The sequence below is a fragment of the Coptis chinensis genome, chromosome 7, assembly GCF_015680905.1.
Source record: "Coptis chinensis isolate HL-2020 chromosome 7, ASM1568090v1, whole genome shotgun sequence".
Lineage (NCBI taxonomy): Eukaryota > Viridiplantae > Streptophyta > Magnoliopsida > Ranunculales > Ranunculaceae > Coptis > Coptis chinensis.
In genome coordinates, this window is record NC_141462.1 from 72,785,569 (window position 1) to 72,929,669 (window position 144,101).

General features: G+C 37.6%; 2 protein-coding genes, 2 non-coding genes and 1 pseudogene across 5 annotated transcripts in view; 3 read left to right on the forward strand and 2 right to left on the reverse strand.

Annotated features, from left to right (window-relative positions):
* Positions 1 to 12,044, reverse strand: part of LOC147488748 (zinc finger C3H1 domain protein) — a 15,778-nt gene extending 3,734 nt beyond the window's left edge. Inside the window, exons 1-9 of one of the 2 annotated variants that reach the window (XM_086569706.1) lie at positions 11,793 to 12,044; positions 11,594 to 11,684; positions 9,422 to 10,644; positions 6,840 to 7,031; positions 5,800 to 6,745; positions 2,969 to 3,478; positions 2,225 to 2,559; positions 1,166 to 1,258; positions 882 to 1,007 (exon numbers count right to left, since the gene is read on the reverse strand). In XM_086569706.1, coding sequence (XP_086425832.1) covers positions 882 to 1,007; positions 1,166 to 1,258; positions 2,225 to 2,559; positions 2,969 to 3,478; positions 5,800 to 6,745; positions 6,840 to 7,031; positions 9,422 to 10,644; positions 11,594 to 11,684; positions 11,793 to 11,981 — 3,705 coding nt within the window. In that variant the 5' untranslated portion in view covers positions 11,982 to 12,044. Of the gene's footprint in view, positions 1 to 881; positions 1,008 to 1,165; positions 1,265 to 2,224; positions 2,560 to 2,968; positions 3,479 to 5,799; positions 6,746 to 6,839; positions 7,032 to 9,421; positions 10,645 to 11,593; positions 11,685 to 11,792 lie in introns of both variants that reach the window. The other variant, XM_086569705.1, reaches the window with a different exon arrangement.
* An 11,382-nt stretch (positions 12,045 to 23,426) lies between these two features.
* On the forward strand, positions 23,427 to 23,518 carry LOC147488749 (small nucleolar RNA SNORD70). The gene has a single exon (XR_015203427.1). It is a non-coding gene; the product is annotated as a small nucleolar RNA SNORD70 (small nucleolar RNA).
* A 595-nt stretch (positions 23,519 to 24,113) lies between these two features.
* LOC147488750 (small nucleolar RNA snoR145) lies at positions 24,114 to 24,268 on the forward strand. Its single transcript, XR_015203437.1, has one exon. It is a non-coding gene; the product is annotated as a small nucleolar RNA snoR145 (small nucleolar RNA).
* Positions 24,269 to 38,261: 13,993 nt separating this feature from the next.
* On the forward strand, positions 38,262 to 95,126 carry LOC147488751 (uncharacterized; annotated as a pseudogene).
* A 41,400-nt stretch (positions 95,127 to 136,526) lies between these two features.
* LOC147488752 (uncharacterized) lies at positions 136,527 to 137,324 on the reverse strand. Its single transcript, XM_086574478.1, has one exon. It carries the CDS (start codon positions 137,322 to 137,324, stop codon positions 136,527 to 136,529), a length of 798 nt encoding a protein of 265 aa, XP_086430604.1.
* Between the last annotated feature and the right edge of the window lie 6,777 nt (positions 137,325 to 144,101).

A 144,101-nucleotide genomic window follows, 5' to 3' on the forward strand; every position in this document is an offset into this window, starting at 1 on the left:
TGTTCCCATCCATTTGATCCTCTCTTTCTTTTATCAATAGTAATAAGTTATAATTCATTCCAATTTTTTGGGTAGTGGTATTGCAAAATTTTAATTCATTCCACTAATAATAAGAAGATTATAAGAACTGCAAAAGATGCTACAAGGCCATCAGCAATGATCCCTCATCTTACAATTGTGACCCAATTACACATAAAATCTACAAAGTCACACCCCGAAAAAAGTAAGAAGCACATTCAATCAAAGAAGGCTCATTGACATCCCCAACTATTCGGTGAATGTTCCTTTTTGTTACGCTAAAAATTCTTGAGTTTCTTCTTTCCATAGTGTCCAAGAAAGACACTAATAAATGATGTTCCATAATGTCCAACCCACTTACTAGATGGTTAATACCCTCAAGAATGCGGTCATGCCCTTTTTTCTAGACATATTTTAGTGCTTTCTATGAAATTTTCCTTTTTTGTAAGTTTTTATATCACAATTGTAAGTTACAAACGAGAAAAATTATTATACATAAGAGTGGATGCTGTTTCCAATGGTCATATATTGTTCGGTTAATATTCAATCTTCTAAGGACATATACTCATATGTAGCGGAAGTAATAATAACAATGCTATTGTGTCAATATTAATATCAATCACCATCATCAGTATCATCTTTATCTTTATCAATATTATACAATAACAATTTAATAACATACGTGCATATCATACTAATTTAACAAAAATTTCAATTTTTTCCAACTAAAAAATTGGTCTACTTAGGAAACGTGAGCAATCATGCATACTACTAGTTTTGATAACAGGTACTATTCCGAAAACACCAATTTCTTTTACAGCTAACCCTGATTTATTATCAATAAAGAGAAAATGTAACCATACCGCAGCAGAAAACATGTCATCTTTTCCAGTGGTGTTTTCGTTTCTATAGAGGATATGCAGATAAACGACCCAGAGGGTTACAGAAGTTGGATCAGCCTCAAGAGCACGAGACAGCACCGATAGAGCCTGCGATAAATTTAATACAGATCATTATCAGATTAAAAAAGCAAATTGCGAAGTTACAATAAATATCACTACAGGTTGAAATAAAATAACTGGCCAACAATACACAAAAATATGAAAGATATATTTAGTCTCTGGAGTATCAGAGTTGCAAACTTCACCTTATTCTTCCCCTCTAAACTATTGATGTCTCCATCAAAAAGAACAAGAGCCATGTCCAAGCATTGTTCAGGATCATCCAAACCATGCCTAATCTGCCTCTATGTATAAAAGAAGTTAGAACAAGTTAAATATAGACTAAACATCATGTAGATGTCAAAAATATATATATAAATAAATAAAGGGCAGCACACAGATGAATAAATCATATATAATAAAAACCAAATGTGAGCGTGAAGGAAAATAATGGAGTTAAAATTTGATGTTCAGTCAGACAAACAACCAAACAAGGCATTTGACCAACTCCAACTGAATTTATTTGCAGACGTTCTTCTAAACTTGTGCTAATAAGAAATGTGTGAATCCCGGATCAAAAGAAAACCCAATGCACATGTGTAGACAAAAGCAAAACATCAAAAATAAATAAATAAACAAACAAATAAAGAACAAAGAGCAACAATAACAAGAAGCCCAAGAAAGTTTTCCATGCTAAATTTTAAAGAGATGAAGACATGGCTAAACTATAATGTGTAAAACGAAGAAAAGAAGTTGGCAGAAAACTACTGAAAAGATATGGAACCCTTTGAGTTCTTCAAACAGTAGGTGTTAGTCAGCCTAACAGAAAAAAGTATCTAAAAGACATCTTAAGTTGAAAATACATACTACACTGCAAGGCTTTAAACATCTGATATTGGACTATATACTAAACATCTCAACCGCCCCTACTCCTCTAACATGTAAACTTTCAGTGACGTGGAGTAAACGTGTCCTTTGGGCCAAATACAACAACCTCCTTTAATACCATCTTAAACTTTAGGGGCATCCGACTCAAAACCAATTGGTGACGAGTGGAGAGGCCCGGGAACTTTTATACTGTCTGTAAACCTTTAAACATCCCATGTGGGACTATACCAAACAACTGAACAGGACCCAACATCTATACCACTGGTTTGCAAATTGCATGCCAGCAACCGTTCAGATAATACCAAATTTGCTAAGAATTTAACATTTAGAAAAACGATGACCAAAAACAGTAAGAGGTTTTTATGTATTTGACAAACCGATGAGTCATCTTGGCTCTGGTAATACACAGACTCCCTGCTCCGACTCATTTGCCACCCAAGACGACCACCAGTACCACGCAATAAGGGCACATTTGAAAGGAGAGTGCTCTGAATCGTATATGGAATGGCTGAGGATGTGCTAAACCCCTTCCGCCGGTATGGACCAATACTCCGCACCAGCCCAGTTCCAGAAGTATGCATCTCAGGTTTGAGAACATCTAAACCAACTAAGTATGTTGGTGGAGCTGATGTAGTACAATGATGGCGACAGCGAGATAAACTGCAGGCACCGGGTATATTTTCAACGTTTGATGATAGTCCATCCTCACAACCTGTAAAAAAGATCATTGTAAACGTTACCATCACGCCTTATTGCGATAATTACGGAATTTGTAAACTATTAAAAGGACGTGTTTGGCTCATTTCATTGAGATTTCACTGTATCTTTCCTCTCTCCAATCTTTCTATTTTACCTATCCTCTCTCCAACGAATATAGTCATTTCCATTTTACTTTTTCCTAAGCAGTAAGCCAGTATACCAACAAAGTAGGAGTCATTTCATTGTAAAATCCTTTCTCTTTAAGGAGGAGTTGTTTTCGCTCATTTTGTGTCAAAGATGGAAACTGAGTTCTATCCTTCTACTTGCCTAATTCATTTCCTATTAAGTTGTTCAAGACTTTCCATGGAATCAGAGTTTTGTGACCCAAAAACACCCAAAATCTCAAAATAACAGGATCATACCAGCAGTTTGAGAGCAATCATGCTGCTTCATACTCCTACCAGAGTAATCCTTCACATGTTGCCACAAGCATTTTCGATCGTTGCATTTCCCTCGGAGCTCAAACAAGCAAACCGGCCAAAAAGGATCAATCGGATGATCACAAGCATAAGAGCCCAATTCTCCCATATTACCTTTTAAAGGTGCTCTTATAACACAAAGTGAAAATTCAGAATGAGTAAGACCACTTTCTTCCTTATGGGATATACTATTTATGCATTTTACCGGAACTTTGTTCTGGATTTCTTTATTGCTAATCGGAGATGAAACCTTCACATGACTAAATGAAAGATTAAGAACTGGAGAAGGCAGTGGAAAAAGGTCCCTAGGTCTACAAGCTTCTGCAGGAGAGGAACTGCTTTCCTCAGGATCACCAATCCTGTGGGCCTGATAATCAGCACACTTGTCACCAGGGACCTGGGTATGGAGCTGGATAGAAGATGAGCAGATACCTCTCCCCAATCCATCAGTACCTAAAAAAAGAGATAGATATATGAGATATATACAAATAATGAAGGAGAAAAGAGAGTTTCTTTTCAAGACGCAACAAATAAAGTCATAAAACCAAACAAAATTCTTAGAACCTGTTAAAATCTCTATCAGTGTGTTACAATATTGTACTACTATTACATACTAGTATACTGCATGGCAGTGGGGAGTGAGCAGAACTGCGGGGAGAGAGAGAGTTGGGTGAAGGAGAAAGGGTATTGGGGGCAAAGAAAAAATGAGAGAGAAGTTGAGGACAGACAGACAGAAACCAACCAACTTGGTTTTTGCCCGCATACCCCCCCCCTTCTGCCAAGATCGTTCGCTCCGCTCACTCGATTATTTCATAGAACAGTTGATATACCAGCTATATTGTACAGAGCAAAGTGTTGGGTGCTAAAAGAAACATGAACAATGTACATAATGCGGCAGAAATAAGAATGCTAGGATGGATACCAGAAGGAATAATTACTAACCAAACTGTGAGAGGAAAATTAAAAGTGGAATTATTAGGTTAAAAAAAAATGGACATGTACAAGTGTATAACGACAACTTACTGATGCACCGGGAAGAAGAGTGAAATTAGTACCAACGCAAGAGAAAAGGAGAGAGACCAATATCGAAAATGATTTTAAAGTTGTATATACTAAGTAGGATGGCTAATAATAGAGAAGATTAGAAAAGGGAGAATTAATATGGACGATCCCATTTATACAGGATTAAGGCAAGGAGGATGATAAGGAGTTATTTCTACTGTCAGCATTTTTTATGACAATATCGTAAGATACAGAGTCAAAACAATCTCATGCACACAAATGCACAATATGATTATGATATGCAAAGAAAATACAACGAGGTGGGATGTAAAGAACAAAATCCTTTTTGTTTCCAGCCATTAGAAATATTTTCCACTTTCAAGGTCTGAATGAACCTAATCTGAACTTTTAAGTTGATCAAGTCCCCTTCCAAACAATCTAACACAAATAGAATAATTTGGCTTTGGAACCGTTCAATTTCATTTGAATATCTAGATCTACATTCTTACCCTTATCTTACTTTAGTGTGCAGAGTAAATATTACATCTTCAATATGCTAATACAAGCAGTAACCAGATATAATGAATACAAACTACAGACTACTCTCGAAAGGGTTATGATTGACCATAAGGAGTTTTGGGCAAAGCACATTTTCACTTTTCAGTGATTCTGGGCATAGAGTACACTGGTACAGCTATTCCTTTCCAACACATCAGAAAGGCTGCATCTTCCTTCCGAGAAATATCCAATGGAGTTCTTCCTGCTCGCTCTATACAGCTATACAATAGAATGTAGGGTGAGGTCCAAATGAAACTCTAGATTGACCTTAACACATCCGTTTAACCACAATTCATACAACGCTTTTGACTAACTACTGAATTAACACCAACCATGAATAAAAACAACCTGATTGACACCACAAAATAACTAAATCAATGCCCATATAGTGTTCAGAGCTATAAAAATTTGACCCTAAGAACCATCCTGTCTTATAATATACTAATAGTAATAAGCTTCTAGAAGTTCTTTTCTGTTCAGTGGGTCTGGAGGGATCTTGATGGAGCAGCTTATAGGTTTTTGATGGACTAGCCAGTTATGTGCCTACTGCAACCAGAGGTGCGAAATAAGTCATACTGAATCCTCCTAACAGATAGCGGTCTTATCACCCAAAAACATTTCCCTGACCCAATCAAGAAACAGTTGCACTGGAATTGTTTCAGTAGCAATAACATGAAATATAAATGAAAGAGAGTGTAGGTCCTTCACAGATTGAAACATTGTGGCACCCAAAAATAAATTTGATATGGTTCCGATTCCTATGCCAGGTAGCCCTAGGCCCAACATCTTACTGGATCACATCCTTATGATTTCAAAACTAGAGGGACGCCCAGAAGTTATGACATCAGGATCTGACTCTTGTTAATCAATTGATATTCCTAGTAATTACCGTGTTCAAACTAGAGGTAAGAGGTCCATAAAATGCAATAACATGTGCTCATCAAATATATTCTGAAGCCAAGTACTATAATAAGATCCCAATCAAAATTGCTACTTACCATACGTATGCAAGAAGGCAACCAGCAACCAAATCTTTAGGTCATAAAATGACTTATTTAGTTAACAGATTTAGCATGTCGAGTACTAAGAATCAAAAGAGAATAAAACTCAGCGAACTTAACATAATAAGATAGGATAATGTATCGTCAATCTAAGATGATTCATTAAAAACACTAAACCTCATTACAGCTAAAATCATGGAGAATAAAAAATACCTTGAAGTTCAGATTTTTGCGCTGCCTCTGACTCCACATCTAGCTGTCTTGACATAGTTGTATGAGAATCCATTTTTTCAACAAGACAATTGGCGTCATCATTAGCAGTGTGCTTCTCTTGATCAAATAGGTTCCTGTTCTTAGAGACATTTTTCACTCCTAGCCGTGCAAATAGTTCAGACCTCAAGGAAGCTTCAAGAAGTGCATAATCTTTCGCACTATCAACCAAAGATGCCCTTTTTGAACTTTCATTGATATCCCAAACTTTTTGTTCAAGATTTTCCACATCCTCGCCTACTACCATGGACTGAGTGGTGTTATGGGAAAACCGAGGCACATCTTCATCTTCATCTGCAGACACATTGGTACGGTGGGAGGGAGTGCAGATACCATTAACAAGATCATTGTCCCTGTAATGCAACAATTTCAGAACACTAGCATCAGGTTCACTGCAAGGTTCGGGATGTACACTGCTTCCCCTCACTTTCTGAGAAGATGTGTGGACAATAGCACCATCTGTGCACTGAATCCTTGAGTCACGATTCAAAACCTCAATTTCAGCATGTGCTTGATGACTTAACGGTGGTAAACTATCAGTATCAGCTTCAGCAACATTATTTAAGGAATGGATTCCATCTTTTGGATCTTTGCTCCAACTTGAATCCTCCATCATAAAAGCACGAAATTGCGCTGAAAATGTTTCTCTTTTCCGATAGTGATAAGTGCATCTTGCATTAGCCTCAATCAATGCTCTTTGGGCTTCACGATAAGCTTTAAATGCACTTCTTTCTTCCAGTTCACACCTGTGTCTGTGCTCTTGCGCTTCTTCTAACTCTTTGTCATGTGACACCTCCATTTGCAATAGAGTTTGTATGTTCACACGGTTTTCTCCAAGAAGGTTCATCTCACCCAAATAATCCCGGAGGGTAGAATTGCTTGGACATGCCTTGTATTCACCACAAAAAATATGCAATTAGTATGACCAAAAAGAGTTATAAGAAAAATGCAACAAGAAACCAAAACAATGCACTTACACTTACATTAAAATCCCCCAACTCTCTCTCTAAAGCAGAATACTTGTTGAAAGTACTGTCCTTTAATTGCGTCTGTAAATTATCACTAGGCATGACTTCATCGCAATCACTGCTCTGAACAACATTATATTCTGTTGCTTTGTCAATGAAGGAAAGAGCCTCCGCAGATGTTCCAGGAAGCTGCGTAACATCAGTATTCTGTAAAATGCACGATGATAAAGTTCACATGACAGATCAAACATGGTAAAATTTATAAACAACATCAGGATCTTGTTGACACGAGTTTGACTAAAAGTCACAATTGTTTGGCATTAGAAATACAGTCACCTCAGGAATGAATCCCGAATATTGTCATGGTAGACCTAAGTAATATTGCCACGAGTCAACATGAAGTTCAAGAAAAATAGTGAAAGTACAGAAAACATGTGCATGTGTCTTCCATAGCCAAGATTCATTCAAAAGCAGCACTATTTGACATACACAACCCACATAAGAAATAAAGAAGCCAGCATGGCAAGCAAACAACATATTCTAGGAGATGATAACAACTGCTAAGCAAACTATGTATGACAGATCATGATAAGCAATGAACAAGTGTATTCCAAATGTATTTAATTGGATATATCCCCATCGCTGATTGGACTCTTTTCATTGAACTTTGGAGCCTAATGCTTGCCTAAGCATCTTCATAAGGAGGCTTCTTTCACTTAAGATATGTTATTTATCGACTGACCAAAAAACAGTAGACAGCAAAGACATCTATTTTCAACTATCCATGGAATTTACAATGCATAACAAAATTGTATTGCATACCTCAACCACTAAAGAAAAGGAAATAATAAGTTTTGAAAGAAACATAAAAGTATGACCATATGGGCCCTGCTGCCCATGGACGGAATCTCATACTACAATATTACAAACAGGAGTTACAACGTAAAAAGGTGAAAGGACAAGCTGAAGACATCAACCTCTCATGTACCCCACCAAAAACACAAAATAAACACCAATTCACAGACTCATAAGAAACTATTGAAAATTTCTTTAGTAGATCAGGAAAAAAATCACGACTTCCATCAAGGGAGTTGAATGATTACATCAGCAAAAAATGAATTGGTAGCTTGCAAGCAATAGGCTTTGGACATGATTGTTTGGGTCTTTCAGGAGTTTTTAATGGATAAAGGTCTCAGAATGCTGTCATTACATTTTTCTTTGCCAGCTATAAGGCTTTGGACATGATTGTTTGGGTCTTTGAGGAGTTTTTAATGGCTAAAGGTCTCAGAATGCTGTCATTACATTTTTCTTTGCCAGCTATAAGGTTTTGTTTGGGGATTGAGGAGAGGGGGAAGAATCCATTTCAAGGACACCAGTCGATTGAGTGAGAGTCCCTTCGCTTTCATTACCATGGCAACCTGCTCTCATTCCTTATCCTATCATAAGAAATGCCTTCTCAGCTAAGTTACATTAACACGGGTACATGTATCCTTATCCAAAACGGATTATTTTTAAATAAGTGTCAATGCTACATGGCTTGTAAGAGGATGTAGATTTGATTACTCACTTTATTTCTCTTTTCTCTCTAGGCATCTAAAGTCCTAATCGAGTCCCTCCTATACCAAATTAAATTAAGTACATAAGGAGTTGGAGGGAAGTGTTTCCTTTTTCAATTGGCAAAATGCCTGAGGAGATTATACCCACAACCTCAGTTGCTTGCAGAATTTCTGCATGTCAAGGTCAAACAACCACAAGAGAAGTTCCATTAGTCTATTGATAATCCTGACCCAATATTTATTAATCCTAAGCCCTGTACCATGTTTTAACCCTACCCAAACAAGGAATTAACGCCTGGGACACGTTTGAAACTATCATCCTTACCAATAAACTATCAATCTTACCAAACCAATCATAATTAAATACTCTACGTCTACGATAACTATGAATATTAAATCCAAAGAAAGGATACCTCCATATTTGATAATCACAAGCTAGGTTACATGGACACGCCATATTTTGAAAAAAATCTGTGTCGGATACGTATCCATGTGTCCGTGTCCGTGTCGGACACATATTGTATTTAATTTACCTCGAATTTCTGATTTACCATCTAATTTAATAAATTTATAATTATTAAAAAATTAATTAATTATTCCTATCCGTGTCCCCGTGTCGATCTTCAACTGCTTGCCGTATCCGACACCCCGTATCCATGTCGGACACCGACACGCGTGCCCGTGTCAATGTAACCTAGATCACAAGACATGTTTAAAAATGTAAAGGTTAGACGCACTAATTACACAGATCAAGCACAGACACACAATGAGCAGTCGAATTTCCAGAAATCCTGTGTCCAATAGATTAACATTACACTAGACTTCCAATGTGATGGTAGCAGATCTTACAAGAATATTCTAAGGAAATAAGGTATAAAGAACTATAACAATCAAAAATAAAATGCAAATGAAGACTACACCAATCTAGATTATAGTACACAGGTACAACAACAACGACAGAAAAAAGATAATCGACTAATTTACCAAAATCAGATGCAAATGGCTAGATGAAGTAAGTCTGTAAAACCAAAATTAACTTACTGGTTTGTTTGGGGAAGACATTTTGACCTGGCATGTACCTACATCTGCTCTAGTTGTTATCTGCAGCAACTGCATGATCGGATTATCAACCCTAGAATGATCAATCGACCTATTATTGTTGCTAGACTGAAGAAAACCGCTAGAGATGTCAGAACCTGATGGGTCATAAGCACCCAGCTTATCTACTAACTTATGACTTTGCACTTTAGAGGATGTGCTTTCTCGAAAAGGTTTAGAAGATTCACCATCTTTCACTATGGGAACAAGATTCCTAGAAGACACTGGAATGTGATTACCAATTTTTGCTGAATGTTTGGTAACAGAATCTAATATGCCTGTCGTAACATCTTTTGGCAATTGGCTGCAAGTCAACTTTTCTCCATCCTGACTGATATCACCAGACAATGACTTTCGCATTATAGATTCACCATTTGTAGCTGGTTCGAGTATTTTCTGCTGCCCATCTAGATTTACTTTCCTCTGATAAGGTTCAAGTTTCAAACGCTTCTTCTCTGGTTCGTTGGAAACTAACCCTCTAGTGTCACCAGCAACCAGTCTGCTCTTCTTGGCTGCAATGCTATTTAGATTAATACTGCCATTACCATGAAATGAATCTGAATCTGTGTTCTTGCTTTGCTGAACTGATTTAGCCTGAAGCCTTATTTGATTCTCTCTTTTTGCAATCTGTTGTCGCAAATCCTCCAACTTGGTATCGTTCCCATTCATACCTGGACTCAGCTCATGCTCCTGGCTAGCAGACACCTTACTGAGGGGATCAGAATTTCGAATACGAGAAACTTGCCCGGCTAAAGATGGTCCTGAACCCCTGGAATTGGCTCCATGGATTTTTGTAATCGAAGAGACAAACGTACGACTTAAAGAAACTTTCTTTGGCATTCTTTTCACTTGATTTTTAACATTTTTCTGTGCATAAATTGGTTCAGATTTTGCTGAAGATCTTTCTTCTCCACATTGGTTTTCTACTTTTTCTGAAGTTGAATCCCGTCTGTGCTCTTGAGAGTCACTCCCACTATCATCGTCTGAGAAGCTTATGACAAGATTGTGATTTGACGCTGACGGGGAATACCAGGCAGAAGAGTAGTGAGTAACAGGTTTAGACGGCAATAGACTTCTAGTAAAGGGCATATTAGAATTCTGTTTGACCGATGTATTAAGCCGAATATCAACAGAGCTGGCAGGGTCATTTACAGGAACAAGTTTTCCTGCAGAAAGAATAACTATCAGAAGGTAACTTAAATAGGTGAGACCTGTGCATAAAGCAAGACCTGCAATATCCATAGTTAAGAATTATGAACCAAAATAACAACAAGCCAACCCCTGAAAGTTTTACCGAAGTGTTGTGGCTTTTCGGCAAATTTTGGTCTCGGAATATGGTCAATATTGAGTGCCCAATTCTCAAAAACCTGTAATTTGAGGAATCTGACAAAACTGATTTCTATGGTTACATTGCAGTAACTTTTTCATTGGAATATCTTCAACAATCCGCAGGTCAGAAAAGATGTTGTTTCAGATAGATAAGCTTGGAGTCCTAACTAACGAATAGCAACTATAGCTCCCATGAACATCAGCTGATCAGCAAGACATATATTCTAAAGAAAAATAAGGAAACTGTGAAGCTACTTTTAGAACTGACACGTGAACAAGTTTGGACGCATTTATTCGTTCTGAAAAAATCACAAAAGACCTATTAAACTGTGCTTTAACAAAAGAAAATAATAACAAAAAGAAAATAAAATAAAAAAAGAAAAGAAAAGAAACAAAGAAACACATGATACTAATAAAAAAAAAATGAAAAAAAGGCCAAAACAAGAAAAACCCCTCAGTTTGCTTTCTTCATAACCCAGAAATTTAAGAAAATTAGCCAAAGCGAGCAAAATGTATTTCCTCTTAGAACCCAATTCACCAAGTTTCAGTAATTACATTGATTTCAAACTTTCAATCTTAGTGAAAAAAAAAAATAGAACTTGTCATCTTTAACCCTATGAGATTAACTAATAATAACCAGTAGAAGCTTTTAGTTAGGCATTATTTCATAATTATCTTCTGATACTTGATTGCAGTCAACTACACTATATAAACTACTGTATAATAAATAACTAAAAAGCAATTATCTTGTAGCTGTAACTATATACAAACGAAAAAAAATACTACCTTTGTTACAACTTATTAGCTTCTCTTTATCCACAACACCACCATTCATCTCAACCGGCGTACCAACGTCAGCAGAAGTATTTGGTATTTCCTGCACACACACACACATATATATATAACCAAAAAACAATATAAGATCTAAAAATGACACGTGGAAAGATAATAATAATAATAAAATAGATCTAAAGATGATGATTACGTCATTATCAGATGAAGAAAGTTCGCCTTCTTCTTTACTATTATTATTAATATTCATTTTCTTATTCTTTTCTTCTTCTTCTTCTTCTTCTTCTTGTTGAGATTGATTCTTTTTTAGATTTGTTATTAAAGTAGTATTATTTATATTCATTGATGCTATCGCTTTTGCTCTCAGTTCTTCTATCTCCATTTTTATTTTTCTTTTCTTTTTTAACTTTTTTCTTTTCTGACTTTTGTATCAAGGCGGTTACTAATGGAAAGTGATTAGGAGCTCTAAGAATTTAATGGACTAAAATGTCCTGTTTTGAGTGAGGCCTTGTGTGCCAAGTTTTGCCCTAATTGGGTAGTGCTAGGGGGTAGGGATTGTCATTTTCTGTAATGTCACATTGTGAGTTCGTGACCGTGAGTCCGTGACACCGTGACCACCACCAAGTCACTAACGCAAGTCTTCTTATTCGAGTGTGACTCTCAGAGCCGTGCTGTACTTCTCTGCAAGGCCCAAAATATCGCCCAGATATCCTAGATATCGCCGATATATCTCATTTTTTTGGGTGCACCGAGATGGAAATATCTAATATATCTCAGCCGAATATTGAATCTATCATTTTTCGATATATTTTGCAATTTTTGATATAACGATATATATTATCTGATATATATTAGATATATCTAATATAAATTGTTGATTTTGACCGATATTTGTTGACTTTGACCGAATATTATTGACTTTGACTGATATATTGACGATATTTCCGATATATCGACATACAAAACAAAATTTTAACTTGTCAACAAAAAAATAGATATCTCTAATATTTCTGATATATTTTGGTTTTTTGGTACATCGAGATATTCACCGAATTCGATATTTTGGTCCTTGCTTCTCTATACCTAGTGTTCATTATTCCGAACGGAATATCATAATTCTGCCCAATATTTTGGTTTTTCAAACAACCGAAAAATATAATATAGTGTCGAAATTTTGATAATTTCAAAATTTATCGAAATTTCAAATATGATAAGGTCGAAATATTATGAATTTCGGTTTTTGGATTTGTCGAAATTCTGAAATCCCAAACTATGTCTATACCTTGATTGATAAATCCACTATCACCTCAATCTTCTCCCTAAAGCTGAGTCCAATGGTTTGGAGCACTAAAACACCAAACCACAATACAATAGTAGATAGGGTTAGCGGGATGGTTTGTTTTTTTACCCGCTAGTGGCATAGGCGTGTAGAGGAAAGCCCAAAACAGTCAACCTATCTAGCCGCCGTTGGTAATTAATAGCAATGGTGGGTGGGAAAAAAAATTGTTTTGTATCCGCCATTGGTAATGGCGTGTAGATTTTTCTGTTTCGATCAAACCCCCTCCACATTTTACCCTTTCTCCCAACTCTATCTCCCTTTTTTGCCACCGAACCAAAATTCCAGCCGCCACATAGTATGACATGTAGATTAGATTTCTTCGATTTCTTCTGGCCGCGACTCGTACTGGCGTGTAGACCATACACTATATCGTTAAAACTGGCGGTATAAATAGGTAATGTTATACCGATAGTATTGGCGGGTTAGCGTTTTGACGCACCATTGGATCACAATTCCTATCATATTTGGTGTTTTGCGACACCATTGGACTCAGCCTAACTAAACATTTCCATAGACATCAATTTGATTCCATCAGCCACAATCCCCGTAGCCACTCCAAAACTATTGTTAAAAATGTGTTATAATTATTATTTTATTTTTTATTTTTATTTTTTTTAAAGTTATGGGGGTTGAGGCAGATCCCTACCTGTTGATTAGACTTCAAAGAGTTATGTACCTCCCTACATTACACCATAATAGGATATTTGCAACACGCACCTTTTTTGCTTTGCAACAGTTATTTACCGTTAGTAAGTTACCAACGCTATATAAGCGTTAGCAATGTTGTAAAGCGTTACTTTATTTTTTTGAATTTCTGGAATTAATTGCTAACGCTTGAAAATCGTTTGGGAAGTGTTACAAATTCAAAAAACCAAAACAACATCGAAATTTCGAAAAAAGAAATCGCGCTCGGTATGTTAAAATAGAAAACCTCTCTTTCTCTCTCACAGCCGCTAGGTTAGGGTTTTCTTATCTTTCTCTTCTTCAACCCCTCCTCCTCTTCCCTAGAACAATCACTTCCTACCTTCTTCTTCCTTTTCTAATTCCCAACAAATGGATTGTGTTGAAACCAATCCATCCCATCTTCTTAAAAAAAAAAAAAAAAAATCTTGACAGAGCTCGAAACTAATAATAATAAATCAATAAATGGCTAGAAAATCATCAATCTCTTCCTCATCATCCAATAATCGTTGGAGATATATTCTCTCATCTTATTATCTGAAACATCCTAAACGATTAGCTTTCCTTTTCATTTCATTCGTTTTCCTCACTTTCTTCATTTGGGATCGACAGTCTCTCATCAGAGAACACGAGGTAACACTTTATTCTTCTTCTTCCTTATTATTATTATACTTTTAACTAATTAACATGATTACTAATTGGCAGGCAGAGATTACCAAATTATCTCAAGACTTGCTTCGATTGCAGAATCAACTGCAAGAATTTAAATCTGCTTCAGGTGAAACTATGATTACGAATGTTCTTAAGGATGATCCGGACATCCGGTTGACGTTCAACGGAGAGGGAAAGTCAAAGAAGTTATGCTTCATGCATGGACTTGTTATGAAAACTATGCTTGGGGACAGGATGAACTTCAGGTTTGTTTTTCTTTATTTCCAGTTACTTAGACTACTACTTCTTCATCACGTTCAATCTTCTTGTTTGTAGCCACAGACGAAGAATGGTGTTAACAACTTTGGTGGCCTTGGAGCAACTTTGATAGACTCTCTTGATACACTATACATTATGCGGTTAGATGAGCAGTTCCAAAGGGCTAGAGAGTGAGTTACACCTTTCTATTTTAGAGCTCAAAATTAGCAAGGGAATCATCTCATCTTGTTTATCTCATATTGATAGTGATTGCTCAGCAGGAACCCATATTGTTGTTAGAGGAAGGCACATGAAAGTGAGTGTACTTAGTTTGCTGACTCCAAATCAATTAAATAAATGTTATGGAGGCATCCCCAGACATCCTTGTCTCACCAAATCTCTCGCGATCCGGTTCAGATTCCCAATCATCCAGCGGTAACCAAACAACGTGTATGAAACTCAACTTAACGTGGATGGATAGTGTCGATTTTTGTTCACAGTTGTACTTGTAATCGCTTTCGGTTTAAATCATTCAGCTAGAATGCCCACGCCTCTCGTTATACATTGTTTTTGTAATTATATTTGCAAAGTATTACCGTCTAATGATACAAGTAATAACTGAGTTCGAAGTTACGTAATATGTGACTTGGGTTCTCTAATCTTTGTCCTCCTTGAGTCTATTGCAACGAAGTCCGATCGATGATTCTATGAAAATTGTATTTTATTATTTTTCATTTCCATTTGACACGGTGTTTGCATAGTTAGAACTAATGAACGATTTTTTCTTCTCTTGTTTATCCCTGTAGAAGCAAAGAAAAGACATCTATACAGCTTGATAATCCCTTTGATGCTCGATGGACAATATTCCCGAGAAGCCAGTGACATTTACAGAAGGAGCCTCGTACAGTCTTATCATACTTGCTGGGCTTGGTGTTGCTGCTATCGCAGGATATGCTGTTTTTAAATAGCTTATCTTCCAACCGAAAGAGTGAGTGTATTGCATTCCTTTCTCTTGAAATATATTTTGTCTAAATTTTTGGGTGTCAAGGAGTTGATTATAGATTAAAATTTAACTGCAACCTCATCACTCCTTTTAGGTACAAGGTTTATGGGAAGGCTCTGGAAAGGGTACAAGACGACGGTCAAGTTGGTTGAAAAGCCTTTCGTTTCTAGTAGGAGTTGCTTTATAGTGAGGATTCCTTGAACTTAACATGGATAGTTCTAAACGGTTGGGGGTGGGGGGATTGACTTTTTTTTTCAGCCTTATTTTATCACATTAAATTTTATTTGTTTTCTCACAATGGTGCTTTGAACTGATTTTTCATCTGCTGAGTACTTGTGGCAGAGTGAAATTTTTTATCTCTCCAAGGGTTTCTTGAGTTTGATTTAATTCAACGTGTCATAAAGGATGTAAAGGTGTAGTGTAGACTCTATTTCATGGCTTATTGATAAATTCTTAACCCTGACTCATTCCTACCTTACACACTTTGGTTCATGATATGCTTCATGAAGGAGATCAATCATGCGAGAGCTGGTGGGATATGGGCAGAACTTGTAAGCGACAGAGGTCAATTCTAAATTCCTAAAAACAGTTTGCAAGTAAAACAGATATTTATTTATTAACATGAGTCACATGCCCACTAGATTCCAGAACATATGATATAACTTAAAAAGGAGTTACATGCCACTTCAAATGGACCTTATATGATGTTCTCTTGTTAAATTTCCCCTTCAAACTTTGTTGTGTCCCTGAAATGTGGCGACACATGTGGTTTTTCTGCCTAGCAGTAAGCATGCAACAAAAGATATAGTGCTTTTTCTTTGGCTCATTTTTTTTGTAATTTATAGATGATATATTATCTTGATAGTCGAATCCCTGTCTGATCCAGCATGCTTAATTCCTTATTTGAATATAAGAACTTGTACTCTTTAATACTTTATTAGTCTTCATAGTTTTGATTCTTATGTATGTATAAATTTTACATGGCAGAACATCGAACAAGAAAAGAAAGGAGGTCTAGGATCTATTAACCAAGTAAGTTTGCCTTTTATGTTTTTACTCTCAATCGTGATAGTGTTGTTTGTCATTAATTAGTAAGTTAAGGATCAATTAGGTTGATTAGATCTTTTTGTGTTTTGTAGCTCTCTGTCACGCTTGGCATCATGTTGGCTTATCTATTGGGTCTTTTTGACATTATTGTCTTTTTGGTCATGGACCATATACTGGAATAGCTGATGGTCGTGTCATTTTTTGGAATGGTGAGTAAGGATGTATCAATTTTAATGAGTAAGAATGGTGACTTCACTATTTGAGTTGATTATACATAATGATATCAATTATTTCATTTGATCGTTAAATTCTGTCGACTAGGTTGTCTGGATCTCTTCACAAAGACAATGCCGCATATGGGTGCTGAGGCTAACAAGCTTTCAGTCACTTGTTCTCTTTGAGTTTAGGGTTGTCTTTCCTTAAACTATGAACTCATTCCAATTGATGATAGCATTTGCACCTCTATTTGTTTGGTTTTACGTAGGAGATGGATTGTCTCTGCCTTTAGTCAATTTTTTTACAAACATTGCGTGATTGTTTGCCAATATATATGGTTTAATCATAAGGTGAAAAACTTACACAGACAATGGCTTGCAGAAAATGTAGAGATGTTTAACTTTTAGTTAATTTGAACTCTTGAAGCAACGCCTAGATTGCCAATGTATCAGCTCTTTTACACCAAGAAAAACACAGCTTTTTTAGCACACAGGGCGATGTAATGCGTATGGATGGATGTGCAATGGCGATGCATCAGCTCTTTGACTGAGCTTGTGTTTGAAGAAAGAGATGCTTGGTTTGTGGATGTCATTCATTTTTTGTAGATTTAGCTGGTCTCGCTACAAAATATGAGAATTTTTTTTTTTTATCAGCAATCCATCAATAACGGTTTATAACCATTACAAACGATTTTTAAATTGACTTTTTTAAAGTTAATTAACAAATTTGCAACGGTTAAGAACCGTTGGTAATATTTTTTACAAATTATTAACACTTAAAAAGCGTTTGTGAAATCAAAAAACCTTTGCAAATGTTTTAAATTTGTGTATGAGAATTATAAAAAAGCGTTAGAAATTTCTGTTTGCAACGGTTAATAAGTGTTGGAAATTTTTATTTGCAACGCTTATTAACCGTTGCAAAAAATTTCAATATTTTACCCACGCCATATTTGCAACACTAAAAAAACATTGCAAAAATTATTAGCAATGGTTTTTTGCCGTTGCAAATAGCCTGTTATGGTGTAGTGCTAAGAGTATGATTATTAGAGGGAGAATCATCACATTGCAGGCTTCACACTTCTTCGGAACCCAATCATAATCCAAACTAATGTCAGCATCATTCCCTTCTCCTAGTTTAACAGTAGTGGATGTTGGAAATCCAAAATCCGTATCGACAACCAAACACACTCTTGCATATGTGATTCGTGTTCGATTTGCAGTTGCTTCATCCATGCATATAGGATATCCTATTATACTCGAGCCAAAATCAATTCCATTTTTGGTCCAGAGCTGCTTGGATAAATCAATCTTTACCCAAATTGGTATAGCTTTGATTTTGTTTCTTTGTTGTTCAACTATAGGTGACCATTGTCTAACAACAAACAATCTTCCATCAAGGTACATAGGTTCATGTTTTATTACCAATTGCATGTCTTCTTTGTTAAGAAACTTAAAGTAAAAGAGGTCTTTCTCCGCTATCATATCGAAGCTTCCTTTTAATTTCCATTGCTTATGCACAACTTCTTTGACAAAGGGGTAAGATAAACTTTTTTCAATAAAGTAACCAACAACATAATCCTTCCACAAATCAACTCCTTTGATCTTCTATTGTATCTCTAGGTACTTCAACAATACCATCTGAAAAGGTTGGAAATACTTTCTTAAGATTTGGAGAGCTCCAGGATCTGTCGCCATTGGAGTTAGGGCTTTGAGGCTACAATTCCTCTTGATTTGCTGCCACCAGCTGGTTAGTTGGGGGTTGCGATGGATCTATACGTATTCCTCCCACTCTCCATGATGATCTCCTGTATGAGTCAACGATGGTCTCTCGTCGGAAGGCGTTGGTCAAAGTCTCTCATCGTTAAAGTTGGGTCAAGGAGTTAACTTTGCTTCATCAGCGCTGGTATTCTCAATCATAAATAAACTGAAAAATTAGTTCGCATGCATAATGTAGAGAGAAGTGAAAACTAATTAAAATCACGTAGAGACAACAAGTTCTTTGTCCTAAATTGATACATAAAGAGAAATATCTTTTCTTTTGATCAGTAAAAATGCCATCCTCATAGTACTTTTGCGGGGAAATTTAAAATAAATTTTGTCATTCAATACCATTTCCCAAATCTATGGGAAAAGTCTTTACATTAAGAGTGACCATGCACCTTTCAAAATGGGCATGTATATTAGATTCTCCTACAAGATCCACCATGATAAAGCCTCTTAGGGCATTCCTAACGATGGTGATATCTTCGAGGGTTTGGCATTCTAGAGGCAAACCAAAAACTTGGACCCAAATGTCAAAAAGGTTGAAATCATACTTTTCCATAGTTGTGTTCGGCTTCCATTGTTGGACAGTTAGCAGAAAGTCATGTATCTCCTAGGGGCCAAATTTTAGGACCTTCGAGTCATCATTCGAAATCTTTTGTCTTGAATAATCCCATAGCCAAAAAGGAAATTGACTTCAAAGTCATTTCCCAGTTTCCAATTTCTCTTCATCTCATAAGCTAATTGTCTTGAGTGAACCACCGTTTGATGAAATTTTCTACTAAGGACGTATGCTTCCATAGATCTGCTTTGTCTCCCGTATACATAGGGAGACTAATTTTTGTTGGTTTAGAATATAAGTAGGTTTGTTATGTAAGGATAATTTGATCGAGCTTGTTTAGGTTAAAGAAACATTTTTGTTTCTAGGTAAAGATGAAGATGTGGTTGGTGTGTTTGGTTATTTAGGTCTGTTTTGTCTGATGTTTGCTTTAGATGTTGGTTAGGGCGTTGTAGTCCTAGGTATAGGGTAGAGTTTTTTTTTTCTCAAGACTTTCCTCCATGAGAGCAGTGGGGAAGAACATACGAGGTTCAAATCAGCAAAGGTCACCAAGCAGTAAGTTTGATGGAAGAAGGTAGCAAATATTGTATGAGGTAAGAGATGTAATATGTGAAGGGAGACAACATGAAGAGAAGCATAAAGAGTTTGGGTAGCTTGCATGTTGGCTCAGCTCTTGCTCCAACCAAAATGAGTTAACACCTAACCCCTGAAATCCTCTTTACATAGGAACTACATGGTTATTACAACTATGCCTACTACTATAATTGGGAAAACAAAATCAAGTCTTCTTTTTTAATCAATCAATAATCCATTGTAGTGTAGTGATTAATTAATCATTACAATATCATCAGTAAGTTCTTGTTATCCAAATTAGATGGCTACTCTAAGGTCTTGTGGCAAAGGCAAGGAAACTCTTTGTTTCACATGAAATGGTTGTGATTAGACCATAATTATATGACAAAAATATTATTCAAAACTTTAAAGTCATAAATCACTACACCATAATAGGATATTTGCAACACACACCTGTTATGCTTTGCAATGGTTATTTACCGTTAACAAGTTGCCAACACTATATAAGCATTAGCAATGTTGTAAAGCGTTACTTTATTTCGGTGAATTTCAGGAATTAATTGCTAACGTTTAAAAATCGTTCGAGAAGTGTTACAAATTGAAATATAAAATGTAACTTTTCTTTCTCTCCTCTCTGTCTCTCTCTCACTGCCGCTACACTCTCCAGTCTCCTCCCTCTCGCTCTCCCTCTCTTTAGACTCCATTTATTCTTTTATCGCAGGAGCATCAGCTGAAAAAGCCGATCGATCGAGAAAAAAACCCTCAATCAATCAATCAAAATAAAAAACCATGGATGAAGAGTATGATGTGATTGTTTTGGGGACATGTCTCAAAGAATGCATCCTCAGCGGTCTTCTCTCTATTGACGACCTCAAGGTGAATATTATTTATTTATTTATTACATCGATCTATAACTTTCAATCATTTATCTTTCGTCGAATCCCGGATTGGAAGTTTTATTTCTTCCGACTCACTAGCTAGTTGCTCTTCACAAATCCTATTAGTCTGATCCATCAAAAAATTCCTTTCTTTCTTTCTTTAATCATTAACACTAAGTAAGCAAGCCAAACTCCCATTTCTTTGTACATTTCTCTTTGCTTCTTCCTCTTGCATAATTTCACCAACAAACACATCTCCACTTTTCTATAAATAAATTCACCATTTGTTAAGTGTTAAAAAATTCAATATTGTTTGTGAAATGTTCCTCGTTTCCTCCAAAATTTTCCACAATTAAAGTTCTTTTTGGAATTTTCTTCTTGGGTGTCTCTAAAAAAGCATTAATTATGGGGAAATTTTGTTCTTTTTTCCTACTTATGTATAAAATTAGTAAATTTCAGTGTCTAATATCTCTTATTTGATTCACAGATCTGCAGGACCTGATCATAACAAAATGTTTCAATCAATTTTGTCGAATTTCTTCATTTTTGTGGCATTGTTACAGTTTCTTGTTACACAACAGTGGTTGGTTTATGGAGAAATGGTTACTTGTTCTGGCATTGTACCAATGAAGTATAGAAATGATGCTATTTTGATAACTGATTTTGGTGGTGTTGGTGATGGGCGTACATTGAATACTAAAGCATTTCAAGAAGCGATATATCAGATTGAGCATTTATAAAGGCGATGTGGAACGGTTCTTTACATTCCTCAAGGAGTTTTTCTTACTGGGAGTTTTAATTTTACTAGTCGTATGACATTGTATTTATCTAAAGGAATTGTTATTAAGGCTACTCAGGTAATCATTTTAACGACATTCTAATCTATGTGTTTTATGGTAATTGTATCTTTATTAATATGTAGATGTAGGTGACATTCTTAGATGATCATGGTAGGTGGGCCTCACCTACTTTGTAAGGACAGGAAAACAATGGTGTATATAATACGGATAACTTATTTATGGTCACATGGATGCTAAATATTATTTATTGGTATTGATTTATTGGGTGTAGATATGTTTAATTGTTTTGTGCTTTCATGGTGGGGTTTCTGCTTGAATTTTAGCAGCGCTTTGCATGTGCTTCACATTTAGGTGTACTATAAAGTGTCTCTGCTAATGGAGTTTGCATACATATATGAATAGATAATGTATGTGTCTTTATGTGTGTATGCTGCCTAGGGGTGCCAATGGGTACCCGATTACCCGAAGCCGAACCGAAACCGAAACCAAATGTTTCGGTTCTAGGTCTTAAAAAGTTAGACCCATTTAAAATGGGTCATTAAAAACCGAACCGATAAAGAACCGAAACCGTTGAACCGAATAGTAAAAAACCCGTGGGTACCCGAACCGAAACCAAAACCGATTATTATGATTTCGATATATAAAATTTAATATTATATTACATTTAAGATAATCAAACTCATACATTATAATATAAAATATATTTTTTATGTGTAAAAGTCTATTAAACATATATAGCATAACAGTGAATCTGTGTTGTTAAATGTATATTTTATAACTATACGTTAAACAAGTGTATCATAGATTGTTAATAATAATGTCAACGTGTATATTATGAATTAACTAATACATTTTATATTTATTAACTTATGCACGTGTATATTTAAATAGGATACACATGCTTGATATATTGTGGTACACGCACTTATTATAAACCAATATATAGTGTTCATGTTAAAAATTAGTGATGAGATGTAATTGTAAGATGCATGTACTTGCACGTTCGATTTAAAATGTGAGTTAATATACGTGTACAAATATATGTGTATGCACGTAAAATATATCAATGTAACAAATATATGTGATTGCACGCGTACACGATCGAGTTAATACAAGGAAACAAATATATGTGTATGTACGTAAAAAAAAATCAAAATTATAAGATTAGATATTTGATTATTTTAATTTCTATATCAAATGTTTAAATTATCACATGAATAGTAAATGTTTTAACGTGTATGATTGATACATATTCATAAATTGATGTAAATATGATTGTTGATACATCACTAATTATATATAAAATATTATTGTGTAGAAAAAAAAAAAAAAAAAACAATTGAAGTTTTAGTATTTAAATGATTGAAATTGTTTAATAATTATAATAAATAATAAAGACCCGAATTAGAACCGAAACCGATAAAAACCCATGGGTTTTTATGATTTTGGGTTGGGTTCTATAATTCTCATACTAAAACTGTTGATAACCGAAACCGATAAAACCGCAAATAGTAAAACTCAAACCGAAACCGCTAAGACCCGACCCAAAACCGACCCGTTGGCACCCCTAATGTTGCCTTTGTCCAATAACCAAGACAGTTAAAAGTTGTTCAAAACTTCATTTGAGTAAAAAAATATGAAAAGTAAAAAGTCTGAAATTGTTTTCATGTTTCAGATGGAATTTTCTTTTGTAGTGATTAGCATACCTAGATGACACCGTTAAATGGAATAAACAATGCGTGTTGCATGAAAAGATACCAATATCTAGAATGATTCGTCTGGTGGATGGATTCAACTTCCCTATACTGCTTCTTCTTATGTTGTAAAATATATTTCCATCTTTGTAATGCCTACTCTTTGGGAATCTCTCTGATGCATAGTTTGTTTTTACATATTACCTGTTATGATTTGTTTTTGAAGCTTAACATTCCTCCTTGAGTGCCAGTGATGGGTTTAAATAATATAATTTTAATTTTTTTTATAATGAAACAAATTTAATCTGAGGCACATTTGTAGTTTCTAATCCTTTATGTTTTATGGACTAATGACTTTGTTACTCATGTGCATGTATGCCAATGATGCATCAATTGCACGTATTATCAGAATAAATGATGATGATTATATAATTGTCACTACCACTGAGGCATACATATACTGAAGTATTTTTTCAACTTTGCTTCTTATTGATTTCAGTAACCATATTTAAAACATATTGGGTTCTATACGTTTAAAAATATCATGTTTTTTTTGTGTTTCTAATGGAAATTTTGTTGTCACTTTTGGGCGTTGGCAAGGTTTTGGTGATATTCTTTGCATAGTTGCAATCATTTGTTGCTTTATAATGATACATTTAAAAAATACTTGGCCCTTTGAGAAATTTTTTTGGTTCAATTAACGGGGGAAGGTGGATTGGTTTGGTAGTTAACTCACTGGAAAAATGTCTTCCAATGTCTGACTCGGAATGCATATATTGTCAATATAGATATTCTTTATTGTCTCCCAAATTTATTGTTAGAGTTTTCTCAATTGATCATAACATTTAAGTCATTATGCATTGGTCACGATCATTCTATTCCTTAGGAAACCAGGATGACGAGAGGAATAACAAACCCTAGGGATTGGCCTTTTGCTATTGGATATATGTATGTGATGGAATGTGAGCTTTTGAGTGTGTTTATTTGTCTTGGCTATGTCAGTTTGGTATTTTTCTTTCTAAAATGTGATGACAACTCTTAATTTAGGGGTTGCTTAGTGAAGGTCCCAGCAGAGAGGTAGGACCTCTATAATTGAGTCCTCTCTAACCACAAATCATACCTTCATAGACTAAGATAGTATCGGTTGTTTCGTACGGTGTCCAAAATTGTTATTATTTTTGGGGCATTTTTAATAATCGGCTATATATCATTTGAAAAGTTACTACATATGTTATGTTGTCTGTGTTATTGCTTTTACTGTTTACTGTTTACCGTTTGACCTTTCCTTTCAGGTTATAGTTTTTCATGCCTGGGTTTGTATCCCAGCAATCACATGCGGTGGCTTAGGTTACCGTTTTTATTATTAAGAAAAGGAATTAATAGTGTCAAGTAGTTTTCTATTCCTATGGAGGTCCTGTACATGGATAGAAATGACTATTACGGCGGAGAGTCAACTTCGCTCAATCTCATTTAGGTTCCCATTTCTTTTTACTCACAATTCTGCCCTCATTACTTTCTTTCTCACTATGTTTTAATTTATAGCTGTGGAAAAGATTTAGGGGAGATGACAAGCCTCCAACACATTTAGGCTATAGCAAGGACTATAATGTGGACATGATCCCAAAGGTTGCCCTTTCTTTTATCATTCCTTCTTATTTGTTTCCACTTTTATTGCTCTCTTCCATCCTGCATAGAGACCAGAATTCACTTTGAATTCTACTAATACCTACTCGATTAATTTTGTTCCTACTAGTTCATTATGGCAAATGGTACCGAAAAGCACACTCATCCATCTGAGATGTTACAAAATATTTGTCTTTTAAAATTTTGTCGGTGGAAGTTCTGTCTTTAACAAAGGAAAGGTATTACCTATCTTTTCCCTCACTAGGTTAGCTTTCAAGATCTTAATTCGCTTTGTTTCTACCTATATGTGTTTTCTGGACATAGCTAATATCTCCTCTTGTCATTGCAACAGGTTCACAAGGTCCATCAACAAATATGGAGGCCTTGAAATCTCCACTTTGAGAAGCGCCATCTCGCAAGTTTTTCATTTATGTTCAAGATTACAAAGAAAGTGAACCACAAACACATGAGGGAATGGACCTTACAAGAGTAACTACAAGACAACTTATTACATGATGCTCTATATCATAGCCTTTGTTTTCTATATTTATACGGTTTTGTTGTGTCTACAAATATGGTGCAATTTTTAATTTTCTTTAAAGAATTTGTGTGATGATCTCTTTCAACAAGCAAAATTAGAGTATTTTTGAGAACAAGGGGAAGGAAATGCATAAAATCTTGGTGCTAATAGGGAAGCCTTGTATAATTGGTGGGTGTTAGTGTGTTACCTACATGCCCTTTTGATGGACTTGAGATTTGATGATTTAGTTGTATCACCTTGTGATTTTCCTAAAGGAAATAGGGTTCCGGTTCCGTAAGGAGCAATTTTTGTTTGTGCTTTGTTGTTCCCTTGAGAAACAAGCATTTTGTCGCTGAAATGATATCTTACAAATACATTTTGTCTTTTTTTTTTTGAAGTGGAAATTCTATTAATAATGATAACGAGTTTTATAAATAATTAGGACAAGCGTGCAACAAGGTGCGCCGCAAGTCTTTTCTGAATGGCAAATCCTATCCTCCTAAAAACAAACTCGTTAGAACCAATTGTCATTACATTACAATCCATAACTTTCTGCAATCTCTTAAGGAGCTTAACAGACTGTTATGCCACGAAACCAAAAGTGTCAAAACTAAAAGGAATGAAACAATGCTGGTTAGCTCTACAAGCCGCCTCGTGTTTCTTAATTTTCCCTGCCGCTACTCTATTAGTTGCTTCTCTCACCTCAAAAACTTCATTCCCAAACCCTACCAACGGAGAGGCTCTAGTTACATCAACACACGTATGCCTCCCCTCAGACCAACTGTAGATCAATACATCCGCAGGCCTCGATCCCCCTCATTCGGATCAGTGAGAAAATTTACAGGAGCCTCCTTCTTCACTTGTACCCCAGCCCTCCAAAATGCATCACATAAAATATCTCTAACATGATCATGTCGGTATTTGAAACCTGGAAAATGTCTACAATGTACTGCATGGTCCCCGAAAGCATCTAGTCTACTCTTTTTGCAAACAGGGCATAGACCACCATCAGAGTACAAAAGAATCATGAGACGGTATAGGAGAATATAACGATACTCTACTGGCGACATACACTGTCCAAGTCCCTCCATTGAAATATCAAGTAGGAAATCCTTTGCATGTTCTAATTGCAAGCATCTAATGATTACTTTCTGACAAGCAGATAACACAAACTCCCTCTCAAGACCAGCAACAATCTTACCATAGAACGCTTCCGCCAAAACTTTTTGTGGTTTTGAGGGGACGGTAGCATTCACAGCCATAGAACTGAGATCAAAAATCGGTAGACAGAGACTCAATGTAATCGCTAGCAACATCAAGAATCTCATCCGAGTCTTGGGCCACAACTCCTAAAGCTGTGGTTTTGAAGCTCAGAAGTTTGACAACGGGAGGCCACAAAAGCAAAAGTATAGACATCAGTGGCACAATAAACACCTAACCCACCAAGATGTAACGGGAGTGTCGATAAACGCCACTGCAAATCACCGAAGTCAGGACCATCAGAAACCACAATACCCTAGAGAACATTGCGGAGATGCTTATCAAAAGTCTTAGCTACCTCTCTAAAAAGGGATGGTGGACAAGTACGAATCGTAAATACCAACTTAGAGAGCCTAGCACAGGCATGTAAGAGTGCTAACTCACACTGTGGATCATCCAATGCAGCTAAACGGTCCATCAAAGTCATAACCTTTTCAACACGCTTGCGAGAAAGGTCCATGACAAAAGATGAATTAGTGCTGATCGCACCTCCAAGCAACCTGACCCCCTGCTGAGGATGTGACAAATCTGAAGGAAAGAGATCGGGAGTAGAGTGACGTGGATCTAGTGATGGCCAAAATATCTCAGTTTTAGCCACAATAAGAACTAGCCTGTAAGAAGGTCCTTCTTCTTGAATCATACCCAAAACTGTTGCCACCTGTTATGTGTCTCCGATCAGAGCCCCATCATATAGGTACCAAGCCTGTATCAATAACTGACAACTGGACTGGATCTGTAGAATTAGGGGATGCAACACCAGTGCAAAGAGAAGGGGACCTAAGGGGTCGCCTTGCTGTACCCCAGTAACAGACCATATGTAGCCATCACCCAAACATAACCTCACAGGTTGACAATACAAGTACTCGACCCAAGGGACAATAGCTGGGCAACGGATACGAACCTCTCTTAACATGGTAGTCCGATCAACCATGTTAAAAGCATTCTGAAAATTTACATGCAGCATTGAAAGAGAGGTACTGTCACTATTAGCATATACTATACGATTGACAGCATGCAGAATCGTTTATGCTCTAACAGAAACACCAACCCCATACTGAAAATCCTGTAAGTACCCTACCACATCTTTGGAAACTCCTTTCATTACAATCTTAGAGACCAGACGATGCCAAACCATGCCCACAACTATAGGATGAATACTATTATCCGACTTAAGAAGTGGAGTAAGCGGAGCGCTTGCAATGAATTCCACTAACGGCTGTGGACATTGTCCCTGTAACCAAAGATTCACCACAGGGGTCAATGCATCTAGCAAATCAGCCGTTATAGCTGCTACAACACCACTTATGGTATCCAACAAATGCTGAGCTCAAAGACCATCACGACCACAAGAAGTTTCTTTCGGAAACGACCTAATACATGACAATAGGGCATCTCTCTCTACCATTAAAAGGGGCTCAGCAAAAGGAACAGTTGGTCTTACAGGTGGTTGTTGCATCGGGTGCTTCTCCTCTAATACACATATGGTCTCCACTGTATTGGAGGCAACTCCTGATGATGACAAAATTTTTACCGCTGTAGCAAAATGTCCATTAGCAACTTTCTGTAAGCATCGATGCACATTTTGAGTAGGGACGGATTTCCTGGTAGATTGGATTGAAGGATGCTCTATTACAGACTCTAAAAGACGAAACATCCCCCCAGGCCCATTCCATGTCGTCAAAGCATGGAGAATCTGCTTCTGCTGAAGGTTTTTTTCTAGTACCAGAGCGACGTTCAAGCCGAATCTGTAGTTGAAAAACCAGTAAAGTACAACGCGGTAAAAGGAGTAGACAAACCCAAGACATAACTGAACCAAGATCAGCCGTGATATCCTAAAGGGCTGATTTCAGTGCACTAGAAAAGGCCAAACGACAAGCACGTGATATACTTTTCACAATACGAAAAGGTATACGGAATGCACTGTCAAGTAGCATCTCATCAATAGAAGACGCAACAACAAGCGGATTAGGGGTATTATCGTCACCCCTCTGTGTTGTGGGTGTAAGATCTGTAGTGTTGGGCTTGGGGGGTGGTTGTGGTATGCCCACAATGACACATTCGGGTTCCCATTCTCCATCAAAGTAGGTGGTTGTATGGTATCATCTGGATGACGACATAGTATACCCAATGTGTGAATGCAAAGACAAATGCCACAAATTCGTTTGTCTAATGACTTTAAGGAATCCTCTAGTGACAAAAAAAGTTCACGATCCTCCTTAAGTTCATCCCGTACCCTGTTGATACTCAACTGACAATCTATGCGTTTATCGAAATGCGTGAAAATGTAGGGAACAGTAAACCCATTACTGTTTACTCCATTGGTGCATCCATGACGACCCCGGAAAGGACAGTGAACACGCTTCTTAGGTGTTGGGGCAATGAAACCAGAAGAAGCAACCGAGAGAGCAAGATTTTTCTTCCCTCTCATAGCCAAATCCTGTTGAAAAGTTAAAAAATCTTGTCGAACAAAACCCAAATCCCGAAACCGACAAATCCCAACTCCCTAAGAACAAATCCCAAATCGGCAAAACCAAATCCCATCAAACAAATCCCAAAATGACAAAACCAAATCCTGTCAACAGTTCAACAAATCCCAAAACTCATCCCACAAAATCTAAAGGTCCTAAACATATATATATATATATATATATATATATATATATATATATATATATATATATATATATATATTTTGAAGGGTGTTGAAAAGGTAGAAGGGTTCGGGCTCGAGTGAATTGGGCAGTGGAGATTGGGTTGTAGTAAAGGTGCTGGTAGTGACTACTGTTTTGATGCTATTGTGGAGGTTGGGTTGTGATGGTGGTACAGGCGATAGGAATGAGGAGAAGGTGGCTGGAGGAAGTTATTAAGGAGGTGGTGGATTGAAACCAGGCATGGCGAATAAGGGAATGATCTGGAGAAGGTGGTGGTGGACGTAGTGATTCGTGGTGGAGGGTGGTGGTTGTAAGTGGAGGCAGTGAGAGTGGCAAGTAGGTGTTGGTCGAGGATTGTATTTGAAGATGGTGGTGGTGGTAGGTGGTAGTAGCGCAAGTGGTGCTGCAGATCGAGTTAGAGGGTCAGGTGGATTGTAGATCTATTTTTGGGTTTTCTGGTGGTGGTGGCGGTGGCGCAAGTGCAAGGGAGAATGAGGGTCGGGGAGAATAAAAGGTCGGGGTTTCTTTTTTTTTTTTTGCAAAAGATAGAAACTACACGTCATGTTTGAATGATCACAATTACGTTATCTATGAAGGAGCTGGAATGCTGGATGCATCTTCCACAGGGTAAATGACTAAAACTTTTAGAACTCTATTTTATGTGGGACTTTTGGAAATCTATTTTATGTTGATTGGCAAGGAATTTTTGAGTCATGGGTACAAGACCCTTTACATGTAAGAACTGGGAACTGGTTTTGCATCTTGTCTAAGTATCTTGTCTGATTTTGCATATGAAAGAATTGGGAACTGGGTGCCGGGACGGAAGATGGGATTAAGATTTGGGATTTGGAAAGTAAGAGTATTGTTCAGGATCTGAGGCCTGAAGTCCCTCCACAAGGAAAGAAGGCGGTAATATACTTTCACTTCCCTTGACTTAAAGTTGCATTTATTGTTATTTTTGTTTATATGTTGTTTGCATCAAGTCTTTTAGTATGTTGTACATTATAAAGGTCCTGTATGTGAATCGCTATTGAATCAGGTTCATTTGTATATTTGATGAGATTTGCATAAGTGAGCTAATTCATAATATATTTATGTGGACTTTCAGAAATCTATTTTTGAGTCATGGGTATATGTCCCTTTACATGTAAGACCTATCTCTTGTGCAAGTTCTTTCTTAGCTTGATAGATCATTTTGTTGTCGTTCGGTGTATTGTGTAGGGTATCAGTTTTATGAAGGGAAAAACAAGAAGGCCAAAAGAATTGCTTCCCAATCTGATGAGTCATGCTCACCTCAAGCTCCTCGTCAAGGTAAAAACTTAAATCCCACTCTTTATTTTCTCAATTTTCAACTCGTCAAGTTACTACAAGGTTTTCTTTTTATGCACCGTTTTTATGTAATCATTGTTTATGTCATCGAGATATGGGAGCAGACAACAAATGCTCTATCTTTAGGGGGTGGGGTGGGGGTGGTCAAGTATTTAATTAATTGCATGAATTTAATTAGTATGATTGTTTTTCTGAGTTCATTATTTGTTTTGTGATTTTTTTGGAATTAGATGGGCTTTGTGGAGTGGCACTAGGATTTATATTGAGTGAAGCCATTGTCACTAGTGCTTGTTATTGCATTTTTGAAGATTCGGGATTGCTTGGAAAATCGTATAGAATTTTGTAACCTTTAATAAATTTGAATTTGTAACCCTCAAAACTCTTTTGAAGCTATATATATGGTTCAATGAATATAATATTTTTTTTCAGGCGTTTGTTTGTGTTTATTTTACTTGTCAAATGATATAAAAAAACATTGGTAATTTTATTTTCTTCTATAAGAAACCAGGAGGTGCAGGTTCAGGGCAGGAAACTGTTGACAAAGCAAAAAATAAATATTAAAGCATCATCAATAATCGTTACACATCAAACTCAACGCTTTTAACCGTTAGTAATTGTCACTCTGCATGGAAAATTTTGTTTTGCAACGCTTTTTAACCGTTGCAAAAATTTCCAATACTTTACCCACGCCCTATTTGCATTGCAACACTTTTTAAGCGTTGCAAAAATTATTCACACGGTTTTTTACCATTAATAATAGCCTGTTATGGTGTAGTGAATTGATAAGCACCCAAAACTGTAATATTAAACCCCGAGAGACATAGTATTTTGGTCGATTATGTGTTTAATAATCATGTAATAATTATATTTTCGTATTTTTGCAGGTTTCCACATTTAAAATAAATATAATGATAAAACGTGCATCGAAGTACGGGAATACTGGAATATTTGAAGTTTCCCACTCAACCCTAGTGAAGCCCAATAGAGCCTGACTAGAGCCGAAGTTTCCAAAAAAGAACCAGTGCAGAACGGGTCCACATATAAAAAAGCAGCAAACTTCCGAAGCTCAAATCGGATAAATCGAGTGCCGGGCGTTGGCTAGAATCGCCAGAAGCGACCGAGGCGACAAACTCTACGCAAAGACAAAAAGTTGTAAAAACGCCAAAATCGGCGCCACCACTGGACATACTAAGTGGACCCACTCTATGGGCCCAGAAAGCATGACGAGTCAGCATAGGCAGGTGGCAAGTGATGGTTTAATTTGGTGCCACCTCGCAATATAGAAGACACGTACCAATTCAAACCAGGTGGTTTGAATTGAAAATAGCTAAAGGACGAAACCTTAATAAGGTAAAAGACAAAATTAAAACGGATAAAAACAAAACTTTGATTCTCAAAGTTTTGAATGTTTCAATTAGCATAAGGCCAAAACTCAATTAAATCATTCACGGGTAGCCTTCATATATCAGCCTATATATATGAGGGGGTGGCCTTCATATATTTTCCTTCAGCATTTTATGCTCTAGCTTCCGCTTAGAAGTAGTTAGTTTTAATTCAGCACTTACATTCCGTCATTTACTTTCCAGCAGCTTAAATACTATAAGTCATTTTACCCTTAGTAACAGTCATTTCTTTTCTAGTGTAATTCCTGTCATGCATTTATTTACTTAATGTATACAACAAGTTTTATTATTCCTTCAATGACCATGAGCTAATCCCCCCCCTCAGGGAGAGGGTTATGCTGCTCGTGTGAGAATCCGGATTGACTCGGTAATATTCTAGAATCACTACTTAGGAATTAGGCATAGATTAGACATCCGGTCCCAAAATGGCAGACTGCATAAATTTTGAGGCCGATGCTCGAGCGAGTCGGGAGTGACCCAAAATGTCTTGCGTGCGACTTTATGGTGTTAGACAGCTCTCCAATTTGTCCAGCTGATGTGGAATCGAGCCAGGAGCTAAAATGATATTCCAGAGATGAAATATTAGTTCAACTCCTTATGCTAGTGTGATGCGGCTCAGAGATGTGGGCATGCGCTAGGGATCAATACTCGACGTCGTCTCCGAACACGAGACCAATTAGAGATGTAGTGATGTGGTAATATAAACTGTTAAAAATGATTCTTGCATGAGTATGATTAACTCTCTCCCTATTTCTCTATTTTGGTTTATCTACATATAATCACCGTAGTAATTTACATTATTTGCATTACTGTTAATTTAATTAAAACCAACTAAAAAACCTAAAATTTTACTCACCAAAAGTTGTAATTCCAGTTGTGAACCTTTTTCGAGCCCTAGGTTTGGACGATCCCTTACTCGACCTATCCTACCAAACCCACGTGAGTAAGGTAACTTGACTAAAACGTACGACTATACGGACGTTGGACTTTGGACTTTGGACTTTGGACTTGGGTCTTTGAACTTCGGACTTTGGACTGTGGACCTCGGACTTAAGAAAATAAATGGCGAAAACAATAAACGTGTATTATGATCGTTTTATCAAATGGCGCCACCGAAGGACTCTACGGACTTAACGTAATAAGCTGGAATACATCAAACATAAACCCCTCCCTACCTCTTCTTTTTTTAAATTTCCATTTCTTTTACGATACTAACGTGTTAATAAGAATTTTGCCTTAACTTTTTTCTACTAACAAATATCGTGAACCAAGTTTTGTTTATTTTTATTAGCACAGTTTAAGTATTCGTAGGAACTTGAAATCTTGGCCCGACAAAAGTCTCGGACAAGACTAAATTAGTAGCGAGAGACTAACACGGAGTATCAACACTCCGATTTTTCAGTCTGAGGCCACTTTCCTTTTCGATTACTCTTTTGGACTCTTTTGTCGTTTTTCCGATAAGTTCACGAGCTTCGGGAGTTAGTTCGATCGGGTAATGAGGAATCGCGGGACACCAGGTTTCAAATCGTTAAACTCCTCAAACTTTGTCGAGGATATTATTTGGTTGTTACTATAATCTGTTTTACCTTGCATGTTTTGTGTGTGGCATAAGAACTCTTGGCATATAAATGTGGTTCGTCATTACATATTCACGTTAACACGATCAATATGATTGAATATATTTGGATGTATGTGTAGTTTCAAACCACCGCTTAGAATATTTTTGTATGTGTATGTTACATCAATTCAATGCGGTATTTATTTGTATGAGTTCGTTCGACATTCCCTAGCTCACATATAACTTACATATAGTTGCACGTATAAGTAATATAGATTTGCATGTGTAGACTTTCTGCGTAAACTAGTATATGTTAATTAGTTTCTATTTTGGCATTTATCGTTTTTAATTGCATATTTTGTAATCACGTCTCCATAATACATTAATTACGTAAACAAAAAAAAAATCATAGTAATTAAAAATTTCATCTAAATCATCTTAATAACACCCCACATAATACACCATCATAAATCATCATCCTATTCCATCAGTGCCTAGGAAACTTGAAAAAATTGAGGTTGCGATTAAGGAGCGTGGTAGCACGAACAACCTCCCTCAATTCTCTCGGTGACGGCTCTTTGGAATATTCACACGTTATCCTAGCTTATCGCTCAAGTTAGCATTTCGAGGAAGGCGTGCTTCACCTCCCTTTTTCCTTAATTCTAAAACCTTCAGTCATAATTCGTTCCTTATGAGCCTTAAATTAAAATTTATATTTGTATGAGACTACGGTCTGGTAAACATAAGGAATTAGAACTTACATATCGTCGCCGAAAATACAATAAACAACTGCTTATGCTATCTCCTAGACATAGTTCCTCCTTCATAAACCAACCTCGTCAAACATCTCCATTGCCGTCATCTCCGTAATTATGGCCGGGGAAAATCCACGGTCGAGAAACCCCTTTCGATTTCTATCTTACGCCTTTACAAGAAGGACACGCTTCTTGCATTAAACTTCGATGCTATTGTAGGTGATTTTCGAATTCGCTAAACATTTTCGGTTTGTTACTTGTTTACCATGGTCTAGACCATGAAAAACCGTACAATCACCTTCGTCGGATGCAACAAGTAGTCACCACTTTCCGCCATCCGACTGTTACCAACGAACAAATCTTGCTTAGGTTGTTTCCCTTCACCTTAGCTGATAAAGCTTCAGTTTGGCTCCAGCCCGAAGCGCCGCAATCCATTGACACATGGGCCAAACTCGTACAAGCATTCATGATAAAGTTCTATACTCAAAAGAAAACTACAGAGATGCTTTAAAAGATTCAATTCTTTCGCCAGCACCCACAGGAATCCTTTTCGGAAGCATGGAGCAGATTTACTGATCTGCTTCTCGAATGTCCCCATTATCAACTCGACACCTCTATATTAGTCCGTTCATTCTTTAATGGTCTCTCTGACCATCAAAAGGAAACCTTAGATATCATGAGCGGCGGTTGTTTCATGGACAAGGGCATCTCTTGAAGCATACACATTTCTTGAGAAGCGAGGGCTTCCGAAGCACCCATTGGGGAACACTAATTCTTCTAGATCTTCTAAAGACACTCCTACCAAAGTTACGTCTATGTTCGAGGTCAAACCCGATCCGGAATTAAAAACTCTGATCGAGTCCCTAAACAAAAAGGTCGATGCTCTTTCGGTACAAGTAAATGATCAAAAACCCAAACAGGTCATGGCTGCCAACGCTTCCCCATTTCCTCTTTGCTTAAGTCCAGAGCACGCCGATTCTTATTGTCCTTTGGTATACGAGTGCCCTTCCCAACCTTCTAAAGAGGCTTGTGCTTTCAACATCCCTAATGCACCTTGGCGACAACATCCGAATTTAGGTTGGGCACCCCCTGCCCAACAACAAGCTCCTCCGGGTGTCAACAACGTTCCTGTACGACCACCCGCGAACTACAATTCCTATCGTCAAGGAAATCCTCTGCAATTCCAGCAAGGGCAAAGTAATTTTCTAAACAATGCAAATATAAGGTACCAAAACAACCGTAACCTTGTTCCCGCTAATCAAGGATATGACTACCAAAATCAACCGTAAATAATAACCGCGGAACTAGTTCCTGTTCTGGCATTGGTACAATCCACGGTAGATAAAACGGTGAAACTTTTCGACATACATGAATAAACATAATCAAATCCTAGCTTCCATCCAGCGGTCTCTTCAGCTGTTGGCTTCGGGATAAAAGTCAAAGGCGTGTTCCCGGCCAAGCGGTTCAAACCCTAAGCCTACAAACCGCGCCTTTGAACTCAACAATGCACCGGGACCTAGTAATCCAAGCGGGGTGAGGTAAATGCCATTACCACTTTTCGATTTCGGCGAACCATCGACAATAAAATCATTATGCGGGCGAGGAATCGGCGGAAACCACGGTGACATCCTTCCAACTCCTACTTCGCGAACCTATAAGCGGACGAAGTTGTACCTTCAATTCTACACCCGTCCCCTAGGGAAAGGCGCCAGCGATCCTTATGCGATTCCGCCAAAAGCTCATTTCCTACCCGTTTGGAAAAGAACAAAGCGTGGCGAACATTTCGATGAGATCCGTGAAACCTCAAAAATTTGACCATAAACTTACCTTTCCTAGATGCGTTTAAGCATTTACCCAAACATGCCAAGTTTTTTGAAGGACATGTGTACCACCAAACGACGATACAAATATTCCTCAACAAAGCGTTCCTCATCGAAAGCGGTTTTCCTCGATTACCACTACCAATGGTGTGGGTAAAATTACAAGGACCGTGTCGAATTAACCGTACCATGCGTTGGGTGACAAGTATACCGATACCGCGACTTTTTAGACCTAGGTGCGGTGTTAACCTACTTCCCTACTACTTATTTAAGCGGTTAGGTCTTCATGAATTAAAACCTACCAATATGACTCTGCGAACTTTGCGGATCGCTTCCATCAAGTACCCAAAGGGCATAGTAAGCGTCATAGTCAAGGTCCAAGATTTTTACTACCCAGTTGATTTTGTCATTTTAGATACTGAAGTGGCTTGTGACTCCATTCCTATCATCTTGGGACATCCTTTTCTTGCAACTGCTAACGCTCTCACAAACTCTTTCCCGATCCTATAATGAAACAATATTCAAACTCAACGTATTCAAATTAATGAAACAATTTCCCGATCCTATAATGGAGGGCGAGATTAGTTTAGTTGATAGACTGTAACATGCTTATTTCACAAACTCTTTTCCCCTGGACGAGATACACCAATTTCTTTCTTTTTGATAATCACGAAGTTTGGCGATGACTTCGCATTACCTAAGGGATGTCCAAGCATTATTAGAGTCGGTACCACTATTTGATCCTACTCTTGCGTTGCAAATTGATTCGAAAAGAACCGGATTAAGCTCTTTCCATTGAATAGATGATCCCTCACGAATCCTTGATCCACAATCCTCCAACTCTGGATTTAAAACCTCTACCCTCGATTTGAAGTACGTGCATCTCGATCTCGATGGTAGTCACCCTATAATAATTTTCTGCTCACTGACTATCGGCCGAAGAGGCACGTTTGATTCATGTCATTCGTGAACACCGCTCCGCTTATCGGATGGTCCTTAGATGATATCAAGGGAATAGACCCTAGCATATGCACGCATCGCGTACATCTCGATGATGGCACAAAGACATCGCGAGAACCACAATCTTTGCATTAATCCCGCCATGAAGGAAGTGGTGAGAGAAAGTTTTACGTTTACTTGACGCGGGTATCATATACCCTATTTACGATAGTGATTGGGTTAGTCCCGTTCACGTTGTTCCCAAAAAAGTCCCGGCATTCAAGTTGTACAAAATGAAAATGGTGAGTGCATCTTCACTTTCGCGATTCCATTAAAATGGAGAATTTGCATTGACTATCGCCAAACTTAATGCCGAACACGTAAGATCACTTCCCTCTCCCATTCATTGACCGGATGCTAGAACGTTTAGCGGTCATGCTTACTTTGTTTTTCTTGATGGCTATTCCGGATACTTCCAAATTGTCATCGATCCGCCGATCAAGGAAAGACAACTTTCACATGTCCCTTTGGAACCTTTGCATCTGAGGCGAATGCCTTTTGGTCTTTGTAATGCCCGAGGCACCTTCAATTTTGCATGCTTCACATTTTTCGATTGATATGGTGGAGCGTTATATGGAAGTCTTTATGGGCAATTTTCCCATCTACGGAAATTCCTTTGATGATTTGCCTATCAACCTTTCTAAAGTATTAGCAGCGTTGCGAAGAGAAAAATCTGGTACTCAATTGGGAGAAGTGTCATTTCATGGTTACCAAAGGACTTGTTCTAGGTCATATTATTTCGAAAGACGGGATAGAGGTTGATAAAGCTAAAATTGTTAAAATTTCTTCGCTATCTTTCCCATATGCGGTTCGCGATGATACCGTTGCTTTTTAGGCCGGCGGGTTTTCTGGGAGATTCATTCAGGATTTTTCTAAAGTTTCTCGACCTTTAACCAATCTCCTGCTTAAGGATGCAGTATTCAACTTCAATTTCAATTGCAAACAAGCTTTTGATACTCTAAAAACCGCTCTGACTACCGCTCCTATCATTCAACCCTCTGATTGGTCTCAACCATTCGAACTAATGTGTGACGCTAGCGACTTTGCTATTGGAGCCGTACTAGGCCAACGACGTGATGACAAACCCGTTGTCATTTACTAACGCTTAGTAAAACTCTTAATGACGCTCAGCGTAATTACACAACAACCGAGAAAGTTCCTAGCTGTTGTCTATGCTTTGGATAAGTTTAAGCCTTACCTGGTTGGAACATCCACCATCGTATATCTTGACCATGCCGCGCCACGCATTACTTACTTGCGAAAAGGGCCTTAAAAACAACGATTGTTCCGCTGGATCCTTCTCTTCCAAGAATTCACCCTGGAAATCAAGGACAAGAAAGAAACCGAAAATGTCGTGGCCGACCATTTATCAAGGCTGGTTGGTGACATTGATAGTGATTCTGAAGCCATCTGTGATTCTTTCCCAGACGAATATTTGTACTCTATTTTCTCATCTCCATGGTATGCGGATATCGTTAACTACCTTGTTACTGAGGAAATTCCTTCCTCTTGGTCACGTCCTGATCATAAAAAGTTCTTATCCACTGTAAAATATTATTTTTGGGATGACCCCTACCTCTTTAAGTATTGTTCCGACCAACTCATTCGTCTCTCCATTCCCGACTGGGAGCACACCGACGTATTATCCTTTTGCCATGAACAATCTTGCGGAGGTCATTTCAGTGGAAAGAAAACTGCGGCCAAGGTATTACAATGTGGTTTTGACTGGCCTACCCTTTTTCGCGATGCACACGAACATTGCATAGCTTGCATTCGTTGTCAGCACCTAGGTCGAATTACCAAACGAAATATGATGCCCCTAAATCCTATCTTGATTGTGGAAATTTTTGATGTTTAGGGCATTGATTTTATGGGACCTTTTCCTATTTCTCAAGGTTTTCTATATATTTTAGTCGTTGTAGACTATGTGTCAAAATGGATTGAGGCACTCGCATGTCGCTCAAATGACCATAAGACTGTTGTGAAATTTGTTAAAGAAAACATTTTCTCTTGTTTTGGTGTCCCCAAAGCTATCATCAGTGATGCGGGTACACATTTTTGTAATAAAATTTTTGGGGTTTTAATGAAAAAATATGGAGTTACTCACAAGGTTGCTACTCCATATCACCCACAAACGAGTAGCCAAGTGGAAGTCTCCAACAGAGAGATAAAGTCTATTCTGGAGAAAACTGTCAACCCATCAAGAAAGGACTGGTCTCTCCTCTTATCGGATGCCTTGTGGGCATACCCGAACAACATTTAAAGACACCTATAGGGATGTCTCTTTACCGCATTATTTTTGGAAAACCTTGTCATCTCGCCGGTTGAACTTGAGCATCGTGTGCCCTTTGGGCCATCAAAAGCCTCAATTACAATATCATCGAGGAAGTTTAAAAAACTGCAATTAAATGAGCTTGAGGAGATTCGGATTGATGCATATGATCTCTCGAAATCCTACAAAGCTAATATGAAAAGAGTGTACGATAAGCACATTTTATGCGTAAGGATTTTAAAATTGGCCAAAAAGTTCTCTTTGTACAACTCCGATTACACATTTTCCCTGGTAAATTGAAAACACGATGGTCCGGGTCCTTTCATTGTGTCATTTGTGTGAAACATTATGGGGCAATCTCTTTTGCTTAATCCACAAGATAACAAGCAATTTCAAGTCAATGGACAACGCCTAAAACATTACCACGAATTACACTCATCGATGTTGAGCGGACTCTTCTTGAGGATCCGGTCTACACGGACTAGATGTTTTAGTTTGGCGTGCTCAATCTTGTTTCTATAGAGGTACGCCATTTTGGTAGCGGGCCATCTTCTATCTTATGATCTCCATAGTTTTTGAAGTTAGTGGTTGCAAGCAGGAACCTTAGTCCACAAAAACTCTATTTGAACTGAAAGTATAAATGTCTTCAACACGAGCAAAGCGTGCTTTTGGTAAATGATGGGTACCTAAAATTTCACCTCCTTCCTTCTCTTCCCTTTTCTACTCTCTACCTCGCGAAACTTCAGCTAATCATTTGGTGTAAGTCTCACTCATCACTTAATAGGAATGGTCGTAATACTTTTGCTCGTAAACGATGTCTTGAAAAGATGGGCTTGTGTATGCATTGTCAAACACCCTTACGTCCTAGGCCCGACTTCCTATCCGATACTAGCCGGTTTAAGGTATACTTTTGTCTGACACCAGCTGCGCAGGATAATCTTCGTCGCTGAGCTGTTTCTCCCACAGGTTGGGATTCGTCTTGAGAATCTGACATTAAAAGACCCGACTCGTCTTGAGGATCTAACGTTAAAAGACTCACCTTGTAGATATGTTTATATAGTTGCCTTTTCCCTTTGCATTAAGTTTTGCACATGAGATTCGTGTCCAACCTCAGATGTTGCATACTTGGAACACAAACGGGCAATGGATTCCGCCAGACCAACCCTAGAATTGGTTACTTTGAGTTCCCTTGGGGCGGTTTGAGGATAGTCGTATGTAATAAGGGCAATTTTATTATCAGAATGGCAGACGGTCAAATATGGTATCGCCCTGCCCCTAACCCTGTAATACATAGAGGTAAAGCCACACCGCGGCTGGATTGGGTTCGCTCGAGCCGACATGACAGGTTGTCTATGATTTAAGATGGTGACTTCTTCGACATCCAATGTTTTTCACGATTATATCTCCCTTGTATATAAATAAAACCCTTGTTTATAAATAAAACACTCTCCTTCTTTTCAAAAACTCTTGTGACCTTCAAGAATGACTCATACAATTAGATAGTATTTTCGTGTCGATCGTTTGATATCTCATTCGTCAATTCAAGAGTCCGAGCAATCCAGTGGGTAAGCATTTGAATTTTTAGGCTTAAATCGGGCTTTAGGCTTGATTTGGGCTTGGGAATTTTTTCGCCCAACCAAAATATCGAATTCTCGGTCCATTTAAGCACAAAAACCTTAAAACACGCTGGCGTCACCCTTACATTCTTCTTCCCAAAACCGGATCTTGCACGAGGCAGGCCCACACTATATCCAAGTCTCGTCAAGGCGACCTCTTCTGACTCCGACCACAATTCCCTTCCGTCAGCAAGTCCCATTTCTTCCCCTCATCATTAATCATTATCCAGCCTCTCCCTAAGACCAGTAATGGCCGGTAATAGGCATATTTGTGTGGAGAAATTTTTTGGAAATTTATTTGAAAACGGGATGTTTGCTCCATTCTTTGATAATGAAATTCACTTTAGAGGATGGGAGTACTTGTTATATGCTAATGGAGGACTTTATTCCAAGGATTTGGTGATGAAATTCTACGATAATGGGAGCTTCCATGGCGGCGACCATTTTTGGGTAAACGTCAAGGGTGTCGCCCGCGAAGTCACACCTGTTTTGCTCTCCGGGATCCGCGGGCATTCCTGCGGTCGACCACGCGACGACTTCGTAATGATCCGTGTACCCCATGGAATTACGACCTAATGCTCAACACGCTAATCGATGGATAGTACAACATAGATGGAAATGCGCCAGATCGATTTCGGTCTTGACGGAACCGGCTGGCTGTGACTCAATGGTTGGGACTGAACGTCATCGCACCTCGAAGCCCTCAGACATCAACAAGACCTTCCTCCACCTTCTCTAGATCTGGGTTTAAAAAGGGTAACTTCCTGCGATCGTTACCTTTCTTTTGATATTATTACACATGCCACTCTTAGATCGCCCCTCTTCGCGATTACGGTAACACAAGTTATGATTACCTTGGTTTTTCGTCCCTCCACCCCGCTACTCCCTATACCACAATATGAGAATATGCTTGTCTTCAAGAAATGCATACAGGACCCTTGGGGAACCCACAACACCTAGGCTTGCTGTTTGAGCCACGCCACGCGTAGGGGCTCTCACCCACCCTACTTTGATGAGACTGCCATGAGTAAGATCATCCACCCCATAGAGGCCTTACGGTTGTGAGCGATTCCAGAGACATGTACACTTTCCCGGTATCGATGAGACGCACCTTGGGCGAAGTTAAAACAGATATGACCACTCGCCCACAAGGTCGATGATGCACAACATTGGCAAATTCAACAGGAAATGAGAGCTTCCATAACTGCATTTGGACAATATGCTTACCGCCAAAACCAGTTCAATGAATGTTCATGGCGAGCCAAGATCAGTTCCAGCTCGTGATGGATACTCTTGGTGATATCGGGAGCAGTTAGCATCCATGGGAGTCAGATCGCACGACGTCGCCGGACTCTCGGTTCTTCTTCAAGCAACCCCAGGGATTCTCTGACCCACGAGGATCATCAGTAGCTAGTTTATTTTTCTAGTCTTGTATAATATTTATGTAAGATATTTGATTTACGTGTTTGCATTTCCAGCCTTAATAGTAGGTTATTTCCTAAAAAATTTTATCACGGATATATTAGTATGTCTAATATTATATTATATAGGTATATAATAATATTAGTAATAATAAATTATATAGATATATATAATTATATATACATATATATTTTAGATGTCACACTTAACAGCAAAATTTACCGTAATCTAACGCTTTTATTAAAAGGTCATGAAAACGCAACAAAAGCGGTCATGAAAAAGCACAAAAAGCGGTCATGAAAACGCACAAAAACGGTCGAAAAAACAGCAAAAGTTCTTTCTATAAATAAGTTCAACACTTCCTCCACATTCACTCATTTCATATTCTTCCCTCTACACTTCTTATTCAAAAAAATCATTTTTAGTCCGCTCCAAATTTCAAGCTTCATGGATGCACTAGAAAAGTTTGAAGCGGCCGGCAAATTGAATATGCTAATCAAGTCTTCATGCTTGTTTGTTTTCATTATAGTAATGTTGTTAATGTGGCATATAGTTCTATCTAATATTTATGTTTGTATTTCAATTCCCATATCATTATGTTGTGTTTCCATACCGTTGTATGTTCTTACATCTTATTGTGATAGTATATCTACATTTTCCTTGTCCTTATTCTTACGCTTTAAAAAAAAAAAAAGGCACTCCTTGTCACATTCCTCATTCTTCTCATCCACACTAAATCCACTTTTGCACATATCTTAGAAGATATACACGGTCTAACTACCTGTGACACCTCGATCCGTATCTTTACAATTTCGATTGGTGCCTATTTATAACAAGGATAGACACCTCAAAATCTAACTTCCCTTTTTCAAAAATATTTTTTTCTTCACCACTCCATCTTTAATGGCCCTCACCGAAGTTTCGCGTCTGAAAGCAAAAATTTTATGGAAAATTTCCAAAATGGTCTTTTTTCATCCCTTTTTGACATAGAAATATCACATCGAGGGATGGCACCCTCTTTTACATCATAAGCAAGCATTTTATTCCGGAGAATTGGTCTTGTTGTTCTATAAAAGTGGTTATTTCCAAAGCAGGCAATTCTTTTGTCCTCAGGCTACGGACGGATGTGAATTGACTATGGAAATCATCTCTCGAGGTACTTCAAATTCCTATTACAAACCAAAGGAGTACACCGGAAGGGATTCACCTTCGACAATATGGGCATCCGATGTTTGCAACTATCCTTCACGCTTAATACAACCGAAAACCGTATTGTTTATCAACAATCTTTGCAAAAGAACCAATTATCGTGATCTAATGGGTAGCTCATAATGTGCTCGGCACATCTAAGACTCCTAAATAACCAAACCCTACTCCATCTACTGCGGGTCTGCAGTAACTGCAATGATTTTTTGCATTATTAAATTTCTAAGGCAGCGATCGCGTGCCGGGGAAAAGGTAGCTCCTTTACCAACCATTGTGACACTTATCATGACACGTTGGGGTTTCCTAGCACTTCTCCTCATACACCTCTTGAACAACTAACATTCTTACCATTCACCAAGATGTAGGAACGATTCTCGAACCCCGACGTTGTAAAGAACCATGTTGGTACAGAAATCGACGAAGATTGTTCCACTGACAACATCTTCACACCTAAAATGCATTATGCAACGTATTTAATCCCCATGGAAGGGCTTCGTTTAATGCAACAAGGATCGATGACATTATTCAAATGTCGTAACATTATCATCAACAGTCTTCTTGAATTTCAGGACTCATGGACAATAAACTAAGAGGAACAATCACAATTTTGCACAGCAACCAAAACCAGTTCTTGGCAAATCACACTCCTCATAATGGAGAACCGCCGAAAGAGATTTCCCCAAACAGAGAGTGAAATGTCAGAATGGGCAAAGGCAACGGATTGACGGCATAGAAAATTTTATAAATGGATCCCTCCCACAAAAAGCGATCCTCGCCCGTTACTTGGGCAATGAAACCATTTAAATTTAGCAATTTTATATTATTTGTCATTTTCTTTTTAGTTTTAATGGTAATTTTGCCAATGTATCGCCTCTTTTTACACCAAGAAAAACATGCCTTTTTAGCACATTGTATGGCTGTAATGCGCATGGATGGATGTGCAATGTAGCATGCATCGTACTCTTTGACCGAAGCCAGGTTCAAGAAAGAGATGCTTTGGTTTGTGATGTCATTCATTTTGTAGATTTAATGTCTCGCCACAAAAATATGAGAATTTTTTTTTATCAAAGAATCCATCAATAACGGTTTATAACCATTACAAACCATTTTTAAATTGACTTTTTAAAGTTAATTAGAATATCAAATTTGCAACGTTAAGAACCGCTGGTAATATTTTTTTACAAATTATTAACACTTAAAAAGCTGCCAGAAATCAAAAACCTTTGCAAATGTTTTTAAATTTGTGTATGAGAATTATAAAAAGCTGCTAGAAATTTTCTCGCTTTGCAACGGTATAAGTGTTGAAATTTTATTTGCAACGCTTATTAACCGCTGCAAAAAAATTTCAATATTTTACTCATCGCCATATTTGCAACACTAAAACATTGCAAAAATTATTAAGAATGGTTTTTTGCCGCTGCAAATAGCCCGCTATGGTGTAGTGCAAGAGTATGATTATTAGAGGGAGAATCATCACATTGCAGGCTTCACACTTCTTCGAACCCAATCATAATCCAAACTAATGTCAAAGATCATTCCTTCTCCTAGTTTAACAAGAGTGATGTTGGAAATCCAAAACTGTGATTCCACAACCAAACACACTCTTGCATATGTGGATTCGTGTTCGATTTGCAAAATTGTTTCATCCATGCATATAGGATATCCTATTATACTCTCGAAGCCAAAAATCAATTCCATTTTTGGTCCAGAGTCGCTGATAAATCAATCTTTACCCAAATTGGTATAGCTTTGATTTTGTTTCTTTGTTGTTCAACTATAGGTGACCATTGTCTAACAACAAACAATCTTCCATCAAGGTACATAGGTTCATGTTTTATTACCAATTGCATGTCTTTTTGTTAAGAAACTTAAAGTAAAAGAGGTCTTTCTCCTCGCTATCATATCAAGCTTCCTTTTAATTTCCATTGCTTATGCACAACTTCTTTGACAAAGGGGTAAGATAAACTTTTTTCAATAAAGTAACCAACAACATAATCCTTCCAATAAATCAACTCCTTTGATCTTCTATTGTATCTCTAGGTACTTCAACAATACCATCCTGAAAAGGTTGGAAATACTTTCTTAAGATTTGAGAGCTCCGTGATCCGTCGCCATCGAGTTGTGGCTTTGAGGCTACAATTCCTCTTGATTTGCCGCCACCACCGGTTAGTCAGGGCCACGATGGATCTATACGTATTCCTCCCACTCTCCATGATGATCTCCTCAGATGAGTCAACGATGGTCTCTCGCCTGGAAGGCGCCAAGTCAAAGTCTCTCATCGCTAAAGTTAAGGTCAAGGAGTTAACTTTGCTTCATCAGCGCCGGTATTCTCAATCATAAATAAACCGAAAAATTAGTTCGCATGCATAATGTAGAGAAGTGAAAACTAATTAAAATCACGAGAGACAACAAGTTCTTTTGTCCTAAATTGATACATAAAGAGAAATATCTTTTCTTTTGATCAAGAAAAATGCCATCCTCATAGTACTTTTAAGGGGAAATTTAAAATAAATTTTGTCATTCAATACCATTTCCCAAATCTATGGGAAAAGTCTTTTACATTAAGAGTGACCATGCACCTTTCAAAATGGGCATGTATATTAGATTCTCCTACAAGATCCACCATGATAAAGCCTCTTAGGGCATTCCTAACTATGGTGATATCTTTCGAGGGTTTGCATTCTGTAGGCAAACCAAAAACTTGGACCCAAATGTCAAAAAGGTTGAAATCATACTTTTCCATAGTTGTGTTCGGGCTTCCATTGTTGGACAAAGAGCGTAAAAGTCATGTATCTCCTAGGGGCCAATTTTAGGACCTTCGAAATCATCATTCAAATCTTTTGTCTTGAATAATCCCATAGCCAAAAAGGAAATTGACTTCAAAGTCATTTCCCAGCCTCCAATTTCTTTCATCTCATAAGCTTAATTGCCTTGAGTGAACCAATCGCTTGATGAAATTTTCTACTAAGGGACGATGCTTCCATAGATTCGCTTTTGTCTCCGTGATACATAGGGAGACTAATTTTTGTTGGTTTAGAATATAAGTAGGTTTGTTATGTAAGGATAATTTGATCGAAGCTTGTTTAGGTTAAAGAAACATTTTTGTTTCTAGGTAAAGATGAAGATGTGGTTGGTGTGTTTGGTTATTTAGGTCCTGCTTTTGTCCGATGTTTGCTTTTAGATGTTGGTTAGCGCTTGTAGTCCTAGGTATAGGGTAGAAGTTTTTTTTTCTCAAGACTTTCCTCCATGAGAGCAAGGGGGAAGAACATACGAGGTTCAAATCAAAGAAAGGTCACCAAGCAAAAGAAGTTTGATGGAAGAAGGTAGCAAATATTGTATGAGGTAAGAGATGTAATATGTGAAGGGAGACAACATGAAGAGAAGCATAAAGAGTTTGGGTAGCTTGCATGTTGGCTCAGCTTTTGCTCCAACCAAAATGAGTTAACACCTAACCCCCAAATCCTCTTTACATAGGAACTACATGGTTATTACAACTATGCCTACTACTATAATTGGGAAAACAAAATCAAGTCTTCTTTTTTAATCAATCAATAATCCATTGTAGTGTAGTGATTAATTAGTCATTACAATATCATCAGTAAGTTCTTGTTATCCAAATTAGATGGCTACTCTAAGGTCTTGTGGCAAAGGCAAGGAAACTCTTTGTTTCACATGAAATGGTTGTGATTAGACCATAATTATATGACAAAAATATTATTCAAAACTTTAAAGTCATAAATCACTACACCATAATAGGATATTTGCAACACACACCTGTTATGCTTTGCAATGGTTATTTACCGCTAACAAGTTGCCAACACTATATAAGCATTAGCAATGTTGTAAAGCCGCTACTTTATTTCGCGAATTTCGTGAATTAATTGCTAACGCTTAAAAATCGCTCGAGAAGTGTTACAAATTTGAAATATAAAATGTAACTTTTTTTTCTCCTCTCGCTCTCTCTCTCTACACTCTACACTTCCTCCCTCTCCCTCTTTTAGACTCCATTTATTCTTTTATCGCAGAGCATCACCTGAAAAAGCCGATCGATCGAGAAAAACCCTCAATCAATCAATCAAAATAAAACCATGGATGAAGAGTATGATGTGATTGTTTTGGGGACATGTCTCAAAGAATGCATCCTCACCGGTCTTCTCTCTATTGATTCCACCTCAAGGTGAATATTATTTATTTATTTATTACATCGATCTATAACTTTCAATCATTTATCTTTCGTTTAATCCCGGATTGGAAGTTTTATTTCTTCCCACTCACTAGCTAGTTGCTTCTTCACAAATCCTATTAGTCCGATCCATCAAAAAATTCCTTTCTTTCTTTCTTTAATCATTAACACTAAGTAAGCAAGCCAAACTCCCATTTCTTTGTACATTTCTTTTGCTTCTTCCTCTTGCATAATTTCACCAACAAACACATCTCCACTTTTCTATAAATAAATTCACCATTTGTTAAGTGTTAAAAATTCAATATTGTTTGTGAAATGTTCCTCGCTTCCTCCAAAATTTTCCACAATTAAAGTTCTTTTTGAATTTTCTTCTGGGTGTCTCTAAAAAGCATTAATTATGGGGAAATTTTGTTCTTTTTCCTACTTATGTATAAAATTAGTAAATTTCAGTGTCTAATATCTCTTATTTGATTCACGAGATCTGCAGACTGATCATAACAAAATGTTTCAATCAATTTTGTCGAATTTCTTCATTTTGTGGCATTGTTACAGCTTTTTGTTACACAACAAATGGGGTTGGTTTATGGAGAAATGGTTACTTGTTCCGCATTGTACCAATGAAGTATAGAAATGATGCTATTTTGATAACTGATTTTGGTGGTGTTGGTGATGGGCTGCATACTGAATACTAAAAGCATTTCAAGAAGCTTATATATCGATTGAGCATTTATAAAGGCTTGTGGAACGGTTCTTTACATTCCTCAAGGAGTTTTTTCTTACCGAGTTTTAATTTTACTAGTCGTATGACATTGTATTTATCTAAAGGAATTGTTATTAAGGCTACTCAGGTAATCATTTTAACGACATTCTAATCTATGTGTTTTATGGTAATTGTATCTTTATTAATATGTAGATGTAGGTGACATTCTTAGATGATCATGGTAGGTGGGCCTCACCTACTTTGTAAGGACAGGAAAACAATGGTGTATATAATACGGATAACTTATTTATGGTCACATGGATGCTAAATATTATTTATTGGTATTGATTTATTGGGTGTAGATATGTTTAATTGTTTTGTGCTTTCATGGTGGGGTTTCTGCTTGAATTTTAGCAGCGCTTTGCATGTGCTTCACATTTAGGTGTACTATAAAGTGTCTCTGCTAATGGAGTTTGCATACATATATGAATAGATAATGTATGTGTCTTTATGTGTGTATGCTGCCTAGGGGTGCCAATGGGTACCCGATTACCCGGCTTCCGAAACCTAAAACCAAAAATGTTTCGGGTTCTAGGTCTTAAAAGTTAGACCCATTTAAAATGGGTCATTAAAAACCAACCGATGATAAAGAACCAAAACCGTTGAACCGAATAGTAAAACCCGTGGGTACCCGAACGAAAACCAAAACCGGATTATTATGATTTCGATATATAAAATTTAATATTATATTACATTTAAGATAATCAAACTCATACATTATAATATAAAATATATTTTTATGTGTAAAAGTCTATTAAACATATATAGCATAACAGTGAATCTGTTGTTGTTAAATGTATATTTTATAACTATACGTTAAACAAGTGTATCATAGATTGTTAATAATAATGTCAACGGTATATTATGAATTAACTAATACATTTTATATTTATTAACTTATGCACGTATATTTAAATAGGATACACATGCTTGATATATTGTGGTACACGCGACTTATTATAAACCAATATATAGTGTTCATGTTAAAAATTAGTGATGAGATGTAATTGTAAGATGCATGTACTTGCACGCTCGATTTAAAATGTGAGTTAATATACGTACAAATATATGTGTATGCACGTAAAATATATCAATGTAACAAATATATGTGATTGCACGCTGCATAATGCATCGAAAGTTAATACAAGGAAACAAATATATGTGTATGTAAAAAAAAAAAATCAAAATTATAAGATTAGATATTTGATTATTTTAATTTCTATATCAAATGTTTAAATTATCACATGAATAGTAAATGTTTTAACGTATGATTGATACATATTCATAAATTGATGTAAATATGATTGTTGATACATCACTAATTATATATAAAATATTATTGTGTAGAAAAATTAAAAAAAAAAACAATTGAAGTTTTAGTATTTAAATGATTGAAATTGTTTAATAATTATAATAAATAATAAAGACCCGAATTAGAACCGAAACCGATAAAAACCCATGGGTTTTTATGATTTTGGGTTGGGTTCTATAATTCTCATACTAAAACTGTTGATAACCGAAACCGATAAAACCGCAAATAGTAAAACTCAAACCGAAACCGCTAAGACCCTACCTAAAACCGACCCGCTATACACCCCTAATGTTGCCTTTGTCCAATAACCAAGACAGTTTAAAGTTGTTCAAAACTTCATTTGAGTAAAAAATATGAAAAGTAAAAAGTCCGGAAATTGTTTTCATGTTTCGGATGGAATTTTTTTTGTAGTGATTAGCATACCTAGATGACACCGCTAAATGGAATAAACAATGCGTGTTGCATGAAAAGATACCAATATCTAGAATGATTCGTCTGGTGGATGGATTCAACTTCCCTATACTGCTTCTTCTTATGTTGTAAAATATATTTCCATCTTTGTAATGCCTACTCTTTGGGAATCTCTCTGATGCATAGTTTGTTTTTACATATTACCTGTTATGATTTGTTTTTGAAGCTTAACATTCCTCCTTGAGTGCCAGTGATGGGTTTAAATAATATAATTTTAATTTTTTTTATAATGAAACAAATTTAATCTGAGGCACATTTGTAGTTTCTAATCCTTTATGTTTTATGGACTAATGACTTTGTTACTCATGTGCATGTATGCCAATGATGCATCAATTGCACGATATCGTAATAAATGATGATGATTATATAATTGTCACTACCATCGAGGCATACATATATTAAAGCATTTTTTCAACTTTGCTTCTTATTGATTTCAAGAACCATATTTAAAACATATTGGGTTCTATACGCTTAAAAATATCATGTTTTTTTGTGTTTCTAATGGAAATTTTGTTGTCACTTTTGGCGCTTGGTAAGGTTTTGGTGATATTCTTTGCATAGTTGCAATCATTTGTTGCTTTATAATGATACATTTAAAAATACTTGGCCCTTTGAGAAATTTTTTGGTTCAATTAATCTGGGAAGGTGGATTGGTTTGGTAGTTAACTCCATCGGAAAAATGTCTTCCAATGTCCGGACTCGAATGCATATATTGTCAATATAGATATTCTTTATTGTCTCCCAAATTTATTGTTAGAGTTTTCTCAATTGATCATAACATTTAAGTCATTATGCATTGGTCACGATCATTCTATTCCTTAGGAAACCAGATGACGGAGAGGAATAACAAACCCTAGGGATTGGCCTTTGCTATTGGATATATGTATGTGATGGAATGTGAGCTTTTGAGTGTGTTTATTTGTCTTGGCTATGTCGGGCTTGGTATTTTTCTTTCTAAAATGTGATGACAACTCTTAATTTAGGGTTGCTTAGTGAAGGTCCCAAAGAGAGGTAGGACCTCTATAATTGAGTCCTCTCTAACCACAAATCATACCTTCATAGACTAAGATAGTATCGGGTTGTTTCAGACGGGTGTCCAAAATTGTTATTATTTTTGGGGCATTTTTTTTTATAATCGGCTATATATCATTTGAAAAGTTACTACATATGTTATGTTGTCCGTGTTATTGCTTTTATCAAGCATCGCTTTTACCGCTTGACCTTTCCTTTCAAAGTTATAGTTTTTCATGCCCTGGTTTGTATCCCAAAGAATCACATGTGGCTTAGGTTACCGCTTTTATTATTAAGAAAAGGAATTAATAGTGTCAAGTAGTTTTCTATTCCTATGGAGGTCCCTTGCACATGGATAGAAATGACTATTACTACGAGAGTCAACTTCGCCAATCTCATTTAGGTTCCCATTTCTTTTACTCACAATTCTGCCCTCATTACTTTCTTTTCTCACTATGTTTTAATTTATAGCTGTGGAAAAGATTTAGGGGAGATGACAAGCCTCCAACACATTTAGGCTATAGCAAGGACTATAATGTGGACATGATCCCAAAGGTTGCCCTTTCTTTTATCATTCCTTCTTATTTGTTTCCACTTTTATTGCTCTCTTCCATCCTGCATAGAGACCAGAATTCACTTTGAATTCTACTAATACCTACTCGATTAATTTTGTTCCTACTAGTTCATTATGGCAAATGGTACCCGGTGCGCACACTCATCCATACAGATGTTACAAAATATTTGTCCTTTTAAGGTCATTTATGGAAGTTCTCGTTTTAACAAAGGAAAGGTATTACCTATCTTTTCCCTCACTAGGTTAGCTTTCAAGATCTTAATTCGCTTTGTTTCTACCTATATGTGTTTTCTGGACATAGCTAATATCTCCTCTTGTCATTGCAACAGGTTCACAAGGTCCATCAACAAATATGGAGGCCTTGAAATCTCCACTTTGAGAAGCGCCATCTCGCAAGTTTTTCATTTATGTTCAAGATTACAAAGAAAGTGAACCACAAACACATGAGGGAATGGACCTTACAAGAGTAACTACAAGACAACTTATTACGTATGCTCTATATCATAGCCTTTGTTTTCTATATTTGCTTCCGGGTTTGTCGTGGTCACAAATAAATATGGTGCAATTTTTAATTTTCTTTAAAGAATTTGTGTGATGATCTCTTTCAACAAGCAAAATTAGAGTATTTTTGAGAACAAGGGGAAGGAAATGCATAAAATCTTGGTGCTAATAGGGAAGCCTTGTATAATTGGTGGGTGTTAGTGTGTTACCTACATGCCCTTTTGATGGACTTGAGATTTGATGATTTAGTTGTATCAATTTTGTGATTTTCCTAAAGGAAATAGGGTTCCGGCCCGTAGGAGCAATTTTTGTTTGTGCTTTGTTGTTCCCTTGAGAAACAAGCATTTTGTCGCTGAAATGATATCTTACAAATACATTTTGTCTTTTTTTTGAAGTGGAAATTTATTAATAATGATAACGAAGTTTTATAAATAATTAGGACAAGCGCCAACAAGGTGCCCGCAAGTCTTTTCTCCGAATGGCAAATCCTATCCTCCTAAAAACAAACTCGTTAGAACCAATTGTCATTACATTATAATCCATAACTTTCTGCAATCTCTTAAGGAGCTTAACAGATCAATGCCCACGAAACCAAAAGTGTCAAAACTAAAAAGGAATGAAACAATGCCGTTAGCTCTACAAGTCACCGTGTTTCTTAATTTTCCCCGCCACTACTCTATTAGTTGCTTCTCTCACCTCAAAACTTCATTCCCAAACCCTACCAACGAGAGGCTCTAGTTACATCAACACACGATGCCTCCCCTCGCACTAACTCAGATCAATACATCCAGCCCTCGATCCCCCTCATTCGATCGCTGAGAAAATTTACAGAGCCTCCTTCTTCACTTGTACCCCAGCCCTCCAAAATGCATCACATAAAATATCTCTAACATGATCATGTCGGTATTTGAAACCTGGAAAATGTCTACAATGTACTGCATGGTCCCCGAAAGCATCTAGTCTACTCTTTTTGCAAACAGGGCATAGACCACCATCAGAGTACAAAAGAATCATGAGACGGTATAGGAGAATATAACGATACTCTACTGGCGACATACACTGTCCAAGTCCCTCCATTGAAATATCAAGTAGGAAATCCTTTGCATGTTCTAATTGCAAGCATCTAATGACTGCTTTCTGACAAGCAGATAACACAAACTCCCTCTCAAGACCAGCAACAATCTTACCATAGAACGCTTCCGCCAAAACTTTTTGTGGTTTTGAGGGGACGGTAGCATTCACAGCCATAGAACTGAGATCAAAATCGGGTAGACAGAGACTCAATGCACTGCTAGCAACATCAAGAATCTCATCCAGAGGTACTGGGCCACAACTCCTAAAGCTGTGGTTTTGAAGCTCAGAAGTTTGACAACGGGAGGCCACAAAAGCAAAAGTATAGACATCAGTGGCACAATAAACACCTAACCCACCAAGATGTAACGGGAGTGTCGATAAACGCCACTGCAAATCACCGAAGTCAGGACCATCAGAAACCACAATACCCTAGAGAACATTGCGGAGATGCTTATCAAAAGTCTTAGCTACCTCTCTAAAAAGGGATGGTGGACAAGTACGAATCGTAAATACCAACTTAGAGAGCCTAGCACAGGCATGTAAGAGTGCTAACTCACACTGTGGATCATCCAATGCAGCTAAACGGTCCATCAAAGTCATAACCTTTTCAACACGCTTGCGAGAAAGGTCCATGACAAAAGATGAATTAGTGCTGATCGCACCTCCAAGCAACCTGACCCCCTGCTGAGGATGTGACAAATCTGAAGGAAAGAGATCGGGAGTAGAGTGACGTGGATCTAGTGATGGCCAAAATATCTCAGTTTTAGCCACAATAAGAACTAGCCTGTAAGAAGGTCCTTCTTCTTGAATCATACCCAAAATCAAGTTACCTTGTTATGTGTCTCCGATCGAGCCCCATCATATAGGTACCAAGCCTGTATCAATAACCTAATAACCGGATCGATCTCAGAATTAGGGGATGCAACACCAGTGCAAAGAGAAGGGGACCTAAGGGGTCGCCTATTGTCTGTACCCCCAAGAATGCACATATGTAGCCATCACCCAAACATAACCCTCACAGTTGACAATACAAGTACTCTACCCAAGCGGACAATAGTCAAGCAACGGATATTTAACCTCTCTTAACATGGTAGTCCGATCAACCATGTTAAAAGCATTCTGAAAATTTACATGCAAAAGATTGAAAGAGAGGTATCATCACTATTAGCATATACTATACGAATGGACGACAAAGATGCGTAATCGCTTATGCTCTAACAAAACACCAACCCCATAATGAAAATCCCGTAAGTATTCTACCACATCTTTGGAAACTCCTTTCATTACAATCTTAGAGACCGTGACGATGCCAAACCATGCCCACAACTATAGGATGAATACTATTATCCCACTTAAGAAGTGGAAAGCGGAGCGCCAGCAATGAATTCCACTAACGGTTGTGGACATTGTCCCCAGAACCAAAGATTCACCACGTGGGTCAATGCATCTAGCAAATCACCGTTATAGCCGCTACAACACCACTTATGGTATCCAACAAATGCCGAGCTCAAAGACCATCACGCACCACAAGAAGTTTCTTTCGAAACGACCTAATACATGACAATAGGCATCTCTCTACCATTAAAGCGGGGCTCAAAGAAAAGGAACAAATTGGTCTTACAGTGGTTGTTGCATCGGGTGCTTCTCTCTAATACACATATGGTCTCCACTGTATTGAGGCAACTCCCCGATGATGACAAAATTTTTATCATGTAGCAAAATGTCCATTAGCAACTTTCAGAAGCATCGATGCACATTTTGAGTAGGGACGGATTTCCGGTAGATCGATTGAAGGATGCTCTATTACGATTCTAAAAGATCTAAACATCCCCCAGTGCCCATTCCATGTCGCCAAAGCATGGAGAATCTGCACGCTGAAGGTTTTTCTAGTACCGGAGAAATTTCAAAAGCCGAATCAGAAGTTGAAAACCAAGAAAGTACAACGCGTAAAAGGAGTAGACAAACCCAAGACATAATCAACCAAGATCACCGTGATATCCTAAAGGGCTGATTTCAAACAGCACTAGAAAAGGCCAAACGACAAGCACGTGATATACTTTTCACAATACGAAAAGGTATACGAATGCAATCGTCAAGTAGCATCTCATCAATAAAGACGAACAACAAGCCGGATTAGGGGTATTATCGCCACCCCTCCTCAGTTTGTGGGTGTAAAGATCCGGTAGTGTTGGGCAGGGGGTGGTTGTGGTATGCCCAAATGACACATTCCGGGTTCCCCATTCTCCATCAAAGTAGGTGGTTGTATGGTATCATCCGATGACGACATAGTATACCCAATGTGTGAATGCAAAGACAAATGCCACAAATTCGCTTTGTCTAATGACTTTAAGGAATCCTCTAGTGACAAAAAGTTCACGATCCTCCTTAAGTTCATCCCGCACCACGCTTGATACTTAACCGACAATCTATCGCTTATCGAAATGCGTGAAAAATGTAGGGAACAAGAAACCCATTATCGTTTACTCCATTGGTGCATCCATGACGACCCTAAAGGGACGCTGAACACGCTTCTTAGGTGTTGGGGCAATGAAACCGTAAGAAGCAACCGAGAGCAAGATTTTTCTTCCCTCTCATAGCCAAATCCTGTTGAAAAGTTAAAAATCTTGTCGAACAAAACCCAAATCCCGAACCGACAAATCCCAACTCCCTAAGAACAAATCCCAAATCGGCAAAACCAAATCCCATCAAACAAATCCCAAAATGACAAAACCAAATCCTCGGCAATCAGCTCAACAAATCCCAAAACTCATCCCACAAAAAAAGGTCTAAAGGTCCTAAACATATATATATATATATATATATATATATATATATATATATATATTTTTTGAAGGGTGTTGAAAAGGTAGAAGGGTCTGCCTCGAGTGAATTGGGCAAGGGAGATTGGGTTGTAGTAAAGGTGCCGGTAGTGACTACCGTTTTGATGCTATTGTGGAGGTTGGGTTGTGATGGTGGTACAGCGATAGAATGAGGAGAAGGTGGCCGGAGGAAGTTATTAAGGAGGTGGTGGATTGAAACCGCATGGCGAATAAGGGAATGATCCGAGAAGGTGGTGGTGGACGAGTGATTCGTGGTGGAGGGTGGTGGTTGTAAGTGGAGGCAGGAGAGTGGCAAGTAGGTGTTGGGTCGAGGATTGTATTTGAAGATGGTGGTGGTGGTAGGTGGTAGTAGCGCAAGTGGTGCTGCAGATCGAGTTAGAGGGTCAGGTGGATTGTAGATCTATTTTTGGGTTTTCTGGTGGTGGTGGCGGTGGCGCAAGTGCAAGGGAGAATGAGGGTCGGGGAGAATAAAAGGTCGGGTTTTTTTTTTTTTTTTGCAGCATAGAAACTACACGTCATGTTTGAATGATCACAATTACGTTATCTATGAAGGAGCTGGAATGCTGGATGCATCTTCCACAGGGTAAATGACTAAAACTTTTAGAACTCTATTTTATGTGGGACTTTTGGAAATCTATTTTATGTTGATTGGCAAGGAATTTTTGAGTCATGGGTACAAGACCCTTTACATGTAAGAACCGGAACCGGTTTTGCATCTTGTCTAAGTATCTTGTCCGATTTTGCATATGAAAGAATTGGGAACCGGGTGCCGGACGGAAGATGGGATTAAGATTTGGGATTGGAAAGTAAGAGTATTGTTCAGATCCGAGGCCTCGAAGTCCCTCCACAAGGAAAGAAAGGTAATATACTTTCACTTCCCTTGACTTAAAGTTGCATTTATTGTTATTTTTGTTTATATGTTGTTTGCATCAAGTCTTTTAGTATGTTGTACATTATAAAGGTCCCAGATGTGAATCGCTATTGAATCAGTTCATTTGTATATTTGATGAGATTTGCATAAGTGAGCTAATTCATAATATATTTATGTGGACTTTCAAAAATCTATTTTTGAGTCATGGGTATATGTCCCTTTACATGTAAGACCTATCACTTGTGCAAGTTCTTTCTTAGCTTGATAGATCATTTTGTTGTCGCTCGTGTATTGTGTAGGTATCGCTTTATGAAGGGAAAACAAGAAGGCCAAAAGAATTGCTTCCCAATCGATGAGTCATGCTCACCTCAAGCTCCTCGGGCCAAGGTAAAAACTTAAATCCCACTCTTTATTTTCTCAATTTTCAACTCGTCAAGTTACTACAAGGTTTTCTTTTTATGCACCGCTTTTATGTAATCATTGTTTATGTCATCGAGATATGGGAGCGCATAACAAATGCTCTATCTTTAGGGGTGGGGGGGGGTGGTCAAGTATTTAATTAATTGCATGAATTTAATTAGTATGATTGTTTTTCCGAAGTTCATTATTTGTTTTGTGATTTTTTGGAATTAGATGGGCTTTGTGGAGTGGCACTAGGATTTATATTGAGTGAAGCCATTGTCACTAGTGCTTGTTATTGCATTTTTTGAAGATTCGATTGCTTGGAAAATCGTGATAGAATTTTGTAACCTTTAATAAATTTGAATTTGTAACCCTCAAAACTCTTTTTGAAGCTATATATATGGTTCAATGAATATAATATTTTTTTTCAGGCGTTTGTTTGTGTTTATTTTACTTGTCAAATGATATAAAAAAACATTGGTAATTTTATTTTCTTCTATAAGAAACCAGGAGGTGCAGGTTCAGGGCAGGAAACTGTTGACAAAGCAAAAAATAAATATTAAAGCATCATCAATAATCGTTACACATCAAACTACGCAACGCTTTTTAACCGTTAGTAATTGTCACTCTGCATGGAAAATTTTGTTTGCAACGCTTTTTAACCGTTGCAAAAATTTCCAATACTTTACCCACGCCCTATTTGCATTGCAACACTTTTTAAGCGTTGCAAAAATTATTCACACGGTTTTTTACCATTAATAATAGCCTGTTATGGTGTAGTGAATTGATAAGCACCCAAAACTGTAATATTAAACCCCGAGAGACATAGTATTTTGGTCGATTATGTGTTTAATAATCATGTAATAATTATATTTTCGTATTTTTGCAGGTTTCCACATTTAAAATAAATATAATGATAAAACGCGTGCATCGGCATTTTAATACCGAATATTTGAAGTTTCCCACTCAACCCTAGTGAAGCCCAATAGAGCCCGACTAGAGAAGTTTCCAAAAAGAACCAAAGGCGTAATCGGGTCCACATATAAAAAGCAAAGAAACTTCCGAAGCTCAAATCGGATAAATCGGTGCCGACGCGTTGGCTAGTGAACCGCCAGAGGCGACTGCATGCACAAACTCTACGCAAAGACAAAAGTTGTAAAAACGCCAAAATCGGGCGCCACCATCGACATACTAAGTGGACCCACTCTATGGGCCCGTAAAGCATGACGAAGTCAAAGATAGGCAGGTGGCAAGTGATGGTTTAATTTGGTGCCACCTCGCAATATAGAAGACATCGCACTCAATTCAAACCAGGTGGTTTGAATTGAAAATAAAACTAAAGGATCTAAACCTTTAATAAGGTAAAAGACAAAATTAAACGGATAAAACAAAAACTTTGATTCTCAAAGTTTTGAATGTTTCAATTAGCATAAGGCCAAAACTCAATTAAATCATTCACGGGTAGCCTTCATATATCAGCCTATATATATGAGGGGGTGGCCTTCATATATTTTCCTTCAGCATTTTATGCTCTAGCTTCCGCTTAGCAGTAGTTAGTTTTAATTCAGCACTTACATTCCGCCATTTACTTTCCAAAGAAATTTTAAATACTATAAGTCATTTTACCCTTAGTAATGATCATTTCTTTCTTTCTAGTGTAATTCCTGTCATGCATTTATTTACTTAATGTATACAACAAATTTTATTATTCCTTCAATGACCATGAAGCTAATCCCCGTGGGGAGAGGGTTATGTTTGCGCCGTGTGAGAATCGGATTGACTTCGGTAATATTCTAGAATCACTACTTAGGAATTAGGCATAGATTAGACATCCGGTCCCAAAATGACCGACCTGCAAAATTTTGAGTGCCGATGCTCCGCACGATCTCGGAGTGACCCAAAATGTCTTCGTGCGGCGACTTTATGGTGTTAGACGACTCTCCAATTTGTCCAAATGATGTGGAATCGAGCCGAGAGCTAAAATGATATTCCAGAGATGAAATATTAGTTCAACTCCTTATGCTAGTGTGATGCGGCTCAGAGATGTGGGCATGCGCTAGGGATCAATACTCGACGTCGTCTCCCAACACGAGACCAATTAGAGATGTAGTGATGTGGTAATATAAACTGTTAAAAATGATTCTTGCATGAGTATGATTAACTCTCTCCCTATTTCTCTATTTTGGTTTATCTACATATAATCACCGTAGTAATTTACATTATTTGCATTACTGTTAATTTAATTAAAACCAACTAAAAAACCTAAAATTTTACTCACCAAAAGTTGTAATTCCAAATGAACCTTTTTCGAGCCCTAGGTTTGGACGATCCCTTACTCGACCTATCCTACCAAAACCCGTGAGTGAGTAAGGTAACTTGACTAAAACGCATTTACTATACGGGACGTTGGACTTTGGACTTTGGACTTTGGACTTGGGTCTTTGAACTTCGGACTTTGGACTGTGGACCTCGGACTTAAGAAAATAAGTAACTGAAAACAATAAACGTGTATTATGATCGTTTTATCAAATGGCGCACCACGCCGAAGGACTCGGACTTAACGTAATAACCTGGAATACATCAAACATAAACCCTCCCCTACCTCTTCATTTTTTTAAATTTCCATTTCTTTTACGATACTAACGTGTTACGTAACTGTTTGCCTTAACTTTTTCTACTAACAAATATCTGTGAACCAAGTTTTGTTTATTTTTATTAGCACAGTTTAAGTATTCCGTAGGAACTTGAAGTACTGAACTGACAAAAGAGTCTCGGACAAGACTAAATTAGTAGCGCGAGAGACTAACCTGGAGTATCAACACTCCGATTTTCAGGTACAGGCCACTTTCCTTTTCAGTACTCTTTTGGACTCTTTTGTCCAGTTTTTCCAGTAAGTTCACGAGCTCGGGAGTTAGTTCGATCGTGTACGAGGAATCGCGGGACACCAGGTTTCAAATCGTTAAACTCCTCAAACTTTGTCGAGGATATTATTTGGTTGTTACTATAATCTGTTTTACCTTGCATGTTTGTGTGTGGCATAAGAACTCTTGGCATATAAATGTGGTTCGTCATTACATATTCACGTTAACACGATCAATATGATTCGAATATATTTGGATGTATGTGTAGTTTCAAACCACCTGCTTAGAATATTTTTGTATGTGTATGTTACATCAATTCACGTACGCGGTATTTATTTGTATGAGTTCGTTCTCGACATTCCCCTAGCTCACATATAACTTACATATAGTTGCACGATAAGTAATATAGATTTGCATGTGTAGACTTTCTCGTAAAACTAGTATATGTTAATTAGTTTCTATTTTGGCATTTATCGTTTTTAATTGCATATTTTGTAATCACGTCTCCATAATACATTAATTACGTAAACAAAAAAAAAATCATAGTAATTAAAAATTTCATCTAAATCATCTTAATAACACCCCACATAATACACCATCATAAATCATCATCCTATTCCATCAGTGCCTAGGAAACTTGAAAAAAATTGAGGTTGCCTGATTAAGGAACGTGGTAGCACGAACAACCTCCCTCAATTCTCTCAGGTGACCTGGCTGCTGGAATATTCACACGTTATCCTAGCTTATCTGCTCAAGTTAGCAACAGCTCAGGAAGACGTGCTTCACCTCCCTTTTTCCTTAATTCTAAAACCTTCACTCATAATTCGTTCCTTATGAGCCTTAAATTAAAATTTATATTTGTATGAGACTACGGTCCGGTAAAACATAAGGAATTAGAACTTACATATCGTCGCCGAAAATACAATAAACAACCGCTTATGCTATCTCCTAGACATAGTTCCTCCTTCATAAACCAACCTCATCAAACATCTCCATTGCCGCCATCTCCGTAATTATGGCCTGGGAAAATCCCACGGTGAGAAACCCTTTCGATTTCTATATCGCCTTTACAAGAAGGACTCGCTTCTTGCATTAAACTCGATGCTATTGTAGGTGATTTTCGAATTCGCTAAACATTTTCGGTTTGTTACTTGTTTACCATGGTCTAGACCATGAAAACCGTCTTAATCACCTTCGTCGGATGCAACAAGTAGTCACCACTTTCCGCCATCCGACCGCTACCAACGAACAAATCTTGCTTAGGTTGTTTCCCTTCACCTTAGCCGATAAAGCTTCAGTTTGGCTCACAGGCGAAGCGCCGCAATCCATTGACACATGGGCCAAACTCGTACAAGCATTCATGATAAAGTTCTATACTCAAAAGAAAACTACAGAGATGCTTTAAAAGATTCAATTCTTTTCGCCAAAGACCCACGTGAATCCTTTTCGAAGCATGGAGCAGATTTTATCGATGCTTCTAATGTCCCCATTATCAACTCGACACCTCTATATTAGTCCGTTCATTCTTTAATGGTCTCTCTGACCATCAAAAGGAAACCTTAGATATCATGAACGGCGGTTGTTTCATGGACAAGGGCGCTACTGAAGCATACACATTTCTTGAGAAACAGGGCTTCAATGGCACCCATTGGGGAACACTAATTCTTCTAGATCTTCTAAAGACACTCCTACCAAAGTTACGTCTATGTTCGAGGTCAAACCCGATCCGGAATTAAAAACTCTGATCGAGTCCCTAAACAAAAAGGTCGATGCTCTTTCCGTACAAGTAAATGATCAAAACCCAAACAGTCATGGCTGCCAACGCTTCCCCATTTCCTCTTTGCTTAAGTCCGAGAGCACCGATTCTTATTGTCCTTTGGTATACGAGTTCCCTTCCCAACCTTCTAAAGAGGCTTGTGCTTTCAACATCCCTAATGCACCTTGGCGACAACATCCGAATTTAGGTTGGGCACCCCCTGCCCAACAACAAGCTCCTCCGGGTGTCAACAACGTTCCTGTACGACCACCCGCGAACTACAATTCCTATCGTCAAGGAAATCCTCTGCAATTCCAGCAAGGGCAAAGTAATTTTCTAAACAATGCAAATATAAGGTACCAAAACAACCGTAACCTTGTTCCCGCTAATCAAGGATATGACTACCAAAATCAACCCAGAATAATAACCGTGAACTAGTTCCTGGCATTTCTCATTGGTACAATCCACAGCCGATAAAACAGCTGAAACTTTTCTGACATACATGAATAAACATAATCAAATCCTAGCTTCCATCCAACAGTCTCTTCAGCTGTTAGCTCAGGATAAAAGTCAAAAGGGCGTGTTCCCTGGCCAAGCAGTTCCAAACCCTAAGCCTACAAACACTGCCTTTGAACTCAACAATGCACCAGGACCTAGTAATCCAAGCCAGGGTGAGGTAAATGCCATTACCACTTTTCGTTCTGGCCGAACCATCGACAATAAAATACGTATGCCAGACGAGGAATCGACGGAAACCACGGCTGACATCCTTCCAACTCCTACTTCGCAACCTATAACGGACGAAGTTGTACCTTCCAATTCTACACCCACGTCCCTAGGGAAAGACGCCACTGATCCTTATGCACGATTCCGCCCAAAAGCTCTGTTCCCTACCCGTTTGGAAAAGAACAAACGTGACGAACATTTCGATGAGATCCGTGAAACCTCCAAAAATTTGACCATAAACTTACCTTTCCTAGATGCGTTTAAGCATTTACCCAAACATGCCAAGTTTTTGAAGGACATGTGTACCACCAAACGACGTACAAATATTCCTCAACAAGCGTTCCTCACTGAGCAGTTTTCCTCGATTACCACTACCAATGGTGTGGTAAAGTACAAGGACCTGTGTCGAATTAACCGTATTATGCACGCCATGTGACAAGTATACCGCTATCGCGACTTTTAGACCTAGGTGCCGTGTTAACCTACTTCCCTACTACTTATTTAAGCAGTTAGGTCTTCATGAATTAAAACCTACCAATATGACTCTGCAACTTGCGGATCGCTCCATCAAGTACCCAAAGGGCATAGTAGAAAACGTCATAGTCAAGGTCCAAGATTTTTACTACCCAGTTGATTTTGTCATTTTAGATACTGAAGTGGCTTGTGACTCCATTCCTATCATCTTGGGACATCCTTTTCTTGCAACTGCTAACGCTCTCACAAACTCTTTCCCGATCCTATAATGAAACAATATTCAAACTCAACGTATTCAAATTAATGAAACAATTTCCCGATCCTATAATGGAGGGCGAGATTAGTTTAGTTGATAGACTGTAACATGCTTATTTCACAAACTCTTTTCCCCTAGACGAGATACACCAATTTCTTTCTTTTGATAATCCTGAGTTTGACGATGACTCGTACACAAGGGATGTCCAAGCATTATTAGAGTCGGTACCACTATTTGATCCTACTACTGCGTTGCAAATTGATTCGAAAGAACCGGATTCGCTCTGTTCCATTGAATAGATGATCCCTCATGAATCCTTGATCCACAATCCTCCAACTCTGGATTTAAAACCTCTACCCTCTGATTTGAAGTACGTGCATCTCGATCTCGATGGTAGTCACCCTATAATAATTTCTGCTCACTTGACTATCGACGAAGAGGCACGTTTGATTCATGTCATTCGTGAACACCGCTCCGCTATCGGATGGTCCTTAGATGATATCAAGGGAATAGACCCTAGCATATGCACGCATCGCATACATCTCGATGACGGCACAAAGACATCGCGAGAACCACAATGCTGCATTAATCCCGCCATGAAGGAAGTGGTGAGAGAGGAAGTTTTACGTTTACTTGATGCGGGTATCATATACCCTATTTCTGATAGTGATTGGGTTAGTCCCCGTTCACGCGTTGTTCCCAAAAAGTCCGGCATTCAAGTTGTACAAAATGAAAATGGTGAGTGCATCTTCACTGCATTCCATTAAAATGGAGAATTTGCATTGACTATCGCGAAACTTAATGCCGTAACACGAAAGATCACTTCCCTCCCCATTCATTGACCGTGATGCTAGAACGCGTTTAAATGGTCATGCTTACTACTGTTTTCTTGATGGCTATTCGATACTTCCAAATTGTCATCGATCCCACCGATCAAGGAAAGACAACTTTCACATGTCCCTTTGGAACCTTTGCATCTGACGCATCGAATGCCTTTTGGTCTTTGTAATGCCCCAGGCACCTTCCAACGCTGCATGCTTCACATTTTCAGTGATATGGTGGAACGTTATATGGAAGTCTTTATGGGCAATTTTCCCATCTACGGAAATTCCTTTGATGACTGCCTATCCAACCTTTCTAAAGTATTAACGCGTTGCGAAGAGAAAAATCTGGTACTCAATTGGGAGAAGTGTCATTTCATGGTTACCAAAGGACTTGTTCTAGGTCATATTATTTCGAAAGACGGGATAGAGGTTGATAAAGCTAAAATTGTTAAAATTTCTTCGCTATCTTTCCCATGTACAGTTCGTGATATTCGTGCTTTTTTAGGCCACGCTGGGTTTTACAGGAGATTCATTCAGGATTTTTCTAAAGTTTCTCGACCTTTAACCAATCTCCTGCTTAAGGATGCAGTATTCAACTTCAATTTCAATTGCAAACAAGCTTTTGATACTCTAAAACCGCCTCGACTACCGCTCCTATCATTCAACCCTCTGATTGGTCTCAACCATTCGAACTAATGTGTGACGCTAGCGACTTTGCTATTGGCGCCGTACTAGGCCAACGACGTGATGACAAACCCGTTGTCATTTACTACGCTAGTAAAACTCTTAATGACGCTCAACGTAATTACACAACAACTGAGAAATAGTTCCTAGCTGTTGTCTATGCTTTGGATAAGTTTCGCCCTTACCTAGTTGGAACATCCACCATCGTATATACTGACCATGCCGCACTTCACTTTTCTTTATAAAAAAGGACGAAAAAACAACGATTGTTCCGCTGGATCCTTCTCTTCCAAGAATTCACCCCGAAATCAAGGACAAGAAAGAAACCGAAAATGTCGGGCGACCATTTATCAAGGCTGGTTGGTGACATTGATAGTGATTCAAGCCATCCGTGATTCTTTCCCTGCATCTAATATTTGTACTCTATTTTCTCATCTCCATGGTATGGGATATCGTTAACTACCTTGTTATTCGAGGAAATTCCTTCCTCTTGGTCACGCCCCGATCATAAAAAGTTCTTATCCACTGAAAATATTATTTTTGGGATGACCCTACCTCTTTAAGTATTGTTCCGACTAACTCATTCGCTCTCCATTCCCGACCGGGAGCACACCGACGATTATCCTTTTGCCATGAACAATCTTGCGGAGGTCATTTCAAAAGAAAATCATGCTGCGCCAAGGTATTACAATGTGGTTTTGACTGCCTACCCTTTTCGCGATGCACACCTAACATTGCATAGCTTGCATTCGTTGTCGGCACCTAGGTCAAATTACCAAACGAAATATGATGCCCCTAAATCCTATCTTGATTGTGGAAATTTTTGATGTTTAGGGGCATTGATTTTATGGGACCTTTTCCTATTTCTCAAGGTTTTCTATATATTTTAGTCGCTTGTAGACTATGTGTCAAAATGGATTGAGGCACTCGCATGTCGCTCAAATGACCATAAGACTGTTGTGAAATTTGTTAAAGAAAACATTTTCTCTTGTTTTGGTGTCCCCAAAGCTATCATCAGTGATGCGGGTACACATTTTTGTAATAAAATTTTTGGGGTTTTAATGAAAAAATATGGAGTTACTCACAAGGTTGCTACTCCATATCACCCACAAACGAGTAGCCAAGTGGAAGTCTCCAACAGAGAGATAAAGTCTATTCTGGAGAAAACTGTCAACCCATCAAGAAAGGACTGGTCTCTCCTCTTATCGGATGCCTTGTGGGCATACCGAACAACATTTAAGACACCTATAGGGATGTCTCCTTACCGCATTATTTTTGGAAAACCTTGTCATCCGGCCAAAAACTTGAGCATCGTGCCCTTTGGGCCATCAAAAGCCTCAATTACAATATCATCGAGGCAGGAGAAGTTTAAAACTGCAATTAAATGAGCTTGAGGAGATTCGGAGTGATGCATATGATCTCTCGAAATCCTACAAAGCTAATATGAAAAGAGTGTCACGATAAGCACATTTTGGCGTAAGGATTTTAAAATTGGCCAAAAGTTCTAATTGCATAACTCCAGATTACACATTTTTCCTGGTAAATTGAAAACACGATGGTCTGGTCCTTTCATTGTGTCAGCTGTGAAACATTATGGGGCAATCTCTTTGCTTAATCCACAAGATAACAACGAATTTCAAGTCAATGGACAACGCCTAAAACATTACCACGAATTACACTCATCAGATGTTGAACAGACTCTTCTTCAGGATCCGGTCTACACAGACTAGATGTTTCGTTTGGCGTACTCAATCTTGTTTCTATAGAGGGTACGCCATTTTGGTAGCCGGGCCATCTTCTATCTTATGATCTCCATAGTTTTTTGAAGTTAGTGGTTGCAAGCGCCGGAACCTTAGTCCACAAAAAACTCTATTTCAGAACTGAGTATAAATGTCTTCTGCAACACGAGCAAACGTGCTTTTCGGTAAATGATGGGTACCTAAAATTTCACCTCCTTCCTTCTCTTCCCTTTTCTACTCTCTACCTCGCAAACTTCAGCTAATCATTTGGTGTAAGTCTCACTCATCACGAATAGGGAATGGTCGTAATACTTTTGCTCGTAAACGATGTGCGCGAAAGATGGGCTTGTGTATGCATTGTCAAACACCCTTCTGTCTAGGCCCTGACTTCCTATCCGATACTAGCCAGTTTAAGGTATACTTTTGTCTGACACCAGCTGCGCAGGATAATCTTCGTCCGCCGAAATGCTTTCTCCCATTTGGGATTCGCCTTGAGAATCGACGTTAAAAGACCGACTCGTCTTGAGGATCTAACGTTAAAAGACTCACCTTGTAGATATGTTTATATAGTTGCCTTTTCCCTTTGCATTAAGTTTTGCACATGAGATTCGTGTCCAACCTCAGATGTTGCATACTTGGAACACAAACGGGCAATGGATTCCGCCAGACCAACCCTAGAATTGGTTACTTTGAGTTCCCTTGGGGCGGTTTGAGGATAGTCGTATGTAATAAGGGCAATTTTATTAGGATCAGAAGCGCCGCGGTCCAAAGATGGTATCGTCCTGCCCCTAACCCTGTAATACATAGAGGTAAAGCCACACCGGCTGGATTGGGTTCGCCTCCAGAGCCGACATGACAGTTGTCTATGATTTAAGATGGTGACTCTTCTGGACATCCAATGTTTTTCACGTATATCTCCCTTGTATATAAATAAAACCCTTGTTTATAAATAAAACACTCTCCTTCTTTTCAAAAACTCTTGTGACCTTCAAGAATGACTCATACAATTAGATAGTATTTTTCGTGCCGATCGTTTCGATATCTCATTCGTCCAATTCAGAGTCCGAACGAGTCGTGGGTAAGCATTTGAATTTTTAGGCTTAAATCGGGCTTTAGGCTTGATTTGGGCTTGGGAAATTTTTTTGGCCCAACCAAAATATCGAATTCTCGGTCCATTTAAGCACAAAAAACCCGAAAACACGCGTCACCCTTACATTCTTCTTCCCAAAAAACCGGATCTTGCACGAGACAGGCCCACACTATATCCAGGTCTCGCGCGCGACTCTTACAGCTCCGACCACAATTCCCTTCCGTCAGCAAGTCCCATTTCTTCCCCTCATCATTAATCATTATCCAGCCTCTCCCTAAGACCAGTAATGGCCGGTAATAGGCATATTTGTGTGGAGAAATTTTTTGGAAATTTATTTGAAAACGGGATGTTTGCTCCATTCTTTGATAATGAAATTCACTTTAGAGGATGGGAGTACTTGTTATATGCTAATGGAGGACTTTATTCCAAGGATTTGGTGATGAAATTCTACGATAATGGGAGCTTCCACTGGCGACCATTTTTGGGTAAACGTCGAGGGTGTGCGCCACGAAGTCACACCTGTTTTGCTCTCCGGGATCACGGGCATTCCTCTGGTCGACCACGTCTTTGACTTCGCCAGCGTCCGTACCCATGGAATTACGACCTAATGCTCAACACGCTAATCGATGGATAGTACAACATAGATGGGAAATGCGCGTATCGGCTTTTCGGTCGCGACGGAACCACCGGGTTGTGACTCAATGGTGGGATCGAACGCGTCATCGGCACCTCGAAGCCCCCTCGGACATCAACAAGACCTTCCTCCACCTTCTCTAGATCCTGCGGGAGGCGAAAGGGTAACTTCTGCATCGTTACCTTTCTTTTTGATATTATTACACATGCCACTCTTAGATCTCGCCCCTCTTGTCGCTCGGTAACACAAGTTATGATTACCTTGGGTTTTCTCGTCCTCCACCCCGCTACTCCCTATACCACAATATGAGAATATGCTTGTCTTCAAGAAATGCATACAGACCCCCTTGGGAACCCACAACACCTAGGGCTGCCGAAAGCACGCTTAGCGTAGGCTCCTCTCACCCACCCTACTTTGATGAGACCGCCATGAGTAAGATCATCCACCCCATAGAGGCCTTTACGTCGCGGAACGAAGGGTCCGAGAGACATGTACACTCGCCCGGTATCGATGAGGCGCACCTTGGGCGAAGTTAAAACAGATATGACCACTTTCACGAAGTCGATGATGCACAACATTGGCAAATTCCAACAGAAATGAGAGCTTCCATAACTGCATTTCAGGACAATATGCTTACTCGCCAAAACCAGTTCCATCGAATGTTCATGGCGAGCCGAAGATCGATTCCAGGCTCGGTGATGGATACTCTTGGTGATATCCAGAGCAGTTAGCATCCATGGGAGCTCAGACTTGCCGACGACGTCGCAGGACTCCCCGGTTTCTTCTTCGCGACCCAGAGATTCTCTTTCACGACCCGAGGATCATCAGTAGCTAGTTTATTTTTCTAGTCTTGTATAATATTTATGTAAGATATTTGATTTACGTGTTTGCATTTCCAGCTTAATAGTAGGTTATTTCCTAAAAAATTTTATCTGGATATATTAGTATGTCTAATATTATATTATATAGGTATATAATAATATTAGTAATAATAAATTATATAGATATATATAATTATATATACATATATATTTTAGATGTCACACTTAACAGCAAAATTTACCGTAATCTAACGTTTTATTAAAAGGTCATGAAAACGCACAAAAAACGGTCATGAAAAAGCACAAAAAACGGTCATGAAAACGCACAAAAAACGGTCAGAAAACAGCAAAGTTCTTTCTATAAATAAGTTCAACACTTCCTCCACATTCACTCATTTCATATTCTTCCCTCTACACTTCTTATTCAAAAAAATCATTTTTAGTCCGCTCCAAATTTCAAGCTTCATGGATGCACTAGAAAAGTTTGAGCAGCGGCAAATTGAATATGCTAATCAAGTCTTCATGCTTGTTTGTTTCATTATAGTAATGTTGTTAATGTGGCATATAGTTCTATCTAATATTTATGTTTGTATTTCAATTCCCATATCATTATGTTGTGTTTCCATACCGTTGTATGTTCTTACATCTTATTGTGATAGTATATCTACATTTTCCTTGTCCTTATTCTTACGCTCTAGTAAAAACAAAAAAAAAAAAAAAGCACTCCTTGTCACATTCCTCATTCTTCTCATCCACACTAAATCCACTTTTGCACATATCTTAGAAGATACACGTGGTCTAACTACCCTGTGACACCTCGATCCGTATCTTTTACAATTTCGGATTGGTGCCTATTTATAACAAGGATAGACACCTCAAAAATCTAACTTCCCTTTTTCCAAAAATATTTTTCTTCACCACTCCATCTTTAATGGCCCTCACTTTCGAAGTTTAAATTGCCGAGCAAAATTTTATGGAAAATTTCCAAAATGGTCTTTTTCATCCCTTTTTTGACATAGAAATATCACATCGAGGATGGCACCCTCTTTTACATCATAAGCAAGCATTTTATTCCAGAGAATTGGTCTTGTTGTTCTATAAAAGTGGTTATTTCCAAAACGGGCAATTCTTTGTCCGTGCTAACGGATGCGAGCGTGAATTGACTATGGAAATCATCTCTGAGGTACTTCAAATTCCTATTACAAACCAAGGAGTACACCTTCAGGATTCACCTTTCGACAATATCAGGCATCTGATGTTTGCAACTATCCTTCACGGCGAATACAACCGGAAAAACCGTATTGTTTATCAACAATCTTTGCAAAAGAACCAATTATCTGTGATCTAATGGGTAGCTCATAATGTGCTCGGCACATCTAAGACTTCCGAAATAACCAAACCCCTACTCCATCTACTCTGGGTCTTACAGAGTAACTGCAATGATTTTTGCATTATTAAATTTCTCTGGAACGCGATCGCACGTGCCAGGAAAAAGGTAGCTCCTTTACCAACCATTGTGACACTTATCATGACACGTTGGGGTTTTCCTAGCACTTCTCCTCATACACCTCTTCGAACAACTAACATTCTTACCATTCACTCAGTATGTAGGAACGGATTCTGGAACCCCGACGTTGCAAAGAACCATGTTGGTACAGAAATCGACGAAGATTGTTCCGCTGACAACATCTTCACTGAAAATGCATTATGCAACGTATTTAATCCCATGGAAGGGCTTCGTTTAATGCAACAAGGACTGATGACATTATTCAAATGTCAGAACATTATCATCAACAGTCTTCTTGAATTTCAGGACCTGCGGACAATAAACGAAGAGGAACAATCACAATTCTTGCACAGCCACAACCAGTTCTTGGCAAATCACACTCTCATAATGGAGAACCAAGCCGAGATTTCCCAAACAGAGAGTGAAATGTTGCAATGGGCAGTTGCACGGATTGACGGCATAGAAAATTTTATAAATGGATCCCTCCCACAAAAGGATCCTCGCCGTTACTTGGGCCAATGAAACCATTTAAATTTAGCAATTTTATATTATTTGTCATTTTCTTTTTAGTTTTTAATGGTAATTTGTTTTTACTTAATTATTCTCATCATACTCTAATATTTGTTTATCCTTGTCTAAACAGGTCACATTTTTTTTCAAATCTTCTACAATGGAAGCTCCAAAGATGATTCCAGAACAATCTTTCCATTCGTTCTTTGAATTCTCCCAAGCATATGGACATCTTTTTCGAGACTACATCACTCAAGTTGGTTGGAACTCTCTTTATTCTACACCCGAGCGGACATACTCCCCTGGGTTTGGCAACTTATTTTTATGATCACATGGAAGATCTACCAGCTGTCCAGGGTTTCCCTTTGAATGGTTTTACACTACGTATTGGTAACACCAGACACTCTTTTTACAAGCCAACTGTTGCTATGGCCCTAGATCTTCCTCCTCTTCAGCCAGACCTCCCAATTCAATACATGATAGAGAATGACTTTAATGATTATTCTAGGGAAGATTTTGCTACCCGGTATGGCGATGGCATTGCCCACGTCAGAGAACGTGCCGAAGCTGGCCAATGGCCATACTTCACTATTCCATTAGCCAGTATGACCATGAATGTTGGAACTGCCATGTTATTTATTCTTCTGAACATCATGGGGGATTGACATTTTTCCACTGCATCAAAGTCACCGTGTAAGACATTCCATGCATTGGCCCAGCAACATACCACCTTTGACATTACAGACCTAGTAATTGAGAATCTTAAGAAGGCTCGGTCTTTTCGGCAAAGACTATATCACCACCTCGCCGCCATTCAGATGCGAGGATAGTGAGGATGTACTTCCCACAGTTTGCGGCCACCTTTCAGGACTGGGTAAAGGTCGACTCTATGTGTCCAACAAACAAGATAATTCGTTCTTTGCAATTTAGGACATGGCGACGCCCTGCAAGGTATCTAAAGAAAGTTCGTTCTTTCCCTGATGATGATAAAATGATAGCTCATCTAGACAATGCAAAAAAGAGGAAGTGGAGTGAAGTCTGGAAAGCTATGATAGATTGGCGGGATGCAAGGGAATGACATTTCTACAGGGACGAGGCAAGGATGGACTATCCCCCAGTTCAAGGTTGGGGCAATGTGAGTTGATGCATGTACATATTTGTTTTACGCTTTGATGTGAAATAAATAAATAACCTAACAAAGGTGCTACTTTAATCTAATGTCTTCTACTTTTATGATGTATAATATATAGTGTGTTACAATAAATTTCGTGGAAGATGTCACTAGATTTTTGCTCAAAGCCTCTCGTATACTCTTTCTTTCTCTTAACACTTTGAGGACACGAGGTCCAAATTTGTTTGGGGTGGTGAGAACCTTTTGCAAAAAAAATAGGCATGCATAGTTGTATATAGTTTACTTAATGTCTAAATAAACGTATTTAGTGACAAATTCTTGTTTCCTTTCTATGATGAAAAATATTTAGAAATCTCACCCTAGCATCAGAATTAGGACTTGTTCTTAGAAACTTAATCTAATACGTATGCAATAGTTTTTACATCTTTTCATGAGCATTCATGCATTGACTATCATTAAATGTACACAGCAGTAAGTTTCCCACGGTTAGACAACTTAGTTTCCATATCCTGTAAGAATCTAACCAAAAGCCTCAAAATGTGTGATATATGAGTAATGACACAGAGGAGTAGTTCTTCCGAATAGAGAAGTTCACACGTCTACTTACTTGATCACTACCCAAATCCTAGGCGAGAATTTAGGCCTTCTTTGGATCGATATAGCTAAAAATTCACACCTGTTAAAAAAAAATTTACCGCTAATCGCTCCACTGAACCTTTCATTAATCCTTTCTACTTCACTAAAAAAATCATTACCCATCTATTAACCACAAATAAATAAGCCTACCTAGATGATGAGTATGAGAAATAGGATGAAGTGCAGAAAAATAAGAGAAAAACTTTGTCACAAATCAAAATCAGTTACCTGTTTCAGAAGAAAAGAAAAAGAAAAAAATAGAAATATGTTTCCAAAAATTAAAAGAAATATCAAGGTTAGAATTCCCCACAAAAAATCAAATCAAAAGGGAATACAAAAGCTTGAAAAATCCAAGTATGGAAACCCATATTAGAAGCAGGAAAGAAAATAAGGATTCTCTAGTATAAATATCTCGAAGACCTTATTCTCTCATACTTATCATTTTTGAATTTTCCATTCCATTTTTTTTTATACTACCACCTAAGCCCCATAACACCTAATAAAGACCTCTAGCTCAATTAGGAATAGGATAGTGTGATAATAAGTAGTAGTTGTGACTTCTCGACCTCGACTCCTCTGACTGTCATTGAGTATGTGAGGAAACATGTGCCCACTACACACTGGAGATAGCAAAGCTTGAGTGGAAAAATAAGAGAGAAATTGTGTTTCGACACATACCTGTGAGAACCTACTTAAGGACGCTATCCAAAGGATCCAGAAACGGCCCTGCTCGTACATTTCAATATTATATCACTGCATGCATGCTCATACGTAGATGTTTCGATTATTGTATGTATATTAACTTGAATTTCGAAAGAATAAAATCCTTGTTTCCCCTGCTAGTGAGATGTCTAGATACCTGAGATTAATTAAGGAAACAAGCCTTTGTTACTGAGTCGTTGTAGTATAAATTCAGTTTGTGAGTATCTTCTCTGGAAAACTCTCACGAGGCTATAACTCGTCCACTAGGGAATTCCTAGTGGTTCAAGGCCTTGTTGCATACGGTCAATGCAACCGCACTCTGTGAAATGAGATTTAGCTTAGGACAACACATTTTTGACCACTTATCATTTTGATGTCTCTTCTTTGCTTGAGGACAAGCAAAATGGTGTTTGGGGGTGGTGTGATAAGCACCCAAAACTGTAATATTAAACCCCGAGAGACGTAGCATTTTGGTCGATTATGTGTTTAATAATCATGTAATAATTATATTTTCGTACTTTTGCAGGTTTCCGCATTTAAAATAAATATAATGATAAAACGTGCATCGAAGTATGGGAATACTGGAATATTTGAAGTTTCCCACTCAACCCTAGTGAAGCCCAACAGAGCCTGACTAGAGCCGAAGTTTCTAAAAGAACAGAACCAGTGCAGAACGGGTCCACATATAAAGAAGCAGCAAACTTCCGAAGCTCAAATTGGATAAATCGGGGTGCCGACGTTGGCTAGTGAACTGCCAGAGCGACCAGGGCGACAAACTCTACGCAAAGACAGAAAGTTGTAAAAATGCCAAAATCAGCGCCACCACTGGACATACTAAGTGGACCCACTCTGCAGGCCCAGAAGTCATGACGAGTCAGCATAGGCAGGTGGCAAGTGATGGTTTAATTTGGTGCCACCTCGCAATATAGAAGACAAGTACCAATTCAAACTAGGTGGTTTGAATTGAAATTAGCTAAAGGACGAAACCTTAATAAGGTAAAAGACAAAATTAAAACGGGTAAAAACAAAACTTTGATTCTCAAAGTTTTGAATGTTTCAATTAGCATAAGGCCAAAACTCAATTAAATCATTCACGGGTAGCCTTCATATATCAGCCTATATATATGAGGGGGTGGCCTTCATATATTTTCCTTCAGCATTTTATGCTCTAGCTTCCGCTTAGAAGTAGTTAGTTTTAATTCAGCACTTACATTCCGTCATTTACTTTCCAGCAGCTTAAATATTGTAAGTCATTTTACCCTTAATAATAATACCATTTTCTTTTCTAGTGTAATTCTCATCCGCATTTATTTACTTAATGTATACAAAGAAATTTTATTATTCCTTCAATGACCATGAGCTAATCCCCTCGGGGAGGGTTATCTTTGCTTCGTGTGAGAATCGGATTGACTCGTTAATATTCTAGAATCACTACTTAGGAATTAGGCATAGATTAGACATCCGGTCCCAAAATGACTGAGGCTGCAAAATTTTGAGTGCCGATGCTCGAGATCAGCCTCGGTAGCGACCCAAAATGTCTCTAGCGACTTTTGGTGTCGATGACTCTCCAATTTGTCCAAATGATGTGGAATCGAGCTAGGAGCTGAAATGATATTCCGAGAGATGAAATATTAGTTCAACTCCTTATGCTAGTGTGATGCTGCTCGAGATGTGGGCATCGCTTAGATCAATACTTCGGCGTCGTCTCCGAACACGAGGCGAATTAGAGATGTAGTGATGTGGTAATATAAACCGTTTAAAAATGATTCTTGCATGAGTATGATTAACACTCTCCCTGTTTCTCTTTTTTTGTTTATCTACATATAATCACCGTAGTAATTTATTTACATTATTTGCATTACCGTTAATTTAATTAAAACCAACTAAAAAACTAAAATCCTACTCACCAAAAAGTTGTAATTCCAGTTGTGAACCTTTTCCGAGCCCTAAGGTTTGGACGATCCCTTACTCAACCTATCCTACCAAACCCACGTGAGTAAGGTAACTTGACTAAAACGTACGACTATACGAACGTTGGACTTTGGACTTTGGACTTGGGTCTTTGGACTGTGGACCTCGGACTTAAGAAAATAAGTAACTGAAAACAATAAACGTGTATTATGATCGTTTTATCATGAATATTTTACTATTGTGCCCAACTTAAGTGAATATCAGACCATCAGTAAATGAAGACAAAAGTTTGGAGGAAGGAGAGCTATACAAGGAATGTCTAAATGGGTATAGTAATGGGTTGTTGTAATCTACATGCTACTTCCAATTAAATTCAAGAAAAAGATATGACTAGACGTGTGAGTTGTTGTGTTGCACTTGTATGAATGCTACTATCATTAACCTAATTTAACTGTAGAAGTAATGGCAGTCACACTGAGGAACAACCAAAGTTTAACTTGCAGTGAACGTAAATCCAGTAGTTACACTTCATATGTGCAAATTAAAAGAAGGGTGAACTAGTATTACCCCCCCCCCCCCCACTAGATGAGCCAATTAGGATCCCACTAGATGGGAAATTAGGGTCTCCCCTAAATACACACAAAAAATTTCGTCAACCCACTTTGACTTTTTTTTGTGTGTATTTAGGGGAGACCCTAATTTCCCATCTAGTGGGGCTAAAATCTAATTGGCTCATCTAGTGGGGTAATACTAGTTAACCCTTAAAAGAAATAACATATTGTTACTAGCATTAACCTAATTTAAGTGAAAAACTAATGCAATCATGCTAGGGAATAACTTGAGTTTAACTTGCATTGAACATAAATGCAGCAGTTACGCTTCAAATGCGCAAAAGAAATAACATGCTGAAATCAAAGCAGGTTATTGATGATTTCTTCACCCACATCCATTTAGGAAGTAACAACAACGATATAAAGATGATTACCATTAAAACAACAACAATACAATATGAAAAGAGTAAAATCGCTTAATTCTTCGGACCTGCTCCTTCGGAACTACCCACCAAAACCTTGCCTGCAAAGGAATTCCATCTCCTTAAGTATTTTCTCAAACTCCCTCCCCCGCCCTCGAAAAAGTCGGTTCTTTGTCCAACCACCTTTTAAGTTAAAGAATCTTTGCCCTGTCAGCAGCACCAAGCTTCATATACTTAACCTTATTCTTCAACTCATACATGTACTGCTCCAGGGTTGCATTTACAATCTCGTCCTTGGACATCACAACCTTCTATATGATATTCTTCTTAACACCTAGTTGGTCCTTAAAAAAAACACCAAGTATACCATCTTCATCTATTAAAAAATAGAGATAATTTTAAATAGAGATTTGTTGTTAAAACTAATGAATATTTAATCAGTTGCATAGCGGCATAAGCCAATATAAAAAATCATTAAAAAAATACCACAATACAGAAAAGTGGTTAAAGTGGCTGGTTATATATTTCTAGTGAATTATGGGCATTAGGCTTCATGTTCGAATTTTGCTTATGGTGATTTTACAACAAAATATATATATATCGTGTGCATAATACCAAATTTGAAATCTTCATTGTTGTTGCTGGTGGAAGATTGATTAAAGAATATCACTCACTGTCAACTTACTTTCTTATTTTATTAAATATTGAAATGATTACAAGGAAAGAAAAAAAAAACATTAACAGAATGAAAGAACATTAACTTGAATGAACCGACATTAACGATAGAACTCATTCAAATTAAAATCATTCCATGGTTTGTGATAATAAATAATTATTTTTAAATTGGCAAACAATAGATATGAAGAGGGAGAAATAGTGATTATCAAGATATAACAATCTCTAAATCATGTGATAAAGAGGAGAGTAATCGTGTTCGTATCACTCTAGTCGTACACTACTTGAATACATGTTTAGATTAGATACTACATTTTACTAGTGAGAGTAATATGATGTGAAAATAGTAGAAATAAGTGCTAAAACAGTAGATATAATGATGATAAAAGGGATTAGAGAGGGGAAATTTCACCACGCGATTCGATTGACTATTAGTTAGTTATCGAATCGTTTGTTTGATCCCTAGTGAACACCAAGTCCTCTCGGATCAAGACTTCACTAGTATGAGAGTTTAGCTCCACCACAAATCTCTTTGATTGTGGTTCTAAACTCTAGTTCTACGTTATGAGCTCTATCTCTAGACACTCACAACGAAGAACTTGAAGTTCTTTGCAAAACAATAAAATATGCAATGGAAGTTTAGTCTTGTGTCATTGGATTGGATTTAACTAAGACAATAAAATATGACATAATGTAAAAGAACAAGAATTAAAATAAATAAAGGCTTTTTATTGAATGGTTTAATGGTGGCTACAAATGCTAAATTATTCTAACCTAAAGAAAGTAAACCTAATTTAAAACTAAACTAATAATGAAGAGGCTAAGAGCTTTTTATGTTTAGCCTTAACCCTCTTTATAAAGGAGAGGGTTAGGGTTACATTTTCGTGCATGGGCTAAAAAGGGGGACTTTGGGCATCTAAAGTGAGCCCAAAGTCAATTAGGTTAAGTCTAAAGAGGCCTCAGATGTTGGAAATTACTTTTGTACCCTTGTCGTCTACTTTTACAGCTCTGATTGGGGGAAGACCAGGTCCATTGGAAAGCTAGTTCCGAGCCGGTCATTTTGATTTAAAGTAGGTCTAATTCTGAAGCCCGAGTCTAAAGATATGGTTTGTTGAAGTTATGTTCTCTTTCTACCTGGATTGACTTTGACTTTCCAGCTTTGACTGGGCTTGAAAAAGACTTTTCTCCATGATTCTTGGGCTTTAAACAAAGAACTTCTTCAGCAATCATTTTGACTCATTTTTCATGCAAAAGTGATGTTTTTAGTCACCTAATCAACTTCAAGTCCTGAAATGCACAAAAACATGTAAATATTACTAACTCTCATTTATTATAAACATAATTAGCATAAGTAGAATGCTATTAAGGGGTTTAAAATATACTTTTGGGTGCTTATCGCACCACCCCCAAACAGCATTTTGCTTGTCCTCAAGCAAAGATGAGAAATAAAAATAGATAAGTGGCAAAAAATGTGGTCCTAACTAATCTCGTTTTGCAGAGTGCGATTGCATTGACCATATGCAATAAGGCCTTAAACCACTAGGAATCCCCTAGTGGACAAGTTATAGCCTCGTGAGAGTTTTCCAGAGAAGGTACTCACAAACTTTATTTCTACTACAACGACTAAGAGATAAAAATAAAATATCCTAATTAATCTCCGATATCTATACATCTCAATAACAATATAATAAGAATAATGATTTTGAAACCTAAGCTAATACACGCATAATAATCAAATCATCTAAAGATACACATGTATGCTATGAACTATGTTATGAAATGCAATGGCATGTCCGTTTCTAAAACTTTTGGAATAACGTCCTTAAGTAGGTCCTCACAATTTGTCAAGATAAAAATACTCTGATTTTTTCACTCAAGTTAGCTCACTCGAGTATGCAGTGGCACATGTTTCCTCACATTCTCAATGACGTCCAAAGGAGCCAAGGTCGATCAATCACATCTACCACTTACTATCACACCAAATTAATCCTAATTGAGCTAGATATCTTTATTAGGTGATACAGGGCTGTGGTGATGGTTTAAAGAAGAAACGGAATGGATATTCAAATAAACAAGTCTGAGATAATAGGGTCTTCAATTACATGTAACTAGAGAAAACCTTGTTCTTACTTTGCTTCTACACTTAGTTTCTATCCTTAGCCTTTTTATTTTGGCCTTTTGACTCATTTTATTCTATTTTTGGAGTTTTTGTTTTATTTTTTTTTTCTTTGGATGGAAACTTCTTTCCTTTTTTTTTTCTAAAGCAACTACTAATTTTTGGTTTTCCACAGGTCTTTCTCTTTATTTTCCTTACTCATCATATTCTCAGACTCATTCAAAGATGGGTAGGTTTATTTTTATTTTTACTGGTTTAAAAGATGGGTAAGGATTTGAGGTTGCGAAAAGGCTAATGAAAAGCTCAGTGGGGCGACTAGCAGATAATTATTTATAGGTATGACTTTTTAGCTATATCGATCCAAAGAGGGCCTAAATTCTTGCTTTGGATATGGTATGGTGATCAAGCAAGTGGATGTGTGATTTGTCTACTCATATTATATGTCTTATTTGTGTCATCACTCATATACCCAAGCATATGAGGCTTTTAGGCTAGAATCTCACAAGATATGTAAAATTAAGTAGTCTAACCTAGCTAGGTCTAGGAAAAATACTACCAAGTACACTCATACATGCTCATGTAAGATGTTAATGAAAAGATGTAATGACTATTACCTAAGTATTAACCTAAGTTTCTTAGGAACTGCACTTAATTTTATTGCTACTTGAGATTTGTAGACTAATATCATAATGGAAAAGGAAATAATACTATTATCTTAAGTGCATAATATAAATTATTTTTATGCTTTTTCTATTTTAATACGACAAATAATACGTAATATATAGCCTAATATGTGCTTAAACATTTACAGCGTGTTTCTATACCACCCCCAAACAGAATCATGCTTTGCCCCCAAAGTATGGAATGAAAATAAAAGATAGAGAGTACCATATAAGCATGCTTGGAAATGGGAGCACCTATAAAAGAAAGTTAAACGATACAAATATATAAAGAATTAAAATGCAGACGCAACTCCTATATGAGTTCCATCCATAATGGAGATAACATTAAATAAAAATCGCTTGGGACATAAGCAGACACTAACAGAAAATTATAAATATTACCATATATAGTTTTTCGTAATCATGCATTCTCCTCAGGTTACTCCACACTTGTGAAATGAGGCTCCTTTAAGTCTTGACTATCTATGACAACTTTCCATGCCTTCATTATGTTTTCATCTACCCTAGCTAACCTATTAAGTGCAATTTGGTCAGACCGGGTATATAGGGCTATTAGGTGAGGTTGAATGCGTCAGCCAGGCCACACCATAGCACGTAATGAATGGATTATAACATTGGTCGTGTGCATTATATCAACCTTAACCCAATCAGTGAAACGTGTATAGAATTATGGGAAAAAGAAAGTCATTATACATGTGACTGTGACTGGCATAAGAAGGTACTGATGCCTTATAGTTGATCAGCTCCCAAATGTGTGTTTTATTACCCGTATATTGCTGCATTATAGTCTTTCTTACGCGACACGAAAAGACAACTCATAGCTTTTATTGCCTCTTTCAGGTTATAGAGTATTTCAGACCACTTATCATAAAAGCTGCGTCTTAGCACCAAAAGGAGTCTTAATCACGCTTATTATAAAAACCAGAAGCTGCTATGGAAAAGTGCTAAAAAAGTCAAAGTCAATGGTCAAAGTCAAAGGTCAAGGTCAAAGCCCTCAAATCAGAAGACAAGAGATGGAGGCCCTTATCTCAAAATGTGACATTCTCCCAAAACCTATCTTGGTCAAGAAGACACCAAAAAGCAAAAGCAAAAGCAAAAATGAAGTGTGAGGTGTCTAATTTGTAATGAAGAAGGGCAAATCTGTAAAATGCAAAAGTAGGGGTATATAACAAAAAAGCAAGGGAGAGAAAAACCATCCATTGTCTTAGGAACCAAACCAATTGGTTTGTTTAATTTCTTTTCTAGTTTTTCAATTCAAGTTTTACTTTATTGTTTGTTTTATTTCCTTTCCAATCAATCTTATTTACTTGTTTTTATTTCCTTTCAATCAATCTTGTGTACTTGTTCTTATTTCAATCTTCAACAAATCTTTATTTCAATGTTTTCAAGTCATTTCAATACAAACAACTAAAGTTTTTAATGTTTTCATTAGCTTAGAACCAATTTAATCTATACAAGAGTCTACCTTTCTTTTTCACAACTCCCACACTCAAACTCTAAACAATTTAGGATAAATCTCACTTCTAAACACACTCTTTTGAAGTATCTACCACCAAATACAACAACTTCAAATGGCGCCACCATCATGGATTAAAGGAGTGAGAATGCTTGGTTGAGAATCTAAGAAGGGAGCATCATTATCATCTTTCCATTTCAATTTTTTCAATTTTTTGTCATTTTATTTTATTGTTTTTCAGTACTGGTCCACTTTCTTGCAAATTAGGGTTCAGGACAACAAAGCTGAAGAGGAGTTGAAGACACAGCCGCAAGACAACCGAAGTTCACCGGTGCCGGCGGGAGACCATGAGCTTGGTAGGGGGCGACCGCCCAATCTCCTCCAGAGACCCAGGTCGAAGGTCCAATTTTTTGGCAACTCAGTTGACTTTTGATGAACAGTAGCACACTGAGCCCAGATTTTGTAATATAGTAGGAGAAATCAGTGGAACTTGTTTGTAATAATTAGAGATAAAAAGAAAAACGAATTTTTTTTAGGAAATATTGGTTTTTGATTGATTCTTTATGTTGAACATGAGTTAAACTTAGTTTAAGTTATATACTTACCAAGGGATTAGAGTTTTAATTGCCTTGGGAAGTTCAAGTGTGTGAGGTAAGTTGTAGATCATAGCTCACACACTTTGAATCAACTTGGTAATCAACACTCTAAGTTTATTTGACTCTAGTTAATCTAGTTTACCAATCTAAAACTAGTTAATCTATTAGATTAATATAATATTAGTTTAGTTTTAAGTTTGGGCCCTTGAAGGGAAAGTTGTATAAATTCTCAAAAACCCAACTTGTGGCTTTTTAAGTGGGCCTTTATTATAACTTAAAACAGAGTAAAGCTCGAAAGGTTGAATTGGGCCTGATTCTCAGATCACGCGCCAACTGTCGTCGCCTTCTCTTTAAGCAGCGTGTAAGCACGGCTTGAGAGGTAAATTCTAATCCTCCTCGAAGCCCAAGTAAGAGGATACCTTGTGTGTTCACGCATGCTTTCGTGAATGTTTGAAATTTACTTTTCGCACTGCAATTTACATTCACGCATAAGGCTGAACCCGAGCCACAACGATTGGGAAGTCATTACTCAATGTAGGTAAATTGGTCGTTACTTGATTATTGAAAGCCTTAGACGAAAAAAATGAATTAAAATCAATCAACTAGAGCCTAAAGTAGTAACGCTCCTCCAGAAAAAGGACAAAAATATAGCCACGAAAATTTAGAGTAATCAGTTACCAGATTCCAATAGACCAACTACCTTCCTCACTCCCCTCCCCCAGAATCATCGGGAGTGAGATTCTTGGTAGCACACCACTTGGTGAAGTGACTGCATACTCTTCTGAGACGTGTAGTAGAGCTATCCTAGTCTCGCGCCCAATTGTTCCTATGAATAGATCATAGTAAAATATAGACCAAAAGTAAAGTTTTCAAAACTCCATACTTGCAAAAACGAATTTCGAATTCTTGAGCATACATTGCACTGTTTGCGCATGTTTGGATAGTTTTGGAGTCTTGCTAAAAGTGTATGATACTGCGTTCAGGTACTTCTAGTATTAGCAAGAATAAAACTTACTCACGTAGGAGAGCTCGTCACCCTAGAAAATCTCCTATTTCTAGTCCTCCATCTAATAAGATGGCTGACGAAGTAGTGCAAGTTGAAGAGCCTCTCTTTAACTTATACACACCATTGCAAGATGGGCCTCCATCTTGTATACGACTCACACCGCTCAGGAGTGATTTTTGTATTCCACCGAACGTGTTCAATCTTCTACCCATCTTCCACGGGTTAGAACACAAGTTACCGTATGAGCATTTATGCCAGATACATGAAGTATGTAATATTTTTCATCATCTGGGCGTCACCGACGATCAGGTTAAGCTATAAGTGTTTCCTTTCACTTTAGCTGGTAAGAGTCACGCTTGGCTTCTTTCACAGAAGGTCGACTTTTTCGATACATGGGAAAAGGTTGTGTTCTCCTTCATGAAGAAGTACTTTCCAAGAAAACAGAAGAGATAAAAAGCAAGATACTGATTCTTCGGGATGAGTCCGAGTGAGACATTTTCCGAAGCATGGGATAGATTCTCTGACCTACTCCATTCATGTCCTCACCATAAACTAGAAAAATCCACTTTTGTCCAATGTTTCTTCAAAGGCCTTCTCCCATAACACAAAGTAACCCTCAACATCATGAGTAATGGTAATTTTTTGGATAGAGGTACAACTGAAGCCTTAACCTTTCTTGAAAACCAAGCTGAAAAGAGTACCCATTGGGGTGACATAAACAATTCCAGAACAGCCCAACCCAGTATATCTAAGGCTAGTGTTATTTTTGAGGTAAAATCAGATCTAAAAATCAAAACCTTAATCGAAACCCTCACAAGAAAGATAGATGCCCTCACAACCAAACAAAAAGACCAAAACCCTCATCCTGTCATGAATGTAAATACCTCACCATGCAATTTCTATCTAAGCTTAAATCATATAGATGCCACCTGTCCCTTGATCACAAACCTAGCATCACTTCAGCCAGAAGAAGTATGTGCTTTCATTGTACCAAATGCACCGTTGAGACAACATCCAAACTTCGCAAGGACCAACATTCCACAAAACCAAATACCACCAGGTTTCATCAAACCAACAAATACATTCAGACAAGGATAAGGACAATGTACCTATAACAATCAGAACAGAGCATTGGTTCCATCCCAATTTAACTAGAACTATCAAAACCCACCAATCAACAATCAAAGAGACCTAGTTCCCATTACACCATCAACTAGTGTCCAAACAGATAAGCGCACCGAAATAATGTTATTTGTCATGCAACAACAAACCCAAATCCTAGCGTCCATGCAACAATTTCTGAACTTGTTAACCCAAGATAAAACCGAGAAAAGTTTATTGCCAAGCTGATAAGTGTCTAAAATTGTATATTTTATATTTAGTTTTATAGGCACTTTATAATATCATTTATGCTTAATTGCATATTTTTAACGTAAAACCATACATTTGTTTTATTCTATGACATTATGCATATTTTTTTTGTCATAAAAGTTTATTTGCATATATGTGCATGCCTTTGGAAAAGCCCCATGCAAAATATGTTTTATTAATTTGGTTTAAAATATTTTTTTGTAGGAAATAAAGATGTTAGTCAAAGCCCGAGCCCATGAGCCAAAGATGGTCATTTAAAGAATCAATAAGTGAGAGCTCATGGAATAAATTTTGCTATCAATAATGGAAAGAAATGTTAGAGAATTGATAATTATGGAAGGAAATCAAGAAAGGATAATCACAACTACCACTATATATCCTTACCATTTTCACCCTATTAAATATCCTCATTTCCATTAATTATTTATTCTCTTGATTTTATCATATCAAATTATTCCTTAATACCTTATATTTTTTCCACCATATATATTCCCCCATATCTTCCATATTCTTGCCAATCACTCCATTCCTAATTCAAAACCATATCGTTCCATTTTATCCTTTATTTGATTATCAATTTATATTTCCTTCCCTCATCATGCCTTGATAATATCTCTTTTATATTCTATTTCCTAAATTCTTTTATCTTATATTTTCTTCCCATATCCTAAAGATTATTTCCATTTTGTGTGAAGATATTATATGCACCAAGATCTTCTTTGTGGAAGCAATAAATAGAGAAGAGAATTAGCATTGATGACACGCCCATTCGACATCCATTCTATCTCCATTCTAGTATCCAAGTAGTAGAAATTTTGCTTTGTAGTTTTAGTTCATTTAATTAGTGAGGAAGAGTGCTCTTGAGTGTGTAATTTTTCCGAAGATCAACATAAAAGCAATAAAGGCGGTTTCAATGTTCACTCTATCTCTTGTCTTTAATTATTCTTTCATGTTAATTAATAGCATGGAGGGCTAAGCTTCCACCCCATGGTGGAAAGTGAAAGCTATCCATGAAATTTTTGTTATTTTGTTTTTGTCATTTTTGTTAAAATCTCCACTATATGTGTTTTTGATGAAATTGATATTTGAAAATTAATTGCTTTAGTTAGTCATTATTTTCTTACAAGTTACTTTTATTTTTAGTTTAGATAAGAAATTAGAAATCCTCAACAATTGTTTTAATATCAATCACCAAATTAGCTATTGGTTTATGAAATCTTTTCTCTCCCATTTATTCACTTCAAGATGTGGATCGATACCACACTTACCGCTATTCTAATCATATTTTATTGATTATTTTGCAGTTTTGAGATTTTTGTTGATTGACAAGTTCTAGACGACGGAATTAAATATTCAAAGGATTTGTCTAAATCAAATGGCGCCGCTGCTATCTTGAAGTGTGAAGAAAAAGAGGTGAAAGAGTTGACTTTCCAGTTGCAAATTAGGTAAAAAAAATAAAGATGGAAGGAAAGCATAAGGATTTAAGCTAAGGAGGTACAATTTTTAAGCCTTCCTCGAATCCCCTGTTAGAGGAGTTCTCTGTGTGTTCAAATGCATATTGTGTGTTGGGTGTTTTAAATTTCGTGAGTCAATTTAAATTTCCAATTTGACTAAAGGCAGACCTAGCCTACAAGTGATCACCTAATTCTGACTTGTTTGAGTTTTGCACCTGGACTTAAAATTTGACCAAGATTAGAGCCAAATAATTAGATCGGTATTCATATGACCCTAACTAAAGGGTAGAGTGCTGGGAACAGCCCACTGTTGACTGTAAACATTTTTCAACTTCTTGGAACACATGGTTTCACTTCGGTGACTACTAGTGCAACCGCCAGAGAATTTCAGTAGAATGCGGAAAGTTCAGTGAACTTAGAGTACGCACAGCCCCACTGGAGTTACCTTTGACCACCTTGTGGATGTGAGCGGTTATTCATAGTGGTAAAGCCCAGGCGGCACCCCTGCTTTTGGTAGGAACACAAACTCCCTTGACAGAGATTCAAGTGTAGACCTTTTAAGTCAGACTTTAGGATTTATTGCATTTTGCTTGGCATTTGTATTGTGCATCTAAAAAAAAAAGATGTTTGGTAAGTGAATGTTTAGGTAGTGTGTGTGCATCTAGGTTAGAATTTGCATTCGTTTATGCCCTATTAGAAACGAGTTAACAAACGGCTAACTCGATCTTGGACTCCATACAGTAAGTTAGAGTGAAACCCACCCCTTTCTCCCACAATCGTAAGTTTCTCTCCACCAGTCAGCCTAAGACCATTCACCATGGTTGCAAATTATCAACTAGCTGAAAAGAAACTAAGGGACTACTTTGCCCCTATTACTTCAAACCCACCCTCAAACATCAATTACCCACCCATGGAGGCAGCTCAATTTGAGATCAGGCCGCCCATCATTAATATGCTTGCTCAGCGCCAGTTTCATGGCTTGGATAATGAAGATCCATATGCCCATATAATCAACTTTCTTAACATTTGTGGTACTTTTAAAAATCAAAATTTGGATGAGAACAAAGTGAAGTTGATACTTTTTCCATTCTCCCTTTCGGACAAAGCCCTTTTGTGGCTGAATTCTTTCCCGGATAAGCCCATTAGCACCTGGGATAAATTGTTGAAAAAGTTCATGGGACAATTTTATCCCATTTCGAAAACTAATGTGATGACAGCAACGATAATGGATTTTAAGCAAGTTGAGAACGAGCATTACTATGAGTGTTGGGACCACTTTTACACTCTCCTTTTGAAGTGTCCCCACCATGGTTATGAAAAATGGCAATTAGTCTAATTTTTCACTAAAGGACTTTTGCAAGATCAACGCCAAATGATCCAATCCATGCACAAAGGCAAGTTCAGTTACTTGACCGGATCAGAGGCATTCACATTCCTCCAAGACTTAGCTAAAGATTCACAATAGTGGGGTATTAGTACTAGTACCACCCCAATCTACGAGAGACAGACTAGTAAACCTAGGAAAGGAGGTATGTACGCAGTAAAGAGAGATCCCGACAAACTTAAAACTGTGTTAGATAGCCTGAACAATTTGACTAAGCAATTTGCTACTTTTGCCTTAACATTCAATAAGGCCAGCTAGAGTCAACAAGTGTCGTCTACTTCTAGTTCCGTGATGAGTGTGCACAACGAACCAAACACTTTTCAGTGCACAATTTGTTCAGGTCCAGACCACATTGCCCATTCATGTCCCATCTTTGTTCAACAGGCCGAGTCCACCATGGAACAAGTGTGTGCTTTTAATGATTTTAGGAGAACACCCCCAGGAGCTTTTAGTCCAACATACAACAAGGATTGGAGAAACCACCCTAACTTCTCTTGGAGACAAAATTTGCCTCAAAGCTAACAGTTAGGTCCAGCAGGTTTTTCTAGTAATAACTAGGGTAGGCAACAGAACCAATTCCCCATGAACCAACAGATGAACCCAACCCAGTACAACCAGTACAACCCATCTTCTAGTTCCCAGTATGTTATATCCCAACAACTATAAAGACAACCATGGGAAGAAGCCTTCCAGAATCTTAAACAACAAGTGAGCCAACAATCTAACTAGATTAGTCAACTCATTAACCTTGTAGCCGCTAGAGAGAAAGGAATGTTCTGAAGCCAACCATTGGCTAACCCAAAGGGGAACACCAAGAAAAATGCTTTTGAAGTTTCAAGTTCTCAAGACAATACTTTTCTAAGGGAGATGAAAGCAGCCACCACACTAAGATTAGGGAGACAAATTAACAATCAGGTTAGGATGCCAAGTGAGTCCACTACTCCAGCCCCACCTAGTCAAGAAATTGAGTAAATTGTAACCCCAAGTTCCAAGACTCCACAACAAAAGCTAGATTACTCCCAGACTAGAGCTATTGTGCCAAAAGCCCCTTTCCCAGAGCGTCTTGCTCAAAATAAGAAGGATAAACATTTTTATGAGATTATGGAGGTTTTCAAAAATGTGAGCATTAATATTCTCTTTCTCAGTGCAATTCAGCAGATCCCATCCTACACAAAATTTGTGAAAGACTTTTGCACTATTAAGAAGAACACTCATGTCCCTAAAAAAGCCTTTCTTGCTGCTCAAGCCACATCTTCAATCCACCAGAAAACCACAGTTAAGCTTAAGGACCCTGGGCGCCCTACAGTCTCTTGCCACATTGGAGACAAGTTCAAGGGCAATGCTCTGTTAGATCTTGGTGCTAGTGTCAACTTGTTATCTTATTCTGTTTATCAGGAGTTGGGCCTACAAGATTTAAAGCCCACAAGAGTCACCTTGCAATTAAGACTGATCTGTTAAGATTCCATGTGGTATAGTTGAGCACATCTTAGTCAAAGTAGCTGACTTCTACTACCTTGTAGACTTCATAGTTCTAGACACTCATGATTCTATAGATAATAGAATTCCAATCATTTTAGGACGACCATTCTTAGCTACAGCCAATGCCTTGATAAACTGTAGAAATGGTGAGATGAAGATGTCCTTTGGGAATATGTCTGCAAATGTGAATGTTTTCCATCTTATGAAGAAAAACAGTGATGATGAGGATATTGATGAAGTTTTTCTCCTCAATAGTTTGGTCCCTACTCATCAAGTGGAAGACCTATTAGAAGCCTGTTTAAGCCATTTTGCTTGTGACTTTGACAGAGATGGATCCATTAGTACCGTGAATGAGTTATTAGGCTCTAAACTTATCCTAGATACTGAAAATTGGAAAGCTAAGGTATAACCACTCCACCTTCCTATTCCCGAAATAATTTCCAGTGTTGATTCCAAGGTTGAGCCTAGTAGTGAACCCAAGATTGATTCCACTCCTTCGCCAGCAAGCCTAGAACTTAAACCTTTGCCAGCTGAACTCAAATATGTTTTCTTAGGACCCAATGAGACATACCTTGTTATTATTGCCTCTGATCTATCAATTGAACAAGAGATCTTGTTAGTTAAAGTTTTGAAAAAGCATAAATCTGCCATGGGTTGGTCCTTTAGTGATATCAAAGGTATTAATCCTTTAGTGGTTCAACATAAAATTTACTTGGAAGATAATGCTAAAATTTCTAGAGAACCCATCAAATCAGAGGTGTAAAAGTGGACAAAAAGGCTGTTGCAGTAATTTCTAACAGAGAAACCCTTTTTAGACTTAAGTAATTAGGTTTTGGGCTTGATTTAATGGCCCAAAATATGGCTCCAAAGCCCATGCACGAAATTGTAAACCTATCTCTCTCCTATATAAAGAGGACTAAGCCATAACTCTTTAGAACTTAGTTTTTAATTCTTAGACTCTTTCCCATTAGATAATAAATTAGTTTTCTCTTTAGTTTACCTAGTTATTATTTTATTAGCCTAGCCACCATTAATAAAAGCCAAGTTATTGTTATTGTTTCTATGATGTCTTATTCTTATTCTTTTAATTAAGATAGTCTAATGAATTTTAGCTAAACCTCCATTAGAGGGGTTTGATTAAAGCTTTGATAAAGACTTGATGTGTTAGTATAGAATAGTTATAGAAAGATATTCCACTCTAGAAGGTAGTTAATTCACCATGAGAATGGGTTTAAATTGCCTCACATGCTAATTATTAGTTGGTAAAGATGTCGTGAATAATTAGGGATAAAAGGACCTAACCTTTATGTGAAAACATAAAGATTAGGTTTGCAACAAATCTACACTAGCATATTAAGAATTAATCAAGGTGGAATCAAATCCCCCTAATCTCTTCTTCTCATTCACATCTTCTTGTTAAATTACCCTAATATAATTTAGAATATCTTAATTAGTTATTTTTTTTTCCATATTAGTATAATTAAAATTATTGCTCTCATTGATATCGTAAAATTGTTTGAGTTAGAGAAATTTACGTCTAAGCAACTAGGAATGGAACGAATTCTGACTCCTGTTTTATTATAAGATAATCGAGAGTATAACTTTGATAAACAACACAACTTAATCATGTTTTTACTTCTGCCGAGTTTAATTAGTTAAGTAGGAGTAAAAACGTATTTTTACAATTATCAAATGGCGTCGCTGCCATCTTAGTTGTGTTTAGATTCGTTTTCCTTCATGTTTTCAATTCTACCAATATCCCACTTCACCCACCCACCCGATTATTTGTGTTCTCACTGTGTTTATTTTTTAAAGAAAAAATAGGATTTTTGCTCTTGGAAGTCGACTGGTAAATTTTTTCGAAACAGTACTTTGAGCGCGCCTGCGCCCTTAATACCTCTATTTTTTAGTGCGCTTGCCCTCTTGTTACTGGATTTTTTTTTTTCGAAAAAGTACTTTGAGCACGCCCTTGTCCTTGTGTACTCTATAATTGAGTGCGCCCGCTCCCCTTAAAACAAAAGCCCGATTTTCACCGGTTAGTCACAGGCTCTCTTTTTGTTCAAGTTATTTTATTATTCAGTTCTGAACTTCATCAATACACTGAGATCGCGTATCAAAGACGCTATTCATACGCGTAGCAAGGAGGCATTCAAGTACTCCTTCTTCCACTCCTTGTCTCTTCTGTCAAAGGAGTTTCAATTCTAGTATATCAGGGTTGTTTGACTGTTGTTAGTGTTTCTTTCATATTGGACTTAGCCTTGGATGAGATTAAGGTATGGTAAGAAAAAACCGTCTAATGTGATCTATCGTAAACGTCAACGTACATGCCTATCTAGAATACCACACACTACACTTGCATCAATGGCTGACAAAACAGAGACTCCTCTCTCTGATTTTTACAAAGCCCTAAACGATAGTCCTAAGTCATGCATCGTTCTTGCAAACCCAGTGGGGGATTTTCAAATTCCCCCGAATATATTTAATTTGTTATCGGTTTTTCATGGGTTAGACCACGAGAAGCCTTATCAGCATATGTAATGCTTCAAAAGATTCATTTCTTCCGCTAGAATCCTCATGAATCCTTTTCAAAGGTCTGGAATTGTTTCACTGATCTTCTCATTAAGTGTCCACATCATAACCTTGCAAAACACACGTTTGTTCGTGCCTTTTTCAAAGGGCTTTTACATCATCATAAAGAGGTACTTGATATAATGACTGACTAGGGGTAGTTTCCTTAGTAAAGGAGCCTCAGAGGTTTATAGGTTTCTAGAAGATCAATCTAAGGGTAATAATAATTAGGGGGGGGGGGGGGGTAATGACATCTCCCGCTCTGCTAATTTTTCTTCCACAGCTAAAGCTGCCAGTATGTTTGAGGTTAAATATGATCCCGAGCTTAGAACTCTAATCTAATTTCTCACAAAAAAGGTAGAAGTCATTTCTGTTCAACAAAAACCTACTTCTATTATGAACATCAACTCTCTTCCATGTAATTTCTGTTGTAGCCTTGAGCATACCAACTCTTATTGTCCACTCGTCTATGAACAACCACCCACATAGCCGGATAATGTTTACTCCATAAATAGCCTCCCTATTCCTAATGCACCTTGGAGACAAAATCCTAACTTCAGTTGGAGAAATAATCAACAAGTTACACCTCCGGGGTTTAATAATCAAAATGTTAGGCCAGCAAACAACTACAACCCAATTCCACCAAGACAAGGACAAGGACTAGGTAATTATAATAATAATAATAATAATAATAATAATAATAATAATAATAATAATAATAATAATAGAGATATCGTCCCAGTTAATAACAACTATTACAATCCACCTGTTAATAATCAACGTGAGATAGTTCTTGTCACACCACCTGTGACCACTACACATCCACAACCTGATCGTTTTGATGCCTACATGCAAGCTCAACAAGATATTTTACAATCCATACAACAATCATTACAACAGTTAACGCAAGATAAAGCCCAACCAAAAGGTGTGTTTCCAGGTCAAGCTATACCTAATCTTAAAATGCCAAACACAGCTTTTGAAGTACGTAACCGATAATACTAGTAATAGAAATTTAAACGTAGGTGAGTTAAATGCCATCACCACTCTTTGTTCTGGAAGAGTGGTTGATAACGTCGTAACTATGCCCATTGATACACCACCAGTGGTCAATGAAAATGAAAATTTGCTAGATACCGAAATAGAAACTGAAGATCCTATCCCTGTAAAGGTACCAGTTAAACCACAACTCAAGAGGAAAGCGGACAAGGTTAAAACTCCTATCGATCCATATGCTAAATATAGAGAGAAACTACCATTTTTCCAAAGACTAGCCATGTTAAACAAAGATACAAATTTTGATGAGATTAGGGAAGTTTTTAAAAATTTAACGATAAACCTACCTTTTCTTGAAGCTATTAAAAAATTACCACAACATGCTAAGTTTCTAAAAGAATTGTGCACTACTAGGTGGAAAATAAACATTCCAAAAGACACCTTTTTAACTGAATAGTTTCCTACTCTATCTGAACATAATGGAATCGTGAAGTACAAGGACCCTGATCGTCCTACTATACAACGCACCTTAAGGGATACCCACACGACGACTGTGCTATTAGACCTGGGGATGAGTGTTAACTTACTCTCTTATTATATATATAAAGAAATAGGTCTACACGAGATGCGACCAACTAAAATGACATTGCAATTAGTTGATCGTTTGATTAAGTATCCTAAGGGTGTGGTTGAAACGTGTTGGTTAAAGTTCAAGATTTTTACTACCTAGCCGACTTCGTTATCCTCGAAACATAAGTCACTAACAACTCTGTTCCTATCATCTTAGGGCATCCTTTCTTGGCAACTGCCAATGCGCTCATAAACTGCCACGATGGTTCGATGTCCATGTCTTTTGGCCATATTTCTGTCGAGGTAAATGTTTTTAAAATGATGAAATAGTTACCAATATGACTATCGATGGAGAAGTTAGCATGATCGAGAGCTTAACTCAAGATTATTTCAACAACACGTTTCCAATGAATTAGATGCACCAATTCCTTTCCTTCAGAAGTTCCAACTTCGACAATGACTACTTCGTAGAGGAAGTCAATGCCCTGTTCGAGTCTACTCCTATCTTAGATCCTTCTGTAGCTCCATCTTCAGGGTTTGAAGACCTCTTACCTAAACAAGTCTTCACTACTCAAGACGAGGACCCTCCGGAAGCCTTTTTACCTATTCCTCCCACCCCTGTGGTTAAACTTATTCCTCTTGAGTTGAAATATATCCAGCTTAATCCAGATGGTAGTCATTCGGTGATCATATCTTCTCAGTTGTCTGTTGATAAAGAGGCACGTTTGATTAGGGTGATTAGGGAACATCGTTCCGCAATTGGTTGGTCCCTAGATGACATTAAGGGGATTGACCTTAGTATATGCACACATCACATACATTTGGAGGATAATGCTAAAACTTCACGCGAACTTCAGCGTCGCTTGAACCCTGCCATGAAATAGATGGTCAGGGAAGAAGTCTTACGGTTACTCGATGCGGGTATCATATATCCCATCTCTATTAGCGAATGGGTAAGCCCCATTCACATAGTTCCTAAAATATTGGGGGATACTATTATGTGTAATTTTGTGGGTGAATATGTTTTCACATGAGTTCTAATGAAATGGAAGATCTGTATTGACTACAGACGCTTATATGCCATGACACGGAATGATCACTTTCCTTTACCTTTTATAGATCAGATGCTCGAACGTCTAACTGGTCATGCTTATTATTGTTTTTTAAATGGCTACTCTGGCTATTTTCAGATCATTATCGATCCTGACGACCAAGACAAGACTACCTTCACATATCCTTTTGGAACACATGCCTATAAATGAATGCCTTTTGGCCTTTGTAATGCTCCTGGTACCTTTTAGTGGTGTATGCTTCATATTTTTAGTGACATGGTGGAGCGCTTCATGGAAGTTTTCATGGATGATTTTTCTCTTTATAGAGACTTTTTCAGTGAATGCCTGTCTAACCTTTCCAAAGTGTTGACATGGTGTGAGGAGAAAAATCTAGTTTTAAATTGGAAAAAATGTCATTTTATGGTAAAAAAAAAAAAGGAATAGCGACGGCATAGAAGTAGATAAGGCCAAATTAGATAAAATAGTGTCTCTACCTATACCACGGACTATCCATGACATTAGAACCTTTTTAGCCCATGCAGGTTTTTATAGACATTTTATCAAGGATTTTTCAAAATTAGGTAGGCCTTTAACTAATCTGCTTTTAAAAGATATCATCTTTGATTTCAATTATGACTGCAAACAGGCTTTTGAAACTTTAAAAGCCACTTTAACACATCTGCATTGATTATACAACCTCCTGATTGGTCTAAACCTTTCGAGCTTATGTGTGACGCTAGCGATTATGCTGTTGGTGCTGTGTTAGGCCAAAAACTAGATGATAAGTCCACCGTTATTTATTATGCTAGTAAAACTTTAAATGATGCTCAAAGAAATTATACTACTACGGAAAAGGAATTTTTAGCTATGGTTTATGCTTTAGATAAGTTTCGTCCTTATTTGGTTGGTTCTAAGACCTGAGTCTACACTGACCATGCAGCTCTTAGGTACCTTCTCGTCAAGAAGGAAGCTAAACAAAGATTGATCCGATAGATTCTTCTCCTACAAGAGTTTACCCTATAAATTAAGGATAAACGAGGGGTTGAAAATGTAGTTGCCGATCACTTATATAGACTAACAAATGACAGTGATAATGATTATGAGTCAATACCTGATTCTTTTCCTGATGAGCATCTTTATTCTATTTTTTCTGCACCTTCGTATGCCGACATTATGAATTATTTAGCTTATGATATTATTCCTGATGTTTGGTAAAAAAATGAACGTAAAATTTTTTTGGCCAGAGTTAAGCTATACTACTAGGATGAGCCCTACCTTTTTAAATATTGTGCAGATCAGATTATTCATCGTTGTATTCCCCAATGAGAATATAATGAGGTTTTATCCTTTTGCCGTGACACAGACTGTGGTGTCTATTTTAGTGGTATGAAAACAACAGCTAAAATTCTTCAATGTGGTTTTTATTGGGCTACTCTTTTTAAAGATGCCCAAGTTCACTGCAAGACGTGTGTTCGTTGCTAACAACTTGGGCGTATCACTAAACGTAATATGATGCCTTTAAATCCCATTATGGTAGTATAATTTTTTTATGTATGGGGCATTGATTTCATGGGTCCTTTTCCTGTTTCCCACGGTTTTATTTATATTATTGTTGCTGTGGACTATGTTTCTAAATAGATAGAGGCCATGGCTTGCCATAGCAATGACCATAAGACAATTGTGTTTTTTGTTAAGGAATACATTTTCTGTCGTTTTGGCATCTCTAAAGCCATCATCAGTGATGGCAGAACTCATTTTTGCAATAGGATTGTTGCTTCTTTAGTTAAGAAATACGGAGTTACCCATAAGGTGGCAACTCCTTATCATCCACAAACTAGTGGCCAAGTAGAAGTCTCTAATAGAGAAATTAAAAAAATATTTGAAATGACAATCAATCCTGATCGAAAAGATTGGTCTCAGTGTCTAACAGATGACTTATGGGCGTATCAGACAACTTCTAAAACTCCTATAGGAATGTATCCCTTTAGACTTGTGTTTGGAAAACCTTGTCACTTGCCTGTTGAATTGGAGCACCGTGCAATGTGGGCTATAAAAAGCTTGAACTTCAATATTGATAAGGTGGGTGTCAAGCGCAAATTGCAATTAAATGAGCTGGAAGAAATCCGTAGTGATTCTTATGATCTCGCAAATGATTATAAAGCTAACATGAAACGTGTTCATGATAAACAGATTTTGCGTAAAGAGTTTGTAGTTGGTCAAAAGGTTTTACTTTACAACTCCCATTTATATATTTTCCTAGGAAAATTAAAAACCCGTTGGTCTGGTCCTTTTCTGGTTACTGAAGTCACCCCTTACGGGGCAATCACCTTGATAAATCTCAAGGACAACAATACCTTTCAAGTTAATGGCCAACGTTTTAAATATTTTCATGAGTTAATGTCCCCATATGTGGAGGATGTCTTTTTACAGGACCCTGTTTATGAGGACTGACCTTTGATGTTTGGTGTACTTTCTCTCATTTTCATATATTGGTAAGTGCACCATTAAGGTAACCGGGCCCTCCCTTTGGAGTGTGTGGCTGTAAGTACCAGATCCTAAGTCCACGTTTAATATAATTCACGCTTTCCACTCTTGTATATTTTTTCGTTTTTTGAGTCATGTTTCTCTATGGAGTGATTTATGTCTTTATTGTTTTATTGTTTTCCTTTATATTAAACCTTATTCATAAAAAAAATTAAAAATTAAAAATTGAAACCTTATAAACAGTAATCTAGTAAGTCTTGGGAATTTGACTTTAAAATACCCACGTTTTAAAACAAATTTTCTAAACCCCGTTTTCAAAAATTTGTTTGGGGGTGGGATGTTTGGTCTTTCTATTCTTGATCGCTCAACTTCCTATTCTTGTTGTTTATGCCGTTTAGTCGTACTTTGATTCAGGTTGACACTATCTATGAATTTAGATTTCTTTTGATCATATAACTTATGTCATTCACGTATTACGGGGCATTTTCCATATTCTTATATGTCAAACATGCTTAGATTTGAGTTTTCTATAGATCATTGGATTGTAATTTCTCTGTTGATCGTTTTCATAGCTCATTCGCCAAAATCAGACCGTTAACGAATTGGGAATTTTAGTTTTAAGTTTTACGAGGCATAGGACAGGATGGGTATTACAGAATTGTTTTGGGCTTGGGCCCAAGCGTTTAAATCCTACACGGTCACGTTCCTCGCACGTGACCCCCTTTTAAAAACCCCAACGCGATTTTCTTCTTTCTTCCTCGCCTTCATTCCTGACAAAAGAAAAACCTTGAGCACGCACGCCCCTTGGGCCGGACAAACTTGAGCTCGCCCGCGCCCTAACCTCCACACAGCCCACCTTAAAATTTCGATCGAGTGATTCAATCACTATCCCCCACCTTACATTCACCACAAATTTAAAATGCAAAACTCAATGGCTCCTAAAACCCCAAAGATTCTTCCGGAACAAGTTTTAATCAAATACAATTTTCACCCTTTTTTGGCACCGAGATGTGTATTAGGAAGTGGAATAGTTTGTGGTATTCTACGGATGATGGATATCACACGGATTTGGTGTTTAATTTTTATAAGAAGAAGGAGATTGAGGGTCGTAAGATTTTTGTAAGGGTGAATGGTAGTCGGAAGGAATTGACTACAACTGTGTTGTCTGATATTACTGGGCATTGAGCAAAGAGACATCGTAGTCACAATGTAGGAATCTTAGTTTGGTGGAATTGGTCCTTTGATGTTGGAGACTGTATTGGAAAGACAGTACAACCCTGGTTCGCAGTGCGTTCATCAGACGTCTCTGCAAAGAAACCAGCTAGCTGTGGTTCAGTGGGTTGGTAGGAATGTTATTGCCACCATGAAGATAAGTGACATCAATTTGAGTTGTCTGCACATTCTTTGAACCCTTCAGGAAAAGAGGTATGGGTTTTGCATTCTTGACTTTTTGTTAAATACGATTAGAGCGCGCAGTTGGTAAATTAACCACAACCTTCCTTAAATTGATTATGAAGGTTATGATTGTAGGAACCGTTATTTTATAATGTAAATTTCTACAAACCGTGAAAACCATGCGCAGCGGAATTAATGGTGTTCACAATTTTAATTGGAAAACATACCTGTAGATCAGATGTGATAACTCTGAGAATCTAGAATCAGCAACCTTTTGATCTTCTGTTGTATTCCTATGCACAGAGTGGACGTTGTGTGGGCAACGATCTTCCAACCTCTTCTTTCTCACTTGGCCTCTCTCTCTCTCACAACCTTAGAACCGAATTTGATATGTTTTTGCTTGAGTGATGTCTGAGAAAAAAACAGCCAGAGAAAGAGGTTTCTTTTTATAGGTTACAACAGGGACCATGAGGAGAAATTAGGGTTGGGCCTCATGATGGGCTTGGGCTTCCCATATTTGCCCAGAACACACAGCCTCAAGTCCGTCAACAAATGGCTTATTCCACTAAAGGTCATTGTTGCACTACCGCCCTAATCCCAAATTACGTGTCAGCGTTTATGGGCTCCATATTATAAGCTCGTTGATCTCCCCATGTTTAAGATATCGAATGCCCGTTGATTAAGTCAAGTTACTGACAACTACATTAATCAACTTCTTATGTCCTTGAGTAGTACCACTCAACCTCATTGTCATGCCAGATCAAATCCACCTGCAGGGTTTACATGACAATCCTTATGAGCTCCTCAAGGGGACATCATCAGCCCAACTTCTTGCGGGACACGAATTCCTTCTATAATAAACAACACACCTTACATACAATGTCATTACCCAATCCATCGAGTTTGTTTATTCACAAATGAATCTCACTCATTGATAATTTAAAGCAATGCACAATACACGTAAGTGCCCGTTATTATATCTAGATTAAGAGGACAAACATCCATAATAACAGAGGCGTTTGTTCTCTTATATAGTCAGTATAAAGAGAAACAACCTCACTTGGTCATGTTCAATGCACACAAAGTGTACTAGTGTACGTAATCCTATAGTCAAGATAGACTAATACCAAATTATACTACAACCGTACCAATGGTTTGTCCAAATCCATCTAGGTTGTGAACGTTTACTTATACTTTATAAGGTACTGATGATATGATCTTCTGTGTGTCACCACACACCATATCATCTACAACATAAAGTATTAGACACATGCATATAACTAATAACATATATAATATGCATAACATTTGCCCATATGATTCTAATTCAAAATATAAAGAATTAGAGTTATTACAAAAGTAATGTTTTTAGTATATAACCCTATCAATGATGTACTGGGGATGTGTTCTGAAGATGGATAAGGTTAAGTTGAAGTTGCATGAAAATGCACGTATTTATTGGGAATGTATCCAGAAGGCTTGGCATTTGCCTGAGGTTAGGGGTGCTGAGATGGTATCGGATGGGAAAGATGAGGAAGACACGACATGTTTTGATGCAGATGCTTTGGAAAGGACTACTACGAATATAGACCGCGTCTCATTACTTCATCTTAGCATGCGAACTCTCCATAATGAGTATGAGACGATTCGTATAGGCCAACATTCTCTGAGAGACCTCTGTGAGGCTAGTCAGACTAGGCAAGGTACTATCATTCGTAGCCAAGCAAACTTCCAGGCTAACGTGGAGACTCTCATCCCGAGTAATAATGATCGTTGGGAAGCCATGGATATTTTTATGGAGCAACAACGCACATTTCAAGTAGAAGTTCTACAACTCCTGCCACCTCATGATGATTCTTCTTTTGCTGACTCTCGAAGGCATGAGCGTCGTCGACGAAGGACGGATGACTCTGACCCTTCCTCATCTCGTGGCTAGATTTTTTTTAGTTGTATTGTTGTTTTTAGGAATATTTCCCTATTTTTAGTAGAATTTGATTCCCAGTTGTTTAGTTAAGTAGTTAATATTGGATTATCTATTTGGTTGTTATTTAAATTTCAAGTTAGTTTAATTTTTGTCCGAGCATGCTATCTATTTTTCATGAATCCCACCTTCCCGACTTGTTTGGGGGTGGCATTATTTGTTTAACATTGTATTTTACCCTATCCACTTGTTTTTGGAAATTAATATTGCAATTCAAGGTTTTAGAAATATGGTTTATGTGAGCATGTTGCTAATGTGGCATAGCTAGAATTAGCTATTGTTGTTTGGTGCAACCTAAAAGAATAAAGGAATTGAGATTGCTATTTTGATAGGTTGTTAAAATATTCGAAATAGTGGATATCCGAAATATTCGAATTCGGATGTCCGAAACAAGTGGATATCCGAAACAAGTTGTGGATTGACTCAATTCCATCTCCAAGATCCCATCTACAAGGATTGACTCCTCTTTTTCTGATGTATTCCCTTCCTTTTTCCCATTCCATCTTTTCCTTTAAAGGGGATACATCAATAAGATAACCGGACCTCTCCACTTTGAGGGTGTGGTTGTAAGTGTCGGAGCCTTAATCCACAGTATATCTCGCAAATTCTTTGTAAAACACTTTACTCGTCGTTGGAGTAAGTGTGAACCTGTAGAGCGAGTATACAATTTTTCTTTTCTTTATTTTACACTTCTTTTTCAAAAATGTTTGTTTTCTTTGTGCTATTAATGATATATTCTCGATACATCAATAGTTAAGTGATTTTTCAAAATGGCCAACAGATTTTACACAGACCAACCCCTAGAACAGCGCAATCTAGGGGCAGCTTGAGATCAGTTTTGCTTACTAAAGGTCGCCTATATCACCGAGCTATTCACCGGGTCAGGACATTCCATATCTTGCGCAGTAAATCCCCCAACTCGCTTAACTGAAGCTCTATCTGTCTAGATTGGGTTCGCCACAGAGCTGACACGAAAGTGCCTAAGATTATCTATCATGATTTGTTTTCAAGTAGTAACATCTAAAATTACAGTTTTTTTCTTAAAACACCTTTCCATAGTTTTCAAAATTAGAGGATATACAAATGAAAATTATACGCCGGAGTAACCAAAATGATACCGGATTAACATATAATTTTATCTTCTTAGCAAAACCTCTATACGAATAGATATATATTTTGAATGAGAAAACCAACTAAAAAAAAAAGACGTGGTATCTCCAAATGAGAATTAAACAAATAGAGTTATCCAAAGTGATACTATTCTCTGTTTAATTCTATCTTTTGCCTCCACCTCTCTATTTTGTCTCGAGAATCTGACATTCTAAGACTCAAAATATTTCAAAATTTCAAAATTTTCCTTTCTTAAAAATCTTTCCCCTCTCGTTTAAATATTTTCCCCTTCTAAATCTCTCTCGTTTTTGAAAAACTTTTCAAATATGTCTTCTGTAGCAAACAAAAACCCTCCACCTAGTGATAAGAGCCCAAAACTGTAGTTTTAACCCCTTAATAATACTACTTTTTTTTTTTTTTTTTAGTGCCGACTAGCAAAGTCGGTAAAACCTTTGGGTGATGATACCAAAGGTCTGGGGCTCGAACCCCGCCAGCATCAAAGAGTTACTGATCTCATTTAAAAACAGGCTTACCAATAAAAAAAAAATTACGTGCTTTTATGTATTTCAGGCATGGAACTCAATTATGTGCAGAAATGTGCCACTTTGGTGATGTAAAGGAGCAAAGGGTTGGTTGCTAAGAAGTTCTGTGATAAAGGCCAAGATTCAAGGAGACAAAGCCTTTACGGAGCCCAGTCAAAAGCTAAAAAGTCAACACGGGCATAAACAGTGCACAAGTCAGTAGAACTTCCAAAGACCATATCCTTGGACTCAGGCCTCGGATTTGGGCCTACCTTACGTCAAAACGACTGGCTAGGAAAGAGCTTTCCAATGGTCCAAGCCTTGACCCAATCAGAGGAGCAAAAGTGGACGAAAGGTCTGCTGAAATCAAAGCCAGCTGAAACAGGCTCTGTGGACTGAAGAAATTGGGCTTTGGGCTCGATTTTTCGGCCCAAAACATGGCTCCTCAGCCCATGCACGAAATTGTGGATCTGGTCTCCTCCTTTACACAAAACAAGACTTAGCTCTTAAGAAAGATATAGTTAGATAGCTTAGAATAGAAAGTAGCCATTAAAATAACTTGTAGATCTAGTTTTTGAATTTCAATGAATAATTAATTAGTTTCATTCCTTATTTTAGATTAATTATTTGAATCATTGTTCTTCATTCATTAGATAAATAAAATAGTAGTTCTTGTTAATTTCGATTTTGTCATTTAAATTTGTTTAGATCTACTTTCAATTATTGTTTGTTATTAATTTCCTAGTTGTTAATTTGGATTTCAATTCTTGAGTAGTTAAATTAGTAAAGTTCAAATCTTTATATTATGTCTAGTTTTAATTCAATTGGAAATGATAGTTTGATAAATCAAGGCTAAACCTCCATTAGAGGGGTTTGATGAAGCCTTGATGAAAACTTGATTGTGTAGTATAGAATCATTGTAAGAATCTATTCCACTCTAGAAGGTCGTTGATTCGCCATGAGAATGGGTGGAAGACCTCACATGCTAGTTATGAATTGGTAGAAATGCCATGTATAATTAGGGATTAGAACGACCAATTCTTACCGTAAGAATGTAAGAATTGGTTTACAACAAAACTATGCTAGTTTATTAAGTTGGTAATCAAGGTGGAATCAAATTCCCCTAATTCTTTATCTAGATTCAACTCTTAGTATTCTGTCATTCCGTTATTTGTATCTTGTTATTTGAATTCACATCATAGTATAAATTCCCTTCGTAAATCTCTCATTGATCTTGGATAGACCATCAATTATAGAAAACTTGAATGCTAAAGGACTAGGAATGGAACGAATCTTCTATTCCAACTCTACGTCAATAGATTCGAGAGTAGAAAACAAATATCTTTGATAAGTCTAGTATAACGAACCAGTTTATAGTTTTACTTTCGTTTAGAGTTTCATCACTTTATTTGTGAGTAAGAATATCTTTTTATGGGTTATCACCTAGCAAGACTAGATGGATCAGTTTCAATGATCATGTGCAAGCACTTCCTAGAGAAATGCAGCTTAAGATATGGACACATATACCGAAAATCATTCTTAGTTTAGGTAAGAGTTCATACGCACGTAAGAGACGAGCTAAGAGAGAAGGATGGTGCTTGAACTGTCAAACACTAACATGCCCCAGTCTTCAACCTCATAACAATTCTATTTATAAGTATACATGTGTTATCCTCCAGTGCATTACATTCGTTCTAGGAGAGTAATCCAGCCATCTGGTTGGGATTGACTCAAGTTTTCAAAAACTTCCAAGTCTTGGGGATCTGACTTAAAATGAACCACCTTTTTAAATTTCTGTCAAACTTATTCAAATCCCAAAAAAAATTAATTAAAAATTTTCTTTTGTTGTCTGTACATATTTCCCTACAGTTCATGTACAGTTCTTTCCATCATCTGTTTTTCATCCACCTTTTGATGTGAGTGTACCCTATACCGATGTGTTGTATTTTCGATACTGATCGTTTTGGTACCTCACAGGTCAAGATCAAACGAGTAACGAAGCGTGGATTAGCTCTTGAAGTTGGCAAGGCACTGAGGACAAGATCAGAATTCCTGATTTCATTTGGGCTTGGGCCAAAATTTCAATTTCTTTAAAAGAGGAACGTGCCATCAAACTATTTCACAACTGGCCACATTCCATCTTCTCCATCATGAAAATCCCCAACCCTAGCCGCCCACACCAGCTCATGATCGTCCTTATCTAGCTCGCGACCGCAACCTCATCTCAACACACCTCCACCCAATTTTTTCATAGCCTGCTCCATTTTCAACCCCCATTCCAACTCAAAACCTCAATTTTATCAATCCCTACTCTAAATGGCTTGAGTTCTTAAAATCGTGCCAGAGCAAAATTTTCAAGACCTCTTTTATTCTGATTTGTTTGAAGTGCAGTTCAGGGCTGAGATTAGAAGAAGAGGATGGGAACCCTTGGTTTTGTTGAAAGGTGTGGCTTATTCTCCCTCTCTTACTATTTCATTTTATAACTGCATGTTTAGAGGGGAGGATGACCGCATCACGGTTGTAAAGGATGGCTGCTCGTTGGAGCTCACGAAGGAGGTGGTGAGTGGAGTTATGGGGATTCCTCTAAAAGCTTATGTTTAGACGAAACAGTCCCCATACAGAAAGACCATCGACGTGATGATGGTAGAGACACTTCTCAAGGGGGTTAAAAACCCCAAGTCTCACTGCGCGTTTCAAAGTTCGCTACGAAAGAACCAGCTGGCAGTATCTCAGTGGACAGCCTACAACCTGCTAGGCTCAGCCAAGCCTTCGGATATAGGTAAGGCGATGCTTCATCTTTTATGGATTCTTCAAGAGCAGAAGAACAACTTCTGCATCGTCTCCTTTATCTTTGAGCAACTCTGCAAACCGAAGAAGTCAACTGCCCCTTTACCAGTACAGGTCACCAGGATCATGCAGCACTGGGGTTCGAGGCCACAGACACCCTAGTGGAGGTCAAAGACACTACCACAAGTCTTATCTAGACGTCGAGAAGAGTCACACACGAATTCTGACTAGGATTCTCCCTAGTGTCCGTATAGTTGGATTTATTTATTTTTCTATTTCTTTCTTATGTGTATGAAGTAGTATAAGTTTAATTATATACTTTCTATTATTTGCTTGTTTTATTTTGCTTTTCTTGTGGAATTTGGTATATGAGTAGAAGGTAAAATAGATACATCATGCCAAAAAATTTCATTTTTTCTTTCATGCATTTCATATATGTTTTCAAAAATACAAAAAACCCAAAAAGATTTTATAGTAAAATAAATATTCTTAATATAATAAACCATATATTTCTCGTTCTATATCAAACAACCCACCCCCAAAACTTATTTGGGGGTGGCGTATTTTTATCATGAAGAACAGAATACAGGTGTATCTCCGTTTTTGCTCATGTTTCAATGGTAATCTCTTTCCTTATCTCTTCATACTTTGAGAACAAAGCATAGTTCTATTTGGGGGTGGTATAGTAACATTTTGCAAAAACTAGACATTTTCTATATAATAGTATATTTCTTCCTTTCTAAAAAAAAATTCAAAAAAAACCAAAAATATTTTTCTATTTAGTATTAAAAAGTCTTGTTTCCTTTTTCTATGATGAATAAAATGTTTAGAAGTCTCATTATAGCAATAGAGTAAGGATTCGTTCTTCGTATTTAAACTAATATACGTACAATAGTTTCTGCATCTTTTCATGAATGGATTGATATAACCAAATAAACGTTAAAAACCCAAAAATATAGTTTTTCTCTAGTTACCCCTCTTAAGCCTTCACCCTTTTCTAAAAGCCTTTTTATTTTTCACCAAGAATTCCTAACCCGTTACCACACATAATAAAAAGCTTACCCAACTGACAAGTTGTGAACTGAATGGATATCAGAAAAAGAGAAGAGAAGACCTTGTACAAAAATAGAATAATTATTTGCTTCAAAAAGAAAAGAAAAGCAAGACCCATCAAAAACTTCAAAAACTCCAAAAAAATCAAAAGAGTCAAAAATCGAATCTCCCAAAAGTTCAAAATCAAAAGGAGACGATATCATAAACAAAAAGAAACAAAAGCAAGGTTATAACTCCCAAAATTCAAAATCATATGGAGTTACAAAGCCAAATGGCTAAAAGAATGTAACACAATTCGGAAGCAAATAAACAAAACGAGATTCTTCTCTGGTTACAAGTATCTTGAAGACCCATTTTCTCGACTTATCAGATTTTGTTTTCCCTTCCTTTTTCTTTCTAAACCATCACCCTAGCCTGTAACTCCTAATAAAAGACCTCTAGCTCGATTAGGAATAGGATGGTGTGATAGTAAGTGACAAGCGTGATCAATCGACCACGGTTTCTTTGGACATCATATAAGTATGCGAGGAATATACGTGCCCACTGCACTTGAGAGAATGAACCTTGAGTGAATATATTAGAGAGTTGTGATTGCAACACACCCCTGTGAGAACCCACCTTAAGGACGTTCTCTAAAAGCTTCGGAAACAACTCTGCTTTTGCATTTCATTGCTCATGTTTTGCACATTTATCTTTAGATGATTAAATTATTGTATATATGTTATTCTAAGTTCAAAGGAGCTTGTCCTTATTCACCGCTAATGAGATGTATGAACTTCTGAGAATAAATAAGGAAACAAGACCCTTTATACTAAATAGAAGAAGTTTGTGAGTACCTTCACTGGAAAACTCTCACGAGGCTTAAAGCTCATCTACTAGGGAATTCCTACTAGTTTAAGGCCTTGTTGCATATGGCCGGTTAATGCAATCGCACTCTGCGAAACGAGATTAGTATAACTTATAATAAATCACTCATTTGTGATCTTAGTTTTTTCTCTCATCCTTACTTGAGAACAAGCAAGATGCTATTTGTGGGTGGTGATCAGCTCCCAAATGTGCATTTTATTACCCGTATATTGCCGCATTATAGCCTTTCTTATGCTTCACGTAAAGATAACTCATAGCTTTTATTGCCCTTTTCAGGTTATGGAGTATTTCAGACCGCTTATCATAAAAGCTGTGTTTTAGCACCAAAAGGAGTCTTAATCACGATTATTATAAAAACCAGAAGCTGCTATGGAAAAGTGCTAAAAAAGTCAAAGTCAACGGTCAAAGTCAAAGGTCAAGGTCAAAGCCCTCAAATTAGAAGACAAGAGATGGAGGCCCTTATCTCAAAATATGACATTCTCCCAAAACCTATCTTGGTCAAGAAGACACCAAAAAGCAAAAGCAAAAGTGAAGTATGAGGTGTCTAATTTGTAATGGAGAAGGACAAATCTGTAAAAGGCAAAAGTAGGGGTATATAATCAAAAAGCAAGGGAGAGAGAAACCATCCATTGTCTTAGGATCCAAACCAATTGGTTTGTTTAATTTCTTGTCTAGTTTTTCAATTCAAGTTTTACTGTATTGTTTATTTTATTTCCTTTCAATCAATCTTATTTACTTGTTTTATTTCCTTTCAATCAATCTTATTTACTTGTTCTTATTTCTTTTCAATCAATCTTGTTTACTTGTTCTTATTTCAATCTTCAATAAATCTTTCTTTCAATGTTTTCAAGTCATTTCAATACAAACAACTAAAGCTTTCAATGTTTTCATTAGCTTATAACCAATCTAATCTATACAAGAGTCTACCTTTCTTCTTCACAACTCCCATACTCAAACTCTAAACAATTTAGGATGAACCTCACTTCTAAACACACTCTTTTTAAGTATCCACCACCAAATACAACAGCTTCAACAGTCTGTGCTCTTGCAAGGCCATCCACCATAGTTTTGGATATATTATAATACCAACGCCCTTCTACTAAAGCAAAGAAAGTATTGCATGTGCGGGAATCAGCAGATTTGAAGTGCCAATCTCCTAGGACATTTAGCTTAAGGAAAAGCATAGCAAGGCCCGTATTAAGGGCCATGTTTCCTAAGGATACATTAAGCTGGCCTTGGTGTTCTACTAGATATATACCCGCACCATAGGTCTCGTGGAAGTTTACCCAATCATAATGGTTGTCATTATCATCTATATAATTGATTTGGGTATGTGGGGCAGCGGTTGGAATTTCTAAGGCACATGCATGAAGTACTTAGTCAGTAAACAAGGTTTGTCATCTAATGTCACTATGAGTCCATCTTCTCCAGGGGAGCGTGTATAGAATTCAACATGCTCATAAAAATATGTAGTAAGTGCAGGAGAATTATTTTGATCAGGTCTTCCCAGTAGGGTTTCCCATTCGTGTTCCATTACCATATCCTCAAAGTATGCACCGTACTTAGCATTGAGAAATAGGTCCTCAAAAAACTGTTCCAGTATAATTTTTGGAGTAGACATAGCAAACTAGTAATGAATTAAAGTACTGGAAGTTAGAAAAGAATAACCTAGAAATCCGAGCCTGCTGTGTTGCGGTGAAGGCGTGCGCGTGCTTGGAATAATCGTTCGGAGAGCGCAGTGCACGAGTGAGAATGCTGTTATCAAATTAAGACGTGCGCGGTGCGCACTAAGTTTGATCTTATAGATGGCGTGTGCGCACTCTGAGTTGCAACAATGTGTTTAGGGTTTTCAGTTATGGAACTACATGCTTAGAAATTGTTTTTATAGTGTTTGGTTGCTAAGTCTAAGGCCGGATGGTTGCTAAAATAAAAAATGTGAAAAAACATATATTTAGAATAGTTTCCTACATATGAATTCTATTTCAGTTTTTGGAATTTCTATATATGATTAGCTTATGAAATTTCCTGAAATTTTGACATTTCATGAAATTTAAGGTTCCTAATTACATTATGGATCCCAAGTGATGTAAACAAGGCCCATAGGTTGCATAAAATGGGTTTTCTCTATTAGATTAGATTATGAAATTCCGTGAAACTTTGAAATTCCTTGAAATATCAGGTACCTAATTACATTGTGGATCCCAATTAAATTAAATAAGTCCCAAGGGTTCATATATTTTGGCCCAAAACTTATATAAATGTGATTACGGCATACAATTTCATACGTTCACATATATTAAAATATACCACCCCCAAATAATTTGAGAGGGGGGGTTCATGACATTGATAAATGAAATTACCTAAACATGCTGAATTTCAACATAAAAACTATATGGTAAAGAATATATATGTGATTAATCATGCATTAAATATGACAATATGTGTATAGTTGAGCAATCACATAAACAATTAAATACTAACTACTTAACTACATAATGCAATAATCAAATAATTAAACTAAGGTACTGAAATAAAAATAAGTACGGAAAATAAATAGTTATTACAAAACAAGAATAAATCAAAATCAAAATCATCACAACAAATAAAAAATAAAGAAGCTATCCATGGGAAGAAGATGGTCCAAAACCATCAATAGGACGACGACGACGACGTTCACGTCTAGAGTCAGAAGAAGAAGGTGAACCTCCTAGCTAGGGCCATCGTCTCAAGACCTCGATCTGAAAAGCTGCCTGCGCCTCTTCCATATTCTCTATAGTGTTAAGCATGTCAGCGTGGTTGTCAGCTATGGTTCAAATGTTATGCTCTAAGCTGTGGTGATCACGTTGAATGGAACCCTGACGCTTCTGTATAGATTCACATAGCATAGAAAGGGTTCGGTGATGATCATAAAGCATACGCATCCCGCTATGGAGTAGTGAAAAGCGTGCAAAATCAGAAGAAGCATGATCTATAGCATTCTCAGCAAAACAAATAGGATATTCATCCTCCTCCTCATCCTGATCTATCCCATCAGCTCTCTCTTCAGGCAATGTCCAATGCCTTTGAACACAGTCACTATACGCCTTTGAGTTCGAATGAAGCTTAATATGAGTCCTAGGTGACTCAGGCACGCAACCCCAAGATAACATAATCTTAGTAACTAAAACAGGTAGGGGTGTTGTGATCAGGCCTACAACCATAAGCTCTTCACGTAGAAAATCAATAAGGCAAAAACCATACCTCCTATTCTGCAAAACCCAAAGGATGTGCAGGAACGACAAGCTGATGTCACTCGACTTTGAAGTGCTACAGAGGTTCTTTCCTAGCCACTGTGTCACAGCCAGCTGGTTAATCCTAAGCGACTGCTGCCTGGCACAGTGAGAACGATCAATGTATCGATCCTTGAGCAGAGTCTCTAGCATCAATTGATGCACTCCATTATACTGGGATATCTGTAAGGTCAAGGTGACCTGTTTAGTGGGTATCCCAGTGATGGTAGCGAGCAAATCACGAGTCACATCCCTCTGAACTCAGACAAAATTCACAAACATCCTCCCTGATGGGAGTATCCTCTTATTACGATAAAATTGCAACACCAAATCCTCATGTTAATACTCTTCAGTAGAGTACCACATTCTATCCCACCCTCTAGCATGCATCTCCGTACCGTAAAATGGCTAGAATATCTTCGCGTTAAATGCAAATTCCGGCATGATTTTTGCTGGTCGGGCCATTGTATTGTTGGATTTTGAATACGGGTAGGGGTTTAAGTAGGGGATGATTGTAGGAAGGTGCTGTAAAAAATTGGTGAAAGTCTGTTTCGATGGAGGCGCGGGGTGCGCTTGGAATTTGCTTTGGACAGGCGCGATGCGCGCTAGGATCGATTTAGGTTAGGTCAAATTTTGTTTGGGAAGATGAAGTGAATAGGCTGGTGTTGGATTTTAAATGGGATGGTCGGTGGGGTGTAGATAGCGTGGATTAGGTGAAAAAATGAATTTTGGCCCAAGCCCAAATCTTTTCTAAAATACCCATCCTGTTCTGCTACCTCGTAAACTTAAAACTAAGATTCCCGATTCGTTTGCGGTCCGATTTTGGCGAGTGAGCTATGAAAATGATCAGCATGAAAAATTCTATCTAATAATCTAGGAAAAACTCAAATCTAACCGTGGGTGATATATGAAATGGTGGAGGAACGCCTTAAAATACGTAAATGACTTAAGTTATGAGGGCGAAGGTAAATCTAGAAGACTAGATTATGTCACACGAATCTCTACGACTAAAAAGTAACATAAAAAAAGATAAGGAATTGAGATAACAAGGTGGGGTGATTACCCACCCCCAAACAAAATTTTGGAATAAGATGAAATTTTTTGTTGTGGTGTAAAAGAAGGTTTTTTAAAGTCAGATACCCTAGACTTTCTAATCTATCTAATATTTATAAGTTTTATATTTTATAATTTTTATGAAATTGATTTTTGAAAAATACAAGAATAAAGCAAATAAAAATGTAAATCACTCCATAGAGAAGCATTACTCAAAAGAAATGAGAAAAAGTGCAAGAAAGGAATGTGTGAATTACATGAAGGTGGACTAAGGATCCGACACTTACAACAACACACTCCGCGAGGGTCTGGTTACCTTAATGGAGTACTCCTAAGATATGGAATTAATATAGGAAGTACACCAAGCATAGAGGGTCAGTCCTCATAAACAGAGTCTTGTATAAGGGTTTCTTCTACAGCAGGTGAACGTAATTCATGGAAATGTTTTAAGCGTTGGGCATTTACTTGAAAGGTACTGTTGTCTTGGGATTTACCAAAGTAATTACTCCTTGAGGAGTGACATCAGTAACTAGAAAAGGTCCGGACCAACGTGTTTTTAATTTACCAGGAAAAATATGCAAACGTGAGTTATATAACAAAACTTTTTGACCAAGGTCAAACTTTTTATGCAAAATATGTTTATCATGAATATGTTTCATATTAGCTTTATAATCCTTCGCTAAATCGTAAGAATCACTATGGATTTTTTCAAGCTCATTTAATTGTAACTTGCACTTGACACTAGCAGCGTTAATATTGAAATTAAGACTTTTAATAGCCTACAGGACACGGTATTCCAACTCAACAGGCAAGTGACAAGGCTTACAAAAAACTAAGCGATAAGGGGACATACCAATAGGTGTTTTAAAAGCTGTTTTATATGCCCATAAAGCATCTGTTAGGCATTTAAACCAGTCTTTCCTATCAGGATTAACTGTTGTTTCTAAAAAAAATTTTATTTCTCTATTGGGCACCTCTACTTGACCACTAGTTTGAGGATGATACGAAGTTGCCACCTTATGGGTAACTCCATATTTCTTGACTAAAGCTTCAATAACTCTATTGCAAAAATATTTTCCTCCATTAGTAATGATGGCCTTAGGTATGTTGAAACGTGAGAAGATATACTCCTTCATAAACATTGAGACAGTTCTATGGTCATTATTACGATAAGCCATGGCTTCAATCCATTTAGAAATGTAGTCTACAGCTATAAGAATATAAATGAAACCATGCAAAATGGGAAACGGGCCCATAAAATTAATACCCCAGACATAAAAAATCTCCACTATGAGAATGAGATTTAAGGGCATCATATTACATTGAGTAATACACCCAAGTTGTTGACATCGAATACACGCTTTATAGTGTGCATGTGCATGTGCATGTGCATCTTAAAAACCGCATTGAAGAACTTTGGCGGCAGTTTTCTTTCCACTAAAATGACCCCTGCATGATTGTTCATGACAAAAGGATAAGACTTCATTGTGCTCCCACTGGGGAATGCAACGACGAATTATCTGATCCACACAATACTTAAAAAGGTAGGGTTCATCCCAGTAGTAAAATTTAACTTTGGCCAAAAATCTCTTGCGTTCATTTTTGATTCATATATCAGGAATGATCTCAGACACTAAAAAATTAACTATGTCTGCATACCAAGGTGCAGAAAAAATTGAATAAAGATGCTCATCCGGAAAAGAATCAGATATTGATTCAGAATCACTATCATCCTTATTAGTTAACCTAGATAAGTGATTTGAACTACATTCTCAGCTCCTTTTTTATCCTTAATTTCTAAGGTAAATTCAGTTAGGAGAAGAATCTAACGGATCAATCTCTGCTTAGCATCCTTCTTCGCGAGAAGGTACCTAAGCGCGACATGGTCTGTATAGACGATGGTTGTGGAACCAACTAAGTAGGGACGGAACTTATCTAAGGCATAGACAACATCTAGAAATTCCTTTTCAGTAGTAGTGTAATTACGTTAAGCATCACTTAAGGTTTTACTAGCATAAAAAATTACGGTAGACTTATTATCTAACTTCTGTCCTAGCACAACACCAACGACATAATCACTAGTATTACACATAAGTTCAAAAGGTTTTGACCAGTCTGGTGGTTGTATGATAGGTGCAGAGGTTAAAGCAGCTTTTAAAGTTTCAAAAGTCTATTTGCAGTCATGATTAAAATAAAAAATGTCATCTTTTAAAAGCAATTGTGTTAAAGGCTTAGCTATTTTTGAAAAATCTTTTATGAAACGTCCATAGAAACATGCATGGCCTAGAAAGGCCCTAATGTCACGGACAGTCTGTGGTATAAGTAGAGATGCTATCTTATCTAATTTAGCTTTGTCTACTTATATTCCTTGTTTAGAGATTATGTGACCTAAAACTATGCCTTTAGTGACCATAAAATGATATTTTTCCTAATTTAAAACTAACTTCTTTTCCTGACACCGTTTCAAAACTTTAAAAAGATTTGAAAGATAATCTTCAAAGGAATGACCATGAATGGAAAAATCATCCATAAACACTTCCATGAATTTATCTACCATGTCACTAAAAATATGTAGCATACAACGCTGGAAAGTACTAGGTGCATTACAAAGGCCAAAGGGCATTCTTTTATATGCATACGTACCAAAGGGACATGTGACATCTCTCTCCTTTTTTGTTTGATATAGTGATGGAAGCCCTCCAAAAAAAATATTCAAAAGGCGGTGCAAGGAGGGTGGCTAGCTGGCTTTTCTGTTGGTAACAATAGTCCCGTCGTCCCCATGTTACAATTTGCAGATGACACTATCTTTCTTCTAGATGCTTCAGTAGCTTAAGTCTTGGTGCTTAAAGCTGGTCTTCTTTGGTTTGAGGTTGTTTATGGCTTAAAAACCAATCTAGCCAAAACCTCTATTATAAGAGTGGGGGAGGTGCAAAATTTGGAACTACTTTCCAATGCTATGGGGTGCACAAAGGGCTAACTTCCTTTTAAGTACCTTGGGTTGCCAGTGGGTGCAGGTTACAAAAAACAAGCAAGTATGGGATCCTATACTAAAAGAGTGCGCCAAGAGGCTTAGCGGTTGGAAAAGAAAGATGTTGTCTAAGGGAAGTCGACTCACACTCGTCAAAAGCACACTTGCTGCCATCCCTATCTATCACCTCTCACTTATTACCATTCTGATTAGCATAGCTAAGAAATTAGAGAGAATCATGAGAGATTTTCTATGGGTTCTTCGGAAGAGAGTAGAAAGTACCATCTGGTGGCATGGGAGAATGTTTGTAAGCTTAAGGAGATGGGGGGTTTGAACATCAGAAATATACACTTAACCAACATGTCCCTCTTGGGTAAATGGGTGTGGAGATATGGCAAAGGTGAACTAGAATTATGGAAGGAGATCATTCAGGACAAATTTGGTGTGCCAGAGGTGGGGGGTTGGCCACCCGATGTTTCTAGTTCCTATGGTTGCAGTTTGTGGTGTGGCATTCTCGCTACCAAAGGTAAGCTTAAAGAAAATGTCACATACCAGGTGGGGCAGGGTGACAAAGCAAAATTCTAGAAGGATGCTTGGTGCACGGATAAACCTTTCCAAGAGGATTTTGAAGTGGTTTTTCGATATGCGAGTGACAAGGATGGGATGGTAAAAGATCATATGGTTTGGGAGAACAATAGGTTGACTTGGAATTTCAAATTGAGGCATGTTGTAAGGGAGTGGCACATAGACGGTGTCATTCGCATGTTGGATGCTCTTGCAGGGTTAACCCTTTCGATGGAAGAGGACAAATGGGTATGGAAGCAATCTAGCAACAGTAATTTCAGTTATCAATCATATTACAATCTACTGGCTAGCAACATTCCCTACCCACCACAACCTATAACTCCGAAGCTCATATCGATGGCGTGGCACAGTGGTGTACCTCCTAAAGTGCAGTTCTTCCTTTGGTGTTTACTACAAGGAAAAATACTGACAACGGATCAACTGCGCACAAGGGGTAAGGAGGTGGAGGCAGAGTGTGTACCCAAGTTGATGAAACAGCAGACCACCTTATGCTACACTGCAGCTTCAGTAAAGGTGTGTGGCAAAACATACTACAACCAGTGGGCATTGATATCAACTAGGCTATCTGCCTTCATTCAGTACTCTCTTGCCTTCATAGTTGAGTGTCGCCAAATTCTATGGCCTATGAGAAATGCATTTGGCCTTTAGTTCCTTATGCCACGTGGTGGTCTATCTGGAGAACAAGGAACGATGCTATCTTTAACAGCAAGCCCACATCTATTGAAACCACTATTCGTAATATTAAAGCGAACTTGTAGCTTTGGACATCGATGCTTTCGAAGAGAAGGGGCTACTGTTTTGGGAACTTAATGTTATAGTGGGGATCTGTTATTTCAGGTGTATCTTAGCTAGGATTTTTCACTTTTATGTTTCTTTTTTGTTAAACACCTCCTTGTATTTGTGAGTCTCTTACTCACCTTTTTCTTTCTTTATTCTTATATGAATAAGATGCATATTTATCAAAAAAAAGGGGAACATGTGAATGTAGTCTTCTCTTGGTCATCTAAAAAACAATAGTAAGCATGGCCGGCTAGACGTTCAAGCATTTGGTCAACAAAAAATAAAGGAAAGTGATTCTTACGTGTCATAGCATTAAGCCTCCTATAATCAATACAAATCGGCCACATTATAAGAATTCGGGTGCGTGGAAACTAACTCTCCATTGGCATTACGAATGAATGTAACACTGGATTTCTTAGAGACTACATGAACTGGCCTCACCCATTCACTATCTGAGATGGGGTATATAATGCTAGCATCGAGTAATCTCAAAACTTCCGCTCTAACTACCTCTTTCATGGCAGAGTACAAACGATGTTGTGGCTCACGGGAGGTTTTCACATTATCCTCCAAATGTATGCGATGTTTGTATACACTAGGGTCAATACCCTTGATGTCGTCTAAAGACTAACCAATCGCATAACGATGTTCACGAATAACCCTAATCAAATTTGCCTCTCCAGTAGTAGATAATTGAGATGAGATAATAATCGGATGAGTCCCATCCAGATCTAAATGAATATACTTTAACTCAGCAGGAAGAGGTTTAAGCTCAGAGGTGGGAAGAGTTGGAATGAGGGATTCTGGAGGGTCGTCCTCCTCTACAATGCAGATTTGTTTAGGAATGAGTTCTTCAAACTCAGGAGCTAGATCATGGATAGGAGTAGATTCTAAGAGGGCATGCATGTACTTCTTGGATGTAAGAATCCTTAGTACTGCTAAAGAAAAGAAATTGGTGCATTTGATTATCAGGAAAAGTTTTGTTAAAATAATCTTGAGCGAGACTCTCTATCATGCTAATTTCGCCATCTATAGTCGTGTCTGGTGTCTGTTACATCATCTTAAAAATATTTACCTCAACAGCAAGGTTTCTAAAGGAAATGGACATCGAACCATCACGACAATTAATGAGGGCATTAGTAGTTGCCAAGAAATGACACCCTAAGATGATAGGAACAGAGTCATGAACGACTTCTATGTCTAAAATGACAAAATCGGCTGGATAATAGAAGTCTTGTACTTTAACAAGAATATTTTCAACTATGCCCTTAGGATACTTAATTAAACGATCGGTTAATTGCAAAGTCATTTTAGTTGGTTTTAGATCGTGTATACCTAGTTGTTTATAAAAGTAAAACGGGAGTAAGTTAACACTTATCCCTAGATCTAGAAGAGCAGTTGTGGTGAAAGTATCGCCTAAGGTGCATTGTATAGTGGGACGACCAGGGTCCTTGTACTTAACGATTCAGTTATGTTCAGATAAAGGTATGTTTGTTTTCCTCTTTGTGGTGCACAAATCTTTAAGAAATTTAGCGTGTTTTGGAAGACGTTTTATGGCATCGAGGAAAGGTAGGTTTATAGTTAAATTTTTGAAAACTTCTCTAATCTCGTCAAAATTATCGTCCTTCTTTAACATAGATAGTCTCTGGGGAAATTGTGGTTTTTCTCTATATTAAGCATGAGGGTCAATAGGAGTATTGCCCTTTTCTTTAGTTTTTGTCGGTTTCCCCTTAAGTAGAGGTTTAACTGGTATTTCTACAGTAGTAGGATCTTCAGTTTCAACTAGGAGTGTAAAAAAAATTGTTGACCCATCATCCGGTAGGACACCTGGTCTTCACCCGCCACCCAAACCCGCACCGACCCGAAAATAGACCCGCCCTGCCCCGCTACCGTTTTTACTCGGTCGAGTTATGGGTGTAGGTTCTATGCTTAAACCCGACCCGTCAAGCCGCCCAACCCGCACTGTGTCAAAAGCCGTTGACCCAACCTCGTTGACCCGCACAATTTCAAGAATCTAACTCTAATATTTTTGTATTTTGTTTATATTTTCTTTTAACTTTTGTAGGAATTTGATAGATATTAACACAAACTTATGAGTTCAACATCAATTTCAAATATTCAAGTTTGAACATTGGGCAGATATATATATTGATATTTTGACAGATATGATCTCTACGAGAGAAAACATATCTTTACTACTTTTTTTTTTACCTTGTTGAACATTGGATTCATTTTACTACTTTTCAAACTTAATTTGCATGTTATTTTGTTTTATTTTTTACAGTTTGTCACCATTATTGGTGGGTCTCCAAGCTTTGTGTTATGAGAAAGTTGAATATGTATAATGCTAAGAAAAACATAAGGACAATTGTGTAATTTAAATGTAATTCTTATCATACTTTCTTATTTGAAAGAAATGTTGTACTATCTTCATCTCACGTACTGATTGATAAAGAGAAAGACTTCGAGGGATGGAGAAGGGAGGTGCTTTAGATATGTGCAATCCATGACATTTTCTTTTCATGAGATTTGACAAAGCTATTTTGGTGCTCTACTAATTTACAAATTTATTCTATTTCCTAGGTTTTAATTGTCTCAAAATACATGCATGCATGTTCTTATTAAATGAAATGAATTGTTATGTTAGATTTCATCACTTCATGTTATGTTTCATATAATGTTATTCATTACCCATCAAACCCACAATCTAGCATTTAAAATGTATCACACATGCCACTTTACAGAGTAAAATCAAATCGAGTACTAACCCAAATTCCCACAACTTCAATTAATTGATGATTATGATTTGAGTATTCACATATAAAGGTGATTGCAAAGACTATATATTTTGTAATTAGTCTTACAACTTAGGAGAATGAGATTATGTTGTGGATTTGATTGAACTCGATTATGTCAAACTGCCTACGTATTGAGTTCTTTAGTGAACTCGAATCAAATTGGACGTAGTTGCATGCTCTGATCCAATAGTTCAGTCATAAGATAATTAATCAATGACAATGACACGTATCACAATATATGTCCCTTACAATGATATTTTCAGTTTTTCTTGATTTTTTTTTAAATTATTTGACTTACGGTACAACATCATATCGAAAGGTTGTAATTTCCTTTTGAGTGCTTTGGAGAGAAAGATTAGTGGGGTGGGTTGGATGAGGAACGTATTGGAGCTTGGATGTATTGGAGGACAAGTCACACGATGCGAAGTCATGTGTAAAATCCACTAAAAAACTTGAGCTCTTATTGCATATCTCTAGGTAGGGCTTGAACCCGAAGACCTTCTGTGTGTTAGAAACTTAGAGCAAGTCCAATGGGGTGTTAAAGGGCCATATAGCACCCCCAAACACCAAAATGTCATTCCAATGGGGATGCTAGAAGGGTCCCAAATTTGGCTGGTGTGATAAACCTAGCCAAATTTGTGGCCTTGTATAACAGCTGCCATAATAAGTTGTCGGAGGACATACGACATAGTTTCTGCCGTCTGTCTCCTGTTTTAATTAAATGGACGGATGACAGAAACTCTGTCGTCTGCCGTATGTACCTTACAGCCGCAAAAACTGGCGACACTTGTTATTCTTTTCATATACAAATTCATTCCAATCATTCCACAACTCACCAATCCAATCCATTTACTCTACGATCCATTCAACTAAACAAAATCTATTCATTAAACAAACATAATTCAATTCATTCATTAAACATAATCCATACAAACATCAATCAATACAAATATTAAAAAAAATTCTAAACTAACTTCGGCTCGAACCCTTGCCAAGTTGCCTCTTATTTTATTTACTCCTTTGCCGTGATTCTCACAATGTCATTTCTATCAACTGCGCTTCTAACTCCGTGGCTCTATCCTGTGACTATTTATTCTCTTCTCGCTCGGGCACCAAATAATGATAGAACTTGTCGGTTGTAGTCATAAACGAGTCACGCATCCCATGCAACATTAGTTGTGACTTGGCATATCGCTCCATAAGTGTAGCCTACAAAAAAAAAATCAATAACTTTAAGAAAAGTCATCACTATAAACCAAATATAATTCAAGTTTGAAAGTAAACCAAATATTAACTTAACCTCATCTAGAGTGTCAAAATCCGGGACAAGATTCAAAAGATAACTTTGATCAACGTGAGATGTGAGTATAGGTATGGTGACATATATTCCCTGAGATGTGACCATGTCATAGCTCCATGGGTTATCCGAATCAAAATGAGGTGGATTAGCAAAAGCCTCGTAAGGACTTTGAGATGAAGAGTAGGGCTCAACAGGGTGTGGGATACACAAATCACAAATCACTTATAATAGCCTTATGTCCCACAAAGTCCATGTTAGCATCTCTGTACATGTTGGCAGGCAATATATATAGCTTGAGACACGATCCCAGTAACTATTGTATTCACCATTCAAATCTAAATAGAGTGAAGCTTGTGGCCACAAGTCTTCATTATTTTTAAAGTAAAGCCTCCACTGACTAGCTCTTCCCAATAGGCACATATTCTTCAGAGGAGGGTGTGGGATGAAAGGTGTCCCAAAGATTTGGTGCCAACACCTATTACCCATATATGTACTACACGATGATACTTCCAAACTCAAATACGACTCGGCGCATTGTAAGATCATATGAACGACGTACACGACAAATTGCCTCATGCGTACACTCATCATCCATGGTATCCCCAACTACATTCTCAATATTTAATTGCTTATACTTTGTAGTATATACCATGGTGTCTACTGTATCGCCAATGCCAATCTAGTCTCGAGTTGGTTACGGTCTAAGTGAATGTTATGGCATCCTTGACCAGATCGGCATTCTTTATAGTCATTCATCCATGCTCTAATCTGTGGGATGATATCACTGCATGGTCCATGTTCGTTATCAGAAGTGGAGCCATTGTAGGTATGAACTCATGCCACCAATACTATAATAAAAATAAATATAAAAAACAAACTTGTAATTTAATATAAAATTATAATACTGAAAATCTAAAACTTATTTGTAAAAGAGAGGTGAAGCCACCACATTGACCATCCGCAACATATTATCATTAGATTGGCACGCTTGATCCAAAGTGTAAATCAATACTTCAAACATAGCACCACCCCAGTCAAACTCATAAATGTATTATAACCAAACCAAACACTTTATCCAACATAATATCAATGAACTATCACCCGTGGGGAAGAAACATTATGTGATTAATAAATAAAAATAGAAGGCTCGCAAATATCCCTCAGCTCCCGATCTATTCCCATCGGGCACTAACTTAGCTTAGTTACTCTCTTTAGTCTTCTCCACGAACTCATTCACAAAAAAAAAGGTTTGATACTCCCTTTAGACGAATGTTCCAGCCTGATATTGAGCCAACGTTCCTCTGCATAATCAAAAGTCGAGTACCAGCCTTCTACAAATGTGACTGCCTTTCATTTTCCTACGCTCATTCCCGTGAGCATAGTGACATCCATTAGAGTGATGCCTATCTCGCCTTGCGGAAAATGAAAATTGTGAGTTGTGTCATACCACTACTCGATCAAAACATATATTAAACCACAGTCAGCATTTTGATATCCACATCGAAATAATGACCCAAATAGAGATTGTAAAATTTCATTTCGTATGTCTGCAAAACAATCTCCTTTGGCAACCATTATTTTCCACCAAGTGTTCACGGATGCCCAACACCACTGCAATTTCATCTCTCTTGCGGCCTAAACATTTATTCAAAACACTTCTTTAAAATTTAATAAAATACAAATTAGGATATTAAAAAAAATCAAATTTAGCGATCAAATGCTTACCATATTTACACTAACACGATGAGATATGTGTGTTTTCTAGCCAATGTATGATGTGTTAGTGGATCGATTGGGTCCGGAAATAGAAGTACTAGATGATTTTGCAAATTATAGACTTTGTTTTCATCCTCATCGGCGTTTAGCGTTAACATTGACTCTTTTGTCAATCTACTAACTGATTTTCAATCGAAAAATTGTTTACCCTTGTTACTCATTTTGAATGGCACCTACAATTCAAACATGATCAAACATATTACCACCAAATAATGCACAATAATCAACCAATTAATGGAATCATAAACAATTCACCAACCAAATAATTCGAATTTCATATTAAATAGACTATTTTTAAAAAAATTAACCTCAATAAAATCGAATTTCCAAGTTATAAAGTCATACCTTGTTGTTATATGATTCGCCCAAGCAAAAATTGCGATATTCAAGGAGGGAGATTGAGAGAGAGAGAGAGAAGGGGAAAAGAAACCGATGAAGGGGAAGAAGGAAGTTCACATTTCCTATCTGCCAAGTACAGACGACAAAGTTTCTGCCGTCTGTTGCAACTTAACAGACAAATAACATAGTTTGGTTTTTGTGTTTAGCCAGCCAAATTTGGTTGGGCATGCTAAAAGGGCTAAAACATCCTATGTGGCACCTTTTAGCACCCATCCATTGGACTTGCTCTTAGATTGATATGATAAGTAGGGGTGGAACTTAGGTCGGATTAGTCCAAGCTTGATAGGTTAAAACCCGACTTTTATTGGTGTTGGGCTAACATTTCAGATCCGTAGTCTGGATTTGGTATTGTAAAACCAAAGCTCGACTCAGTTTCGGATTGGGCTCGGGTTAGAATATCAAATAACCGAAAAACCTGAGCCTGTGTACATATACATATGTATATCTTCCATTCCTTCTTTTATGTTGTACTGTTTCTTTCTAGAGATTTATTTTTGTAAAAAATAAGGTTCAAAATATCAATTTTAGAGAAAATAATGGAATCAATCAGGTTAGTTACCCTTCCAAATAATCAAATCTCTTTGATTTTGATTTAGTTAGAAGATTGAAATTTTAGTGTTATTGACCTCCTAATTTACCTATTTAACAGTGAAAGGGCGCTGAATTATTTATCGAAACCCGAGACACTTGACCAACCTAAGTTGAGTTTGGACAAAAAATTTAATGACCGATTTGGGCTTGGTCTTGGGCTCGGTGAAGCATTCGAACTCGAGTTGGGATTGGCTTAGACCTCAACCTGACCCAACCCACCGGAGTTCCACCCCTAATGATAAGTGAAAAGTGAAAACCAACTACACGATGACACCAGCACGTACCCTCACTAGGGGTGCCAATGGGTCGCTTTTGGGTCGGGTCTTAACGGATTCGGTTTGGGTTTTACTATTTTCGGTTTTATCGGTTTCAGTTCTCAACGGTTTTTGTCACACCCCGAATTTTGACAGAATTCGGAAAAAACATTATTCGTTCCCGACTCTTCGATCTCCGAGGTGTGACGCACTCTCCACTTCCAAAAACCCATGAACAGTTTAAACATGCGGATAATTTAAAAACCAATAAAAATTTCAAATTAACAAAAGTCCTCTTCATTTCAAAAATTAACAAATGAAAATGCAAATAACCTTATCTCAACTGATAAATCTATATCACCTCAAAGGAAAACAAAGCCTATCTTGAAATGCGACGTTAAAGCAAACCACGAGCAGCAACCAATCTTCTTCCACACTAAACCTGTCAAGACTTATCAACTATGTTCATTTAATGAACACACCCGATAAGCAAACATGCAAATCGGGTCAGCATTATAAAAATGCTGGTGTGAGTAGCTCTAAAATACAACATATACTTATACATATATATACACCATCCATACGGCAGTTAGTTCCTCTACCGAGGCGCCTTAACTTTCAACGACTAATACAACATCCTTAAGTATAATAATTAAGGAAGGTAGTTCCTCCACTGAGGCACCTTAACTTCCCACTAACCATACAACAAATTATACGCATAATAAATAAGGCATGTAGTTCCTCCATCGAGGCACCTTAGGTTCTAACTAAACAAATAACCAACCAAACGCATTATATACGTACCGCATTCCATGCACAATTACAGAGTGGGTCGTCTCTGCCCAAGTAATTATTTTGACCCACCCTTATGCAAAACCATATACAATCATCTATCTAAAGATACATCATTAACCAACATATTACCATAATTATATTATTAAGGATTTCTTTGCGTGTCCCTAAAATCATGTCGTATCTATGTCTTACCTAGTTTCCCTGGCTACCACAATCGCTTCCCAACGCCGAACATGTACATCCACATGCCTCCCCCTACATAATGAACCACTCGGTGTAAACTACTACCCGGAAATGATGCCGCACACTAGGTAACCCTCACACGGAAACCATTATGTAAGGTCGCCACTATTCGCATAAAATATCGCTACTTTCGTTCTATTTTGCGAGCGGAATAATCAAGCCACTATTTCGCTTCGCCCGAAGGGGCCATTCAGATTCACTGAAAAATGCCGGAAGGGCCAATCACATTACTTTACCCGAAGGCCATTCAGATTCATTGAAAAGCCAGAAGGGCCAATCATATCACATACGCCCACAGAGGGCAAATCACATGAGTTGTGGTAGTCAGGTTCTAGGATTTTCGTTACGTAATTTATTCAGGTGTCATACATATATATCTCAGAATAATTTCTTATTCCATCCCATGCCATTATACTTAATGGTAATCAAGCTCAACATTTCTCGTTATAATACAATCCACATTATCACGTGCCAATACTATTCATTGCACGCTATCCTAATATCTCTATATCAAATCTCGAAACTTATTATTTCACGTACAATTATATATATATTCCACTAAGCCATAATATTTAGAAATATCTCAATTATATCTCATAACCACTTTCATTCATCACGTGCCAATATATAATTGCACTACGCCACACTCCCGTGGAAAATATCCACAAATACTCTACTACCTCCTAGTAGCATCTCACAGATAAAATAATGGAGCGTTTACACATTTATTTCTCCAAAACTATTTCATTTAATATATATATCCCAACATATTATATAATGTCACAATATCAACGTCAAATCTTAATTAGATAATGACCACCAAATTTATACAAGCTTCCACAGCATTTTAGCATTTGATTTGTCCATATAATTTAATATATAAAAACATAACACAATTAAACAGTCAACAGTCCATGAATCTAAGTCCGTATATAATTTAATACCCATAAAAACATATATATCAAATTCTTATTATCAGAATTCCCCTAGTTACGTGCCAATATTATATTGCACTACTCACGTCAAAACTTAATTAGATAATGACAAACAAGGTTATACAATGTTCAACAATATTTTATTACTACATTTGTCCATATTCTTAAATATGTGAAAAATCTGGAAAAAGTCAACATTCCACAGTCAACGGTCAAAGTCAAAGTCAAACTGTCGTTTCCATGTTCGACAGGTTCAGGGTTATAGCCATGGTTCATGGCTAAGGTCAAGGTGCATGGCTCATGGGCTCATGACCAAGGTAATGGTTCGGACCCAACTGGCCAAGTCCAAACCTTAGAACCCGAAAGTCTAAATGTTGAAAGACCCATTCGGATCTCTATTTAAGTCCTATGGACTGGCCCCAAACAACCAAGCTAAACTGGCCCAACAACTTAAAACAAAACCGGGCCCAATCAAAACAAAACAAACTGGCCCATTGAACCAAACCAAATTGGTCCAAATCTTAATTGAACTGGTCCGGCCCAACAACTTAAAACAAAATCGGGCCCAACCAAAACAATTGAAACTGGTGTGGTCCGGCCCAAAGAAACCAACCCAGGCCCAAGCCCAATACGTCATCTCCCTCACCAGCTCCAGCACCACCAGCCACCACCTGCTCAGCCCACGTCCGGCCACCCCTAAACTCCAAACATAACCGAAAATACCCACAACCAAAACCCCTACAACTTTAATACATGAAAACTCGATTTTCCTCTCACCCTCACCAGCGCCAGCGCGAATTTTAGCCAAATCGCGCCGCCATTAACGCCTCATTCAAGCTTTCAATCAACAGTCAAGCCTCCTCACTACCCCCATTCATCAATCAACCAACCCACAATACAAAATAACAGTTCAAACTACAAAGATCACCCCACCACAGTATAGCAGTATCAACTTTGGATCCGACCGCCATTGTCGCATCCTTGAGCTTTGACAAAGACCTTCCCATGCTACAAAGACTCGAAAGCACTCACTACCCTCACCAATCATCAATCAAACAACTACAGTATAATCTACATCGACCACCCTTTCTCCACACTGAATTCGTCAGCCATTAACGCCTGTCGAAGCTTTGTCCCAAGCTTCAACAACACTCTCCAGCACTCACTCAAACCTCAACCACCAAACATCATCCCACTTCACCCATACCCCGACAAAGACCCATTCGACAAATCAACTACCAATCCGAAATTTACTAAACTCAACAACACAAGAGGGACATCTTTAAACCATGTACATGACCAATTTGTTTGGCTCATACTCGCCATTAATTATCTGCCCAAATCAAACTTTCAACAGTTTAACATCAAATTTCCAGAGTTTCAACTGAGTTTTAAGAGGCAGTTTAACCAATTTTAACAACGACAGGACGAATGATAATAACAGAAAAATGAACGAAAACTTTGAACAACAAAATTATACGTGAAATAAAAAACTAATCTACTCACATTAATCCCAAGCTCCACGAATCCTCCTAGTCCAAATCGTCACGCTCCACCCTCCAGCAAACGAGTTTCTATCTCTGCCTCCATTTTTATTATTTTTTTATTCTCTCCAAACCCTATTCTCTAGAACAATGTGATTATATACTTGGGTTTGAAACCCAAGCCTAACACAGACTCGGGCCCAGAAACCAGGTCCACGTATCCCAAACCCAATCCGATCCAATTTTAAATAAATAAATAATTAATAAATATGTATTTTAAATACCAGCTATACACATCTCAAAAGAAACTCGTCCCGAGATTCGGAAGTAAAGTAATCTATACGAACAAATAACATTGGTTATTAACTTAGAACCTACACAAGAATGTACGTATATTAAACTTAAGCAAGATAACATTGATATTAATTATTTTTAAATAATTTCATAATATATGTCTTCATGCCATTACAAAATCTATCATATTTTAACTGTCTATATTAAAACACATTATTATTGTCACTTAAACGCAAAGATAAATATATCAATTCTCATTAGCATGCAGTTTTTGACACGTGAGCAGTGTCTCTACTTAAAAATTAATATTCTACTTAACTAATCAATAATATGGGGTAAGTTCATCCCTGCATAACATTAGGGAGTCTTTCATTATCATGCATAAAAGAAAATTAGTGTCCTAACACACTTAAAACAAAAGGTCACTCATGTCATTGATACTACAATAAAACTTTATATTTACTTTTGTCATGCTATCAGAAATATTAAATTTAAAAGAACTCTTGAATCCTAATTCATGCTTGCAACTGGATCAAATATAGCACGTATAAAAAAAAAAAAAAAAATCATATTCATCTATCAAAATCGTATAGACTGAAACAAAACAATTAAGAATAAATATTCGACGCTCATTGCTATTATTATTATTACTATTTTTTTTTTAAACGGTGAAAAGATTCAAAAATTAATCTCCATATACAATGACAATTAACATAAGACTTGCTACCGTATAACACGAATTTTAAAAAAAAAATTAGGATAATATAAACTCACTTCTACTATATCACCCATAACAAGTTATATTCTCACGGTAATATTTATGAACCATAAATCAAAGTATATATTTAAGAATACTTGAATATGCAAAAATCAATGTGAAACTAATTTAACAATATTAATCAATCATGTCAAAATTTATCAGCACGAAACACACTTATAAGACAAAATAAAAATCCGTTGGTTGTTGAAATACGATCATCATTATATTAAGACATCCTCTACATAAATTCCAATATAGTTTAAAAAAAAACACTTATCACAATTATTTTCATTAATTATTAATAACGTGACCCTAAGAAAACAACCTACACATGCATGTTTTCTTGGTAAAACAATATTAATCATCTCATACGCACGGTAATAGTTCCTCTATATACAATAATATAAAAACGTGTATACGCAAGTAGACACATTTCAAAAAGAATACACGTGTATACGCAAGTATACACATCTCAAAAAGAATACACGTATATTTTATTTATTATTCGGTCTATTTCTAACTAATCACCTCTAACAGATTAATCTCTTATACTTTAAAACATTATTCATTCATTACCATGTACGAGTGAGGCGAGATAGTTCCTCCAATATCGAGGCAATTAGTTCCTTACTTAGTACATCAAAAAGTCATCAGTTAATACAGCTCATTCAATATAGATAAAATATCTCCTTGCTTCTTGAACAATAAGATAACACTCAAATACAAAGTTCACAAACAGGTTGTCATACTTAATCAATACTCCATGTGAAAATGAACACCAATAATAAAATAATATTATAGTAGTACACATCATTTTGATCAAATCCATTAATAATTAACATATAATAAATGTAATTACTCCTCATATGATAAGGAAACAAAAACATCATTTCATCTCCACTCCACAAGTAACTAATATAAATATACACATTACACATACAATCAAATAAAGAAAAAATATTTACTCTCTTTATTTATGTATCTTTCTTTTCTTTGTAAAAATAAAACAACTAGCGGAAATAGTTTTTGAAAATAAAACTTCTTAAACACTACCCATAAACCACGATCCGAGAATCACTTAGACTCACCTAAGCCTAAGCTAACCAAATGCTCCGATACCAAATTGTCACACCCCGAATTTCGACAGAATTTGGAAAAAACATTATTCGTTCCCGACTCTTCGATCTCCGAGGTGTGACGCACTATCCACTTCCAAAAACCAATGAACAGTTTAAACATGCGGATAATTTAAAAACCAATAAAAATTTCAAATTAACAAAAGTCCTCTTCATTTCAAAAATTAACAAATGAAAATGCAAATAACCTTATCTCAACTGAAAATCTATATCACCTCAAAGGAAAACAAAACCTATCTTGAAATGCAACGTTAACGCAAACTACGAACAGCAACCAATCTTCTTCCACACTAAACCTGTCAAGACTTATAACCTATATTCATTTAATGAACACACCCGATAAGCAAATATGCAAATCGGGTTAGCATTATAAAAATGCTGGTGTGAGTAGCTCTAAAATACAACATATACTTATACATATATATACACCATCCATACGGCAGTTAGTTCCTCTACCGAGGCGCCTTAACTTTCAACGACTAATACAACATCCTTAAGTACAATAATTAAGGCAGGTAGTTCCTCCACTGAGGAGCCTTAACTTCCCACTAACTACATAATAAACTATACGCATAATAAATAAGGCATGTAGTTCCTCCATCGAGGCGCTTTAGGTTCTAACTAAACAAATAACCAACCAAACGTATTATATACGTACTGCATTGCATGCTCAATTACAGAGTGGGTCGTCTCTACCCAAGTAATTAGTTTGACCCACCCTTTTGCAAAACCATATACAATCATATATCTAAAGATACATCATTAACCAACATATTACTATAATTATATTATTTAGGATTTCTTTGCGTGTCCCTAAAATCACGTCGTATCTATGTTTTACCTAGTTTCCCTGGTTACCACAATCGCTTCCCAACGCCGAACATGTACATCCACATGCCTCCCCTTACATAATGAACCACTCCGTGCGTAACTACCCTGAGCGGGATGCCGCACACCAGGTAACCCTCACACGGAAGCCATTATATAAGTACTGCCACTATTCGGCATAAAATATCGCGCGTCTCGTTCTATTTTGCGAACAGAATAATCAAGCCACTATTCACCTATTTACGTAAGGGCCATTCAGATTCACTGAAGTGCCAGAAGGGCCAATCACATTACTTACGCCCGAAGGCCATTCAGATTCACTGAAATGCCAGAAGGGCCAATCATATCACATACGCCCACAGAGGGCAAATCACATGAGTTGTGGTAGTCAGGTTCTAGGATTTTCGTTACATAATTTATTCAGGTGTCATACATATATATCTCAGAATAATTCTTATTCCATCCCATGGCATTATACTTAATGGTACTGAAGCTCAACATTTCTCGTTATAATACAATCTACATTATCACGTGCCAATACTATTCATTGCACGCTATCCGAATATCTTTATATCAAATCTCGAAACTTATTATTTCACATGCCAATTATATATATTGCACTAAGCCATAATATTTAGAAATATCTCAATTATATCTCATAACCACTTTCATTCTATCACGTGCCAATATATTATTGCACTACGCCACACTCCCGTGGGAAATATCCACAAATACTCTACTACCTCCTAGTAGCATCTCACAGATAAAATAATGGAGCGTTTACACATTTATTTCTCCAAAACTATTGCATTCAATATATATATCCCAACATATTATATAATGTCACAATATCAACGTCAAATCTTAATTAGATAATGACCAACAAATTTATACATGCTTCCACAGCATTTTAGCATTTGATTTGTCCATACAATTTAATATATAAAAACATAACACAATTAAACAGTCAACAGTCCACAATCAAAGTCCTTGAATCTAAGTCCGTATATAATTTAATACCCATAAAAACATATATATCAAATTCTTATTATCAGAATTCCCCTCTAGTTACGTGCCAATATTATATTGCACTACTCACGTCAAAACTTAATTAGATAATGACAAACAAGGTTATACAATGTTCGACAATATTTTATTACTACATTTGTCCATATTCTTAAATATGTGAAAAATCTGGAAAAAGTCAACATTCCACAGTCAAAAGTCAAAGTCAAAGTCAAAGTCAACACATCATTGTCAAAGTCAAAGTCAAAGTCAACACGTCAAAGTCAAAGTCAAACTGTCATTTCCATGTTCGACAGGTTCAGGGTTATAGCCATGGTTCTTGGCTAAGGTCAAGGTGCATGGTTCATGGGCTCATGACCAAGGTAATGGTTCGGACCCAACTGGTCAAGTCCAAACCTTAGAACCCGAAAGTCTAAATGTTGAAAGACCCATTCGGATCTCTATTTAAGTCCTATGGACTGGCCCCAAACAACCAAGCTAAACTGGCCCAACAACTTAAAACAAAACTGGGCCCAATCAAAACAAAACAAACTGGCCCATTGAACCAAAACAAATTGGTCCAGAACTTAATTGAATTGGTCCGGCCCAACAACTTAAAACAAAATCGGGCCTAACCAAAACAATTGAAACTGGTGTGGTCTGGCCTAAAAAAACCAACCCAGGCCCAAGCCCAATACGTCATCTCCCTCACCAGCTCCAGCACCACCTGCCACCACCTGCTCAACCCACGTCCAGCCACCCCTAAACTCCAAACATAACCGAAAATACCCACAACCAAAACCCCTACGACTTTAATACATGAAAACTCGATTTTCCTCTCACCCTCACCAAATAGCGGTTAATTTCAAATGCAAATCACCCATTAATTAACGCCTCATTCAAGCTTTCAATCAACACTCAAGCCTCCTCACTACCCCCATTCATCAATCAACCAACCCACAATACAAAATAACAGTTCAAACTACAAAAATCACCCCACCACAGTATAGCAGTATCAACTTTGGATTCGACCGCCATTGTCGCATCCTTGAGCTTTGACAGCACCTTCCCACGCTACAGCACTCGAGCACTCACTACCCCCTCACCAATCATCAATCAAAACAACTACAGTATAATCTACATCTACCACCCTTTCTCCATGCTGAATTCGTCAGCCATTAACGCCTGTCGAAGCTTTGTCCCAAGCTTCAACAACACTCTCCAGCACTCACTCAAACCTCAACCACCAAACATCATCCCACTTCACCCATACCCCCGACAGCACCCATTCGACAGTTCAACTACCAATCCGAAATTTACTAAACTCAACAACACAGTAGGACATCTTTAAACCATGTACCGACCCAATGTTTGTTTGTTTAGTAGCCCGCCATTAACGGGCCCAAATCAAACTTTCAACAGTTCAACATCAAATTTCCAGAGTTTCAACTGAGTTTTAAGAGGCAGTTTAACCAATTTTAACAACGACAAGACGAATGATAATAACAGAAAAATGAACGAAAACTTTGAACAACAAAATTATACGTGAAATAAAAAACTAATCTACTCACATTAATCCCAAGCTCCACGAATCCTCCTAGTCCGAATCGTCGCGCTCCACCCTCCAACAAACGAGTTTCTATCTCTGCATCTATTTTTATTATTTTTTTATTCTCTCCAAACCCTATTCTCTAGAACAATGTGATTATATACTTGGGTTTGAAACCCAAGCCCAACACAGACTCGGGCCCAGAAACCAGGTCCACGTATCCCAAACCCAATCCGATCCAATTTTAAATAAATAAATAAATAATAAATAAATATGTATTTTAAATACAGGCGTTACAGCTATACACATCTCAAAAGAATCTCGTCCCGAGATTCGGAAGTAAAGTAATCTATACGAACAAATAATTTTTTTTTTTTTGCATGCAAGTAGGGATATTTTATTACTTATAGAAAGAATATTACATCAAGAGATGAGTACAGATATATAGAGAGTCTAAGTTAATGCTACCAGCCTAGCTAAACCGGTAATAAGGCATATATGGGCTTTCAATGGCCTTGATGTAACTCGGTCTGGTCGCGCTCCAAAGAGTCTCACCCTGGTTCAGAGAGGATCCTTTCTTTGCTACAGCATCAGCGCCAAAATTGGCCTCACGGAATGTATGGGATAGGCGCCAGTGCACAAGCTGTTTTGTTGCTCTATCCCAACGAGCTTTAAGGGTCCATGACATGTTGCCTCCACTGAACGCCTTAATTGCTGCGGTTGAATCACTTTCAATCCATAAGTGTAGCCATCCCTTTCCAATTGCTACTTCCACTGCTAAGACAATTGCAAAACACTCCGCGTCAAAATTGGTGGTTACCCCTGCATCGTGAGGCTTGAACGCCTAGAACTTGGGCCTCATGGTTCCGAAAGACTATGCCCACGCCCCCAATCCCTGGATTCCCGATGGAGGAGCCATCGGTATTAACTTTCATAGTACCCGATTCTGGAGGAATCCAACTTACCTCCTGTATGCGGTTTGGACGCGGTCTCCCCTTAATTTTGAAGGTATGCAGCACGGCTAAGTCGTCTGGGGTGTTGAACATGTAGCCTGATGCTACCTTACCCAAGGCCGAAACTCCCTTTGTGACTTCATTTTTGATGTGCGACTTGCTTAGCTTCTTGTCCTCAAAGAAAATGCGGTTCCTCGTCTTCCAAATCTGAGTCATCAGGTGGGCAGCTGCCGTATTCCATAACTCTTTCCTGATTGGGCTAAAGAGTTCGGGGGCAAGAAGGATACCTTGAAGGCTTGTGGGTCGGCTTTACCTTGTGGACACCAAATAGCCATGCCCATAACTCCTTGGCGATAGGGCACTCCCATAGGATATGGTTGGTTGTCTCCTCGCCTTGTTTGCAAAGACGACATCTCGATACCATGTAGATTCCTTTCTTCCCGACCACATCATCGGTAGGGAACAGCCTTGTGAATAAGCTTCCAAACGGTACTTGCGGTCTTCGGTGCACGTATTTATTCCAGACCATACGGTGCCACCCCACAGTTTGTTCCTTGCTCCTGACGGCCTCAAATGCCTCTTTTACAGTGAATTTACCATCTTTCGCAGGTTTCCAGATTCTAACATCTTCATTGTCTCCCGTAGGTGGCGGTAATAAATTAAGATCGATACCGCCTCTTGCAAAGACTTGCTTCACTTGGTCAGGGATAGACCACTCGCCCACAGTAATGATGTCAGATACCTTGGCTTTGAGGTGCTTCCAGCTGATGCCTTGAACCTGATCTACTAGAGAAATGCCGGTGATCCTCCCGCCCACGACCTAATACCCCCCCCGACCCACAATCCATCCACCCTGGATGGGAGACATCTCTAAGGGCCCATCCGATTCCGGGCCATATTGAGGAACTTTTGAAATAAGAGAGCCATTCTCCTCGAAGCCATGGTGAATTTAGCCTTTGCATATACAAGCTCCATTCAATCGTGAGAAAAAAATCCAAGCAAGTTTCATGAGTAGGGCTAGATTCAGCTCATGCGAAGTTTCCTCGAGCCCTAGCCCTCCTTCCTTCAGCGGTTTACAAACCTTCTCCCATTTAAGAGTAATACCTTTCCTAACCGTGGGGTCCCCCCGACCAAACAAAGTTCTCAGTATAGTCGCTTCCACGCCTTTGATACACTTTGAGGGGCCACTTGTACACGGACATGTTATACACCGGGAGACTATTGAGAATTGATTGGGCCACAACCACCCCCGCCTACGAAAGGAAAGCATTCTTCCGACCCAACCACTTGCTCTTCTCTTCACTTTATCCACCAAAGGTTGTATACTAGCTCGAGTTATTCTACCTTTAAAAAGCGGAGTGCCCAGGTATTTCTCAGGGAGAGAACCTTCATAGATATCAAAAAGTTCTATAACTTTGGCTTTCTTGTCCTTATTCATAGCACCAAGGAACAACTTGCTTTTGGACTGGTTGAAATATTGGCTCATGGATTGCTTCATAGTCATTTGTTAAGCAAGTGTTTAAGAAGCCTAAGGCCCCGTATGCCTCCATTTGCGAATATGAAAACGTCATCCGCGAACAAAATGTGGGTGGGGCTAGGGCATTTTCCCGCTGCTGCCATATGCTTTATCTTGCCAGAGTGGAATAACCCATTCAAAGCTCTACTGAGGACATCTTCCGCTATATCAAAGAGGTTGGGGGATAGGGGATCCCCCTACCTGAGACCTCTACCAGTCTCAAAGAAACCACATGGACCACCATTGATAATAACAGAGAGATTGGCACTTTTGAGAAGAGTGGAGATCCGGGAGCACCATTGGTTGCAGAAGCCAAACCTTCTAAGTACTTCTAGCAGGAACTCCCAACTAATAGAGTCAAAAGCTTGAGTAATGTCAAGTTTGATGCCGACGTTGCCACCTCTAGTCTTCTTATCCAATTCATTCACCATTTCTGAGGCAAGAGTAATGCCCATCGTGGCTCGCTGCGCCAATAAAAGCCACCGTTCTCTCCGCTAATGATCTTACTTACAATGGATTTTATCCGCAAGGAAAGAATCTTAGTAATAATCTTGAATAAGAAATTACTAAGGCAGATAGGTCAAAAATGATTAACTTCAACAGCATTTGTAACTTTCGGCACTAGGACGAGAAAGCTAGAGTTCATGCCCTTGGGGAGGACATTATCTCTAAAGAAAGAAATGACCGCATGGCTGACATCCTGCCCAATGATACTCCAGAAGGTGTGATAGAAAATGCCTTGGAAGCCGTCGGGCCCCGGTGCACTGTTTGCATCCATAGCGAACACAACATCTCTGACCTCATCTTTGGTTGGTATGGCTGAAAGTGTAGCATTATCTTCCACTGTAACTAGATTCGGAATCAAATTCATCATAGCTTCATCCATCTCTACTGGTTGGTGCTTGTACTTTTCCTGATATTCCTCCACAATAAACCCCTTTATATGGTCTTGTTGCGTGAGGAAGGAACCTTCTCTATTCTTTATTTCAGTGATTTGTGCTCTTGCCTGTCGCATTTTGATGATGGCGTGAAAGTAGGCCGAGTTTCGTTCACCGTGTAAAGCATCTGAGACTCTGGACTTCTCCTTTGCCATGGTAGTAAGAACGTTTGTAACTTCCTCAATTTCCGATGCCTTGTCAAATTCCATTTGTTGTAAGGTGGAATCTGTAGGGTCATGCTCCTGATCTAGCAGAATCTGATCCATTTCCTCTTCCAGGTGCTTAAGATGCTGGGATTGATTACCAAAGACTTCAAAACTCCAACTTTTCAACTTTTGCTTCAGCCTTTTTAGTTTTTTTACCACTTTTCTGATAGGCACATCATATAGGGGCTCGTTCCAGCTGTCCGCTACCACCTCCTTGAGAGAATCATGAGAGAGCCAAGCCTTTCTGAACCGAAATGGTATGTTGTGGGGCTTAGGTATGCAAGTGTTCCAGCCCACAATTGGACTATGATCTGAGAACTTTCGTTTGAGAATTTTACTTCTCCAACCTACATTTCCTTTCAACCAATCTTGGTTCACCAACATTCTATCTATCTTCTGAAGCATACGTTTGCTACCCCATCTCTTATTACACCAAGAGTATTTAAACCCCGAGGTGGTGGAATCAATGAGAGCATTCGAGTGGATAAAATGATTGAAGTCATCCATAGCCGATATACACGGGGTTCCACCCCCTTTCCTTTCAGCTATTGAAGTAACAATATTGAAGTCCCCTATCACTGCCCAAGCTTGTCCGCTTGTACCCATCAGAGAAAGCTCCTGCCAAAGTTGTCGACGAATACCATAAGAACTACTTGCATGCACAAAAGTCATAAGAGAATTCCCCACTTCTACTGTAATCTGCTGCTGGGATAAATTTACAAGGGTAGGATTCATACCCTCCCTCCAAAATAACCATATATTGCCTACCCTATGAGGGGTGTTATTATGATAGAAAATTGCACTGAAACCATGTTTACTCAACAATGGCGGAAGCACGTTTGGTGGCTTGATAAGAGGTTCCGCTATACAGAGAAAGTCGGGGTGGTGAGATAAGACAAGCTCCTCAATATGGTACCAAGGTTCCTGTCTTTTGACTCCCCTAGCATTCCAAAACAGTGTATTCATTTGTGGTTTGATGAAATAGCCTTCGCCCTGGTGCTCGGTGCCGACAGCTTTTGCACCTGCCACTTAGGCTTATATCCTTTCTTTGAATTGGCTTGTGCCTCATCCTGTTCCACCTGATCCGCCCAATTTCCCTGAAGCAGAAAATTAGCTTCCTCAAGAACCCGAAACCTATTTGGAGAGGCCAAGTTATACCCTTAAGAGTATTAATTCATTCCAACCTGTGGGTCAGGTGTAGTGGTATCCATGACCCTTGCTACTTCAGGTTCAGCCAACGCCGGAGGGGGAAGTAAACTCTCTGTAGCTGCCTTCAATGTTCCAGCTGTGAGTGACTCATCTCTTTCTTGATTGCGATGCTCAGCTCGTCCTTCCCCATTCACAGCTGCAGTATCACCTGCTATGGAGTCGGGCTGGGCATCCTGGAGGTGTAGTGCAACAGCTCTTCCAACCGACCCAATCCTATTCTCAGCAATTCCTATTCCAACTACACAAGGTACTTGAGCAAACTCTCCAGCCAAGATGGTTGGAAGAGTTTCATGTCGACCTTGGACTGCTACCTCGATTCCTTGACGCTGATCAGAAATGGCGTAGTGGAGCTTTGGGTCTAGGCTGTTACCTTGATTCACTGCATTCTGTCCTGCTACTAAGCCCATGGATCCCTCGGCCTCAGCATCAAGGTTTACTATTAGTTGCTCTCTGTCCCCTCGGTTGGCCGGCTCTATCGGTGGCCTCATCGGTTGGACCTCGTCCCCGCCAATTCCGCAAAACCTATTACGGGCGGCAATTACGGAGCTTTCGGGATCCTTTCTCGCCAGTATTAAGCCCTTTGTCGACTAGTCTCCCCGGCATTTTTTTTTCCCACGCCTCGGACAAATTTCTCTCCCATTGGTTCTGTGGCTGTAGTAACATCTACTGCCACCTCCTTATCCTTGTTTCCTTGCCCGTTGTTTCTTTGCATATCACTACGGAGCTTCCTACATTCCGTAACCAAGTGACCCACAATTTTGCAGTGGGTGCACATTTTCGGTAGTTTCCCAACCTCTACCGTTTGCCAAAATTGGACGTTCTTAGTCTTAACATAAATTTGATCTGGAATAGGTTTCGACAGGTCAACATCCACCAAAATCTTGGCATAGTACCCATATTCCCTATTCAGCGTTTTCTCATCAATCTCCATAGGATAATCCACTCCTCGGACAATAGACCTAAGAGATTCTGGCTCCCAGAATTCCTGCCCCAGTCCAGGCAGTCTGATCCAAACAAGTGCGTGAGATTGACGTTGGCTGTCCGGATTGAAGTTTGGCGTCCACTGACTAATTCTCATAGGAATTTTGTCAAACTCCCATGATCCCTTCGCCCAAACCCTGTTCAAATCCTCACCTTTTGAAAATCTCAAAAATAAGTAACCTTTTCCTATAGGGGTAATGAGACATTCACTGGACGTCTGCCATAACTTCTTAGCCAGGATACGCACCCGTTCCAGTGTCACCTTTTGTAAATCAATCCTCCCCACCAGACAATGTTTACAAAAGAGAAGACCTTTTTCATAAGCTGTTTCCGATATTGTGATTGCAGGGTACTCCCCCATCCTCTCTGGGTTTGGAAGCTCCGTCATATCCAATGGTTGTTAGATATGTTGTGTTGCAGCCTCAACATATGAGATTTTGGCTGGGCCCATCAAAGGGACTGCGTCATTTCTTCCAGGTAGATTATTTTGTGAAGCAGCTGGAACTGTACCTAAAACCACAGGCCTTGGCGCACTGGGATTTTCCAGTTCATAGAGGTCCATTCTTGGTACCTTGCGAACTCACACTCTCAGAAGTGGAGGATTTTACCGTGAAGGAAACCAAAAGAGGAGTAGTTATCTTGAGCGAACTTACACTGTGAAGTAGTGAAGGATTTTACCAGCCAAAGAAAGCTAAAGAGGAGGCTTTCCTAACGCCAAGACTCGAGGGGGAGTGAGGGATTCCACCGGGAAAGCGCAAGGCACAGACGAAGAGGTGAAGAGCTCGATATCTCCAGTTTGTTTCCTGAAATGGAGGGAAAACGAGATGTGGACCGGATATCGGTAGAGTTGCTCATTTCCTATAAATAACATATCATATAACATATCATACGAACAAATAACATTAGTTATTAACTTAGAACCTACAAAAGAATGTACGTAGATTAAACTTAAGCAAGATAACGTTGATATTAATTATTTTTAAATAATTCCATAATATATGTCTTCATGCCATTACAAAATCTATCATATTTTAACTGTCTATATTAAAACACATTATTATTGTCACTTAAACGCAGGATAAATATATCATTTCTCATTAGCATGCAGTTTCTTGACATGTAGCAGTCTCTACGAAAAATTAATATTCTACTTAACTAATCAATAATATGGGGTAAGTTCATCCCTGCATAACATTAGGGAGTCTTTCATTATCATGCATACAAAAAAATTAGTGTTCTAACACACTTAAAACAAAAGGTCACTCATGTCATTGATACTACAATAAAACTTTATATTTACTTTAGTCATGCTATCATAAATATTAAATTTAAAACAACTCTTGAATCCTAATTCATGCTTGCAACTAGATCAAATATAGCACGTATCAAAAAAAAAAAAAAATATTCATCTATCAAAATCATATAGACTGAAACAAAACAATTAAGAATAAATATTCGACGCTCATTGCTATTATTATTATTACCAATTTTTTTTTAAACGGTGAAAAGATTCAAAAATTAATCTCCATATACAATGACAATTAACATAAGACTTGCTACCGTATAACACGAACTTTAAAAAAAAAAAAAAAATTAGGATAATATAAACTCACTTCAACTATATCACCCATAACAAGTTATATTCTCACGGTAATATTTATGAACCATAAATCAAGGTATATATTTAAGAATACTCGAATATACAAAAATCAATGTGAAACTAATTTAACAATATTAATCAATCATGTCAAAATTTATCGGCACGAAGCACACTTACAAGATAAAATAAAAATTCGTTGGTTGTTGAAATACAATCATCATTATATTAAGACATCCTCTACATAAATTCCAATATAGTTTAAAAAAAAAACAATTATCACCATTATTTTAATTAATCATTAATAACGTGACCCTAAGAAAACAACCTACACATGCATGTTTTCTTGGTAAAACAATATTAATCATCTCATACGCACGGTAATAGTTCCTCTATATACAATAATATAAAAACGTGTATACGCAAGTAGACACATCTCAAAAAGAATACACGTGTATACGCAAGAATACACATCTCAAAAAGAATACATGTATATTTTATTTATTATTCGGTCTATTTCTAACTAATCACCTCTAACAGATTAATCTCTTATACTTTAAAACATTATTCATTCATTACTATGTACAAGTGAGGCGAGATAGTTCCTCCAACATCGAGGCAATTAGTTCCTTACTTAGTACATCACAAAGTCATCAGTTAATACAGCTCTTCAATATAGATAAAATATCTCCTTGCTTCTTGAACAATAACATAACACTCAAATACAAAATTCACAGACAGGTTGTCATACTTAATCAATACTCAATGTGAAAATGAACACCAACAATAAAACAATATTATAGCAGTACACATCATTTTGATAAAATCCATTAATAATTAACATATAATAAATGTAATTACTCCTCATATGATAAGGAAACAAAAACATCATTTCATCTCCACTCCACAAGTAACTAATATAAATATACACATTACACATACAATCAAATAAAGAAAAAATATTTACTCTCTTTATTTATGTATCTTTCTTTTCTTTGTAAAAATAAAACAACTAGCAGAAATAGTTTTTGAAAATAAAACTTCTTAAACACTACCCATAAACCACGATCCGAGAATCACTTAGACTCACCTAAGCCTAAGCTAACCAAATGCTCCGATACCAAACTGTCACACCCCGAATTTCGACAAAATTCTGAAAAAACATTATTCATTCCCGACTCTTCGATCTCCGAGGTGTGACGCACTTTCCACTTCCAAAAACCCATGAACAGTTTAAACATGCAGATAATTTAAAAACCAATAAAAATTTAAAATTAACAAAAGTCCTCTTCATTTCAAAAATTAACAAATGAAAATGCAAATAACCTTATCTCAACTGAAAATCTATATCACCTCAAAGGAAAACAAAGCCTATCTTGAAATGCGACGTTAAAGCAAACAACGAGCAGCAACCAATATTCTTCCACACTAAACCTGTCAAGACTTATCAACTATGTTCATTTAATGAACACACCCGATAAGCAAACATGCAAATCGGGTCAGCATTATAAAAATGCTGGTGTGAGTAGCTCTAAAATACAACATAAACTTATACATATATATACACCATCCATACGGCAGTTAGTTCCTCTACCGAGGCGCCTTAACTTTCAACGACTAATACAACATCCTTAAGTATAATAATTAAGGAAGGTAGTTCCTCCACTGAGGCACCTTAACTTCCCACTAACCACACAACAAATTATACGCATAATAAATAAGGCATGTAGTTCCTCCATCGAGGCACCTTAGGTTCTAACTAAACAAATAACCAACCAAACGCATTATATACGTACCGCATTCCATGCTCAATTACAGAGTGGGTCGTCTCTGCCCAAGTAATTAGTTTGACCCACCCTTCTGCAAAACCATATACAATCATCTATCTAAAGATACATCATTAACCAACATATTACCATAATTATATTATTAAGGATTTCTTTGCGTGTCCCTAAAATCACGTCGTATCTATGTCTTACCTAGTTTCCCTGACTACCACAATCGCTTCCCAACGCCGAACATGTACATCCACATGCCTCCCCTTACATAATGAACCACTCTGTGTGTAACTACCCTGAGCGGGATGCCGCACACTAGGTAACCCTCACACGGAAGCCATTATGTAAGTACTGCCACTATTCGGCATAAAATATCGCGCCTTTCGTTCTATTTTGCGAACGGAATAATCAAGACACTATTCGGCTACGCCAGAAGGGCCATTCAGATTCACTGAAATGCCAGAAGGGCCAATCACATTACTTACGCCCGAAGGCCATTCAGATTCATTGAAAAGCCAGAAGGGCCAATCATATCACATACGCCCACACAGGGCAAATCACATGAGTTGTGGTAGTCAGGTTCTAGGATTTTCGTTACGTAATTTATTCAGGTGTCATACATATATATCTCAGAATAATTCTTATTCCATCCCATGCCATTATACTTAATGGTACTGAAGCTCAACATTTCTCGTTATAATACAATCCACATTATCACGTGTCAATACTATTCATTGCACGCTATCCGAATATCTCTATATCAAATCTCGAAACTTATTATTTCACGTGCCAATTATATATATTGCACTAAGCCATAATATTTAGAAATATCTCAATTATATCTCATAACCACTTTCATTTTATTACGTGCCAATATATAATTGCACTACGCCACACTCCCGTGGAAAATATCCACAAATACTCTACTACCTCCTAGTAGCATCTCACAGATAAAATAATGGAGCATTTACACATTTATTTCTCCAAAACTATTTCATTTAATATATATATCCCAACATATTATATAATGTCACAATATCAACGTCAAATCTTAATTAGATAATGACCACCAAATTTATACAAGCTTCCACAGCATTTTAGCATTTGATTTGTCCATACAATTTAATATATAAAAACATAACACAATTAAACAGTCAACAGTCCACAATCAAAGTCCATGAATCTAAGTCCGTATATAATTTAATACCCATAAAAACATATATATCAAATTCTTATTATCAGAATTCCCCTAGTTACGTGCCAATATTATATTGCACTACTCACATCAAAACTTAATTAGATAATGACAAACAAGGTTATACAATGTTCAACAATATTTTATTACTACATTTGTCCATATTCTTAAATATGTGAAAAATCTGGAAAAAGTCAACATTCCACAGTCAACGGTCAAAGTCAAAGTCAAACTGTCGTTTCCATGTTCGACAGGTTCAGGGTCATAGCCATGGTTCATGGCTAAGGTCAAGGTGCATGGCTCATGGGCTCATGACCAAGGTAATGGTTCGGACCCAACTGGCCAAGTCCAAACCTTAGAACCCGAAAGTCTAAATGTTGAAAGACCCATTCGGATCTCTATTTAAGTCCTATGGACTGGCCCCAAACAACCAAGCTAAACTGGCCCAACAACTTAAAACAAAACCGGGCCCAATCAAAACAAAACAAACTGGCCCATTGAACCAAACCAAATTGGTCCAAATCTTAATTGAACTGGTCCGGCCCAACAACTTAAAACAAAATCGGGCCCAACCAAAACAATTGAAACTGGTGTGGTCCGGCCCAAAGAAACCAACCCAGGCCCAAGCCCAATACGTCATCTCCCTCACCACTCCCAAAGACCACCACCACCACCACTGGCTTTCGTTACGTCCGGCCACCCCTAAACTCCAAACATAACCGAAAATACCCACAACCAAAACCCCTACAACTTTAATACATGGAAACTCGATTTTCCTCTCACCTCACCGGTAGCCAATAGCGATTTTAGCCAAATCGCTTATTAACGCCATTCAAGCTTTCAATCAACAGTCAAGCCTCCTCACTACCCCCATTCATCAATCAACCAACCCACAATACAAAATAACAGTTCAAACTACAAAGATCACCCCACCACAGTATAGCAGTATCAACTTTGGATCCGACCGCCATTGTCGCATCCTTGAGCTTTGACAGCACCTTCCCATGCTACAGCACTCGAGCACTCACTACCCCCTCACCAATCATCAATCGAAACAACTACAGTATAATCTACATCGACCACCCTTTCTCCACACTGAATTCGTCAGCCATTAACGCCTGTCGAAGCTTTGTCCCAAGCTTCAACAACACTCTCCAGCACTCACTCAAACCTCAACCACCAAACATCATCCCACTTCACCCATACCCCCGACAGCACCCATTCGACAGTTCAACTACCAATCCGAAATTTACTAAACTCAACAACACAGTAGGACATCTTTAAACCATGTACATGACCAATGTTTGTTTGGGCTCGCGCCGCCATTAACGGGCCCAAATCAAACTTTCAACAGTTTAACATCAAATTTCGAGTTTTCAACTGAGTTTTAAGAGGCAGTTTAACCAATTTTAACAACGACAGGACGAATGATAATAACAGAAAAATGAACGAAAACTTTGAACAACAAAATTATACGTGAAATAAAAAACTAATCTACTCACATTAATCCCAAGCTCCACGAATCCTCCTAGTCCAAATCGTCGCGCTCCACCCTCCAGCAAACGAGTTTCTATCTCTGCCTCCATTTTTATTATTTTTTTATTCTCTCCAAACCCTATTCTCTAGAACAATGTGATTATATACTTGGGTTTGAAACCCAAGCCTAACACAGACTCGGGCCCAGAAACCAGGTCCACGTATCCCAAACCCAATCCGATCCAATTTTAAATAAATAAATAATTAATAAATATGTATTTTAAATACGGGCGTTACAGCTATACACATCTCAAAAGAAACTCGTCCCGAGATTCGGAAGTAAAGTAATCTATACGAACAAATAACATTGGTTATTAACTTAGAACCTACACAAGAATGTACGTATATTAAACTTAAGCAAGATAACATTGATATTAATTATTTTTAAATAATTTCATAATATATGTCTTCATGCCATTACAAAATCTATCATATTTTAACTGTCTATATTAAAACACATTATTATTGTCACTTAAACGCAAGATAAATATATCAATTCTCATTAGCATGCAGTTTCTTGACACGTAGCAGTCTCTACGAAAAATTAATATTCTACTTAACTAATCAATAATATGGGGTAAGTTCATCCCTGCATAACATTAGGGAGTCTTTCATTATCATGCATAAAAGAAAATTAGTGTCCTAACACACTTAAAACAAAAGGTCACTCATGTCATTGATACTACAATAAAACTTTATATTTACTTTTGTCATGCTATCAGAAATATTAAATTTAAAAGAACTCTTGAATCCTAATTCATGCTTGCAACTGGATCAAATATAGCACGTATAAAAAAACAAAAAAAAAAAAAAAATCATATTCATCTATCAAAATCGTATAGACTGAAACAAAACAATTAAGAATAAATATTCGACGCTCATTGCTATTATTATTATTACTATTTTTTTTTTAAACGGTGAAAAGATTCAAAAATTAATCTCCATATACAATGACAATTAACATAAGACTTGCTACCGTATAACACGAATTTTAAAAAAAAAATTAGGATAATATAAACTCACTTCTACTATATCACCCATAACAAGTTATATTCTCAC

What these genes read in the sequence shown, in the direction of transcription:
- LOC147488752 (XM_086574478.1), bottom strand. Translation starts at nt 137,324, where the DNA reads ATGACGGAGCTTCCAAACCCAGAGAGGATGGGGGAGTACCCTGCAATC.